This window comes from Strix uralensis, chromosome 10, assembly GCF_047716275.1.
Source record: "Strix uralensis isolate ZFMK-TIS-50842 chromosome 10, bStrUra1, whole genome shotgun sequence".
Classification (NCBI taxonomy): domain Eukaryota; kingdom Metazoa; phylum Chordata; class Aves; order Strigiformes; family Strigidae; genus Strix; species Strix uralensis.
In genome coordinates, this window is record NC_133981.1 from 24,355,292 (window position 1) to 24,487,648 (window position 132,357).

At 44.5% G+C, this 132,357-nt stretch overlaps 1 protein-coding gene across 4 annotated transcripts; it reads right to left on the reverse strand.

Annotated features, from left to right (window-relative positions):
• Positions 1 to 36,095: 36,095 nt before the first annotated feature.
• PHF2 (PHD finger protein 2) lies at positions 36,096 to 121,571 on the reverse strand. 4 transcript variants are annotated; one of them, XM_074879815.1, is made up of 22 exons: positions 121,128 to 121,568; positions 78,402 to 78,487; positions 73,191 to 73,305; positions 70,102 to 70,262; positions 67,625 to 67,766; positions 64,587 to 64,773; positions 63,856 to 64,018; positions 62,351 to 62,438; positions 61,651 to 61,757; positions 60,561 to 60,652; positions 59,207 to 59,296; positions 57,583 to 57,954; positions 56,521 to 56,640; positions 55,165 to 55,283; positions 54,337 to 54,515; positions 54,065 to 54,138; positions 52,746 to 52,903; positions 44,131 to 44,408; positions 42,313 to 42,408; positions 41,278 to 41,387; positions 39,825 to 40,086; positions 36,096 to 37,215 (listed from the first exon to the last, which is right to left on the reverse strand). In XM_074879815.1, exons 1-22 carry the CDS (start codon positions 121,223 to 121,225, stop codon positions 37,127 to 37,129), a joined length of 3,186 nt encoding a protein of 1,061 aa, XP_074735916.1. In that variant the 5' UTR covers positions 121,226 to 121,568; the 3' UTR covers positions 36,096 to 37,126. The 4 variants fall into 4 exon arrangements, with proteins under 4 accessions (XP_074735916.1, XP_074735918.1, XP_074735917.1 ...); XM_074879817.1 differs by lacking the exon at positions 39,825 to 40,086 and having other exon boundaries at positions 121,128 to 121,571; XM_074879816.1 differs by lacking the exon at positions 56,521 to 56,640 and having other exon boundaries at positions 121,128 to 121,569.
• Positions 121,572 to 132,357: the final 10,786 nt, after the last annotated feature.

Sequence of the window (132,357 nt, forward strand, 5' to 3'; positions counted from 1 at the left end):
GCAACTATTACAGCCCTTGCCATCCCGGCCGGGGGATTTCTGTGTTCCTTCAGGAATGATCAAACTTAATCTCAGTAATACAGAGCACAGCCTCTCCAAAAGAGATCCAGGCTTGTCATGTGTCACACTGTTTTCTCAAGTCAAAAATAAATATATTTTTTTTTGTTCAACTTCTACGTTTCATCTGCTAAAGCATTTGAAACATAACATGCACACTGAATGGCCGTGCCGGTGAACCTAGCCTCGCTGCCTTTGTGCAGGCAAGGCTTTAAATGGGAATCGTCTCCAACAAAGGCCTGAAACACTAACCTCTCATTACATCAACTTCACAAACGGTCAGAATTTGTCTTTCTGTTCCAAACTTTACTTCTACGAGCCCTCAGGTCCCCCTCATGCCTTGTGCATTATACACTTTCCATTAACAGATGCCACATGTTAACAGCTTTAATAGAACTTATTAGGTTTAATGGGACGGTGGTAGGGAAGTAGCAAGCAGAATGATGGATAGTTGCAATTCATCCATTAAGAAAGCTTACTTTAAAAGTCTTTGTCGGCGTTTTACCTGTGTTTAAAGCATCTCTAAAGTGATCAATTAGCCAAGAACTTTTAAACAAAATTTAAACCTCAGAGCTGACTTGCAGCCTAACAGAAAGTATGAAAGATAAATGACTTTTGTAGTGCCCCAGCATTTAAACTAATGTATGTGTGGAGGGTAATTGCATCGGTTAATAAGCTTTCATTTACATAAAAAGGAAATCGGTGCTTAACATGTAATGAAGTTATGTGAGAAATAACCACAATTTGCTGTACTGCACACTAATAAAATTCTGTTTGTTTAAAATGGTTTGTCCATGCGATGGTTGTTTTCACAAATTGACAATATAAGCAAAGGAAAATATGATTTTTTTTTTCTTGTTCACTCCAACTGCTGTGTATGCTGCAGTGAATTTTATAGTAAAATACTCTGGGCTTATACATTTCATAAATAAAATAAAAATAAAGTGGCTACTAATCTACCTTGCAACCAGCTTTCTCCACTATGAAATTATAAGGAAAAGGATCTTGTTACTATATTTGAATGTAAAGCACGGAACATTTTTTTTCGAACTATACAACTGGTTATTAAATTGAACTCTTCCTTTGAATTTCAGATTTTTAAAATGACATTTTTAAAACATTTGCCTGGGTTCTTTTTGGTGTTGTTTGGAGGTATTGTCAGAGATATGCAAATGTGCAATAATTCAGCTGCCTGTTGTCCAGTGAACTTGCATGGTCATGAGCTGCTCTCATTACTGGCAGTAATCCAAGAGGCAAAGCAAAACACATTCTCTCTACTGCCATAAGACTGTGTCCCATTGCCAGTAGAAAGGTTCTGAAAGAGAAATATCTCAGTGAAGGTCCATGATCCATGTTCATAATTTCTGATTTTTAGCTAAGATGTTGTTTGGGGCAATTATTTGTATCCATGTTTCCACGCCCCTCATGCTTCTTGCACTCTGCAAGAGGAAAACCTGGTCTTAGTGTGGTCCAAAGCTAGTGCAAATTTAGACAATACATGATTTGGCCATGTTATGGAAACAGCACCTTTAGGTAGAGCATCAGAAGTAGAAATGTCCTTAGCTTGCATTTCACTCATCCAACTCAGCCTTCTAAAATTTTGGGGACTTTCAGGGGAAGAGTTTTGAACTGAGTGGCATTCCAGTTCCATGGTTTCAGTACACTGAGAGCAAAAGCATCGATACGTCAGAGTTTAAGACTAATTCCTCAGATTTCTTCTTGAAAATAGTTTTTATCTCTTATTTTACTGAAAGATGCAATTGTTACTCTGGGTAAGAATGACTCTGTTATTTAAATCGCAGAATATGAGTAAGGGTTTATTTACATCCAGGCAATTCCTTAAATGGAAAACAATGCACTGATGTTTGTTCTAACGCATTATTAATTTCAGTCTGCTGGATTTCTATTCTAGAGTATGAACCTATTGTCGAGAAACAGCAGAATTTTGTATACATTTAAATATATACAGATTCCCTAAGTTTGAAATGATATGATTTGTGCTCTTTGCAATATATTTACCCAGAAAGGTTTGGCTCAGATGGAGCAGTTGGTTCTCAGTGTGTTCCTAGTTTTAAACTCAGTTTTGGTTTTGACATAAGACCAAGTGACAGAAGGTCACATATTGAGCCTCTGACTCAGCTGGAGTGGAGAACCAAGATCTTTCTGTCTGCGAGTCTGTTGCTCAACATGCTGCAGAGCAACTTGAGTGCCCATAGAGAAGAGGATGCCTGTACAGGTCACCCCACGGACATCAGCACAGGAGCATATGAAGTGAGTGATGGAGACATGGCAGTCTTTGTGACCTTTCTATATAGAAAAGGCCATATATTAATGGTTAGAAAAATCATTGGGAGCCTCTAGGAGTTTTGTAGAGTGAACTTAAGTGTGTATATGGGTATGGTGCAGGGAGAGGGAAGACTTCACAGGTCTAGTCTGTTGTCTGTAAACTAGATCCGAAGAGCTGCCCATGGGGTTGTAAGAAAATCTAAGTACAGATGATTGAATCAAATACGGTGACTGCTTTTTTATTTCAGTTTTAAAGGGGAGACCAGGACGCTGGGACAGCTCTTCAGCTCTGTAAGTGCAGCTTCCCTTCACATGAATGCAAATGTACAGATTTAAGCAAGTTTGGGCTCTGAGCATTTATTTTTTAGCTATGTTTCAGTTAGAATTTTGTATAGTAAAATCATACTACTTTCCCAGAACAAGCCATATTGCTTCGATGCTATATCTGCAACAATTAGTCAAAAAAGGTACTTATGTGAGCTGTAATCGTCTTAATCTTCCTATGCTGGAGAATTCCTAAACCTTGAGCCAATATTGTGACAGTTTATTATTTGATAACACAGGCATTCTGTGTTACAACATTGTTCTGGATGTGGAGTGTCTTTTATTAAAGTGCAGGGCTAGAAACAGAAATTGTAGATGCATCAGCCTCATAAATGATAGGAAGTCATCAACACTGATCTGCTCTGCAGAAAGCACAAAGTGTCTCTTTTTTTCCTCTAAAAACTACCTAGAGTGCTTGTACCAGCACTTGCCCTGCCACTTCCTTTCTCCCCTTCTTTCCCTGTCTGAATTGGAGCAGATTTCCATAGTGCCTGATTAAGGTAAGGTTTACAATTGCATCTAGAATTACTAGAAGCAGAGATGGTCCTTTAGGAAATACACGTGTGGATGTGACAGCTATGTGTTACTTTTTGGTGCAGACCATGAAGTAAATCTGGCATGTCTCTAAAATAAAGCACAATCATTGGACAAATTAGCTGCTTCTCCACTATTTTGTTTTCCCTAAAATTTGTTCTAACCTCCCAGCTACTGAGGAGTTTTAGGTAGATGCTGTTTCTTGACTATGGCACTGATGATGTTCATTTCTTAGCTAACAGCCTTGCTCTACCTAAAGGTGTTAAATCTTGCAAGACTGATGACCTGTTCTCCTGCGGCAAATTGAATCCTCACATACCTCAGAGTCTGACCATCTGAGCCTAAAAATGGCTGTAGTGTGAATGTGGTCCAGCTTTTGCAGTCATTAACAGCTTTGTAAGCTGGTTGAAGCTGTTGTAGGTTTGCTTTTCTTCTTTTAAAAAACAGTAAGTATTTAATGCACAGCATCATTGATGCAAATTCTACCAAGGGCATGTCAACACATTCAGTACTGTCCTCTAATGATACCTCATGGTGTGTGATATGCTTGACATTTATTGAATTTATCAACAACACATCTCCAGGCTTTGCAATGATGGGTGCAGGAGCTCTGATGATCACTCTCAGGGAACAAGAGGAAACCAAGACCTGAATGAATGCCACCTTGCTTCTGCAGGACTCAGCTGTGACTATGTTACTGTCAGCTTCTCAGCTTCTCACAGGGAACCCGAGGTGCTGGCTGGTGTTTCTCATCAGCAGCTGGAGCCAGCAGTGATGCTGAGCATGTCCATACTTTTTCTCTTCATTTTGGCATGCGTTTCTCAGCTCTTTTCCCTTTTGGGTGGACACATCCAGTCATATCTTTGCAGGGGGGATTGGCCCTGTGGTGCCTGGGAGCTGTGCAGGGCAGGACCGTGCTGATCCTCTGGATCTTCACTGACCTAGCCAGGGGAAGGTGGCTTCTGGTTTAAGCTGTGTCTGAAATGGCCTTGAGCTTTGTCAGAAGTGCTCAGGCTGTGGCTGAACTGACTGGTGTGCTCAGCCAGCAAAGATCTTGTGTATGTGAGCTGGTGCGAGAGCTGGTGTGAGAGCTATCCCGCTGGGGTTTGGCAGAACTATTCAGGGTGTAAAATGACTTGCTGAGGTTGGATTTTTTTTTTTTTTTGTCAAAGGCCTTAGGGTTAAAAAAATTCAGCAAACAAGTGCTAAGAGAAGAGAAGCACAAATATAGTGTTAATCATTCTTTCTTGAAGTCTAGTATCAAATCTGGTACTGCAACTAATATAGCATGCTGGAAATCCTTAAATGTTGGTTATGAACACTGATGGTCCAAGCAAGCATCATCAACCCTAATGTTTGCAGCCTTTGGGATGTGCACAGCATTTCTGCACATCCTGAGCTGGGTTAGCATGGAGAAGGTGGGACTGGCACATGGTGATTCCAGGTGGAGCAGTAGTGTACTGACATGGAAATGTCATTTGCTTTTTACAGACCTGGAAATTCCTGCTGATGGATTAAGTTTTGGGACTGCATAGGACATACCTCCACAGACACATTCTCTATTAACAGACAACTAACACACAGTATTTTATACTAATTTGGAAACTTATGTGGTTTTCACAGCAGCATCTAAAAAAATTATTCTCTGCTAATATACCTCATAAATTTCTATAGCACATTTATGTTCCAAATCTGCATTTAATTTAGGTTTAATAAGACATTTACAGCATAGCATATTCACTAAATACTAAATGATTATTAAAACCTGTGGAGGATTAACAACTTCATAACTCATACTGGAGATACCTACATCAGCTGTTAACTTGCTTGTAGACACACCACTGCTGCTGAGCTGGGCTGAGACCCTTAAACCAAAATCTTCCCTTCCAAAAGAGGGGCCCTGCACCATGCACATAATTTCCCTTTGTACCCCAGACCAGAAGAGCTGATGTGATGTCCAACCTTCACAGGAACAATGCAAGTTTTACCACTCAGTTGCAGAGAGCCAAGATTTCATCCCTCAGAGTCCCTCATTTTTCAAGGCACATTGCAGGAGTGTTTTAGTTTTAAAGGAGATAGCCCGGACTGGTGCTATAATGCTGATATGATTGTGATTGATAGTTCTTTAAGAAACATGTTCTGCGTTTTGAATCCCTGTAAGCTCTGGAGGACGGGCAGAGCAGGGCAGAAATATCAGGGATTGCGTGGACCTCTGAACTGCAGCATGGTCTCTGTGGTGAGAGCTAGCTGGGCAGCTTCAGACACTTCTCCAACCTATGACATTACATATATTTATAAATAAAGTTAATATTGGAAATCTGTAAAATGAGGTAGTAAACAACTGTAGATGTTTCAAACCAATGACCCATTCTGCTCTTTGTTTCTCCTTGTGCTTAGTGAAAAACTGATGGACTTGCTTTGCTTCTGCCAGAGGGTGCTCAAGGGTCTGGAAAGGCCCTTGGTATCTTAAGACAAGCAAAATTATTACAGGTAAATTGTATGGATCTGCCAGATCGGGCACGGATATGTGAGGCAGGGTCTTCTGTCCCTGTGGGCAAGCAGGACAAACACAGAGCAGTGCTGGACTTCCCTGGGGAGGGTGGGTGATCGAGGACCAGGAGCACCCTGCTGGCGGGTGGCCACGTTTTTCCATGATAACAGGAGGATGCATATGGCCTAGTCCTTCAGCAAGGGGGAACTTAATCATTCTTATAGCCCCTAACTGAAAGGTTTATGATAACACCAGGCTGAGCTGGTTCTCCTAACCGAGGGTCAGCAGGCATAACTGTAGGGTCAGTGTCAAGGCTGTGGCTGAAATATGCACGTCTGGTGTTAAAACTTCCTTCTTTAAGGGTTTGCATTGAAACATGAGAATATTTTCCTAAGTTGGAGTGTATTTCTTCAATGCGCAAGTATTGTTTAACAGAAAAATGAAGCGCACAGTATGTTTTTGTCTCCGTATTTTGCACGCTGTCACATGGGCTGCACTCCTGTTTGAACCAATCTGCAATACAATAGACAAAACATGAGAAGTATTAGACAAAATAACAGAGGGAAAACTTAAATTTCCTTGTCAAAATATCTGTTTATGCAACTCTGACAATGTCTCCTGGCGTGTGGCATGAAAAATGGGGATTATTTCTCTGGGTGCTGAAGAGGGGACACTGTGTCAGTCTATCAGATCTGTCCGGACACGCCGAACTCTGCCCCGCAGCCCGATAACATCAGGTCATTTAATCCTGCAAAATACCTGCTAACAAGTCAGCAACAGGAAGCCGTTGAAGTGTGGAAGAAAGAGCAATATAGTCATCTCACACTGTTCATAAAATAACAACACCTTTTTTTTTTTTTTTTTTTACATTACCTAGGCACTAAGTAGCATTTCCCTAGCCAAGCTGGAAGAGAAGCTTTTGTTTAACAGCTGGAAAAAGTGCTTATACCACTCATAAAATATTACCGGGGTTTGACAAGTTTATCTAGTAGTACAATTGATATCCTCAGCAACAGTGTTTCTGCAGTGAAAAAAGAGCATTTGATACGAGGGTGGATATATAATTTTTTAAAGCATTAGTAGCAGCTCAATGTGATACTCCCATGCTGTCTGTCCTGAACTCTTAACCACATCTGTGATTACTGAGTTACTAAAGCTCCTGTCTTACCTGGGAGTGCAGGTTGTAATGAGCCAGACACGTATTTCCGAGGTTGTGGCTCGGCTGGAATTAACAAACCAGAGGGATGGGCTGTGCTCAAAGCCCCGCACAGAGCAGGGCTGGGGCCACGCAGGAAGCGTGGTGGGGACAGGGACCTGGAGGGAAGAAGGTCATAATCTTCGGGCACAATGGGGCACATACCCCAGCAGCATATGTAACCAGACTGAGTGTCTTGGGCCCATCCACCCCCTCCACAAAGCTGTGCAAGCACCTGTTGCTCGTTATGCTCCAGGGAAGCTGGCACCCTCTGATGAGCACTGAGTAGGTGGCAAGCAGTGAGATTTGTCTCCTGGCTCAGCCATGGGCTCCTGCGATGAGCTTAGCTGGGTTCTTGGTTGTCCTGTCCTTTACTGATACATCCATAAAACGACACTTTATGGTTTTATGAGGATATTGCACTATAAAGGACCAAGTTTGAAGCTAAAAATAACCAGAAGCCAAAAGCCAGGCAGTGCCATACTGGAGCAGGCTCAGTGCATCTGTGTGTGGGAACCTCACAGCTTTTGGTCCTTGCCCAACTGAACGCTTAATGTAAATGCTAAATAGTCAATTAAAATACTACTGTTAGTAGATATGCAACTACTGGTAACGAAGTGGGTACTGGAAAACAGAATTTGAGGTGAAAGCCTGGCACGGATGAGTGATGACTCAGTGCTGTTGCTGACGTGCAGCGAGCAGTGGGTTGTCAGTTCCCCTGCCTGCTTTGTAGCTGGGTTGACACCCAAAGCACAGAATTTTGTCTACTGTGAATTACGGTTCAAAGTTGCACCTGTAAATAAATTGTAAGCGTGTTTTAATTTCAAACCATGAGAAATATCCTGATCAGCTGTAACTAAAGACTGAGGTCCCTTCCCAGGACAATGAACGTGAGTAATTCAGTAGATGCATTGCCATGAACTTGGTTGAAGAAATAATATTAAAGAAATTCTTTTTGTTATCAAATCTTTCTAGTCCATTAGGATTTATTCAGGCATTCAACTTTCATTACTGTCTATGGTTTCTGAAATTTCATTCTTGGATTTTCTGTCAGATGTTCTCCAACCCCTGGGACAGGGGAAGGAAGGCTATAAGGAGGCATCTTTTAACCTGTTGAGGTTTTTTTTCTCCTTTAAAGAAACAGAGAATTACCATTGTGTAATATGCCTGAATGAGGAAGTCTGGGGCTCGGGACAAGCCGGTCCAGCCAGTTAACAACAGATTGCTTTCATTGCTTCGGCATGTCAGTGATTACTCTAATGCTGAGCTCTGGTGGGGGCTGGCTGAGGATGGCGAGTCCCTGAAAACTGGCCCCCAATTCATTATTCTCTGCAAGCACAAAGGTCAAGCGCCTGCGCCCCGGTGATTGGGCACCTTACGCAAAGTGCACGTCCTGGGAGGAGCCCCTGACATCTTTGATTTTTCCCACACACAAACTGTTGGCACAAGATGTAATCTGGGAATGAAAGGGCCGTGGACAGGATGATTGGGGACAGCTGCTCCCCAGAGGCCTCCAACAGCAGAGCCCGGCACTAAATACCCTCCACTTTCCATGGCCTCGGGACAGGAGAGGTGTCAGGCTACAAAGAGGCACAGATGGAAGTGAATAGGATTAAGCAGTGCTGATTAACTATAAGTATTTTTTCAGTAATGTAATGGCACTTAAAATAAAAAAAAAGGGAGAGGTGGGGATAAACAGAGGATATGCCCTCAGCAACTTCTTCCATTCATTGCCTGAGGATGACCAGGTCTGCACTTGAGATGGGTCACGTGTCTGCAGGCTCATCCCTGCTGAACCATCACTTGACTTCAAAGAAAATGAGCCTTGAAGCAACCCTCCCTGCCCTGCCTCTGCTACTTCATTGATTAATAGAAGACATGGTCCTTTGTACAGATAGATCTCAAACCCACTTGGGTTAGCAGTGATGACTCTAGCAGGTTTTGGATTGAGTCTATGCAGTCCAAGAGCTTTTCCTTTTTTTTAACTAAAGCACATGTGCATTTTTTCATTTCTTCTGCAGGTAGCGGTGATTCCAGTGAGTGTTCATGGCTTCCCTGCTAGATCTCCTCTGATGGTAAAGGCCATGTATGGGTAAATCCTGCTGACCTCTAAGTGGAAAGACTTTTTGTTGACAACACAGAGTTCTCCCAATTTGATTTCTTTTATCAATCTTAGATATAATAAAGATGGATGAAGAATAAACAGCTTTTTCTTGATTCCCTTCTAATGTAAATGGATGACATGCAGGTTTTTTTATAATCAGTTACTTTGATACTGTAATAGCAACTCTTAAATCTGAGGAGGCAGAAAGGTACATTTGAAAGAATGGTATGAAGAATCGTAATGTTGTGATCAGAGATCTATGGAAGAGATTCCTGATGTGCAGAATAACAGAGCTGGTTTCTGACGATTAATCTGTGTCACATAATGGACTTTGGCTCAGACCAACAGCTAATTTTAACTATCCTAGAATGCATGTTTTCTGTTGGCACGTCTGTGTTATTTGTGTTTCCTCTCAACAGCTTTCTCTGTGCTCATGAGGTTCTGCAATGCTCTGGCTCTCAGCAAAATCTGGTATCGAAGTGGTGATGCCGTATCTTGATAAATTTCCTTTGTTTATGTCAATTCTTCCCACCCCCTTAAATAACTAGTTAGATCAGAATCAGCCTGTAAGTATTTTAATTTTCCTCTATGCTTTCACACCCGGAGCAACTGGGAGCCCCCGCACTGCAGATCAGCTCTACGCTACCCAGTTGCTTCTGCTGCTGTGAAAACCTTCCTTGCACTTCACCATATACTGAAATGTTGCATAAAGAAGGCTGAGCTAATCTGAAAGAGAAGGAATTTCCAACTCCATAAACTTTACTGTAACCTGAGAAAACTCTTTCCAGATTGTTTGTGGGCAAATTGCTCTTGCTAATGGCTGGAGTGGAGCTGGCAATATTGCCTTTCCAACTGCCGCCAACACCCTGCCTATTCACAAGCAGCCCTTGCTTTGCAGCCCTTATTCTTTCTAACTGTATGATTAAAAGGAGCCAGAGTAGTGTTGCTAGTGAGATGTTTAAACTTCTACAAGAAATTAGTTGGCTTTAACCAGAATTTTCTGTTTCATTTCTGCTATGCGTGCAGTGTTTCTGTGCCTAGGACAGTGAAGATCTACTTAGCAATAGGATATCTGTAGCTTGATAAAATGTAGTTTGGTTAAAAACATAATACCAAAACACTGCAAACACACAGATGCTATCAGTGCCACTGAAATACCGGTGAACCAGTGAACCATGGTCTTGGCCATTTTTCCAACACTCCCAACTTGTGCTGATGATTTTGGGGGTGAACTATCTCTTCAATGGGAATTAGATTATGAGTACATTTACCCTGACCTTCACTAGCAAATAGACATCAACCAATAACGGCAGCCCATCTGTTCTCCTCTGTGCAAGAACATGGGGCCCACCAAGGCACATCGCCGAGCAGCACGCTGGATGCTGCCAGGGCACAGGCAGACAAGCTCCTTCTGCAGCTCCTTTCTGATCATGGCTTAGTTTGTCTGCCTCATGGTCAGAGAAGGTGGGACTTACTATTGCTTTCCAATATTTTTTTTTAATTATTAATATTGTATCGACAAGGAGAGTACAATTTTGTAATCAGGTAATCAACCTTTTTTTTGGGGGGGGGGTATATAGAAACAGCTAATCAAGTAAAACTGCAGTATTTTAACTGAGCAAATTCAAATTCATTTGTATCCTGCAGTTGTTCCACTGCCAGTGATGTGGTGCTGCCTCTCTGTAAAGGATGACAGTGGTGAGAATCTCCAGCCTCTATTTCCCGATGTGAGACCCTCACATGGGTGACATTTCATTATTCTCATTACACAGTAACATTATGGTTTTCAGATAACACGCTTATACAGAAAACGAGTTGCTCCCTAGGGGGCGTGAATGTATGATGAAGGAAACTTTCAAGAGGAGAAGAGTGTTGTTTTCATGAACTCAAGTACTGCACTTGCAAGTGTGTAATAGTGGCTGGTTTGATTCTGCATGCATACACAAAGTTGAAAAGGGAGCAGAACTTTCACCCTGAAATTGTTCAGCCACCATGGGAACTTGGTTTCCTCCAAGTTCTGCTTTGCTAGGTTGCTAAGAAGCAACAGTCTGCTCCTGTAATGATGAAAAACAAGCACAGAAAATCTCAGTTGGCATAATTATCATCAAAGCCTTGGGTATCTGGCTTTGCTGCATTCCAGCTGGAGAGAAGTAAAAATGGGGAGTTTTGTTTAAAATACACGTCATGGATGTAGCATGGAGGGAATGTGCCTGAACAGAAACTTGCAGAAAAACAACTCACGCACACATCTTCTGGGGAGACTGAGCGGTGGTTTCAGACTCAAAGTCAGTAACTTTGATCCCATTCCGTAAATAAACATGACAAACTCAGTGAGGCATCACGATTACAGACCAAAGACCATTGCAGATGTAGGGGCAGTTGAAGTCATATAAATGTGGAGGCAGGACCTCTGTCACCAAGTACACTGTTGTCCAAAGCAACACAGGATTTCCAAATGACTGTGGTATCAAAGCCACAGGAAAAATGCAAGACCTCCATAAAAATCTGGGACTAAAGTACATTTCCACTGTGCAATGGAGTAACTTCCAATTTCTGGTTAAGCCAGGATAAGTTTGCATTTTGCTTCTTTGTACATTCATAAATTCACTGCAGGCAGAATCCCCAAATTACTATGCTATTTCCCAGGAGTTAGCAGCCACTTCACTTGGAAAAAGAAAACATATCAGTTGGATTAGATGATAAGATTTCCATCTGGAATTGTGATCATTTTGTCTTTATTATAAGAGGGCCAATGATAATTTTCCCCTTACTTAAAAAAGGCCAGCAATTTCCATAGCTCTAACTGTCAAAGTATCTTTCACTTTACCTCCTTGTTGGAAATGCCATTCCCTGATCAGGCAGATGATTTTAATGCAGGCTGGATTTTGAAAGGCAGAGTCCAATCACTGGATCCACACAGCATCTGGGCAGGAGTCAGAGCAAGTGGAGGACTAGAGCAGTGTAATTTATTAGGTTTAATAGCATGATTATTTTTATATCATATTACATAATGCTTATTTATTTATAGACAATTTAAGATCATGAAGTCATGTTTAATACAAAATCTGCTACTTCAGCTCTACAAACATACATCTTTTATTTATATAGGTATATATGGTGGACACATGGATGCCTTACTCCAGGGAAAGGAAACCTCCCACTATGTCTAATTTATGATAAAGCATTCAACAGTTCATTAACATGTTTAATTTTGCAGTTCAGAAAAAAAAATTCCTAATCAGACAGGTCAGGGACTGTTTGGAGCACAATATTGTAACAATCAGCTATTTCTCTTGTGAATACTGTAAGACCAGTGGTTAAAGACACTTGGAAAACATTGCTTAGCAGTGGATTTCAGTGAAATGTCAGTTTATCTATCTACGAGGACTCTACAAATTTTGGCTTCCCTTTGCTGAAAGGGTGCTGTAGCCAGATCAATATATCGTGGACGTATAATTGACAAATTTTGAACAAGTCTGGGGTGTGAGTAAGCCTTCAGAAATTTGAGGACTTTTCTATACCATCTTCAAGCCTTTTAAAGCTGAAAGGTTTTCTTGAACAAGTATTTTTATAACATATTAGCAGTTATGAAGATAGCAATCAGTCTTCTTGGATTATGTCAGTGAGGAACAGGGAGGTTTGATTTAGTTCCTTCAGTAGCTTTAACTTCTACCTGCAAATGAACAGAAAGACTTGATTGGAAGCAAGTGTTTATTAAGAGGAGCCTGAGTAACATCTATGCATCCACAGTACCATCAGTTTGGATAACTGCAGTACAATCTGGTCCCCAAATTGACATGGTGAAAACAAGAACTTGGAACAAACATGTGCCCATTCTGTCCTTGAGGTGTAAGCAGAGCCGGCTCTGAGGTCTGGCTTTGGCAGTGCTCACAGGACTGCGGTTGCCTAAATACATCGGAGGGGGGAAATGTTAAAAATGGCAATGCTTTATCCACTGTCAAATATTAATACAGAAAAGCTTACTCTCTTTTGACAGTAAAATGTGTTTCTCCTGCCAACAGTTCCCTCTGCTCTGCATGGGTTCATCCCAGCATCACTGAAACTCGACTGGCAGTCAGCATAGACAACAGATTTCATGTAGGTCAGGCCATAAGCTAGGCTAAAGGTAAAAGAGAAAACTTTCCAAGTTGATACAATTCAGCAAAATACATATAGGAAACATGGAGAAAATGGAGGGGAAATAAAAGAAGAAAAAACAGAGGACTATCTCTGAAGTCATCAGGACCCAAGAAGCCCCCTATGGTGTCCCACCTTTGTACATTGCGGCAATGAAATACGGGTTGACAACAGCTCCTAAAGATGAATCCTTACAGATCAGCGATCAGGAATCTGCCATTATGTCTCAAAAGGGGCTTTTACTTTGCAGGTGGGTCCCCTGCATTTCTCTGTAGGTCATGGTGGAGATTACGTTTCAGGTCAGCAGCCTAATGAAGAGTTGCCCTGCCAGGTGAAGGAATGCCATATGGCTTTTTTTCCCTGCTTAACACATTATGAAAGCTAAAAGAAACAGCGTTTGGAATTGTCTTGGATTGTTGAGAGTTTGTGGGGTAAACAGGACTATATGTGCAATGCAGTTTGTGAACAAACACTAGCAAAATTAGTTTTGTACCAAGCAATATTGGTTTTCTGCTCTTAACAGATTCTGACAGTTACTGTTTAGCATAGCTTGGCAGCATATAAAAAGATTTGTTCTCTAAACAAGATCCCACTTAACTGTTTACCAGCATCTCCTTTTCTGTTTAATAAAAGTAGAGGCAGCTTCCACATTTGTTCTGACAAAGGAAGAAGGCATTGAAATAAGCCTGGTAGGTAGGTTGGCCTCCCAGACATTTCCAGGGAAATCAGTCACTCACGTACTGGACGTTCCTTGTCCTGTAAATATATTGTGATCAAAGGGCTACAAATCTGGCACACAGGTGCCGCGTATTGTGGCTGCAGGAAGAACTACCTTAAGTTTGAAAGCGAGAAGAAACCAGTCTGGGAGAATCAGAGATGTATTTTTGAGACTGCCTTGCGTTCAGCTGGCAAATACTTGGCAAAAATGTTAACAACTAAAAGACTTAAAAAATTAGACTTTATTATTATTTTTAAAAAAATTTACCAAAGCATTTTTTGGGCTCATTCTGTCTGTGAGTCTGTCTGTCTACTTCCCTCACTTTCTCTTTCTGAGTGGAGGGTTGAGAGGTTGGCAAAGGGATAGACTCCAGATGTCAGGGGGGGGAAAAAAAGGAAAAAAAAAAAAAAAACAACCCAGAACTGATCCCAGAAGAGAATGTTCTGAATCAATGGACTCTATAGTCTAACAGCCCGTGGACCCCAGCTCCATTTAACAAAGGCATTATCTGTGCCAGGAGCGATGCTGCCTCCTGACTGTATTTGTACTACAAGCTTATTCATATTCAGAGGAAGTGCCCTGGGTCGGTGAGTGTTCAGCTAGGTAACCCCAAGGTCAGGTTTAATTGCTCTAAAAGGTGGCACATGGCAATGAATGAGCTCTAATGATTTAGATAGTATCTATTTCACATCAAGAAGTTTCCACTCTGAACAGACCTAATCGAAAGTAATCTGAAAATTAGGGAAAATAAAAACCATGCCCACTATGACCTAAATACCTATTTCCTTGAATTTTATGCCCTAAATAACCTCATTCCTGGGAAGTTTAATTTTTCCCTTCTGCTAAATATACAATTGCCTGGGAGAAATGATTGGCCATAATCAAGCTTTTTAAAGCTGCAACTGTTAAAATATTATTGTTCTACTAAGAATTTTGGAGGGGAAAGCAGCCAGTATAAAGGGAGGGAGTGAATATCCCCAGGCTGTCAGAGCGAATGTCCATGGGAACTCTACTCAGGCAGTACTGCTTTTGCATTTTTATATATGTGTATGTTTATATATTTACATAATATTTGCATATTTATACATGTATGTATTTTTATGTATATGTGTATGTGCACATATACAGACCTGGTGTGTCTATGTATGAATGCAGTGTGTGTGTGTTTATATATGTTTAGGTATGAGACATTTAGTATCCTCAGTTTCACCTCCTACTCTCACAAATAAATAATGATTTATCTTTTCAGAGAAAAGGGTGATTCTTCCTCAGCCTCACTTAAAGACGAAGAGTGAAAAAACAAAGGCGAAGCCAGTGTGCACATGCAGACAGTGCCAGTGCGCTGGGATGCAGCATGCCCAGGACTGGCCCAATGTCCCCATCACGAGTGACGTGCTCGTGTCCACCCAGCCGTGAGCCACCATCATCCCGCCACGCGTGTCTCACGCTCGTGCTTTACGCTTCCTCCCCGGCCTCTGCACCTGTGCATCTTTAGGCAAAACACGGATTGCATGATCTGTGTGGTGAGGAGAAGGCTGTCTTATGCCCACAGACAGATGGGACACGTTTGCTGAAAGGATGCTGAAGACTTCCAAGACGCGTTCAGGTAACCCTGGCAGGATGGGCACCTCTGACCCAAACGTGTGCCAGCACGGTCAGGACAGCTGCATTTTTTGCCCAGTGCCTTTTTGCACGTCAGATGCAAAGCTGTAGAAATCAGAGGTTTTGCACTGAGTCTGTGCCCTGTGCAGTTGCCCTACGCTATACCTTTGGTCAGGCCTTGCCAGGTAAACGTGTGACGCATCACTGTTCGACCAAGCCATGTCATCGGATATTTTTGGACTTTCTGTGCCCTGAGTGACTGTGTGGTGCCTACGTTTGGGCTGGGAAATCCCGAGCAGAAACACATTCACCCTCTTGTCAGGCACACAAACCTACACCCATAACCGAAGAGGTTGTGGGATTTGGTTTGCTAGCAATTAACATATTGAAGTATTTGTTTGGAAAAGCTAGTGATTTCTTTATGACCTTGAGCCATCAAAGACTAAGTATGCAATTAGTTTTAGCTGCAGCAAGGCATTTAAAGTCAAGCATGTGTTTTAGTGCTTTGATAAATCAGGGCATAGCAGAAACAAATTTGAAAATAAAAAATATACAGAGAGTTGAGGGGAAAACCATTTCAACTTGCAGTCATGCCATTTTTACAGGATACTCACGTTACACAGCTCTTTTGCTTGACGACAATATTATGCACTCCAGTGATGTGATTGCCTGTATGTGGATAAAGCTAAATACGCTCTGCCGTATCGCAGCCCAGCCAGAGCCCAAGCTGCACTAATCCCCTGTTGTGCTCAGCCCAGAGCAGTGTAATTCCGCATAGGGAAGCTGAAGGGCTTTGAAGAAGCAGAAACCCAATCTTGTATAAACCTGATCTTGTGTTGCCTTCAGGTACAGATGGAACTCTATCTAGTTTAAATTGTAATATCAATTTCAACAGAGGAAAATTATAACCATAAAGATGGTTATAACTCTATAATCATTATAATCATAAAGATAGTTATAACCATACAACCACTGTAACCATAAATGGCCTTAGGGTTACAAATAGTATCTTAGAACTTTCCTAAGAGAATTTCATGGCTATTCATCTAGAAATTAACAGGATTTAGAGTTTCAGCAATTTGTCCAGAAGGTCCTGCTGTGGGGACAAAGGTGGTAATGGCTTATGTGCTAAACTAAAGAGACCTTGCAAGTCTCCATGGGAACACTGAAGATCAAGAAATGGAAAACACATAGAGCATTTTGGCTGGCTTCTGGAAGGAAGCAAAAGGGAAGTACACAATGATCGACCCTATGCACAGAAACGTGCTAAGTGCACGATGGGAAACCAAGGTAATCCACTTATTTCAGTGGTAATTAATAATCTTCTTAGAGTCTTTTATCATGTTGAATTTTACACTAGTTTCTATTTCTCCTCCCCTGTGTAATGTCTTTGTGCTGTTGCTTATTTCTTTATGGCATTCCTAATACAGAGTCTCTCGGGAAGCCACCTCCTTCAGCTCATTCTGGGGTGGTGACGGCGGCACAGCCAGGCAGCGGCTCAGGGTCTGGTGTGGCAGCTGCCACTGAGCTCCAGCCTGCCACAGTCTCCCACTGCTTTAAGGAAACAAAAATGCAAGAACAATGAACACAACCCCAATGGGGGGAAGACATTGTGTTTTCTTTACAAAAAGAAAGAGAAATTTAGGGGACAGAGAGGCAAATGTCCTTGTCTGTCTGAAATCACACTCCTGTGCCTGGATGTCTGTCCTGCAGCCTGTGGACCAGTGATCCCTGGGCGTGGAGGATGCTGCTGGTGTGCAAACCTGTGACACAAAGAGGTGAAAAACAGGGCCATCGAACAGCCTTTCTATGTTAAAGTGTCCCTTTCTTTCTTCCTCTGTTACCATCTAGGCATCTCCTTGCAAAACATGGTCATCTTAAACTATAATTTGCCTTTGCTGAGCTATTGATCCTGATTGTGCCTGAGATTTGGGAGTTTCCCAAATACAATAAGTGTGTTTACATGCAGTAGTCAGAGAGGAAATTACATGTGAAAGCACTCAATAAGGAGATGGTATTTTGTTGCAATTATACATAAGCCTTGTGTTTACATGGGGTTTTTAAGGAGAATTCAAAGCATATCTCCTTTTTGTGATGCATCAACAAGCATATCAAATGATTGTTCAAAAAGCTTGTGCTTTTTGTAAAAATAGAAACCAAATGGCGGAGTAATTTCCAACAGAAAAAACCTGCTATAGCAATTCCATGGTCTATTTAAAACTCCTTTATAAAACCTTTTAAATAATAAAACTCTACACTCCCAATTAAAAAAAAACCTACTGGCTCTGTTGGTTTCATGTTTCTAAACATTATACATTGTAGGGCCATTATATGAACTGCTTATTTTTCCCCCTCCAAAGATCGCATATTCCGCTCTTTCTCTTCTGCAGTTGCTTCTCTGGCCTGACCCTTCCCTGATGTGGTTACGGTCCCACGGGGCACCCCACATCCCACGCCCTTGGCACAGCTTTGGAAGTGGCTGAGTGTCTTTGCAGCGATTTTCTTTCATGGCACTTGGGCTGTGCGGTGTTGAGGACACGCTGACTGTCACCGGACGAGTCTCCTGCCCTCAGCTGAGCTGGTGCCTCTTGTAGACGGTCCCATGTGGGAACACTCCTTCTGAATCCTAAAGCAATTGCTGGGAACCCTTACTCTGACCTGCTTGTACTGTCTGCTTGAGGAGATTTCACTGACCTAGTGAGACCATCCATAGAAACAACTGCCCGATACACAGATGGTCAAAAAAAAGAAGAGGAGAGGAGAGGAGAGGAGAGGAGAGGAGAGGAGAGGAGAGGAGAGGAGAGGAGAGGAGAGGAGAGGAGAGGAGAGGAGAGGAGAGGAGAGGAGAGGAGAGGAGAGGAGAGGAGAGGAGAGGAGAGGAGAGGAGAGGAGAGGAGAGGAGAGGAGAGGAGAGGAGAGGAGAGGAGAGGAGAGGAGAGGAGAGGAGAGGAGAGGAGAGGAGAGGAGAGGAGAGGAGAGGGGAGGAGAGGAGAGGGGAGGGGAGGGGAGGGGAGGGGAGGAGAGGAGAGGAGAGGAGAGGAGAGGAGAGGAGAGGAGAGGAGAGGAGAGGAGAGGAGAGGAGAGGAGAGGAGAGGGGAGGGGAGGGGAGGGGAGGGGAGGGGAGGGGAGGCAAGGCAACGCAAGGCAAGGCAAGGCAAGAAGGCGAGGCAAGGCAAGGCAAGGCAAGGCGAGGCAAGGCAAGGCAAAGAAAGGCAAGGCAAGGGAAAGGCAAGGCAAGGGAAAGGCAAGGCAAGGGCAAGGCAAGGGCAAGGCAAGGCAAGGCAAGGCAAGGCAAGGCAAGGCAAGGCAAGGCAAGGCAAGGCAAGGCAAGGCAAGGCAAGGCAAGGCAAGGCAAGGCAAGGCAAGGCAAGGCAAGGCAAGGCAAGGCAAGGCAAGGCAAGGCAAGGCAAGGCAAGGCAAGGCAAGGCAAGGCAAGGCAAGGCAAGGCAAGGCAAGGCAAGGCAAGGCAAGGCAAGGCAAGGCAAGGCAAGGCAAGGCAAGGCAAGGCAAGGCAAGGCAAGGCAAGGCAAGGAAAGGAAAGGAAAGGAAAGGAAAGGAAAGGAAAGGAAAGGAAAGGAAAGGAAAGGAAAGGAAAGGAAAGGAAAGGAAAGGAAAGGAAAGGAAAGGAAAGGAAAGGAAAGGAAAGGAAAGGAAAGGAAAGGAAAGGAAAGGAAAGGAAAGGAAAGGAAAGGAAAGGAAAGGAAAGGAAAGGAAAGATAGGCCACGGGGTCCCACAACAATGCTGCAGTTTCCCCTGATTGTATCCCTCAGCTGTGCTGACTTGCCAGCCTGAAACCGAAGCTTGTCTGTGCAGCCCAAGCCAAGAGCACGGAGTGGGGCTGTTCCTGCCGTACACGTGCAGAGAGGGTGGTGCACAGAGCATGTGTTTGTGAGCAGTGTAATGAATTAATACCTTTTAATTAAAATCTCCTTAGTCATATTAACTGCCTTTTTGGTGACCACTACGAATTCTTTTTCAAGGATCACACTTGAACCTCAGCTAGTCACAGGCTACATTCAAAGACACGTCTAACCTTTGGGTTCATATTACAAGAGGCCCCTTAAACACAATTCTCTTTTTCCCTAACAGAAAGGTCTGTTAATTTAGCCTCAAAACAAACAAGTTAAACACATTACAAACTAAACCCATGATCTTTGCACTCCCATTACAGCAGCAGGCCAGCTAACATCATGAGTAAACAGGCAGATTGGCTAATTCTCTCGCACTGTAAACAGGATATGGTGCGTTGTGCAGCTGCATGGCACCTCTGCTTTTGAATCAGCCCTGTTCAGCAGGCCAGGATGTGGGGCGGGTGGGTGGTGGCATAGGCTCACTGAGAGTAAACAGATGGGATTAGATGCAGTTTAATCACTTACGTGGGGTTAAGTTGGTTGCCAGGTTTGTAGCAGTGCATGTACAAGCTGAGCTTTGAAAACAGCTGCCTGTGCAGTGGTGGATCTGCCCGTGCACCCTCGGGTGTTGGCTCAGGGAGGATGTCTGTGCCTGGCAGGTTGCTGTGCCGAGGTGGCTGCTCTGCGATGGAGCACTCCAAAGCATCGTCGTCTCCTCAGCCTGGCTGGGTGCGCTGCTGATCCCTCTCACGGCCTCCTTCTCACTGACACAGGGAGGTGAGCCGCTACGTCTTGGGGTCTGTTCCTGCTGGATACTTGGACATGGCCCATGGGTAGTAGAGTGTGTGGGACTGGAGCTGTTTTGTAGCAGAAAAGGTGATGAAAGCTTCTGCGGGCAACTCCCCATCAGGACAGCCTGGGCCTGTGCCCCTCCCAGCAGCTGGCAGGCTTTTGCCAGGTTCAGGGGATCTGAGCACCTTTGAGAATGGAAGTGCCCTTCCCACACCCGTCTGACCAGGGTGGGCAGCCCAGGACGTGCTTCTGGCCCTTCAAGCTTTACAAGCATTTTTCTTCTCTTCCAAGTGCTTTTCTAAAACCAACCTTGAGTCCAGACGTACACACAAGCAATCAGCATCAGGCAGAAAACTGAGAAGAAAATCCAAGGTGTGCTTACCTGTGTAGGTGCACATTTATTTAAAAAAAAGAGTTTATATCTTCACCAGATCTTGCACTGACAGCTGCTGCAAGCAAATGAGGAAGTCTCACTGTTACAGGTCTTGTGGTTTTCTTCCGTGATGATGTCTCCTGGTGACTTGGCACAAATTTCTATTTGAACAGTGAAGATCCACAATACTCATTGTAAGTCTCCAAATTTCCAGCCCACCTCTCCTTTTTGACTTCACCTCTTTACTTGTAGATAAGTGTTGCACGCGATCAAGGCAAGCAAGGTACCATTCCATACAGCCAGTGCTGGTTGTAGTAATCAAAGGAAACTTTTGTGATTTAAATCTGGCATATGTTTCTATGTTTAATGTTGTTTAATGAAAGCTGCTTTTCTTATGTGCATGTGTACACACACATTTTTAACCATATTTTTCCAATTACTTTCATATAGCAGATCACATTCAAATGGGACTCTGAGTCTGGACTGATGGTAGCTAAAATCACATGGACCTTTTGCACGCACTTGCGATATGCTAAAATCTTTTCATTATTAACACAGCCACGTTGTTGATAATTTTCTTTTGCAAGGGAAGATTTAGAGGTCTGGCTGTTTAGGTAAAGAGGAACTCCCATGTAGTCTCAGACTCAAAACCATAATATTTCCTTTGCTGTGTATTGGATGATTTCTTCTGGATGGCGCAGTGTTAATGAATGCTAATACCTCTACCTCTACTTGACTGAGGCACAGCTGACAGTGCAGGCCAAGACCTGGAGTGTAGTTTCCAGAGGAGATAGAGGAGACACAGTGCCATCTACTATCTCATTTGAAACTCATGGCAAAGTGCAAGTCACCTGGGTAGTCTTGGAGTGCCGGGCATCTTCTAGGATGGAGCAGTGCTCAGCAACCCTGAGCTCCTGAGAAAGTACCTGATGGTGGTGTCTATCCACATCTAAGTGCCTGCAGAAGATGGCAAAGCAGTGATTCAGGGCAGCTGATGGAAGTAGCAGTTATCTGTGGATGAAGACAACATATTATTTTCCAGATCTGTTATTTTTCCTTTCCTCCCTTCCATCTTTCCTTTTCCCCAGCAGATCCCCAAGTTGTGGAGTATGTCTCCAGCTCAGTATAAGTTACCCACTATGTATTTGATTCTCCTTTTCTCAGCCACCTCTGGACTCACGTTCATTCGCTCAATGTAGAGGTACAGCCTATAGGAGACATACTGGGATGGGGCTGGCAAGCATGACCTCATCCATCCTACCCAACCTGCTGGCCCAGCAGCATTTGGATGCTGAGTGCCTGCTTTTCTTTGAACCTGAGATGAAGAGAAATACATATGTGTTCAAAATAGCTGTGCATCTCAAAGGGAGAAACATTTTTCTGATTAGTTTCAGGTTTATAACTTTCAAATTCAATCAGAGAAAGCATTTCTGCTTCTTAAAACCAGACTTTTCTGATCATCCTCTTTGTCCAGTCATGGTCATTTCCAAGCCGCCAGGAGCATGCTGGTGACTGCTGCTGCTATGGAGGAAGGGGCTTAGAAAGTACTGGGCAGTGTGGTCTCTAGAGGAACCTCATGCCAACAGCTTCCACTTGTAATTTTTGTTACCTAAAAGGGTCCTTTCCCTGGCAGTCCTTAGGAATATGTCAGCTTGCCCAGGGACAGATACTACCCCCTGCTGGTGGGGCAGGGTGGGTGGCTGCACAGTGGAAGGGCACTAAAAGCTGTCTCCTCCCACAAAAGCCCAGATGAGCTGTGGTCTGGTGTCCGAGTGCTCAGCTGGGGTCCCCTCAGTTTTGGCTCAAGGACCATGCCAGGCACAGCCCAGCCACCCTCCTCATGGAGAAAATGACTCAAGTGTGGTTTCTTGTACAGCAAACGCAAGGAGCACCCTTTTCTGATGGAGTTTTCATGCTCTGGTTGCAGCCGAGATACTCTGGGTAGCTGCAAAGTGCTCTTCTGAGCAGGCACGAGCTGCCGGGAGCCAGCACCGGGGCTGTGAAATAGCTGCCCACAGCAGCACTCGCAGCCTTCAGCTCTGCCAGCAGCACTAAGACTCACAAATTCTTCTTTCCCAACCTCCAGCCCCCAAAAAAGGACAGGCACAATGTGTTCCATCCTTTCACATCCCCCACACTCCCCAAAATGGACTGCCACGTGCCAGGCTCAGGTTAATACCCCAATTTTCCATGCTGTTAGAGCTCTGGAAGCATCGTTCCGATGGTCAAAGCAAGCTGCTCAGCCCATGCCATGTTTGCCTGCAAGGAAATGGGATGTTTATGTTTATTCAAATTGATACTGATGGATTACACTTTTGTTCCATTTAGCAGCTGTTTGGACCATTTTATACCACAAAAGGAGATTAAGATCCAAAGTACTGTAGGGCTGTGTTATGAATAACAGCCATTTAATAGCAATAACAATGAATAACAATTTGAAGTATGGCTTTTAGCTATTATTATGCCTAAGGCTAGTTTGTTTTTCATATATATAAATACATATATATATAAAATAAAAGGAATTTACCTAAGGGCAAAGCAATGTCTTTCCAGATAAAATCCCCAACTATTCTAGATTTCTCATCCCAGTCACTCATTACGGAAAATAATGTTTAAGGAGCAGTGTAATGTGTCTTGTGAATCTGTAGGTAGATCTGGGCTGGGGATTCCCATGGTGGAGCCGTGCAGAAGGGCTGCAGCCAACTCACACATGGGTCCATCAGTCACAAGCACATTGGCTCATAGCAAAACTAAGCACATTTTTCCATTAGGAATGCTTCTTAAATACTGTGTCCTGCCAGTCTGCCTTCTGCCTTTGGTACACAGGGTTAGCTGCTTGTTCCACAGAATTAGCTGCTTGTTCATGGGATGCTGGCAATTACTGCTCTAAGAAACAGCAAATCTTTAACTAGCAGCAGCAATGACACTTCTCTCCACTGGAATTGCTGCATAGACAAATTATTTCTGTCTCTGCTCACCTTTAGGGCTGCACCCAGCCAGACGTGCTGCGTGGCCTGTAGGAGATGCTGCTGGGGCTTCTGATCATCTTGCTCATATCTGGTGCCTAAGCCAGGGTCTGCCTTAGGAAAGGGACCTGGGCCAAGGTTTATCTCACCCAGCACAATGTGCAAAGAGGGAAAGACACATGTATTTGAGGACTGCAGCCGCAGAATAGTCTATTTATTTATGCCTATGAAAATCTATACTGTGCACATGATTAATGTGACTTCCCTGGACAGATGTGTACGTATGAAGTGCCTCGCCTGGCCAAGCAGTTACTGACCATCTAGGGCCAGAGTGGAGACAGTTTTCAGAAAGAAATCTCCCTTGACTTCTGCATGAAAATAAATTGCTGCTGACTATATGACTATAACAGAGTCTGGTTCCTTGTCATTATTGACTATGCATTGAAGAAGATAAGAATTGAAAATATGGCTTTAAATGTGAAGCAACCTTTTATTTTGTACAAATACTCTAAAATTAGACCATATAGAAAACAGTAAAACATATGACTATTACATTTTAAATGACTGGTTAAATCCAAACTAAAAACCCCTGGGTTCTTATCCTGTCTGACAGGTGGCTTACTTCTGATCCCACCTCTTAATCTTTGAAGTCATGTTTTCTTTCAAACTCAGTTATTCTGTTTTAAAAGGAGATTGGGTTACGCAGGACAACATATTAGGAAGCATAGGGTGCACTGCTGGCAAATAAAATATTTTTCAAAAAAGAAATTCAGGGTCAATTTTTATACCTGGTGACACTGCAAGACACATTCATTTCAGAGGTTTGCGCGGTTGTGGTTGGATAGTTTTTATTTATTTGCAGTATTTAACATGCATGGAATGGTGCACAAGTGATGAGCTACAAGAGGGTCTGTTGACAACATCCCAAATGTACCTCTGGCTGCTTTCTCTGCAGCAGTGTCCCCGGCAGCGTGTCCCACCCTGCAAGGACATTGTGCTCTGGGTGTGTGCGACTGTGTTCACTGCTGGAGTGGCTCACCTGCAGCACGATGACGAAGGAAGATGATGGTTGGGTGGGAATTTCCTGGGAAGCTCTGTGCTGATCACACAGAGTGCGGTCCTGGGGTTCAGGCTGAAGCTCTGCTCCTTACACAGTCCCTTACTTGCCCATTTAGCATTGCATTTGTCATGTTCCTCCTTGCATGCACAGGGCAGCTCAACCATCTGAAAGGACTCTATGTTGCATGACCTTTCCCTTCTGCTGGTGGGTGCATGCGATGTAGGAATATGTGGCCTCCACTTAACAGGATTAAATGGAAACCAAGAAGAAATTATTTTGACAAGATAGCTTCTGTGAGCTTCTTCCTCCTTGACATGCAGTTATGCTGAACCCTCCCAGTCCCTTCTCCCCTCTGTTGCTGGAAACTGCTGCTGCAAAGCAGCGCGTGCTACAGAGGGCCAACCAACACACATTCCCTTTCAGGGGAGGTGCAGCAGTTGGAAGGTGATAGTGGTGGTGGTGGATGTGGCTGGCAGCCCATCCCCAGCTGTGGCTCTGATGGGAGTGATTGCAGTGCCATGCTCTGCCATTACCAGGACAAAAAGCCCTGCCAAAACCAACTGGAAGCACATGCTCTTAGGCTCACAGTCAGTCCTCCAAAACCCAAGGATATCCATTTTCAGACACGAAAGAGACATGCTAACAGTTCACCAGCCTTCCTGGCTAGTGCAAGGTAAGCATGAATCAAAAAACCACTGGCTGCCCAAGATTTACAGGTTTATTTCTCCCCCTGCTCCTCATTTAACAAACCAAGATTGTTAAAACTCAGGAAAATATTTCATGAGGCTCTTGTTGGGTAGTGATTGCGTTGGTGTTGCTCTTGAATAAAAGTTACAGAGGAGGGAGGTCAGAAACGGCCTAGGAGGGGTACAGCTGTTTTGCCATTTAGTATTGTGAGTTACAGGTTATCCAACCTTGCCACAGCAGAGGGGATGGGGGAGATTAACTGTGGTCTTTGTCAACAGTCATCTGCTATTAATGTTACTGAGAGATCAGTGGAGGGTTTTGCAGCTCACACTGTACAGAACTACAGTATCAATAGCACAATGCAAACAGTGACTTTTGACAGCAGACACAAAATCTGTAGAAACAAGGGTCTGCTCTTTTTAACTCCTGGCACCAAAATAATGAGGACTTCTGGTTTACTTGCTCATTTGCTTTTATTATAGATGACTTGATGTTCTGCATAACAAAGAACATGCTCAAAGGAACGAGCCATATTTTCAGATATGGAAGAATTATTTGGATAAACGTCATGCTTCCTCACATCTCTCTGGTCTCCTGCAGGCCCATAGCTCAATAGTTCTGGCCTGCCAGAAGAACTGATGAAGGCATCCAATCCTTTGTCAGACCTTGCAGTGTGCCAACACCCTCCATTGCCAGTAATTTCACTGTATGTAACAGGATCATTTACCTTTGATGACCTGAAAACATGTGTCCTTCCTCACATACCCAATCTTACCCCATAACCACGCCAGCCTCTCGCCTTGTGATCCTGTTCTGCAAATGGCAACTCTGTGAATATCCTTTTGTTTGCTTCCCCCAGGCAATCTTTGTTTGGTTTTTTTTTCTGCTTTTTTTTTTTTTTTTCCTTTCTTGCAAGCTCCATTCTGTACACAGAGTAAAGTTCCTGTGACAGTTACAAGGGTAGTTATGTCCCTCCCTCTAAAAGGTCTGTTTTGACATTCTCAAAATATTGGGCTCTTCATAATAGAAAGGGTAGGAAAGACTTTCGGTAAAACAGGCAGCACACCATCTACTACAGGTGAGATTTGTCAATGTAAGATTTTTATGTGCTTGCTTTGTATCTCTTCCCTCTCCTTACACAGAAGGTTAGGCAGAAGGTTAGGCAACTGGGATGATGGCACTGGACCCTTGCAATGCATGTGGGTGGTCTCCAGAGAGGTCTGGGTATTGTGGGAAGGCCTGTAACTAATAAGAACTTTTCCGTCACAAGGATGAATTAGGGCAGTGTGAATTGCTATAGGTGGCATTAGCGCTGTGGTACCAGCTGGATAACTCCTGAGATTCTTCCTGTTCTGCGGGGAGATGCACGATGAACCGAGCTGACCTCTGGAGAGCAAGAAGCCGATGGCTGGCAGCTTCCTTGATCCAAAGCCCATTGAGGTTGATGGAAACCCTCAGCACTGTGAGTCTGGCAACGTGGTGTCAATAGTTAACAATGCTGAGAGTTTGGAGAGTGCTTCAGGGAGTGCCCGCTTGGCTTGAGTGTGAAGGGTGACAGTGGAGCTTCTCCTGCCATTTCAGTGGGTTTAGGCAGTTGGTGAGAAGGCAGCCCACGCCACCACAGACACACGAGCAATTATCGGAAATGTTTGCCACAACAGCATCTCCAGGAGACATATTTTATTACTTGTGTTCGTATCATGTCCTACGAAAGGTCAGTTTGGGAGTCTGACAATCTGCAGGTACAGCAATTGTCCTTTCGTTTTCATCTAAAGAGCAATGAGAAGGGTCACTTTTACCAAGAGGAGGGCGCTAAACGCAGAGCCAGGACAGCTCCAGAATGTGTAGGGTGCTTGGGCTGCCCCAAGAGGACACTTTCACAGCTCTTTCACATGGGAAATGCACTTGGAAAGTGCACAGAAACTGGTCGGAAGGAGAACTCATCATGCTGTGTGTGCTACTACTAGTACGAAGGGTGAGAGTTCATCCAGTGTAGCACAATCAGGACATCTGCTCCAGCCAGTAACAACACACGCACCATGGGGTCCTACTGCCAACACGTCTGTGCTGTCTAACAGCTGAGATCTGCAGGAATCCAGCTAACCACATTGTTAGTCCCACCTGAAAAATACTCAGCAGGGCTCTGGAAGGAATACAAGTGAAAAGTGATAATCGAGAGCTCGATGGAAAGACGACTGCAATGGGGGGGAGCAAACCACGGTGTTTTGAGAAGCATCGGACATGAGGACTGAGTCATTTTCAGGAGATAAACTACCATATACCACAGGCCTCATCTGATGTTGTTGCCTCTTCACATGCTACTGTACTCAGCTAAAACAATGAAAACAAATAGCAGAATTTCTTAATTGTTGTTAATTGTTTTGGCTGGATGTATTTAACTTCCTGTTCAATTTTAAGCATTGGACAAGCAAACTCTAGTGTTAATGTTTTCCTTTTTTTTCAATAGGAAATGTTCCTTTCTGTTCTTTGAACTGTATTTGGGACACTATGCAGAAAATGGGGAATCACAATGTTCTTGGTGATTTACAGGTTTTTTTCCCATTGCACATAGCTGAGAAGGTTATGAAAAGCTGTGACTCTTAAGGTCCCACATTACAAAGCAGAGTTACTTTCTCTTTGGACATTTGTGGCTAGTGCAGGCTTTCACCAGTGCTGGAAGCTGGTGGCCTGAGCAGCAACCAGAACCTTCCTGAAACAGCCCTGGATCAGGCAGAGGATTGTAGATGGAGATTTACAAAAGCATTAATGAGCATCATGGAATAAATCTGCCTGGATGTTAGAGGGGCAAAAAGTCAGTGGTTTTCAAATGGCTCTGTGATAGACAAACTACGATGAAAGTGTCTGGCAGTGAAACAGTATCTTGGAGAAACTGAGGTGTGTAGCTAGAGAAAAAGAAAAGTTTCCTTTGTCTCAAGAGCAGAAAAGTCACCTAATGTGATGAAGGTTTAATCCCTGCAGATGGTCTGAAGCCACAGCATCTTTATTTTCTTCTCACTAGCATCTGTCGAAAAGTTGTCATCACTGCTTATGCCAAACGCTGGACAGGGAACAATTTGTGTAAAACCTGCTCAAGATAACAAGCTTCTTAATAGCTTATATTCTCTGTAAGCGGCCAAGGTACACTTAGCTATGACAGTTTTCTTTCAGTGGGCTGGGGAGCTGTTATCAGCTGTGACAGGGCAGAACGGGTGGAATGTGGGGAACAAAAGCCCCACACAAAGGAAGCACTTTAGGTCTGGAGCGTGTCTGGCTTCCTCTGGCTTCCTAGAGGCCACACAGTGATGGAGTGTATGGTGAGATTCTTTACTCTAATTAATATTTCATTCTCCGAGTGAGTTTCAAGTTATCCATTGAGAGAAGTTAAAGGTTTGCACATTTTTAGGCAAAGTAACAAGGCTGGTGAGCTTGAATTAAGAAAGTATGTTGAAAGGAGCTATTACAGTCTTTAACCTTGGGCAAGGGACATGTAAACCATACGGTATTAGTGCACTTTTTTATTGTATAACTTGTTCTATGTCCTATTTTATGCTCTCCTCCAATAAATTTATACATAAATGCTGCTAGGAAACATTCACCCCTTCTTCCCTTTCTACCTCCTCTGGACTGGGCATCTGATATTTCATATTCTGTGGAGGTGTTTGTTTTCCAAACCAACCCACTAAATAAGTTTTATGCCAGCAATAAAATAAAGTGGCTACGTGGCTGGAACTGCTGAGTTCAGCAAAGAAAGTGAAAAAAATGGCCAGTGGCAGAGAGTTTCTGCTGCCAGCAAGTGCAAGCAGTCTAGATAAAGCGGGCTAGTGGCCATCCAGCCTTCACAGCAAAGAGCTGTGTGACACATGGGTGTAGGGCTGTACAGATGTGGTGTACTGGGCACTGCAGTCACAGAATCACATCAGCCACTACCAGCAAGATTATAACCACCTGAGCAGCTAAAGGATGAAACTGTGTCCCTCATCATGGGACTCATCTTTAGGGTTCTCTGTCCAAGGGAATGGAAAAAGAAAGGCTGTTTACTGGAAAAACAGCCAGAAGTGATTTCTCTGAACTTCTACAGCAAGTCACTGGCCAACCTGGGAATATCACCCGGCTTTCAGCTGCCAGCCCAGGATGAGCCCACGCTGCCAAGCCAGGCAGCACAGCAGCACACTTCCACTCTTTGCCTTGCGTCGGGGCTGGCCAAGGGGATGTGCCGGCTGTGGAGGGAAGTTGCTCCCTGGCGCTGAGCAAAAGGGAGACCCTACAAGCCTCGGTTGGTTGGAGCCATCAGATGGCTACGGCACTGTGCCAAAGCCGAGCGGCTCCATCCAGTGTTTCCTCATTCTCTTCGCCCCAGGTTACTGTTAGGCAGCAGTCTCTTAATCCAGCTGTAATTCCTCAGGATACAGTTTGCCCAAGAGAGCAAAGTAATTAGAGATCTTAGACTTGTAAACTGGAGGTACAGTAAGAAAAACTATGCCACTATGTGTTGAGTGGTTTACCTATGAGCTTATCAGGTACAATTTGAAGAAAGCCCTTCCTGGCTGTGCACAGAGAGAGAGGCACTTAATCCATCTAACGGCTCCCATGACATCGATATACCAGCATTGTTGTGTTAAGGACCTCTCGAGCATTCTGGTCATGCATCACTGGATGATATTATTCCAGTGCCGTAATTATCACCACTGGCACACCTATGTTAAAAAAGATGCTGCGGTGTGCCAGGGGAAACCAGTTAAATTTTTATTGTCCATTCACCAAGGCAAAGCCCTGACCTGCCTGAAGAGCCATGCTCACATTATTTGCCCTGTCTACCACAGCGGTGCACTTCACTTGCATGAAGGGTCTCACTTTCACATGCTGTGTAGTGCTGCAGCTTCTGTTTTGAGAAGTTCTGAGGAGCATCTTGCTTGTTCAGCCTGCCATCAAATGATGGGGGTATCGGTCTGCCTGCTGCTGGAGGTACATCATGGCGCCACAAAAGAAAGGGAAAGGGCAGAGAGAAAAGGAATTTTTGGGGTCAGGGGCTTCTCACTAGGTCTGTGAGTAGCACCATGTTAAAGAGGGATCCAGCTCTGGGAAAGGGACATTTGTTTCACAGCACAAATGCAGGGAAAACAAATCCTGTCCAAGATAAGTAGTCCCTGTAGTGTAAAGTAGACCAAGAATGAAGATGAGTGGGAGGGACTACACAAATGGCCTTGTGCTAAAAGTCATCTGGTGGTGTTGAAGAAACCAACACACAGACTTTGTGCTACCTTGATGCCTGAACCATCACCACTAAACAGGCCCTGCACACCCGCGTAGTCCTCACAGACCTCTGCAGCATAAGCGCAGGGTCTTTATGAAGTGACAGCAGGTTTTTCGTGGCCATGAAGCAACAACTGCAAAAGAGCTGTGGCCACAGCAGGGGTCTGGCCCGTGGTGCCCACTGCCCTCTCCCAGCTAACAGCGAGAAATGAGTGATGAACACTGTTATGGTATGGGCACAAGGCTCGTGTGCAGGCTGGCGTGAGGAGCTGAACCAAAGATGCCCTGGTGACCTCAGGAAGAACGGGTGCATCATGTTTTCCTTGGGCTGCCAAAGAAAGCTTTTTAAACAGTAAATGAAGGAGTAGTGTAAACACAAAGCCTTTTAAGATGTCTCTCCTTGTCACTTAAGTGACTGCTAATTATTAATTTGATGGAGTTGAAGGTGAGAGGAAGACTCATGGTTTGCAAATACTTCCCAGTGTTCAAAGGGGAGAGCCAAGGCGTGAGCCAAGCCCTGCCTGGCAGCTATAGGCTGTTATGTGCCTTTCTCTGAGAAGTGTGCCATGGAGCTAAATGTTTAGTAAATACAGTTAGCTGGGGGAAAAAAGTATGTAAAGTTTGACAGAAGAGTGACCTAAAATTGGACCTCAGAGTGTGTCTTCCCAGCAGACTGGAAACAGAAGGAAATCTAATTAATTATTACACTTTTAAGAGAAGAAGAGAAGCAGACTTTCTCTCATGATATACAGAGAACAACTTCAAAACTGTTTACACAAATCCTGTGAATTCTGTGGGGTGGGTACTACAAATCCATGTCAGATGTTAATGGAAAGAACGGCGTTTGTAGTGTGAGATGGCACCGTGCCACTGTCTTAAGTAACAAACATGCTCTCTGCAGTGCAGTCAGAGTCTGCCCCGAGCAGAGATGAAAGAGGAACGTTGGGTCTGCGAGATTAACGTGGGGCTATGCCAAATGTCCATTTTTGAATGATTCTTGTCAGTTTAAAGACAGAAACAGTAGAAACCCAAATGTTGTTAGTAATCGTTTGCCTGGAGCAGCCAACAGCCTCTCTACATACATGTGTGCAGAAAATACCTCCCTGGCAACGGCATCCTTTGTATATTGAGCAGCAGATTTATGAATTTTCAGTTGCCAGTCACTGTAAATGTAAAATGTAAGGTGCACTTATTGTCCCTCCTGCAGGCAGCTCCACATTGGCAAAAAAAAAAGAACTATGAAGTATTTCACCTGAATCTGCAAAAGTGCCCAATACAGCACCCATTAAGCATAGTGAGACTACCAGAGGGTGGTAGATGTCCTCAGCCAACTTATCAGAAGTAAACGTGCAACACTCTGTGGCCTCTTGAAATGCCTGTGGGGAATGTAAAGTGTACCCTTGTTGTGTGTGGAGCCGGGCAGGTGGAAGGCAGCAGGATCTCCACAGAGCTGATCTTGGAACAGAGGTTTGGGGCAGCGTTCACCAAGCACAGTGGCAAGGCAGAGCAGGCTAGGACAGTCCAGGGGGCTGCTAGAGGTATCGCATGCTGACTGCAGGCTGCATTTTCAGTGTGAGATATTGGAAGGAGAAAAAAAGTGACTTTTCTGTCTCACTGGCACCCAAACATCTTTCACTCATGCTTGCTTGGAGGCCTGCTGGAGAGCCCTGCTGAGGAGCTGGAGAGAGACTGGACCTGGGCCAGGTGCGCTTTGTCTCTGTCGTCAGCACGAGGCTGCTCTGTTGGTGGGACACACCAAGCCAGCCAGAGGGTAAGTTGGGGTGGTCACCCCATTTTCCTGTCTGTGCTCTAGTTTTTATATTACTTTTGTGTAGGATAAGAACTCGTCAGATGCAGAGCCCTCTGGAGTTTGTCCAAGAAGGGGTGGAGGAGTTGTCTGGAAATGGTGTTAACTGCACAGGGTCAGCAGCCCACCTGTAGAGACAAAGACACTATTACACTTCTACCAACTGTGCGTGGTGAATGCCAGGATTGAGCTACACATCCTGTCAGCGAGTGCATGAGCAGATGACTGAAAGACACTGACTATTTGGGGGCACAGAGGAAGGGCAAAAACCATGCAGGCAAAGGAAGCAATAACAATTCAGGAAACAGGCAAGAGATTTGAAATGACTGGACAGAATCATGGACTGAGGAATGACTTGCAACAAGCCCTTAGGTGTTCTTCCTGGGGAGAAGACTGAAAAGGCCAGGATAAACCAGGAGTAAAATAGCATGAAGCCTCTAGCAACCCAAGAGGCCAGCAAGGCAGTCCTTTCTGAAATGTCATCATGAAATACCTGAGAAGCAGCACGTGAAGGATGTTTGCAGCACGTGCCTCAAACCTTGTTACTGCCTATGGATAAGGAAGGGTAAGAAATGCTTTTGAGAGTGTCATGACACTGTTCAAACTTCTGATGGCCACGTTGCATGTATTGGAAGCCACATTGTCCACCAATTAAAGCTGCCCATCTTGGTGTTGTTTGGTGGTGTGCCTGGCACCCCAGGCCAGGAGGCAGGATGGGCTGAACGGTGTCCCACAGCAGGACAGCACAGGGGGTGCGTTGCCTGGGGACAGCCCTGGGCCTGTGTTGCTGGCAAAACCTCTGTGTGTGTAAATGAGGCTGGGCTGAGTTGCTGGTTAAGATGAAGCATTTGAGCTCTCCTGCCCGTGCTTTCTAAAGGCATCCAAAGGGGATGTTGCGAAAGCTAGGATCCTCCCGGCTGAACTCAGGGACGTGGCCGTCAGGTCTTGTGCTGCATCGTCCCATGCCAGCCCTGGGCTACTGCAAAGTGGAGCTGGAGCAGCAGCTGTTACCTCTTGTCGCTGGATGAGAGCTGCAGCTCTGTACCGGTTTGCCAGTGCACCATCTCCTTTGGACTGTAGCAGCTACGCTCTGTCATTGCTTACTTCTGAGGGTGTTTTCTGCACGGACTGAACCGGAGCCTTGCGGTGGCCTCCTCGGGCTGCTGGTAGGTGTACGTTGGAATGAGTCACAGGGCATCCTCAACTGCACTGCAATAAACCTGGTAAACAAAGGCTCTACGTGTCACCGAGTCTTAAGAGGTGCGAGGCGTTTTATTACACAGGTCCTGTTTCATAGGCTGTGATTGTTTCTGAACTGTGAACTCCCCCAGCTGGTGAACGTCTGCTATTGCCATCAGCCACCTTCCCTCCAGTCCAAAATGTCTCTGGGAGGGCATATTGCACCACCAACCCCAAAAACTCACCAGCATCCGGAGATCTCCGTTCAGTCAGAAGCCAGAGGGGAAATCCGAGCAACGCGTGTCTGCAGAAGGATGCGCTGCCGTAGCCTGCCAAGACGAGCGGTGCAGTAGCACGACTGCCTCGTCTGTCGTTTGTGAGGGGGAACAGGGTCAGCATGTGGTTACAGATGTCATATGCTTGGTGGGGTTTGTCTGTCTCACAAAGTCCGAGCACCGTGGGATGCTGGATGGGAATGTGGGAAGAGCCAAACCGCCAGCAGCTGTGGGCACAGCAGCTTCTCTGTCAATGCTCAATCAATGTCCATGTGGGAATATCACGCTCAGACTGCTTTGAAGTGTGACTTCAAGAGAACACGGCCACAAAACCTGGCTCATGTCACACATTTCAGGTCACCTGCACATTCTTTTGGGCTTTGTACATAAGAGATAACAGATCACTGACCATCCCTGATGGAGCTTAAAGCCTTTATCCCTAACACATAAAAGTGTCAGGAACACTGCTGCACGGCATAAATGGGAAGGCAGCATGTATCAAAGAACCTGCTGGTCACCTGCTTGGCAGCACAGGCCCTCACATTGTCTTAAAGAAGCTGGCCATGCTGCTGTGGTTCTGCCAGCGTCCAAGCCAAGGCAAGAGTTTGCAGCCAGCAAACATCACACTCCTGATCTACTCCGTGTTCATGTGGGCACCCACCTGCTCTAGTGCTTGTTGGAGATGGAGGTTGCCAGGAGCCAAAACACCTTTCCAACAGGAAAATGAAACACCTATTTTGGCTCTGGGTGAGCTTCTCGCAAGATTGGTGTGTCAATGCCAGATGCTTGGTGGGAAAACACGGGCAGGAGTGGGTGTGAGGATGCAGGCAGTGGTTTCCCCACTCCTGCAGGGAACTCCTGAGTAAAGGCGGGCGCTAGATGTGATTGGGAGCTCATGTAGTGGGAAGCTCTGTCTATCCAAGCACTACCGTTTTGGCCTGTGACTTTGTAATGAGCTAATGGTCAACATTCGATGAAGTTCTCTGCTGGAAGGCAATGGGAGAGGATCAAACTGCTGCCTCTTTTGGTATGACCACCTGTGGCCTGGTGCTCTGCTCCCCACAGGAACATTCCCTGTGCCCCTGTATACACTTGTCACGCTGCCCTTGGCCAAAAGCTTACCCTTGGCTGAAAGTACCTTCTCAGCCTTCCTTCAGAGTCCTCAGTCCAAACGGGTTGTCAGAGCCTTCCCTGGGGAGCACTGTCTTCATCCACTGACCACGTGTCACCACTGGCTGCCTGCTTTGAAAGCTGACAACATCTAACTGGGGTGAGTTTTGCAGTGCCTTGTACTGCACATAATATCAGGCAACCACCTCTCCTGAGCACACAGGGGGTTTGCGTTTGCCTGCTGGGCATCAGAGACCCAGGACAGACACAGAGTGTAGGTATTTCAGAGGCAAAGCCTCCCAAAAAGGAAGCAATCCCTCGACAGCACACCTGGCCTTCTTTCTTAAAGAATTACTTACAATGAAGCTTCATCAAAAGGCAACCTGTTTGAAGAGTCGTGGCCAGTGAAAAGATACATATTATCCCATCGTGTCACTGTCATCTGGTAAGAAAATAGAACATGACCGGGGTTTGAGGCCATATCATGTTACCTCTAGGTAGAGGACTCTGCAAGACTAACCCGGAGCCCGCTGGGGCTGTCAGAAGGGGTAACGGGTAACTATGTGCAGCCTGTAGCCGGCTCATGTATAACGTGGCCAAGCGCTAGGCAGCGGCCTGGGTGTGGGAGATGTGATGGCCGTGTGTTAGAACTGAGGAGCAGCAGGGGTTGCACATGTCTACGGGCATCATGCTCAGTCTCTCTTGTAATAACCAAGGGGTATTTGAAAAATGGCCCCAGGGACAGGAGGGTCAATCTGGAGAAACAGCTCAAAGTAAATGGTGAGATATCGGATGTTTCAGTGAGTGAAAAGAAGGGAAAAGCCTGTAGCACCTGGTGACCTCCAAGGCGGAGGGAGGGAGCAGAGGGAATCGAGTGTGTATGCTTGTCAAAGGGAGGTGGGTGATGGAGCAGTGCTGGGCGGTGGGCAGACATGGCTGGGGGGACCACGGGGTATCCTACCAGGACACTCAAGGCCATGCCAAATTAGCCAGGGCTGCTTCTGCTGCTATAGCAAGCAGAGGACTTGGAAAGGGTTTTGGGTAGCAGATGGGGCACTGGCTCAGCACGCCGTGGTGTGCTTGCCGACGGGCAGCGGAGCCCCCCACCTGCCTGCTCCTGCTGAGGGAGCGGGAAGAGGGCAGAGCACCGTGCTGGGCTGCCTGCCCTCCGCTCCCTGTGGGGGTCCCTGCCCGCTCCTCCTGCCCGCTCGGAGGGACCCCACGGCTGCCTCTGCTCCCCCACCGAGCCCACGCACTGCCCCTCGCCGACCCCACAAAAAGGCCAGGCCCAGGCAGTTGTGTACAAAACCTGAAATAGTTTACTTTGCTTTCTTTTTTTTTTTTTCCTTTTTTTCTTCTTTTAAACTTTGCTCTAGGTTTACGTAGATTTTGTGAACTCGATACAAGAGCATTTGATATGAATCGGTAAATAAAACACCGTCATAGATAGATAGCCACGATAAACTTTGTTAGAAATGTACATGTCGCGAAAAAATAATAATACTAATAATAATAATCATAATAAAAAAAGCCGGCGTGACGCCCAGGCCGGCGCGGCCCTCGTGGCCCTCGCCCACGGCCGCGGGTGGCTCTGGTTCCCCGCGGGCGCCGCGCCCCGGTAATGTGTGTATATAAACAAAGCCCATAAGAAATGTACAAATATAAAAAGCTACAAACATTAATAAATTACATCGTCACAAAACACGGAAACACTCCACAAGGTGCTAGTAAAATAACTGTCTCCCTCCTCGTACAAGAAGTTACGCAAAGAGCTGGTACCGGCGGGCGGCGCCCCGGAGAGACTTTCCCCTTATAAAAAACCGGTGGTGGTTATTCCAAAAGCTATGTACAAGCTACATTCTAGGAAAAGGATGCCTCGGGAAACGCAGCTACACAGGGCGGCAGGGGGTTGCCTGAGAAACGCGCCCAACGCCTCCCAGCCCAACGCCTCAGCCCGGCGGCCGCCGCCGCCCCACGGCCCCCGCCCCGCCCCACCGGCCCCACCGGCCCCAGCCGGTCCCGCGGCCCCGGCCCGCTCCGCCCGGCAGCGCTGCCCCGCCCGGGCCGCCCCGCGCTGCCCCCCCGCTGCCGCTGCGCCCGAGGGCCGGGACCGGGGCGGGGGGGGGGCCCGGCGCGCTCCTCCGCGGCCGGGATTAGTATTAACTTTTTGCGGCTAGTCACTCTCAGCACTCTGAGAAAGGACATCTATATTAAAAAATATTTATAGCAGGATTCTGTACACTCCGACCGCTGAAAGTTAAAGGGGTTCTTGTGGTGGTGGCCCAGAGGACGCGGCAGCGGCCCCGGGCTGCCCGCCGGCCCGGCCGCTAGAGCAGCAGCTTCCCGTTCCGGTGGATCTTCAGGATCTTGCCGAGCCGCTGCTTGGCCGTGGCCATCCCCTTCTTCGTGCGCTTCCCTGGAAGGAGAGCGGGGAGCGGGGTGAGCGCCCGCCCCGCCCCGCCCCACCGCAACGGCCCCGCACCGGCCGCTCCCTTCCCCCGGGGCCCCCCCGGGCCGGCCCTGCCCCCCCAACCCTCCGGTGCGGGGACCCTCCCGCGGCCCCCGGGCAGGGCTCGGCGGGGAGCACAGCACGGCCGGGGCTCACGGCGCCCCCACGCCCAGGGGGCCCCTCGGGGCACACCCCGCTCGTCTCATCCCCTCTGCTGGGGCTCCTCCTGCCTCCGCAGCGCCAGCCCCGCTGCCCCCTGCCCTCGCCCGCCCTGGCTCACGGCTCATGGGTGCCCCCTCTCCCAGCCCAGCCCCCCCGGAGCCCGTCCCGCTGCTCCCGGGAGAGCCTGCACGCGCACACCAGCACCCCGCAGCTCCTGGCACCCGGCAGGCTACTGCCGCGCCCGCCTTCGCTCCCGGGAGCTCCGGGCACCTCTCTGCCATCCTCCAAGGGCAACCTGCGGCACAGGGATGCTGAGCTCACGTGCCACCATGAGTCCTGGCCCAGCACTGCCCCAGGGACGCCCGGTCCCCTGCCCACCGCCCTGAGACCAACGCACGTACCATCGCAGCTCCACATTTCTCCTTGCCCTCTCTCCCCCTAGCACTAGAGAGACCACCTGCCTCCAGCCTTGCCAGCAGGACACTAAAAAGATGCACACACAGACACTCACACACACACACACACACACACACTTCCTACAGAGTCAGGCTAGGTCCACGGCACTACAACACGCCCAAAGTGGACAACATTCCCTGTCCCCATACCGACGAGAGGACACTACCACCACGAGACCAAGCCCCTGCTGCTGAGCTGCGTGGTTCAGTGAGGTCTGTGCTCCCTGTGTACTGGCCCCGGGACTGGTGCAGCTGCCCCACCGCTCGCCAGCTACCACGTTATGGCCAGGAACTCCCCGGGTCACCAAGGCACCCGGGACTGCCAGGAACAACACAAAGCCACGCAGCATCTTCTCTTCCCATCATGCTGCCATGGGTGCACTCGTGTGCACCACCTGCAGAGGCTTCGCTCCTCTCCACTTTTGCCACCTGCATTAAGTGTCCCAGCCTTAAAGACCACGACAGTGTGGGTGACACCTTCCATGGGAAGTTCCCTCATGCCTCATCCTTTCGCCTCACTCTTTAAGACTGAGAGACCTTCCCTGAGGAGGTCCTAGAGTTCCCTAATTCTGCTTCATCCCACCATCTCCTTCAAAGTTCCTTCATTCCTAGTGATGCCCAGTCTGGTAGCCTCCAGGCTCAGGACTCTCCTGTGCTCCATGCAGAGATGCCCTGAAGTCCCCTTGGTGCCCCAGCTGTCCCAAGACCCTGCACAGGAGGCCCTGAAAGTGCTCTGCTCCCTGTGAGGTCAGCCACTCACTTTCTTGGGACATGGCTCCTTCCCTCCTTTGAGGACTGAGCTATACCATGGGCAAGGTGTGATCCACATGCCTACACAGGCTGCCTTCACAATGCCCTGACTGGGTCACCCAGCTCACTGGCCAGGCTGGGGTTCAGCTCCATTCAGGACTCCTCTTCCCATCACATCTTCCACTGGCTTGGACCTACTTCACTAATGCCACCATTTCACCACAAAGATGCAATTCCAGGCAAATACGTTCATTCCACTCCGGTTCTGCAGACAGGCACAGGTATGACCAGCTCCTGGCAGGACCCTAGCACCTACCACGGGCTATGCATGTCCTCTTGTATGGCCCATTCAAGCTGCTCTGACGTTTTACTCTTTGCCAGGACACCATGCACTACCTCTAATTTGCTTCACTCAAATATAGGGCAACTCAGGAAACATCTGCCATGTTGCCCTGCTTTTTATATCAGGGTCTCTCCCAGTGGGAGAAATTCCAGAAATTCCCACTTAGTCTTCACACTACACGGTGCCTCTCCCACACACCTGCCTCTGTCACGCTTTCGAAGCAAAGTTCAAGCAGAGAATAGGAGGTTCTAGCCCAGACTCCAGGACAGCCTCAGCTTTCTAACGCTTTCCCTATGGCAGACAACAAGCGGCCTCTTCCTCTCTCTTGGCTTTGGTTGTGTAGCTGTGTTACTCCCAAGGTTTGATATTCCTCTGCTCCCTTGGGGCAACTCTCAAGACAGGTTTGCAGAATTGCACTGCTCTACACCCACTGGGTAGCATGTTCTTACGTACAAGTCAGCACAGGTATACAACCACCACCCAACCACAGCAGTGCCTGAGCTAGCCCTGGGCAGAACAGCCTTCATGGATGCATCTTCCCCCAGACAAGGCTTCACCAGACAGGCTGGGCTGTGATGTGACCACCAGGTGTTCCTCAGGAGCCTCAGGCAGGCTCAGGAGTACTTTCTAGCATGGGATGCCTCACACCCTGCAACAAACAGCCCAGCAGCAAAATGCATGCTTGGACCCACAGTGCCAGGACAGGCAAGGCCGCGGGCCCTCTCTCTGACCAGATCTGACCTGCCACAGCACTTCTACATACCCACGGCAGACACAACACGTGAGGGCCCTGCAAAAGGCACGGATTATGTGACCGGTTCACCCTTTCCCGGTCCTACACCATAACCCCAGGCGTTTCCTGGTACCTTTGGCGGAGGCATTGTTCTGCGAGGATGATGAGGGTCTCCTCTGTGTGAGGAAAACACCGGGTGCCATCGGCTGCGATCCCCTGTTAGGCTGGGCGACCCCAAAGGTGCTGGCCCCTGCGGTGTACTCGTGATCTGTGAGGCTGCTGGCATGTGACTCCAGCTTCGGCTCTGGTGAGCTGCCTTCCTGAGCCGGTTTGTTCGCGTTGTTGGTTGACAGCTTCTTTTTGGTATTTTTTTTCTTCTTGCCTTTTTGTTCCTCCTTTAAAATGACAAACATGAAGCTCAGATTAATCCCCAGAAGACCCTTAGGTATGGCAAGGGCCAGCGGCGTTGCTTAGGGTCCTGATACAACGAAACCCCATGAGGTTTGCCATGTACAAACTGCTGGGGGTCTGTTCCGATACCATCTCTCTCACAGCTCTCCCTGCTGCACTCACACATTTGCCTTTCTTGCATCTATGTATGTGCTTTGTGCAGAGCCTCCTTGTTTGTTACTCTGCATACCCTGCGGTGAATGGGAGCCAGCCAGGACCAAAATGACCCTGCCTTGGGAGAGCAGCGTAGTTTTGCATGAACAAATCTTTCGATGTTCCACAAAAACTGGCACCTCCTATCTTCAGGTATCTTCATACACTTTCACAATAGCATGGATGATATTAAACATCCCATTGATTCACAGACTGCCTCCTGCTAGGACACACACATTAACTCTCGACCTGTAACTGCACACATACATACACACATACCATGAGAACAGTGCTCTGCCACCATCCTGTTTCCCTTGCCTACCTTCAGTCCACTTCTTGATGAAACCCTGCTACCATTCTTAGAGCTCTTCTGCTCAACAGAAGCCCAATGCCACCAAAACCTGCACCTCCAGCAACTTGCCAAGGTGTGTCACCAGCCTTGTTCCAGCAGACCTTGTCAGCTTTGCGCCTCACGGTGTCACATTTGTGGGGCTATGTGTGTTAGGTGCTTTGCATCTCTCTGACCTCTTCAGAGACCAGACTCTTATCAACATCCAAAGTGCCTCCGTATCTTCACTGAACTGACCCATAGTTACCCACAGTTCACCAGATCTTTAGAAGCAAATCCTTACACTTCCCAGCAGCTGATTTCCACAGACAAGGCAATCACACCCGTCAGACTCTCAAATACGTGGTTCATGCACACTCCTTTCGGGCAGCCTCCTCCTACCTTAGCCTGGTAGCTATGCTCACACTTCTCTACACTTCCAATACATCGCCTGCTCTGCGCTGCGGCGTTGTCAGATATGTTGTGACTATTGGACTTTCATCCCATTTATTTCCCTTAGACTGTTGAGCCCTGTGGCACTGGCATGAATAAACACTGAGGAGGACTGGCACTGCACTGCTATTCGGGCATGACTCTGCTGCTGGGGGAGAGGGCTTTCACTTCCTGACAGCTACTACTTCTCAAGCAACCTCACCTGTTGTGACAACTTTGCGGCAGCAGCGGCGAGTCCAGTTTCAATGGAGGCGACTCTTGTGCCCTCTCGCACCGGTCTGTCTTGACGAGGCACCGAGGGGCCAACTCGTGCTACAAGGAAAGCAGATGCAGGTGAACCGTGCAGAATGTGCCCATGTGAGCAGCATAACCACAGGCTGGGCAGTGAGGCTCTGCCTTCCTGAGCAGGGAGGGCCAGGGATGCTGCAGCCTCTGCCTCATCCTTCCCCAGGACGCATGCAAAGGCAGGAGGTGCCAACCACCGCCAGTCACAGCGGCCTGGGGAGAAGCTACCAATAAAGATGTAGCACAGCTGAGCAATTTCACTGGCAGTTGCAGCTGCCTGAAGCCAAAGCCACGGAAGGGTTCTGCCTACACTACAGATACAAGCGACTCCAGCATCACTTCCAAATGGACAGTGTTTACCGCCCCATCAGCTGGGGGTGGACATGCAGTGCCACAGGCTGATGAGACATGGGCTGCTTGTCACACACAGAGCAAGCCGAGGAGACTCCCCTGTTAGTGGGCCACAGCAAAGGTGTCTAAGGACCCTCTGGCCTGTCACTGCCTCTGGTGAGCCACAACAAAAACACCCTTCCAGGCCAGCAGCTTTGGCTGAACCTGTGGGAGACTATTCCCACACTCTCTCATTACTCTTTACACAGTCAACACCTAAAAGGCACGGCAACTCAGCTGTCTGGGGTTTCACTGTTACACCGCTGCTAAGGTGGCCACCAATTGTTCCATCACCAAGAGTGTGAAGAAAAATAAACGAACAACACACCAAGAAATTACTTTTTCCTGCCAACTGATTGACGGAGGAAGGCTAGCACTGCTCAGCATGAGTCCCAGCGCATGATACCACCTCCCACTGTGCTGGAAAGGATTAATCCTTCACATGATAAAGAAATCGCTAGTTCTGGTCTTACAATTTCCACATTCTTTGAAAAATCGCTGGTTCTTTAGGGACCTGCATGATTTAGCCTGAGTCTGGGCAGCATGGACCATATGGACTTACCCGTTGGACTGTAAGGGGCATCATCTGAACTTTTCCTTTTCTTTGATCGGGATTTGAATACAGGATTATCTTCATCTGATTCGAGAGAAGGGTAAACTACAGCAGGAAACAAAGGCAATGGTTTCAGTGTAGGAAACAGCTTTACCCTGCACAGAGGCCCACTTGCTCTGTACAGGTGTGGTGACTACAGGCATCACAGCTAGAACAGCAAGGTCCCCCAGGGTACCACGGAGTGGTGACACAGCAGCAAGTCAGGGGACTTTCTCCTGCTCCCGTCTACACACTACACTTGGAGCTGCTGTCACTAAACTGAGACCAGGTACTTTTAGGATACACAGTGAAACTTCTCAGACAGGAAAAATGTCTTCCTCTTGTCTGTGGAGCAGCAGCACAGCTAGAAGAGACATGAGCAGGTTCCCTTATCTCAACATAGACTGGTACTGAGGACATGTCAGCCAACCAGTTCATTCAGCACCACACCTTCCTGGCCTGTATGACTCCCATACAGTTAGGCAGAGACAAATGAGACAGCGTGAGTATCCAGAAGATGAACATGAACCATTCTACCCTAGGACCCTTCACAGGCCTCTGAGATAAACACCAACCTATCTGTCTAAACTTTGTCCCAGCCTGTACTATGAAGTTTCTGCATTTTTTTTTTTTCACATGCGTTTGATTTTCTTGCCAGTTGCCATTTGTTACATCACTGGTGATTTTGGCATTACTGTGGCATTTGGCCACTGACACTAGAAGTCTGCTGATCAGATGTGGCACTAACAGAGCCTCTGGAAACCAAGCCTGCTCACAACAAAGACTCTCCATTCACTGGCAGCACAGACAAATAATAAGCAAATCCACCCCTCAGTAGAGCAGAGTCTTGTTCATGCACAGCATCTGTCTGTAAACCACAGCCCTGTCCAACAGCTTCTTGGAGCTGCCCTTTCCCAAAGCACCTTCCACCAGCACTACAACTGCATCCCAGCGCATGCAGCGTACTCTAAATGGCTGGGCAGCCTTCTGCAACGTGTCACAGCATCCCCATTTTGCCTTGGCATCTCTGTTAATACTGTGAAAAGTCAGACACCACTTTTCCAACCATAACAAATGATTTCTGATGGCCATGCTTGCCAGGCAGACTTAAACACACACATAGACTCTCCTGTTACAGAGCATAAACATCTACCAGCTTCCTGCCCTCTTTGGGACTTCAGGCTTTCCAGTCCCTATCAGTCTTCACATTAACACTTTTCTTCATTTCCTCATTTCTTACACTCAAAAATGCTTCTGCTGATTATTATGGCAGAACTGATATAACTGGTGCAAACTGGCTTTGTGCCCATTTCTGCTTGAGATGCTTGCATTCTCTGCCAACACTCAACATACCATTGGATCCCTTTTCCCAGTACAAATTCAACTTCTCACTCACCTTAGCTATTTTATTGCTATTGTGCAGACAAGGACATTTCTGTCACAAGTACCAGTACCTGACACACATTTCCGGGATAGTTTCCTGTGTCTTGGCTGACAGCTGCACTTTCAGTGGGCTTCCATGCTCCTTAAGATCTTTTGATTGTGACATGCCTCAAATACAGTCTCCCTGGGTGGCTCTGTAGTCAGTCTACCTATCATACAGTGTTTGCTTAATTTTGCCGTGCAGAACTCTTGCTATTTGCACTTTCCAAAATACCCAGTCGGTTTCAACGTGACAGAAAGTGAGCAAGCGTATCATGAGAAACATGGGGGATATTGCAAACATGCACAAATATGTACATGCACACCCAGGCACACACTCACTCAGACAGCTTCCTTTGTATTTACCGTAATCTGAATCTTTAAAACAGGCATCTAAGTGGTCCTGATCTTCATCGTAATCTTCGATGTCAATACTGTTCTTTGTGCTTTTCTTTAGCAACCGCTTGCCAGCATTTTTGTTGCTGCCACCACCTGTTTTTTTAGAGTTTTGTGTGGAGATGGAGTTATTCTTCGCCTGATTGGTACCCCACGATGTCTGGAGGCAGGACTCTGACGACTGGAGGTTTGCCATCGACAGCATGCCCTGGATTGCTTCTTGCGTGCTGGGTGAGGCAGGTGGCTGACTGCGGGGAAACATTGAGAAATGAAAGAGCTATTAGCAATTCCAGAAAAACACAAACCCCTCACAAACAGTTGACTCCTTTCACTGCGCAGTACTGCTAGAGGAGATTTCCTGATTACTGCCCTTCGAGCAGCTGGGCATGCCACAAGTGACACCAGTTATTTTTATGCTCACAGCAATATCACACACAGCATGTGAGATTTGGGGTTGCTGCCCCGGCAGCCAGGAGGCTGTGCCCCACGTGGGCAGCTCCCTGCGGGGGGCTGTGCTGTCGCTGGTGGGTGAGGACAGGGCTCAGGTAACTTTCCAAAGCCTGTAACAGCATTCCCAACAACACAGTGCCTCTACTAGCGACTCCGGGGGCTTAGGGGTCAGCCCTAGAGGGGAATGTCCTGGTGGGCTCCTGCTACATGCTGCCAAGCAAGTGGAGGAAGAATTTGAACAACTGGAAGGAAGCTCATGACCACGGGTCACAGTTCACACTGGGGGCTGTCACCTCTCCAGGATCTGCTGGAAGAGCAACATGGTAGGGCACAAGAAATGCAAGAGATTTCTGCAGTGCATTGGGAGGGTTTTCTGATGTGGATGTGGGATGGATTGATTATGAGAGATGCTGGAGAGATACAGACTGAATGGGTGGACTGCAGGATGGGTGGAAACCTTGCTTTCATTAAACTTGCTTTTTGGTATTTTATTGCCAGTTGTCAACAGGCACGGCACATCTACTACAGAAAGCAATACATTCCTGCAGAGTAGGCTGAAGTCAAACAATGTGTAAATACTGACTGGCATGTATGCTTAGTGAGGTGGGAAAGCACGCTCCCACAACATAGAAGGACATAGAAGAACGATAATCTTGTCAGAGAACACCATCCATTAATTCTGCAACAGGCAGAACACATCATCAAATATTTCCAGAACTTTGGAGTTTGGGCAAATACTGAAATGCAAAAAAACTTGCTGTGGTAAGTTATGCAATAGAAGCCACTAACCTACAGCATTTGCCAAGCAAATTAGCAGCACTTTCTCTTACTTGATCTTAATTTAATCGACTTTAAACCATTACAGAACTCCAGATAGAGTTAATGTACAAGACATAATGGGAATTTCGGACACTAATTGCATTTATAAATAATCCTGAAAATGAGCTAAGACTGGCGTTAGCAGCTAGCAACTCAACGAATAGTTGAATATCGAAAAACGTATTTAGGAAAGAGACATTTTAATCCCCTCATTATCATGCCAGATGCCTCAGCTTTCTCCCTGTCAAAGGCGTATTTTGCACCATCTATAAAAAATTAACATATTTTCTTTCCATTTTTCCCCCCAACTGTTTTTGCAAACACCGGACCCTCAAAACACTGCAAACAGACCATCAAACACTGACCACTAAATGGGCAAATGAGGGAGGAACTGCCTTAAGCAACACATGCTTCAACAAATAAATTGTGGTTCTGAGAGTCAAACCGCAACCTGAATGGGTGGGAGAAATGTCTCAAAAAGACAGAGCTGCACACAGGGCAAAGTGTTTCTCATTAGGGCATGTGCTTGCGAGTACTTCCATCAGAAGTATTTCAGCTTTCTAAACCAAAAAAAAAAAAATCAAGAAGAATCAGGAAGCAATTTTTAAACTCTGGAAGGCCATATCCCCTTTCTGTAGCTTCAGCAATGATTTAAAAAAACCCACGGAAGTAAACTATCTGTGAGTTACAACTATGACTTAAAAAACATTTAAAATGTGCACTAGAGCAGGAGCAAAGCAGCCAGAGTGCTTCTACCCCTGGCTCCCTTCTCGGCAGCCATCTGGCAAGGGTCCTTCAAACACAGTGAGGTGGCACTTGGTGATAGCACAGACCCTGCCACTGCTCTGCAAATCCCAGCAGCTTTGCTCTCCTCAAGCTAAAAAATTACGTTGTGGATGAATCAAGAAAAGGACACTTTAACAAACTGACCGGTAGCAGTTTGTGCCTTCTGCATGGGCTCCACTCCAGCATTTTGCATGGCCTCCTTTTTTGGGGTTTTATTGTTTCCTTTTACTCTTGTAAAGACAAGGACACATGATTGAGAGATTAGTTTCCTGCAATAACCATTTGCTGCCTAGCAAGCATCTGGTGATTTTCAGCTGTGTATAGTGCAGGAACTGAAAGATGTCCTCACTGGAAACTGCCAGCTTCCCCTGCAACACCCAGCAGCATGCGGTAAACCTTGGGGCAGACGCTGCGTGGTCCACAGGCAAAAGAACCACTCAGACGGCCAGAAAGGCATGGCCAAAGCAGCATGGTGGCCGCCTGAATGACCCACAGGGCTGGGCTGCGGAGGACGAGTCCAAGGTACGTCAGGCCCAGCTCCCACCGCCGAGCTGGTACGGAGCCTGGCGGGCCAGCCTGCACCCGCCCCGAGCAGCCTGGGCTCACAGGCGTGCTGAGGAGCCACGGGCATGGGCACCACCAACTGCCTTCCTGCTGCTGCTCCCAGAGTTGAAACCGGCAGCACGTTTTCACACTATTAACAAAGAGAAGCACCATAAAGGAAGGGAAAATTTGCTGTTAAAACTCATCCCAAATAAAATCTCCCCCAGGGCTGACCCTGGTCAGGACAATGTGATGAGGAGCAGGGAAGGGCAACTCATCACAGTGGGAACCTGAGGAAGATGACATTGGTCTGCATGGCATGGACGGCCTTGCGCCCTGCAGTGGTCTCTGCAGCTGTTTGTTGGGTTTAAGCCTTGGCGTCTCAGTGTCCCAGAACAGCTTGCCATTGCTAGCAGTATCTTCATCAGGGAAGAGCATAAAGCAGCCCTTCAGGCTACGTTTTTGGGGCTTTCACATTGCCTGCATTACCCGTCAAGATTTGACAAGAGCATCCTTTCCCTGACAGCATGCTCCAGAGCGGGTGGCAATAGGCAAACAGCCGTGATCGTGACAAGAATACACACAGCTCAGCACCAACAGACGAAGGTTTTACCTCCTTAGTTGAGTGTGGCCCCTGCACTGTCTGGGCACAGGAATGATCCCAACACCCTGAAGCTAGGAGAGGGTATCATGCAGGGAACTGGTGCCTCACTTTTCACGACCAATTCTGCTACTTCCATCTCTCTCTGAGGGTTTAACATCTCAAGGCAGGTCATCTCCTTCTTTTTGTAGGCAATTACCAAGCCTTTCACGCGTATCCTCGTATTTAGAAATTGAATTTATTAATTTCAGCAGAATATTACTCATTGAGAGGTGGCTTCTTCCCCATTCTCCTTGCTGCCTACACAGATGGCTGAAGGCACCGAAGGGCAAGGGGGAGATGAGACACAGTAAGCTCACCAATGTCTCACCTTGCCTCTGAATAACTATCGCCCAGTCTCATCTTAAGGTTAGGGGAAAAATAGGTAAGGGCAAAGGAAAGTCACAGGAACCACTAAGCATTTTCTAAATGTAAATAAGAACTAGCCTGAAACAAGAACTATTTCATGGGGTTACAGAGAAGACAGAGTCAGACCCTTCTCAGTGGTGCACAGCAATAGGATGAAAGGCAGTGGTCACAAGCTGCAGCAGGGGAAATCCCAGCTCGACACACAAAGAAAAGGTCCATACTGAGGATGGCCAAGCAGCTCACACAGAAAGGCTGCAGAATTCCCATCCCTCAATATATTTAAAAATCAGGGCAATGCCCTGAACAACCAGGTCAAACTTTGCAGCTGGCTGTGCTGTGAGCAGGCGGCTGCACTAGGTGACTTCCTGAGGTCCCTTCCTGTGGAAAAGAAGCAACTGCTTCCAACTGCTGTTCCTCTGGAATACTTCAAATAAGAACCACTGAAAAACAGTTGTGCATGTAAGGGGAGGCAATAAATCACCATCCTCTCTTTGTGATAGTATTTCCCTGTCATTTCTGCACTTCCCCTTGTCCTACCTGTGGTCAAATACAAATGAACCACAAAGAAGGAGTGGAGTCAAGACAGTAATGACTTATCAATACTTTGGAGAAGTCATGGTTGTATAAAACTATGGAACTCAAATAATTTCAAGTACAAAACCAGTATTTCCTTACATTTTTGAATCAGACCTGGAAACAACAAATAATTTTGCTCAGTTCAAGATCACATGACTACTAGTCCCTTCAAGCTTTTTTCCATATTCCATTCTTTCAGACTGTTTCCACATTTACAGTAGCCTTTCTGCAGGACTTCTCTTGTTATCTCTCCCCATCTCCCTACCACTGACACAAGTACGGGAGATGCAGCTCTTCAGAGTAATCTAAGTAATGTCAGCAGGGCATTTGGTTTGGTCAGCTGCAAATGACAGTCCAATATTTTACAGAATAAAGTTTCACACAATTCAGATAAGGTTATTGTCACAAAAAGCCCTGACCTGCTTTTTAAGTTACTGCTGGGGTTCAGCAGCTCCACCACTGGTCTGACAGGGCTCCATGCTTCCCACTTGAGAGCTGGCTCTCATGTGCACAGACCACCGTGTAAGCAAAGGAGATTCCACAGAGACCTACCTGCACTACAGCTATGTGGAGTATCCAGAACTTACATATATATATATATATATATATTTGTATATGTATAAATACATACATATGCCTACCCCTTATCTGCCTTACAAGTAGAGAAAGATGGAAATTGTTCCTGAGAGTCAGACATGACCACATTGGCATTATGTTGCGACACAGTATGTTTGCATATCATGTTTCTTCCATTTTTTAAAAAAAGCACGTTATGGCCATTTAAAAAGCCTAGCATAATTATGAAGTGAAACATAGTAATTTCATTTATCGGGAGCTTTTTTCAATCAAGCTGCAACACACACTGCCAAAGCCTAATTGTTTATACAAGAGCCAAAATTGATATGACACATTCCCACTGAACTGCCACAAACAGTGTAGTAATTTATGCAGAGTTTAGTTACGTGACTGCGTTTGTGACTTTGATTTCAGAAACCACAAAGTCTTCAAATACACTAGGTACACAGCCCAGGCTGAAGGGAATAAAAATGAAAGGCCTGAGTCCTACTCCATTACTGAGTGGCAGTTTGAACTCATTGCAGACAGCAAAAGACACCTCCCAAGCAAGGAAGAGAATCTTTGAGGGCCGTTTCTTGAACCTGTTTTTTCTGCTTACCCTCTGCATTTCCGCACATCCTAAGCAGGCAGCAAACCATGTCATACATGGAATGGTTAGTAGTGTAAAAATGGCCAAGGCAGATTTCTTTTATTTCTTACAATGCTTGATAATTTTTCTAATTTTATACCAAACTTCAATATACCAAATATACCAAACTACCATACTACACTGGCAACTTTATTCCCAGAGTTAGATACACCTAACTACCTGCTGACATGTCTAATTACCCGCCAAAATGTAAGCACAAATTTGACATAAACATTAGTTCCATGATGCACCACAACACAGGATGGAAAAGCAATTCACAGGAATGGTCAAATAGACAACAAGTGCCAACGCGATTACTTCTTTTGAAGAGCAGGTACAGAGTTGGGGCCAAATCTCAAGAGATCAGGAAAATCTATAACCACTGACCCACCTGAGCTCAGACAACAAAAAATATTCTATTTCCTGGGAGCTGCAGACACATCGGTACCTTTCCCCATACTCTCTGCAATCACAGGAGGTGGTCGGCTGTTTTGATCAACCACTCACAGAATCCCAGAATCATCTGGGTTGGAAAAGCCCTTGAAGCTCCTCCAGTCCAACCATGAACCTCACTCCGACCATTCCCAACTCCACCAGATCCCTTAGCGCTGGGTCAACCCGACTCTTCAACCCCTCCAGGGATGGGGACTCCCCCCCTGCCCTGGGCAGCCCATTCCAACGCCCAACAACCCCTTCTGCAAAGAAATCCTTCCTAAGACCCAGTCTAAAACTAGCACTCCTTGCTAGGGGGAAGGCAGCAATGGAGGAAAACCATTGGATGACTAAACTGAGATTAGATCTCTTCCCTAGACATAGCGGCCTTGTCAAGATAAGCCTTCTAAGGATATGTAGTGACTATGTTACTATTTTAAAATCATTGGCTTTTTCACCCCAATTAGGAATGAAAAGAGAACTCTTACAGGAGACTCACATGCACACCTCTGTTCCACACAGAGTCACTGTGCTGCAACAAGTAATACTCTAAATGTTGATGCACAAAGACAAGACTGTCTTTCACAGAGCTGCCTGGTACTTCACAACTGATGGACTCTGCATGAAGCCAGTATATATATGCTTTAATCTCTTGCAAACATCTAAGCTGTGAAAGAGACAGTTGCCTAATAAATTGAGAACCAGATGTTTCTGGTTCCACAACACTCCCTCCTTCAGATTTGTCTGTAGCTCTGTCACCTCACTGCAACCTTAAAAAATTCCATCTTCTCTCTCAACAACAAAAAAGCTATCTTTTTTTTTTTTTTTAAACTCACTGGTAAAATTTGCTGTTATGGTTTCCCTTGGTAACTTATTCCGTATGTTCCTTTTTGACCATGGGGCGTATCTTTTGGAATTCTCAGTTATGGCTTTTAACTTCCAACCTTTCCCAGGTTTAGATAATATCTCCCTCTCTGAGAGAACCTTCTAATTCCACTTTAACAGGTCCTTTCAAATTTGCAAGTTGCACTTTTCCTGGGTCACACACACCCAACACCCAGCAAAGGCACAGCACAGGTGAGAAGGACAGCACCACTCTCTGTCCAGTCTGATCTCAACTCTCAGACCACCCCTACAGCTATTCTACTTCTTCCACAGGTTCTGTGGCTTTTTACAGCCAAGGCAGACCTAGAGAAAGATGCTCTTGGGGTACCCCAGCAACCACTGAATATGGTAACTGGCTTTACTACTCAAACCAGATTGGTTTTGCTGCTTTGCACATATAAAGTGGTGCAACGCATCTCTTGCTTCCATGCAACACCTGCTACATGAATCACCAGTCAGGTAAATGCTGCTTCAAACGCCAGCCTGGAGAACCAACATGTCCTGCCTGCCCGGTGAAGGTGGTTTTCAAATGAAGGCAGAGCAGAGGTGGAACTGGCTTATTAAAATGCCAAACAAGAACAGCCTTACCGTACGTTTCACATCATTTCCCACATCACCATCTAGCCTGTCATTCTCACCTTTCAGAGGATAATTCCTTTGTTTGCGTAACAGGCACATTTAGAGGCTAGAAACTTGTGCCAGCAATTTACCAACAGCCCACAGCTTCCAAAAGTGCCAAGGCTGTGGTCCCTGTGGAGCAGTGGAAAGTGTTTAGGTGAATATCTCTGGTTTTCTACAGACAGGGGACAAATCATTCAGTTAAGACTGCAGCAGCAAAGATCTACTTAACCAGCAGACTACTAGGGAGCACAGGGCATAAGATGGAATGTGTCCGCAGTGCCATTCTGTGCATGGAAGCCATAAACTCAGCTGACATTCCCAAAACCCCTTCCCAGGGATTTGTTCCTAAGGTTTGAGTTAAGCAAGACATTTCCACATGTGGAGAATCCCATTAACTTCTTTCAAAATGACACACATGCTTCTATTACCTAATTCTCTATCAGTAGTTTAAGACTTGGCCTGTAAAGAGTGGAGGTAGTGAACCCATACATTTGTTTTGAGACGGGTCCAAACAAAACCCTTGTTCCAAACAGTCCTGAACTGCAGGGTTTGAGTCTAGGAACTATATTTTCCAATTTTGCATTACTTTTCACTGCTCACTGGATTACTAAAAGATTGAGTGCTGTACCTTATTAACCTTATTCCAAAACATCCAGTATCGACTTCAATGTCCACCTGTGGTGGTCCCATATGAAGCACACCAGGCAAGCACTTCCATTTTAGGGATAGAAGTACCCATGAAACAGTTTGTTTTTTTCCAAGTGATGTGTTTTGGTGGGGAGAAGAATGATGACCAGGGGTGTGAGGGAGGGTAGATCATTTCCTATTTTCTCCTTTCAAACATTTGACATTCGGGCAACTGCGCGACACCTTACAATACCTTATGGAAGGAATGCTGGTCATTTAGATTACTTTATTACATTATTACTACATTAAAAAACATTATTCATGCCCTCAAGCTGCATTCACTGAGCTCTCTCTTCCTTTTGAATGATTCATCTATTATAGTATTATTGCTAAAATGGATGTTCAGCATTTACAGATGTGAAATGCGTCTATTTGTTTAAATTATACCACCAAAATCTTTCCCACATGCTTTCCCACCTCTCCCTCCAGATCACAGGATCAAGGAAGAATTTGCTTACTGGAGAAAAAGTAGTTACTGAGCTGCAAAATTTATTCTCTCACTCAGACGCACACAACCACAAAACAGCAATTTTTGTTTACAGGCAAGAGGAAAAAACATCCCTTGGTGCATACCTGTTGGTGTTATACTCTAAACCTCCAACTTCCTTGCTTGCCTGCAAAAGATCAAGAATTCCTGCTGAACTTCCACTCTCTTTCTTTACTTTGGAATTGCGTCCTGGCTTTGCCTCTGTGTCAATGTGAAGCAAATCTTCATCTGACGAGTCATCGCTCTGCAAATACAAGTAAAAGGCTCAAAAAAGTGCAAACTCACCGAGTTAGTCAACAAGAACAGCACAAAAATTTCTGTAGCCTGCTGCTCCTCCAAAGATACCGGGCTAGCATTCGTAATTTGCTTTCATTAAAGAAAAAAAATAGCAACAAACATAACCAGGTACACAGCGAAAAAACAGTTTCCTTGCAGCCTGTAGGCATGGTGGGTTTTTCTTTCCTCTTCAAACCCTGGAGAACCGGCTTTGAGATCTGATCCTGCAGATGGCATCAAACCACTCTAACAGTGGGGCTTCCAGGTGCTGTGTTGTCTCCTCAGCCCTTGCTCCTGTTCTTGAGGCCATGACCACGTAGCAAAAGACGTGAATGTGTGGCCACACCTCTGTCAGCCCAGATGTGCATCAGGGCACAGGTCTGTATCTTGCAAGACTAATAACACAGCCAATTCAGACACAGGGACAGACCCACTTCTGCCACCCCTACGGCAAGAGAACAGGAAGATCTGACAGAGGACTGGGATAGACACCTATAAACAGCGGCATCTGAGGCCACCGAAGGAAGCTACCTGCATCTAACTATCTTTCTGGGGCTGGTATCTCTATGCACTGTAGTCTAGAGTATAACAGAACAACTTTTTTCCCCATTCCTGCCCTTCTTTCAGGCCTCTAAAGTCCCAGCCCTTATTGCTTAGACTGCCAGTCAGTGTTCTCTCCAGGAACTGGCCTCCTGCCGTAAGCTTCTGCACAGGGAGATACCAGCATGCTTTTTCCTGTTCTCTGCACCGGTCTCCAGATGTCAACTACTTGCCTTACTCAGGCAAGGAGGTCTGCACTTGCTCTTGAATATCCCTGAGCCAAACCACGATGAAAAGGATTCCTTAGTTTTTAGGGCCAAACACCTACAGTCATCTACAGTCCTGTGTTAACAAGCTTCCCATCAGGCCTGATCATGTACAAGCAGTTCAAGCCACTGTACCCAATTTTGCTAGTCCTGGCTATGTCTGAATGCTACCTATTCTGGGCAGGCTGTGACTGCAGAACGAAGGAGAGGATGTGACAACAGCCTGTCCGAAGGCTTCGCTACTGCCATCACGGTACTGCCCCACGTACTGTTAGAGACATACAAGGGGTGCTTGCTTGGGATAGGTACAATAGTAACCATACCTTGTATGATACCGACTCCACCTTTGGCTTCTTAACAGGAGTGTGCTGCAGAGTGTCTTTTTTATCTGATAAAACTGAATTTAAAAAAAAGAAAAACAAAGTCATGGTTCTTGCCCCTTCAAAAAATAGCATTCCTAATTCACTTATATTTGACTGACAGTGAAGACATGGCTTTCTTTATAATAAATCCCATAGATTTTAAAGACTAGTTTTGGACAATCAACACCTAAGCTTTGTCATGCAGATACAGACAAAATAGGAAACATTCTTACAAGGTAGTTCTCTTTTTGTAGTGTTTTTCTTTCTTCTGATTGGAAACTCATCAATTTTTAGTTCACCATCATCTGACACGTATTCATATTCATCTCGTACAGGTTTTGCTTTGTCTTCTTTAAAATTCTGCAGTGACCCAAACACACTAGTATTCAGCTGAGTTTTCACTCCCTTTGAACTGAAAAAAAAATTACAAATCAGTAACAACACTCTGACTGGAAAACACTTTGTGAATTGACAGAGAGGAAGACAACGAGTATCCTTACGCAGAAATCTCAAGTCAACTTGAATACTTCCAGAGGTGCCACAGCAATACAAATAATTTTGCAAGCACTTTTCTGAACCTAATTTATATCTCAAAATATGATGCTGACTAGAGTAGCCTTGGCTGGTTTCAAATAAGGACTATATTATTTAAAGCTGTCTCAATGCATATCATGATATGCATAATGCAGCATGGAATTTGGGTTGGCAGAGTTCATTTAATGGTTTCTTAAAAATGTACCCTGAATAGGATCTGCCCCAAAACCACTTAATATAACTTAACTAGTAAGAACCTGAAGTGCCAAAACATGAGACATTGCCTGAATACTGAAGACACTATTCTCAAGCAAACTACCAGCCTCAAAGATAGGCCTTTGCTGTTATGGCAAATGAAACTGGATTCTAGGTAAAATAAATTCTACAGTGAAGAACTTTTTCCATCAGTGTATTTTCTACATTGATGAGAAAGGCAGATTTTCACCTTTGTGTACAAAAAACCTATAAATAATGACTTTTTAATCTGCTTTTTTAGTTGATGTGTATTGTCATATTTTTTTACTTACCCAAGCAACTTCTTATTAGAGAAAGAGAATGTAAATTTGTTGTCCTTATTTCCTGATAAAGGCGTCTTTTCTGATTTGTGTTCCTCTTCCATTTTTAGAAGTGAATCAGGTTTACTGTTCTGAAAGGCAAAAGACCCAAAACAAAACAATAAAATCAGTTAAATGACTTCTTGATATTTCAGAATCCTAGGCAACCTCAGAGAATACATTGATCTATATGCAGAGAAAAAGACATTCCCCCAGATGTAGTAAGTAATAGAGAATCACACTCTTCCATAGACTAACATGGGGTTTATTTCAGGGACTTGTCCCCATTCAGAAGCACTTCAGCACCAGTTTAAACAGTGCCCACCATAAACATGATGCCAAATTTAAATATTACTCTCTTAAAATGGTACAGACTGAGGTAAAATACTAAACACACATTTTGTGAATCAGAGCACAGGCTAAGGACACTGCTCAGCAGCACCATGCCTGCGTGGCTAAGGAGGGAATCTAGCACAGTGCCTGTAACCTCACAAATACAACTGCATTTTATTCCTAGGCTCCATTTGCTTCTTTCACACCTTCAGAAGAGCTTGAATTATGAATTTAATAATATCAAGAACTTGAATTATGAATTTAATAATATCAAAGTCATTCAGTGCAATGGAAACCTTTAATTATTTTTTAAGCATCTCCTTAATACTTTCCTAAATTGTACTGGTACATATTGATCTAATCACATAACAGTGACTTTTTTTAACACAAAAAATTTAGATGTCTCTAATGTTAATGATTCATGATTCTTAGTAGTTTCCCCATGTGAAAAAGCATATACTTTTATTTTGGGGAATCTGTTTGCACCTTTGTCATTACAAGTTCACAAAGCAGGCAAGATTCAGACAGATATTTCTGTGAGAAAGCCTAGTGTCACCTTGTTTTAAATGGTACCTGGAGAAAAAAATGTATTATTCTATGAATGAATTTTACTCACCCTACATTAGCCCTCCAGGAAGGCAGGCCTGGATTTTAATTCATGTGGCATAATTCATATTTCACTAACTCTACTTTTACGCCATCACTTCTCTGGAACTACTCCAGACTTAAAGTAGTGTGACTATGTTAAAGATCAGCACTGAAAAATCTCACTGAAAAATCAGGATGAAGACGGACAATTCAACATATGCTTTTGAAGAATCCACCCTTCCTCCTTTATCAGTGATTACTTGATTATTTTCTGCTCAAAATTTCTTCTTTGGGAACTGAAAATTGGTGCCTTATACTCTCTGCTTAGGTAGACCTACGAACATTTCTCCACCCTTGACTTATCACTATGTGGCAGAATCGGCAGCAGAATTTAACAGGAGACATTACCTTATATTTCCATTTGGCTTCTGTTTTGCTTTTATTTTGCTCTCGAACTTCAAATTTCTCCACCTCATTCTGCTTACTAGCAGTTTCCTTATTGGGAACACTTAAAACATTCTTTGCAGCCTGGGGAAAAAGTCAGCATGTACTCTTTATGAGGATGGAGTGCTGGCATGTTACAAAACCACATTTTTTAATCTGGAATATAACATGATATATTTTTGAAAACTCCTCTTCTGATTCATTCTTTTTGAACCCAAATATGAGATTCAATTAAATATTGCTGCTTCAGAGAATGCAGAAGACTAGCTGCATTTCTCCTTGATATAGCAACATACAAGAGCATGTAAGAACATGCAAATCTCCCTGCCTATTGCTCTATGGACAGGCTTTGCAAACTGCATACAAACTACTAGGGAATTCAAAAGCATTTTAGAAAAGACTTATGGATACTTCTTAACAAAGCGTACAATACATTACTCTGTCAGTGCCTCAGTGAAATCCTGGCCCCTACTGAAGACAGCAGCAAAATTCAGGTCGAATTAAAGGTCATCAAAATGAAACTTCTCCTACATGGGCAAAAATGGAAGCAAACTATTGTTTTCTCTTCAATAACTCATTCTAGAGCAAAACCTCATGCAAATAAGATGCTTTAGAAATGAGTTCCTTCATCTTTTGATAACTGATAATGGAAATGCACACGAGTGCTAGTAACACTTGAAATAAGAATAAAATAGTTCAAGAGGAAAAAAAAGGCATTAAAAAATGTCTTTATTTTCATCTCACCTCAGTTTGGGCAGGCAGTTGGCAGTAGGTTGCCAGACTTGGCTTGAATCAATAGGTTTCATGGAGGGTCCATATCAAATGAATAACCAAGCAAACAGTCAAATCAAACTGAACAGTCAGGTAAAAAAAGGGCAATAAGCTAGCAGATACAAAGCCTTCATTTACTTCAGTGGAGACAGGGTTTCACACTGTGTTGCTTAAATTGTTTTTTTCATGAGACCTAAGGAGTGATTTTATCCCCATTATGGCGAGAGAACAGGGAGAAGTTAAGATATGACCCACCTTCCCCTTCTTTGGCGTCTCGATCTTTGTCAAAGCCTCCTTCGTGTGTGCCTCCAGCAAGTCGAGATTTGGGATGGCTGGCGGTGGACTCTCTTTTGCCTTCTTTCCCTTCTTTTTTCCTTCTCCCTTGACTTTCAGTGTTTTGGGAGGCTTAGGGGGTTTGGGTGGCTTGGGAGGTTTGGGGGGTTTGGATGGCTTGAGTTGTTTGGGGGTTTTCACAGTTTTGGGAGTCTTTTTTTTAGGGAGCTTTTCTACAGGTGGGGGTGGAGGTGTCACTTGGACAGGTGATGGTGCCTCCTCCTTCTCCACGGGACAGATCTCCTCAGCATTTGTGTTGGCACTCGTGTCTGCTTTGCTGGCCTTCGAAGCATTCTGTAGTTTAGCACGAAATGGGAAGGCATTCAGACCCACCTGTCTCATGTTAGATATTCACCTGCACCCTCCCTTCCCTGGTGAAACAAACCCCAAAGTTCCCCCCTTCAATAAAGGGGTAACTGCATTCACAGGTCAGGCTGGACAGGGAATGAAGACCACATCACATGCCACAGTAATGCTCTGCTCACCACTAATTCCCACCTCCACATTGCTCAAGCACAGGTTTGGCCTGGAGAAACTCCAGTGGCTTCATAAGGAATGTAACCCTCACCAGGTTATATCATCAGGTAGGACTGTTAAATGGACTGCCCATAAAAACAAATCTATAAAATGAATGGTCTTTTGTTTAAAATGCTTATCAGCTTGAGCACAAACCATTTCCGTTTAATTCAGATGTGATAAACACAGCAGAATCATGTTTCATGCCCTCAGGAAAACCAATCAGCAAAATAGCTGCCCAATTAAAAGTAACACTGTCTGACTAATTGAAAAGAAATTATTTTCTGCTTAACTTGCCATTCTGACAATCAAAAAACTTATATACTACACCAAAGAGGGTAAAAGGAAAAGACAGATTTCCGTTTTGAGGTCTTTGGAGGAATGTAACACAACATCATCTTAAAACAACTGAACTAGCTATTGTCACCTTGCACTGTCACACATCTCCACTAAGTGGAATATGATACCAGACTTAACGGATAACACCTCCATGCAACCTCCTTTTTTGGGTTTTTTTGAGTTGATTTCTGTTTGGGGGGAGTGTGTGCGTTATAATTATTATCGCATTTGCTACAGTAACTCTGCCTAGAAGCCAGCCAAGAGCAAGGCTTCCTATTGGGACAGTGTACTGAATAATAGTCCCACGATCAGACAGTGTCATAGACAAGACTGATGAACGTAAGGAAAAGGAGATACTGTGTAGGGAGCACGATCATGGGGATCCCAACAGCGTTCTTTGAGTTCTATCATATTTTGGGGTATGGAGTAGCTAAAGTGAAAGAGAGAAAAATGATGGAGAGGGGAGTGTGGCCAGTCCAGCTAGGAGAAGGTGGAGGAGAAAGGATGTAGGACAGGCAGGCACAGCATAAAGCTGAGGAGAAAGCAAACAGGAGCCTAGAACATGTGGTGAGTCAGCCACAGACAAGAGTCCTGAGCAGTCCCCCTACTGCAAAACCTCACATGAATTCTTTTAATGAAGAGAGTGGAAAAGGACCCACAGTATAGTTAATATTATCAAAAGAGCACAAACCTCACTTAATCTTATTTCTTTGGCAAGGTCCTTGATAAGTTGTGCTGGTTTGAAGTTTTCTGGTAGTTCATCTTCATGCTCTGCTAAAGCCTAAAACACAACAAAGCCAGACTGCTGTTTATGTGCATGTTTTTTACAAAAATATAAAGAACCTCATTATGTGACAGATCCATAGTTTTCCTACGTACCGAAATCAATACATCAGTAGTCCAAATAAGGAAAAAATATACTTTTTCCCCCTTTTTGATGTTATTGTAAATAGTTGTCCTGAGAGAACGACAAAGTCAATAGTCGTTTTCAGATATTATTGCATTTTCACAACTGTAACATCACTTTGCTCACGCCCTTATACGAGATTCTGTGAGAAATTTCTACATCTACAAGGAGAGATTGTCTCAGGCTGGTGTCTTCAGTGAGTATAACAGGCACGTACCTTGTCAGCATAGCGGTTTGGGAGCTCCCTGACAGGACGGACAACATTTGCATTCACATGTCATGCTATAATATTCAAAGTTCAACTTTACCTAAATGCCAACACATTCTGGCTTCCTTTGACTCACTACTTCTCATCTGCATGGCAAGTGGAAAAATAAACAGGGTGACATGGAGAAGAGAGCTTCTACACCAGTCAGCCCTTCTACAGGAAACCAGGGAGCAATTCTGAATTTAGGCTCAAGCACTGTCTTTTTGCAGTAGGGAGCAGCCAAGTCCCTGACTACATTTAAATCTGGGACAACCACCCAACTGTGTATGCAACATGGTGTACGCAGTTCCTCACCCCTTCTTAAAATGTTGGAAGTTTCCCTGTTCACGTTTTATGATTGAATGGCCTGTCTCCTGCAGCTAATTCCCCAAAACTTTAGGAGCAACACAAGCAAGAATGACACTTCTGAAATGACTGCAGCAGGAAATTCAAGCTGCAAATCCCTTTAAGCCTTCTCTCCAACCAATACGTGTTTCCTGGCTCAATTAACATGTTGTTTTGCAGGAACTGGGCACCTTGTACACACAAAAATGCAGGCGTTATTCTAGGCCTCGCTCACATACACAACCTCTGCTTAATTGATTTGGCACATGAAAATGCTCAGAGTCAGGGAAAACATTCATTCAGTATCCTTTTGGTCTTGCGCAGAATTTACTTTTTTTAAACTCTGGTGGTACCTTTTTTTCTGCTGACTCCTCACGTGGCACTACGAAATCCCAGCTATTGACCTCCTTCTGCATTCTCCCAGTCCCTTCTCTTTGGGATTTTAGAATTAGATGGTTTGCTATGGAGATATTATTTGTTCTAGCATATGCTCTCTGTTCCAGCGACTGACAAACACACAATATTAAAACAGGCTTCTTCTCCTACCTGTTTTTTAGTCCATGACCTGAAAGCACCATTGAGAATTTTTGCTCCTTGGAGTAAATGAGCAGGAGGTTGTTGCCCAGCTTTATGCAAACCTAAGTAGAGGAAAAAAACAATGCCATTCATCATGGATAGCTAAAGTTGTTTTAAATAAAGTTTTTAATTTGAAAAAGTTTAACTGTGAAAGTTAAGTCTTTGAAAGTTGGTCACCACAAATGATTCCCTATTATAACTTGATGGTAATAAGAAGTATATTTACTGTGTCATAAATCCAACTCAACCTTCCTACACTGTGCTCCTGTAAGTTATGTCTACACTGGCAGTCCTTCCAGTTCCTTTCTTGGTCCCATACTCAAGCTAGTTTCCATGTTCATACATGTGGGCTGTGGGAATAAAAAGGTACCATCAGCGGTTCTTCTATTCTGACTGGAAAAGCAAGCACCAATACATGGGAACAAAGGTTATATTGGGCAAAGCGTTTCACTTCTCATGAGTACAAGCTTGCCTAAACTTTTCCCCTCATTACAGTTTTTGTTGAGAGTTGGTCACAAGGGGGCCCCTTCCAGGCAACACTCAGAGAGACCCCTCACCTTGTTTATTAATTAGATGCATTTTTCTCATTATAAAAGTATCTGGTGGGTGTCTCTAGACACATTCTGTAGTAAAAGAAATAGAGGCAAAGAGCAAAGCAAGCCCGAACCTGTAAAAAACATACATGCATGGATGTCTGGATCAACTCTGAAGGAATATGATTTGGAAGATTTTGAATTTCACAGAAAACTTTGCTTTAATTCTCAGTGCCTGTCAGGCAACTTAAATACATTTTATGAGGAAGATGAAGCCTTCCCTTAGGCACAGGTAAGAGGGACAGTTAAGGTCCTTCCTAGAGTGAGATGGCAGGACATTAAGGAGAGGAGAGCTGGACCAGACCAGCATGTTCTGCTGGTATGTTAGAAGTAGTTTTCAAATACTAACAAGACTGATTTTGGCCACCTGTCCATCTTCTATGTGGCACATTAGCAGAAATTAAGAGTAACTACCTTCAGGCCCCCAAAGCTAAGCAGTTAAGGCAGGCAAAGAAATGCAGTTTTACCTTTGAATGTCTCTAGTAGATGCTTTCCCATATACCAACATGCAGTTTCAAAGTTTGGAAACTGGGTCAGACTGACAATTTTCAATCGTCTTTCTACTTCATATGCCCTGCAATACAAAACCACATGAACTGAAACATAGCAGGTCACAGCTAGGTTGTGCACTGCTCAGAAATGCCCGAGGTTCATTTTGCAGTGCTTCTTTTCTTTGTGCTGATACCATGTTTTCTGGCATCAGACCAGAAGCAAAACGTAAAATTAACACTAAAGAAAGTGTGATAGAGATGTAAGATAGTTTTATTGTATTATTTGTCCAGTATCAGTAACGAACTACTTGTATTGTCTTATACTGGGCAAAGAGCCCAGCTGAGCAGGTGGGGGCTTATCCAGGAGGCAAATGGCATGTTCTAGGGTAAAACTCCTGACAGTTTTTAATGGTTCTTCCTTCAGGACCTGGCCACATCAATCCAAGCACCTGACAGATCCTTCCACACGCTATGCAATAGGTGTAAAACCAGCCTGAGTTACTACTCAGCACAGGAGAACACGGTTGAAGGGGACAAACGTGGGTACACTTTCCAAAATTGCCCAGTAGAGCTACATCAACATTACTACAAATGCAGGCTCATTAATAGGAGAGAGGATGGCAAATTTATTAAAAACTGAGCCTCTACCTAACTTTAGATTTTAAAGACAGGTTACCTCATCTGCATTTCAACACTTAGACTATGTAGAAAATGTCCTGCAAAGGCCAGGCAGTCTACAGGTGTTAGAGTTGCATAAATCCAACCTAAAAGAGAAAGAGAAGAGTCCTAAGGATAAAAATGGAAATGACAATAACAAAGACTTTATTCACAACATGATGTTTATGCTTCACTTAGCAACTTGCTTCCTAGGTACCAATAGAGCTCTTCAGTCTAAGTCAGCACCAGAACTTCATATGCTTTGAACAAAGTTGCATCTGGCCCCTTGTTTGTTTTGCATGATAAAGGCCCAGCCCAGGAAGGTGCTATGCACCTTTGACTCCCAGTCCCAGGACTACCTTCAACGGTGGCAGATAGTGAAAGGGGACATACTGCTCACACTGACATTACTTTCTTCTTACTGTGAAAAGCAGCAGCAGCTACATAATGGAAGCTGCTTTCACATCACCACAAACATTTGTGACTGTCTTTATTGTAGTGTCAGGAACAGGTGTTTTCCAAACATCTATTTTCATACAAAAATCTACTCAAATCAGTGAATCTCTATAAATTGCTTGGTGTTTAATCCACCATCTGCTCCACATATGGTCATGAGAGAAATACCTACTTTCCACTTTTACAGTCAAAGTAAAATTCAAGTGTGTAAACATTCTGTGCAAGAATATACTCACACACAGAAAAATGGCACTACTGGATGCTGCCTCCAAAAGACAAGCACCAGCACTGTCTGGAAGCCTCAACTCAGATTATGGATTGAGTGGGCAGTGCATTGTTTAAAGGCACATAGAGGGAAGAAAATCCCTGTCCCAAAGAGATTATAGTTTCAACAGGTAACAGGGAGTGCTGGAAACAGCAATGCAAATGCAACTGTTAATGGTGAGAAGAAGGTGAGGAACAGAAGCATTCACTTAAAACTCTGCACTATCTTCTAATCAATCCCTGTCCTTACAAAGATCCTCCAAGGAACTGAGAAAAACAAAATCCACCATCCCTAACCTGCATGGAAAGCCCAAGTCTATCAAGTAACCCATAAAAGTCTGTGACACCCAGGTCTTCAATCTCATGTGAAACTATAAATGCACACTCACACATGTGCAGGCACCTGTAGTTCCTCAGTGCCACCGGGAATCAATGACTGTGAAAAGGATTTTATGTGGAGTCATGGTCAGAAAGTAATTCAACGTGAATCCTCTGTTAGATGGCAAAAAGCACCAATGTCATGGCTGGATACAGAGGGAGAATTCATACTGCAACCCAGCTAGACAAAGAGTGGAACACTGTACCTACTAGTTGTATTTTTAAAAGGCTGCTAGAATATTGATAGAAAGCAGTAAAAGTTCTGACTTTTTTATGTAAACATATGAAATTACACTTCTAGTGAGAATTAGACTTCATACTTTGTCAGAGAAAATCATCAAATCACATCCCTCTAGCGTTTTGGACATGCTATTTCAGCAGCTCTAAAAAACGTGCAGGAAACCTCACCTGCAACAGCCTGCTCACCTGATGGAATGAAGAGTGTCTGTCCTTGTTTAATGGTGCATTTGTAACATTTATCTACTTGGTCTGCAAAAAACATCTCACTGTGGTTTGCTGCCGATTGCCAGCGTTCATAAAGAGAAATATTTGCAGAGGCTGGTTTGATGAGATAAAATATCTTTTCTCCCTGAATTAGAAAATATAAAATTAGCAACAAGCAGCCAAACCAAACAATGTTGCACTGGCACAGAAACATGCACACACACAAATATTTGTCTAACTATATATATAACATTACGTATTTTAACACTCTTTAAATAAAATTTAGTAGTCAGCTTTGTACAGAAGGGCTGAAATAATTAAATCACTGGCTGACCACATTTGCTCAGGTTTGTGCGACTGACGGTGCAAAAAGTTTACAGCTCCAGGTTCCGTTGCCCTGCAAAAGTGGGATGTAATATCCTTCAGGCCTTAGGTGACATATGTGCAGAAGGCACTAAACAAACACTAAAATCCTAATACAGTGAAAATACACAGACAACTTCTGCACTCCAAGTGGCTTCCTCACTCCGTAGACCCTGGCGCTGCTGAGAGCGTACCCCATTACAGCAGTTAAAGCTCTGCATATTACTTATGGATACAACAGGACAATGGAGAAAAAAACTGAGGCCTGAATTTTTGAGAGAATTTTAGGATGGTCTTTGCATATAAAATTTGTTTGTTACAAGATACACTGCAAAAGCATGACCCCTCACCTTCAGCACGTGGTACCATGCAGAAGCTCCTCCTGAATCTATGTGGAAATCTGTGTAGCTGTCCTTCACACAGATCAGGCAGTACTTGGTAACTTTTGGTTTAGCCAAAAGAGCATCGTCAGGCCAATAATTTTCCACCCAGGACAACTTCTTAACTATATCTGGAGGCTCTACAAAACTGGACATCCTTTACAGAGAGAATTGAAAACAAACATGCATCTTTTTTAGAAAGAGCACAAGGACCCTGATAGAACAAAAAGCAGAGTGTGTCTCTAATGCTTGCATGGCAATCTGAAGCAACTCCTTACGTGCCAGTGGAAAATTTGTGAAAACTGTTTACAGAGAGAGATTTAAGGCTTTTTAAGTATGATGACTTAGCAACAACCCTTTGACTTCTTTCAGTAGCAGTATTTATGATCAAGTATATGCTGTTTGTACGCTTCCAGTCCCTGCCTCTTGCTATGGACGCTCAGTTATCAACAGCACTGTTATCCCAGTCACTTTTCCAGCCCCCTTCAGAAGAGAAATGTGTGCACTCCTACATAAATGGTCTGGTAAATCTTAAAAAGTTGCAAGTTAAGCTGAATATTAAAAATCTTAATAACAATAACATTAAGATTTGAGAATTAAGTCTTGATCTGATGCTGAAAATCACAGTAATCTTTTTATTTAGACTGACTAAATTACATTAAAAGCTCAGAAGGAAAAAGTCTAATTTGGGTTGATAATGTGAATATATTTAAAATATAAAATATATAATATTTATTTATATAATTTATACAAATGGATATATTTACATTGAGCATATACTCATATATGTTTATTCATAGAATTATTATTTTTATATTACATATATAATATATACTATAAACCACAGCTAAGACTTCAGTGGCATGATAAACAGGTATTAAAAGTGTTTCATCCCAGAATGTGCTAAATTTTGTATTTATATAGTCCAAAATTTGGACTAACATTTGCAGGGGATGGAGGTTCACTGTTGGACACTCTAAAATATCACGTCAGTAAGAGCATCTACACTTCAAACTAAAATTAAATGCTCCCATGTGTCATTTATGCTCACTGTCAAACACTGATAACAATAACTCCATTTAAAATGGCAGGGGAGGATGGAGCAGTGCATTCAACTGAAGTGTCACTGCCTATGTTAAGAAATAAAATATTTGCTAGTTAATGTCTAAATTAGCAGCATATGAGTGACAGCTCCAGCAGTCCTTCAGAACAAAAGACCTCCCGTTATTCTGGGATAAATGGCAGAAAGCTAAAAAAAATCTCAACTGGAGATACTGGTAATCTTTGAAGCCTGTAATTACTAGAGATGCTTTCTGCAGAAATGGGTGTGCACTACTAAAACACTAGCTATAGGGCTAAAGGTAATGGCTTTAAAAAAAACCGAGCTTGTAATTATTCATCAGCCTTCTTTTTTAAGGCTACTTTAAGTCTTCTCACTAAAATGGAATGCTCCCCAAAACAACCATTCTTTATTTTTATGTTGACACTCATCATCTTCTGTGTAGTGTTTGTATATAAAGGAATCTTTTCCTCCTCTGACGCTTCCCTTCTAGAAGTACTGGCTACCCAGAAGGACTGCAAGCACTGTAAAAAAGATCTGCACAGTTGCATGAAGTTCAATACAGTACAGACTCATCTGCCTACTTCTGGAATAAAAGCACAGCTCAGGTGATGAACACAGTTTTGTAAAGCACAAAGCAATAACTTAAACTCTTAGGCATTTAGATCAGCTAATTATCCTATATATAAAACATATAATATAAAACATGAGGAGAATAGTAGGGTTCCTGTCATTGAGGACTGACAATATTCACATAGCCAGCACCATGACCTCTGGCTCACCGCATCACTAAAGCGCCTCAGCCTCACGTGCAGCGTTGATCTGTACCATCACACCTGGTAAGGTGTGATACCAGCTCCTGGTAAGGAGAATGCAGGAGGAGGGGGTGGTTAGCGGACTATCTAAAGAGATAAAGGGACCATGAAACACAGACAGATACCCTGGAGCTGGAGTCATGGCTCCAGGCAGTCAGCATCACTCTAGTTCTGAACTGCTGTCATACAGATTACAGGTTAACTCGCAAAGGCACTAAAACTCTAACACATGGTATAGGATTACAAAATTACAGTAATTTCAACCTTTTTCTCATTCAAGGCCATCCAGTGACGTTACGCTATGCCTAAAGCCACACCTCATGTATTTACTCACTCTCTGCTGTTTTAAATGGAAGATTCAGTAAGCAATATATGCACTCAAACCAGTGCTATACAAGTAGGATGCTCACTGCTGTACAACGCATTTTGAAAAAGAATGCTCCAAGAAGATCACCATGTTTCAAGATCACCTTAAGTTGGACGAAGGGCTGTTGTTGCCTTATACCCATCAGGATTCCCATCTCACCAGAAAAATAACAGGATATTAAAAAGTAAGACCCCTTATGTCCATGTTCTCCCATATACAGTGTTATCATACCTCTGTGGTCACCTCTGTCCTCCTTTCTTTGGTCTTACTGGTATTTATGAAGTGCATCTAAGCACCTAAGATCATACCAGGAACATACTATGTTATCACTCACTACCAGGACAAGGCAGAGAATTCGCTCCTGGAGCATCAAGTTATGTTCTAGTATATAGTTGTACTGAATTAACTATACCTATACTACTAGAGTTAAAATAAAACTGAAAGGTACCAAAATGTTCTGTTCTGATACGCGAATGCTGATGGCACACGAATGCTGATGATATGCAGGCATGAATTACCATGACAAATGCCAGCCCTTTTAGTCTGCTGGGTACCGTTCTCCTCACACAGCAGCTAGCACTTTCACTTCTGTGCTTTGCCTGCATATGTAGTTGGGGGTCAGAGCAACAAGAAGCTGCTATCCCAGGGTTAAACAGCACTTACTAAAGAAGGAACCACCGGAGGAGGCAGCGGCTGTTCAAACTCCCCCAGGTGACCCCAGCCATGTACCCCAGCCACTGCGCAGTGCAGCAGGCTAGGCTCTTACCTTGTGTCTGAGAACTCCAGGTTGGTCACGTTGAGGACCCTTTTCCTGTTTGTGCTGTAGTAGTAATCCACAAATTCCTTGAGCTTCATCTTGCAGTCTTTCTGCTTGGTGACATCAGTGACATCAACACTCCTCTCTGGTCCTACAGATTAATTCAATGAAAAAGAGAGTTTGAAGGGTAGCCTGACTTGCCCCATTTTGTGTGCTTGGGGGTGAGTTAATATTTTGAGAAACATCCCTGACTTGCTCCATTTTGTGTCCTTGGGGATGAGTTAATGTTTCGAGAAACATCTCAATCTTTTGATTTTCTGATCTTCTTAGCCTTTGTATCTTCCCTGCTGTTTATATATGTATATACATAGACATACATGCATAAAAGATGTGTATATACATAAAATGTATATGCATAAAATGGTGCTTTTGTATTCATGCCCCTGACATAACTGTAGTTTTTATTTTTAAAGGATTAATATTATTTTTAATCTATTAATTTCATTATTGATTTTATTTGCCTGGTGAAAATTATACGCAAACACTTTTATATACACAGAGTAAGCCCTACCCACCATGCTGTAAAAGTCTCGTGACTGTAGACAGAGTGTAACACCGTACAGGATACCTTCTTAAACTGATTTTCCAAAACTGTAAGTTCTCTTATGCTCTATTTTAAATTTTTGCTTACAAAATCTATAATCAAGGAGGAATTTTGCAGGAAAATTCCCATTTTTTAACATGATATTTCAGGTGTACCAGAAGAAATGACTTTTTGTTATTTTATCCAAAATTACACGTATCAAAAATCCATCCCCTCTGCATTAGAGTACAGAGGGTAATCTGCTAGTACTCATACATTTCCTCTGACAGACAGTGTTGGATACAAATCTCCAGTGTTAATACTAAAAGCGTTAGTCAAGTAGTTGAATTTTACACTGGGCAAACCAGAGAACACATCGAGAAGGCCATTTCTAAGCACACTCTCTTATCTTTTCTGCAAGAAAAACATCTCTCCAGTCTTTCTTCCTTTCAATTTTAATTGGCTGTATTTTTCCTCTCCCAGTGTTTCATTGATAGCTTTTTTCACATTAGGAGGGGGAAAAAAAATCAATTTGTTTTTTTCATGAAATGCCAGAACAGTAATGATGTATTTGGCAGTCTTGTTTGTGGTGTTTTGTCCTCTGCTACTTACTTTAGGTTGTTTCTAAAAGACATTCAAGGTCCAATAAACTACAAAACAGTGAGATAAACCCCTGCCTGGGAAATCCCGTTCAAGCGAACTAACTCCATGGAAGTTAGACCAGCATGTATTTGTGCCGTTCACTTTCAAATCTGGTGCCAGCTTCAGATTAAACAACCCGTGTTCTTCTCTCCAGCTTTTCACTAACAGTTCTGTCGGTAGGGTGGATTATTTCAGCTAGAGGCTGAGAGAAAGCCAGCAGATGCATAAGGAGCACCTAGGTCACACAAGAAATCTGCTAAGTGTAGCAGATGGGCAAGGAAAATATGCTTCCTGTAGAAGCAATGGGACAGAGATAACAGTAAAATCAGGGGTCTGAATTCTCCTTTATTCATAGTTATCTCACTGCACATGATCACTGCAAAAGCAATAGATACAGTCTAGAACAGCAGCAGTTGATGACAGCACCCTCCAGTTTGGGGAACAGGTCAGCGGCCTGGTAAGGAGAGTGCAGGAGGAGGGGGTGGTTAGCAGACTGTCTGAGGAGATAGAGGGACCCTGAAACATAGACAGAGACACTGGGGCTGGAGTCGTGGCTCCCAAAGGACGATGCCTTGCCTGGCAAGACAGACAATCAGACAGAAAGTGACATAGAGGAGGGACAAAGGGAGAGAGGACAAGAGACAAGATCACACATGCTAAAGGAAGGAGGATGCGGAGACAAGACAAGCGACTTCTGAGCACTTCTGTGGCTCCTGGCCAAGATATGTCTTTCAAAGTGGGAGAACATCGTGATTTGTGAGATGATGCGGTACAATACTCTGCTCAGGTTAGAGACAGGAAGATGCCAAAAGGAATCCAAATGGTCAGCAGCAACGAAAATAGCTCTCACTGACACCAGTGTTAAACAATGAACTGCCTTTGCAAAGTGGGAGTCTCAGTCCAGTAATTCCTTCAATACAAAGCGAGATGGCAGTAATCAATTAAGACCTGGCCTGAAGAAACTATTTCTTGATACTACTATGACTGTTTCTTTTAATGAAATGCTATGGAGTACAATGCAGTCTGGCTCAGGCTCACTGTCAAGTTGGTACAAGAAACAAGAGTGAATTAATTGCTAATTACAAGCTACCACTACATAATACTACCACTACATAATAAATACTGAACTCAGCATAGCTCAAGACATAGACAATATTTTAAAACATATTTTACAATTTTTTATACAAATAATATATGTATTTTTCATAAAAAGCAGCTGAGCTCCAAGCAGTACAATGCCACCTGCTTGTCAGATACACACCAACGTAGTTTTCAACATCGCTGACGTAGAAGGTGGGTGCGGGTACGGACAAACCCAGGCCGTCCTTCTTCGGGACGAGGATGGGCTCCACAAAGCCATTTTCTTCCAAATACTCTGTTGTTAGCTGGCTGCCTGGCACTTTCACGACTATATCTTCAGCACTGAAAAAGTAAACACAGATTCAATGGTGAGGTGCTTCCACGTAGTTTGGTGTATTCTGCATTTCACTACTGAAAGGAAAAGTTATGAATAAACAATTATATGCAAAATAGGTGCATAAGACAAAAGCCAGAAAATCATTTATTGCAAAACACGCAGGGCACACTAAAATTGTCCGGAATCAACTACCTCGAGCCTCATGCACCAACTACTGGAAACTCCTACAATAACAGCTTACGGTGAAAGACTGTTTTCCTCAACTATAGGGATCTGTTGAGTTACCAGTGATCAATGTTAAAGAAATTAGTGTTAAATGTTCCACTCTAAAGAAGGCAAGATTAGAAATGCTGCATAATCTCAAATAAATTGCCCAGGAAATACTCTGCAAATCATTTTTAAGTAGTGAAATAAATGGCTCGGGAAATATTCTGCAAATAATTTTCAAGTCACTGGGAGGGCTTCAAAGGGACTAAGGAAAGGGCAGCTTCATCAGATGACCAGCTATTTGCACTGTCAACTCTCAAAGCAAACTCAAAAGTCCAATCTCTAGATCTTTTCAAGAGTAAAACACTTTGAATTTGGAGTGAAAAGTGCCTGTATATGAAAGGCCATCAGTCCCAAAAGTGCTCTGCTGCCGTGTGCTGCTTGTCAGCCGGGCTCCAAAAACCATCTGGCAGGCCAGGGCCACGGCTGCTGGTGGGGGGAATGGCAAAATCTGGGTGTTCACCCCAAAAAGCACTGCCTCCCTGGGCAGGTAAGACTAATACATGACTGCCCTCTCCTGCAGAAGTTCTGAACTACAGCTGACATCTTCATAACGGCACCAAAAACCGGTGGGAAAGAGGCAGAGGCTGCGAGTGCCGCCATGGCAGCTGGCACGCTGGTGCCTCACTGCCTTTGCCACCCCATGCAGCCCAACCTGCAGCAGAGGCCCTGACACCCTTTAGCTGTGCGGGCTCCCCCAAATCCTTTCCTGGGGGTCTCCTCCTTCGACCCCACCACGCAGGGGGAACCCCCACCCTGGACCTTCTCAGGCCGCCCCGGTGGAGTTTGAACCCTGGAGAACAAGATGACCAGATGCAAATAGGGAGAAGCTGTAGAAACCCAGCTATTTGTGGATGACCCCAGCCACAGTGGGGCTGGTCAGGAGGCAAAGTTAATTAATTATCAATTAAAAGAAGCATTCCTCATTTATGTGAGCACTGGTACCATGCACCAGCAACGTGCAAAGAATTAGCTGGAGATTTTAAGGAGCAAGAAGCAAACCATGATTTACCACTAAACGTCTGCACTTACTTTACAGTGCCCATATATATCTCACATACTTGTTCAAGTCTGATTTGCTTCTATATGTGCCATAGAAACTTACACTTAGTCGTAAAGAGAGATCAGTACCAGAGCATCTAGTATTGATCGTGCCAAAATGAAGAGTCTGGCACCTACACTGAAGTACATGAACCATCAATTTCATTATTATTTCTACTACTATTACTACTCGAATGCTAGTTTGGCATTAAACACTCAGGAGCAGAATGACATGAATTATATTTTTTGCCTTTTTGCTCTCTTCACTGTTCCTTTTGATCCGAGCCTCACCAAGGGACTAACCATGGGTTATAATTTACCGTCATGTGCTGTGAATCAGCAATGATGTTTCTGTCTCTGAATTGAGCCCCCCTTTTTTCATTCATCACATTCTGACTGACGAGTTTGGGTTTTGTTCTGTGAACATCTGCAGATTTCATTAATTTTCTTCAGAAGAGAAAATTTCTCAACAAGACTTTGTTTTACTAATGGCACAAGTGTAGATGTCTGAGGCCTGAATCTTGCAGGCATTCTTTTTTGGCTACAGACTCTTCTTTCTCAGAAACTTTAATTTGACAGCAGGATTTTCTTATGTGCACATTTACGTGAGAAACAAACAAACAAAAATGGGGGTCCATATTTTTTTCACAATTTGGGAGTAACTCAGAGATATTGCATATGTGAGTGCAATCCCAGAGGCCATCCGAGCTTACTGAAATCATTCTGCCTAAGCCTTAAACCTTTTTTTAACAAACTAGCTTTGCAACCTGTCAAATTGCTCTGTATACAAAAACAAACAAAAAAAAAGGCTAAGACAAAAATCTAGCAGGCCCAAATAAAACTAGCCAGGCAAGTAAAAATACCGGATCCTGAGTTCAGTGAAAGACATCTTTAAGCACTGCAAACACTCTGCAGAGGTATTTTCATCCTTTTCCTTAACCAGCCTAAGACCAGTATCTGAAATTAAATGTGCAATTAAATTATCTGTAAAAAGGAAGAAGTTTTGTGTTTACCAAGTACACTTTACCAGTCTCTACAGATTCTTCTAAAATAATTAGTCATTAATAATTAAGGATTTATTTGACTAAGGCCTACATTAAAGAACCAGAAGAAAATCATCACTCTTACAAATGGCTGTGAAGCAGCCTAATAAAGTGTGGAACATGTCACCTAACAATTAGCACTATTCATTACCCCAAATAAGAGAGCCTTTGTCACTGTAGCGACTGAGGATGTCATTGTTCTTCTTTTTAAGATGGAGACAGACTTCAGCAAAACCATTAGTATTTTTGAGTACTGGATAATTCTATGCAATAAATTGGTTAGTTTCTTATGCAAGCGAATGTTGTAGGGGTCAAACACGTTCTTGTTCTTGTCTTCACAAATACTAGCTTCTATGGAAATCCGCAGGAACTGGGCTCAATCAAGAGTAGATTTGAATACGGCTGCACAAATATAAAAAAGGGAAGAGCCTGGGACATCTGCAATAAAACACTGTTCATTTAAACTTCAAAGTTCTGCACTATGTAATACTTTCAGCAAGGACCATCATCAGCTTCATAGGAAACTGGCTGCGTATGCTTTACCTCAACAGCCCTGTCCACGTGTGCAGCTGAACAACCTACCTTGGAAAAGTACGACTTCGAAGTTCTTTTATAAAGACTTGGCTCCCGTTCTGTACAGGTTTGACCTCTGTCGTCTGTCCAGTATCGTGTTTATGCCAATTTCTTTTCTTTTTCACTGAAAAAGAATGAATTGGACAGTACCATATGTTAAGTAGAAGATAATTATTAAGACATTTGAAGGAAGGACAAATCTTCATTTCATTTCTTATGTGAGCAGAGAAGAGGGAACCCCCACTATATTGCACTGCAGATTTTCATATTGCTCTCAATTCACCATTAGACAATTATACTGCAGCTTGAAGATCTATTACATACTGAACAGTGTTCGTTTTGTAACATAAGGGCAACCAGACAGATAATTACTGAGCTGCGCAGCTACCGCAGGCTTTATGCAAACAAAGGCTCTGGACATTTTGTACTCGACAGACTACACAGTCCTTATCATAAAACTCTTAGAAAGCCACTTTTCTGCCTTCTCAATATGCAGTGTAGATCTTTATGAACATATTTGTCATGAATTACCTTAGTCTAAAGGTCTGTCCAGCAGTGGCAGATTTGACATCAATTTTGACAGGCTTTGAATTATGCCCTGCACACCGCATGCACATAAAAGGAAAAAGAAAAGAAAAAAAAAAAGAGATGCAAGGGCACCATAAATGCAATTTTTAGAACTCTTCTTATTCCTAGGTTTCGAAAGACAAGCCAGGCCTAGGCCTTAAGTTGATGACAGCAGACTGAAGGCCCCTCGACTGTGCTCCCAGTGGGTGACAGACATATAGGCAAGTTCATAATGGAAAAAGGGTCAGCTGGAATAAGCACAAATAAGTAAGTCAAATGTCAATGTAGTTCCGCCCTGCCTCTGACAGCCAGATAATGCAGAGCAAGAAAAACTGGTCCAGCTTTTTCTCTTAGTCAGCACTATCTTTCTCAGCTGTTCCTACTTCCACAGTCTGTCTGGACACGCTCATTTTGGTAGTAAATTGTTTTTTGTCCCAAGTGCATATTTGTATCATTTCAAGCCCTGTTAGTAGAATTTTTGTATGTCACAACTCACTTTTATTTTTCACCCTTGTTTTACATCATGAAACTCAGTATTTTACCCCAAAATCACGATCCCATATGCTTTTCTTACTGTTCAAAACAGCTGGGGAAGGACCCAGACTCCTCAGTAACCATGCATGGATGGCACTCTTTCCTTGTTCTTTGCACAGGCCCACACACACAGATCCACATACTTTTTCATTAAGAAAGGAATCTGGAGGCCACAGCTATAAGACATGAAGTTTGGAAAAAGCTAACTTTGTTTTCCCCACCACAATCCCAGAATAACTCAAGTAAAGACATCTCCCAATGAATCCATCCCAGGTTTTGCACAAAGCATGTTGGTTTATTAGTTTCATGCAGCTCTCTAGCCTAGCTGGATATATTCATTAAAGCTGCTAGTTCTTTATCTTAATGACTCTCAGGCTTAGTGTATTAATTCAATGCTCCTGGTAACAAAGGAAACAAGCCCTACATGAATGCCAAACCTTCCTCCTCTCCTTCCCTTTCCAGTGACTGCCTCTTCCCCCACTCAGCAGATCTGAACCAACACAGGGACTCTCAGCACAAGTCCCAGCGAAACAGGTGTCACTTGACACAGTGAAAATTAAAGAGCTTATCATATTAGTGTGTTCTTTTATTACACTTCAGATAGAACGGATTATTGAGAAATAAAAGCGGCAAATTAGCGCCGAATCAAGAAATTCACTGCAACTCTTCAAAAAGCACCGGGGAGAGCTCTGGCAGGCATCCACCTCTCACATCCACCTCTCACGTCCACCTCTCACGTCCACCTCTCACGTCCACCTCTCACGCAGAGGCAACAAAGATGCCTCTGCCGCCAGAAACCTCCCCAGGAGGTGCTATCTCCTGGATGGCAGCAAGCTGCTGCTCTAGTCTATTATACTACATCAAACAATCAACATTTAGCCCATTTTCAGCCATTCTCTTTATGTTTCACCACGAACACCACAGTAAGAATGAAAGGCCCACTAACATGTGCAACAAATACTAGCTTTGGCCAGAAAGGCCACTTTTTCTTAAATCATTACACATTTCTTTTTCTGCAGAACTTTCTGATCCAAATTTGACCTTTGGAAAGTATAACCCACTCCCACAGAAAACCCTCCAGAGGAAAGAGGGAATATATATTTTATGAAAACTGTATCTCAAAATGAGTAATTCTAGACTTCAAAGGTATACTTACATTATGTCAAATGTATTTATGAAGAAGGGATACCTAGAAGCACCCTGTTAGTTCTCTATGATTTATATTAAAGGTTGTAACTACTTGAAAAGTTTCAGCCTGACTTTGGTTTGCTTGCATCTATGTAACTTCACTGATTCCAAAGAACTTCTGATTTTCACTGCCGCAGAGGAGACAGCAATCAAACTGAACATTTCAGATGGTGTTATGAAAATGAGTCAAGTCTGCCTAAACAAAGCACTTCCATTTTACTTAACTGATGTCAGAAAATTTTGTATGAACGTGTATAATTTTTCCCAAAGAGGAGTCCCTACAAATTTCATTAAACCAAAACGGCTTAAAATGTCATATGACAGGAAGCAATCTTCTGAAATAGTAGCCACTAAGCCACACTGGTAAAAAGGAAAAATGTAAGAAGAGGAAAATGATTTTTAAATTTGACATCTGGAAAGCATATATTGAGGAATGCGTGCTCCAGAAATACACATATATTTTTAAATCCAGACGAGTTGCATAACAGACAATTGGTGTCTGTGTTTCCCTTTGCTAATCTTGCAATAATTAAATCCTACCAGTGATCTGCTGGCTCTGGAACAACTCTTACTCATTTATTACAAAACTGACAGTGCTAGATAAGTAATTTAAACATATATTGTAACAGTTAATAAACAAACAAAAGTGATCATCTCACAGAAGTCCCAGCAGAGCCCAAGTGCCATGTAGCACGATGCCCTGCATACAAATGCCTGACAGGATGAATGCATTAAGCCAAGCTGTTCCTGCCTTCATTTAATCAGTCTCTTAACTTTCCTGGCCTATTGCACTCCGCAAGGAGGGGCTACAGGATAACAGCCTCAGTTTTCAACAGGATTCACGATTCTACAAGTTAACGGTGAAAATGGCTATGTAGCTTGAGAACCTGTGATCTTGCACTTCACCAACACTCAAGGTAAGGTTGTCAATAACTAATGTTTAAATGCTCCTGAAATTTTCACACTCGGCTACTTTGATGATTGGTTTTGTACGTCATTAAACTTTCTGCAATGCGTCTGAGGGGAGAAAACAAAGTCTTTCTGCCGTACTGCAGAACGATATAATGTTCTGTATTCCTACCACACTGATAACCTCACACATTGATAAGCCTATAACTAGTGACAGCGCTCCAGCAGCACTTTCTGCTGTGCTGCACAATGCAGACTGAGGGATGTACTGCCAAGTCGGATTTTTATTTGGATAAAAAGAATTGGATAGCCAAAAATCTTCTTAAAGTACCAGAAGATTGTTGTCGGTTCAACTCTCCTCATCTTAACTGGTATATTAAACCTGTAATCCTTTTACTGAAACTGCCATTTCTGGAATTCTTAAGATGATGCACCACAGTTTTTATAGAATTGATATTGAATTCCTGATTATAGACTTTTGCTGCTTCGGTTTGATTTTTTTTCCCCTCGCACTGAAAAGTAGGTGTTTTTCATCATTCATAATTCAAAGCAAAGCGAAAGAAATCAAAGCATCAGACACATCTCAATGTTATACAAAATTCACAGAGGCTAGAAATCCTCTGCTGCTGCTTCTATACTGGGTCAGTAACAGCCTGGGAGTATCTGCAGTCATACCCCTCTTTTCAACACCACCCATTCTAATACCAAACTGTTCACTTGAAGATGATTTGTGGTTATTTGACCAATTTCCAGTGCATTTGTCAGAAATCTTCCAACAAAACATTAGAAAGACTGACTCTTTTAAATCAAAACATTTTGTGGGGACATATTGATCTTGTTAAGTCTTTCAGAACAAGCCTCCCAAGGGGGTTTTCTGCCAGCTTGCCCAATTTGTGGGTGCCCTGCTTCAGCCAACGTTGTTAGCAGACCATCTGGGAGAAAGGAACAGCTGCAGGTCATTCAGGTTTCCAGTTCACACTTGATTTTGAAAAAGTCAAAGTGGAAAAATTATTCCCGTTTTTGCTCCCAAAACAAACCTTGCAGACTCCTCCCCTTGCCCCCTAGAAATTTTTTAAACTTTAACTTTTAAGACAGTGCAAAAATAATTACTTGGTGTTAAAATTACTGAATTTACTGAATTACACAACAGAAGTCAGTTTCCAGCCATCCCTTATTTCACCCTAAAAAGGGGATATTATGATTTGTTCAGCTCCTGGGAGATGAGAACAGTGCTCTTCCTCTGTGTGTTGCTGTAAGGTTGCAAAGCAGTGAGAACCTCCACATCATTGTTGCTTATTTACAATAAATGGCTTTCAAGTAAGGCATTTCATCTTTTACAGAGATTGGTTTCTTTTCTTTTTTTTTCCCCATTGTATAACAGAAAGAATTTGTGAATTAATCTGACCAAAGCAAACACATCCTACAGTTCTTTCCCAGACAAAACTCCCACTGAGATCAACTGTCACTTTTACTCAGGAGAACTTTTTCCTGTGAAAGAACTGCAAGAATTGGCACCCTCAGTGCATCCTACAATTTTGACTGCCACTTAAATCGCTACAGTTTTATATCCAGGCCAAGCATAACATACTGTTTCTTACTCTTCTCATCCAAAGACAAAAAACACCATGTAGTTTCCAAAAGTTACTGTATTAGAACTAGCTGTCTCTGTAGGATTTTTCTAGCCCCAAGTACTAAAGTGCCTTCACAATTCCTAATTCTGTGTGGAGAAGGAAGCATCATGTTCGTCGCTGGGACTGGGGACTGAAGCTCTCCAGGTAAGGTGCCTTGCATCAGCTCGTGCACACTGCCTGAGGCCAGGCACGGAGCTGCATCCAAAGCTCCACAATCCAACCCATGGTTTTCTCCTCCTAACATCTTTTTCCACCTCATGGTTTGAATTCTAATATTTATGACACATGATATTTAGGCGTGTCTTTTTGTAATGAAAAAAACCCACCTTCTTTTGTTTAAACGTACAGAATCTGCTCTGTATCTAAAGACCAGCTGTGCAAGTATACTTACAAGTAGACTTTCCGTGGGTTTTCTCACAATTTGGACAATGATAGATGTCGATATCTGGTGCCTCTTCTTCTTCAACACCCACACAGCTGGAATATAAGAAGGCAAATATTACATTAGCTTGAGTCTATCTCCAAACACACAAGCATGCAATTAATAATGAAAAAACCAAACCCCCATAAGCTGTGCATTTACTATGCAGCTGTGCTGACTGCTAGCGGCTAGCAAAGCTTACATGCTTTTTACCCTAGTACAGTCAGACTGGATTTTTTGCAGCCTACATTCCTGATGCGGTGCTAAAAAGGGTGTCAGTCAGAAGCCCACCACCAGCGCACTGTGGACCTCCATTAAAATGTGGCAGAGAGTCCCAAAGATTTTTTTTTTCCCAGGGACACCATTTTGTATCTACATATAGTTCTCCAGGCACCATCCCATGTAAATGTAATTACCAAAACACATCTTCTTTACCAAGCATGTATGGACAGCTGCTAGGTACCAGCAAGGTATCTTGGCAAGGTATACCATCTGCAAAGACTTCTATAGGTTCCATACCTATTACGATATACAAAGATGAGGAGGAAAAGAAGACACATAACTCACAGCACTTCTGGCTGCCAAGAGGATGGGCTGTATCAAGGCAGCAGCTTAGAACACCCACTGAGATTATTTTGGATGGCACAGCATATGCAACAATACAGCGCAGCCTGTGGGCACGCGGCGTGAATGCAATCCAATGGCAGAACACAGCGCTGGGGAGAAACAAAACTAAACTGCAAAGGAATGAAGTACCCAAGATAAGAAGTTGTTGCACAGTCGAAGTGCCGAGCATCCAGCCAAATAATCAAACTCCAGACTGGCACTGTTCCTTCTGATGGAGAAAGAGCAAACAGGAGTCTGCTCCTGCTTGCTTGGTCTAAAGTAGCCCAGGCTGCAAGGCACATTTACAGCACAGGAAAAGTGTTTCAGCTGGGTGCTGTGAGATACAGCCTTGTGTCATAGCCCCATGAGAGCTCAACTAGGCAAGAGGATCCATGAGAGGCAACAAAGGTAGCTTCACCTTAACCACCTGCACAAACAAGGCTACATCACATCGCGAAGCCTGAAATGCCTTCTCAGCGCTCCTCAGTTAGCAAGAAACACCGATACATCGCTCCTGCCAGAGAAACGGTTTAGGCACGGGTCATGGCAATGCCATCTCCCTGCATATGGTAGCGATCAGGCTCCTTGCATCACACCAGCGGTGCAAAGTGGTGATTAGTGCAGGAAGGTTCTGGTTCTGACCCACAGGAAGCAGAGGAGAGAATGTTTGCTCCTCTCCCACAGGCAACAGGGTGGGTCAGTTCTGCCAAGCATCTTACAGAATCCCTCCAACCATTCTCACTGAGTTCAAGCTCTTTAGGACAATACCAAAGTGTCCAAAATAAAAAACAAGCTAAATAACTGGAGAAACTCGTGTAGGTTGGATACACCAGCAGTTACTAAATGTGATGGTCCAGATGCGAGAAGGCCCTAAACTCCTGGTTGTTGGCAGACAGGAAGGTGCACGGATAAAGGAAGGATAACGTGTGATCAGGCATGCCCACCTCCTCTATGTTTTTTTAAGCCTTGCAAGTCACTGCTGTTGTGAACCAGCTACCTGGCTCCGTGGAGCTCAGAGCTCTTTTGATGCCTTTGGCAGGGGGTGTACACTTGTGTGCACGCACACGGTGCATGTGAGCACACTCGCAAACACATGCACACTTGGGGCAGGACGAGCAACTGTCAAAATGCACTATGACCCTCTCTGTTTACAAAGGTGGGTTTGAAACCACTTCTGAATCAAAGGCACACAGTGATGTGTAACTGTGTGCATCATGATTACAAACCTCAGATCTACTTACTTTTAGAAAAGAGCATCAACAAAACCCATACTGAGTCTGCAAACAAGCTGGAAAAAGCCAAACTAGCTAAGATATGGAAACAAATCTTTTTTAGAAGCACTGTAAATGATTTGTCACAATAAGATTCTGCCAGAAACCTTTGTGGATATTTTCATCCTGTTGCAGCTGCCAGAGTGCGTATGGGACCCAGCTCCCTCCAAACCAAAGAGTACAGGGTGAGAGAAGCTTTGCAACCAAAGGCAGAGAAACTCTCATTTTTGTGAGTTCAGCTTGTGAACGGGCTGGTAAACAGGACATTATTTTGGAATTGTGTAAAAGCAACTGCAGACTTGGCTGATTTTTTTTTTATTAAACAGTTACTTGACAAAATACAAAATTATTGGGTCTCCCTGGGCAGACAGCATGGAAAACTGAAGAGTAAGTTTGCAGACAGGAAAAATAATCACAACAATCCAGTCCTCAGAGTCAAGTACATACAGGCAATAAAATACCAGATTAAACAGTAGAAAATTTAAACAAACCCTGGCAGATTAGAGCACGTGTAAAAGAATACAGAGGATTCCTCTACCCATAAAGCTGTGTCAGCTGCTTATGCCACTGGATTCAGCTTGTTAAGCTTAGTAAAGGTATGGATTAGGCTCTACACAAGGGCTTGAAAAGTCTATATTTAGCTAAACTAAGGAGATGAGGCCTTTGGGTGCTGCATGGATTGCTACAGGAGGAGGTATGAAAAGCTACTGCACTGGGCAAAGGCTTCAGTGTGGTGGGAGCTATTGTTCTGAGAGCAAGTAAAAATATTTAACTAGAACAAAACAGAAAAGTAAAAATAACTGACCTCAAATTCAATCAGTCCTCTAAAAGATGCAGTCAACTTTTCCAACTACAACATGGCTTTTGAATAGGGTTGGCCATTTACAGCTACTTGTAGGCAGAAGCTGCTATCCTCACTGTACATGAAACTGCAAGAACAAACTGTGCCAGAGATCACCCCATCGAAATGCCTCATGTGATCTTTAACTGAAATACGAACCAGTTCCAGTTGTGCCCCTTCTCTCAATGAGTAGAGCTTGACTTGACAGGTATTTCCACCAGCAGAACTGTTTGTGGGCTTTCACATGAATACAGGCATACAAAATTGAATTTCCATAGTTAAAGACAGATTGACAGACACAACCCTTCAAGAACATTCCTGCCCGAAGAGGAACGAGGGCTTCTTGCCAGGTGGATTGGTTTTATGTGGCAAGGTTTGGGCAGCAGGGCAGCCATCAGCTTCATGACAGTGACCTACCCTTGGGTCCGTCTCCAGAGCATTTGCACCTGGGAATGAGAACCAGAAGGAGATTGCCAGCCTAGGCAGAAGTCAGTGCAGAGTCCTGAAGCGGTCTCCTGCCTAATTTACAAATGTATTTTTTCTCAGAGTGGTTAATTAACAATAGAACAGAATCAAAGCATTTCTGCAGCTGGAGAAAACCAAGTCATCTATAGCAGCTGAACAGTGCTGTCCTTCCCCTCAACCCCCCAATTTGAGCACAAATGGTGCTTTGTGTTTTGCATCTATTTTTTTTTTTTTCGTGAGAACACTTCACTTTGGTCCCTCCAGTTTCTTTTTTCAGCCCCATTTGCCTGAAACACAAACATAAAAAAGACTGGAGCCAAGCATTTGACCCCCTACAATGATCAAACGGGTTCGGAGTCAGAGAGTGCAGAATCCCAGGCGGTGTGCTTGGGAGCAGCCTCCAGCAACGGGCCCTGCCGCAGCCAGCCCCACATTAATCTGTCAATATGAGCCCTGGATGTGTTACCATCGACAGAGGAGGACTGGAAAAAGCTCTCAGGAGCACTTTTGTGTGATTATTCAGATCCGCCAATGAGATAAAAAACGGACATAAGAGGTTCAGCAAAGGAACTGCAAGGCAGTTTTCAAGGCAGAGCTGGAAGCAGCCTTGTGAACAACAGCAGGAGCAGATTTATTTGCTTCATTTGTACCAGCAGTCCCAGAACCAGTTTCAAAAAGCCCATAGACACCCCAAAACAGTGCGCTGTGACATCCCAGCAAAATCCCACTCTGCTGCAAGAACTCACAAATCAAGTAGTGCAGCATTTATGCGCCAGCAGCCTGTAAAAGAGATCGCTAAACATGTCCTGTTTGCACAGCAAAGGTACCTCACGGGCACCGGCGATTTCCCGCTCGGAGGTGTGCGTGGGTACAAAGCATGTGTCCTCCAACCAAGTATTTAGGGGTGGAGGTCTCTAACTGTGAATTATCTCCAGCTGCTGCTTTCTAACTGCGTGACAATGAAGGCGTTTGGCAGGACCAAACACATTCTTGGGGAAAGCATCAGGTTCCCAAAGCAGATTAAAAGGAGAAAACTTTTACCTGGTGAAGGATAAGGAAGCAAGGAAAGAAAACTCTCCCCAGAGACCCTGCAAAGCCTTGCGCTTGCTGTCCCATCAGTGTTAACACGTGAGAGGCTGCAGCCATAATGTGCCAGCTGGGAAGCGGGGATGCAGCTGGTGCGCAGGGCCGGGATGCAGGATGCCGGAGCATCAGCCCCGCGCCCGCAGCCGGCACGCGCTGCTCTACCGCCGTGCTCATCTACGGAGACCTGGTCCCACCTTTTTGCCCAGATGCAGTAAAGATGGCATAAGAGAGTAATCACTGTGCATCCAAGACTATCTTGTTGGAACAATTTAAAACAACTTAATGGTTGATTTTTAAATGGTATTTAAGTGATTTAACTCTGGTTTGGGCAGTGTAAAACTAATCTGATAATGAGATAAAAGTGAAACATTACTACTGATGTATTCGAATTTTACCAAAACTGTTACAGGAGAAAAATAATAATCATGAAAAGTAAAGCCTTTGATATTCCAGCTGTTTAAGCTGATATATCATACATTTTACAGTGGCTTAAATGAGAATTAGCACAAACAGAAGCATTTGCAGTCAGAGGCTACAAATTACATTTTTATTAGAAACTCGGCCCTTTGCCACTTTAAAATGAAATTGCTTCTGTGTACACAATGAAGAGATGTTCAAATTTCAGTATCCTGACAAAGTTAACGACAATTTTTTATGCAGTCAACAAAAATAAAAGGTGCATAAACCAGAACTGTTTTTATAGCGTGAATGTTTATGAGGACCTTGGTTTGTCATCTTCAGTGAGATGACACTTTAAGTAATTTTAGGAGAAAAATTAACCCATGTAGTATCCGTTCTATCAGAACCATGTAATCTCCATTATCAACCAGAAGACAACTACAGAAAAATACCAAAAAATAAAACAACCAAACAAAAGGCTATTTGATGGGAAAGAAAATAAAATCTAGTAATATATAAATAGAGCAGAAGGAAGCTAACATCTTCACTTCTGAAAACAAACCAAAGCCATACATTTTATCCAGTCCTCAGAAGCACTCTTCAAACACAGCACAAACATGAAATAGAAGGTGTTCGAATAGACAAGTGGGTTTGTAAGAAAGGTTACAAACCAGCACAGATGGGCATGGGGGTGGCTCCCCAGGATGCTCTGTACCTGCAGGCTCCTGGGGGTGATGCTGCACCCTTTGCTCCTTGCTGAATGGCCATGGACCACACTGCCTCCAGATGGGAAGGGGCACCCTCACTCTCACCTCACCCCCCTAATTCTAGGTCCCAGTTTCTGGAGTGGGGAAAAGCCCACCTCTCCCGACATCGTACACTTTATCTACCAAGAAGGTCACTACAATTGTACCGTTTTGCAGATGAGGACTTTGTCACGGGTGGGAGTGGAGGGGTTTGCTCAGGTTACCAGCAGGCCAACAGCACAGCCCAACACAGGGCACAGCTCTGCAGTGCTCATGGCCCAGTACAGCAGTGCCTGCCGCATCCGTGGCCAAACATATTGTTCAGGATTTGGAACTAGCAAATAAATCACTCGACTAGTTGTTACGTTCTGTGTATTTAACTTAAATTCTGTTTGCAACCTTTACCACTTTACCAGAAGCACGCTGAAAGCTTAGGGAATTTTAACACTGGTAAAAAATGACACTTCAGCTCTTATTTCACACAACCATGTATCTGCTTCTCCTTCTCCCCCTGAATCAGTCCAAATCCAAATAACTTTTATTCCCAGCCACAAACCTGGGATACAGCATTGCATTAAGTCTTGGAAAGTGGTGATTGATTTCACACTCCTCTTTCTCTTCTCTCAGAAGCTGGAGATAGTGTCAACGGTCTCTAAGCCAGGAGAGCAAAGGGTTATGCTGATGGGCCCATCCTCCAGCATGCTCGGGGTCTGGCAGGCGTACAGGCAGCAGGGATGCTCAAGGCCAGCTGCCAGCTCTCAAGCAGCAAGTGGCTGCTCCACCCCAGTACATGAGGATAAAGCATCAAAATCCCGGGTGGGGCAGCTATCACAGTGCAGAAGAGGTATTCATGGCATTTTTATAGGCAATAAAGGTCATAGTTAGTAATTAACCTGAGCTCATCCCTATCCCTTAACAACAAGGTGTCATTTGTAAGGAAGATACCAATCCAGTTTCTGAAGTGTCCACCAGCTGAAAAAAATTACAGGTACTGCGGGAAAATCAGGACTTCCCAGCAGCAGAGACTCGTGCTTCACGTTTTGAAGTCAGGCCAATGTTACGTGAGAGCAGTTTCTTGTGTCCGCATCACAGCATCCAGAAATGCAATGGTCAACATCACAGACACAAGAGATGTTAAGGAAAGACAAAAAAGGGAAAGAAAGAAGCCATTCCAAGAGCAGCGAAATGAGCTGTTTCTTGGATCTGTGTCTCCTGTGCTGTTCTTCTGGTGGCTGTTACAGGGTGAGCTCTGACCAGGGCTCTTCCATGTATGCTCTCCGGTGTCTAAGGAGCAAACAGACAAGCTTTTTCCTAAGCAGAAGGATTTGTCTCATCTAATCAGCCACATATTTTCCCAAAACATACAGGAATTTTTGAGACCTCGAGCCTGCTGTCAGATATGGTTAAAGCTAAACAGTGAGTTCAAAAGTCATTTGGGAGAACAGAAAGACACACAGGTCAGTGTCGCTTCAGTAGGATGCCCAAGAGCACACAATGCTGGGAGAAAACCTGTATGTGCTGGCTTGGGCACACATGGGAGTGTCCAACACAGGGGACTTGTTGAATTAGGGCCTAAACGAGAGATAACCCTGACTGTACTGAATAGCTAGTATTTCCCATCACCTTACATATGCCCACCCTCAGTGCACTAGAAACGTAAATTTAGGGGGAGAGACCTCCTTTCCAAACCAAACTGCATCTGTGTGGTCCCCATTAGGAGCACAGCAGTTTCGGCAGCACGTAAGGAAAACCTGCACTATTCACCAGGTTGTTATGACTGTCTTCAATCTCAAGAAAATTACGTAACGTCTTTGACTCAATTTCTCCACTTGTAAAGCAATATTAATACCTGCCTGATAGCCTCGAAGGCTGCTGTAGTATAATTAACAAACATTTGGCTCGGTGCTTTGAAGATGACAATCTCTGTGCAAGCGCTGGGTTGTGCTACCTACATGCACAGCTTTTGTTTTACAGGGTCTGTCTCTACTGCCTGTAAAGTCTCCTTTGGGAATTTACAGACAAATGTTCTCCCTGTGACATTAGCCTTTCCTGGGCTTCACAACTCCATGCATTTTCACAGTTACTTTTTTAAACTAAAATTTACTTTTGGGTTTCCACAATTCTGGGCCCAACACTGGGACTTGTATAAAGCAAACACGTTGTGTATTTGAAACAGGAAGAATTACCCTCCTCCAGCTTATAAAAATCTTGAAGAGGTTTCTTTTCTATTCTACACAATTTTGACCATGTTCCTTCAATCTGAAGAGGTTAGAGGAAAATGTAGGAGAAGGTGCAGGCGCTATAGCCAGCAGAGAGTTACTCCTGGTGATTGCACACTGTCTAAGGGATGCTAACTAAGGACAAGCAACTATAGACTAACTATGGACTGCGCCTTAGTGGGGAAATGTCCACACGACTATTGCCACCAGGCTACAAACACGTGCATACAGCGGACACCAGGAATGCTGTGCTAACGCAGGACACGTGTTCACGTTACTCGAACAGCACCCATGCTTCTGAATAGGTGCCTTGCCCATAAAAGCCACAAAATCATTCAAGTACTTGGAGGCTGGAGGCACAACACTTAAAAAGTTTTATTCTAGCAAACAGGCACAACACTATCAGTCCTGCAGCTTTCTCCTGACTGTGTGTTAAAAGCAGGTGCAGCAGGTAAGGGCGGTGCAATACGCTCCAGCCCCCAGATCGGGAGGGCAAGGGGGGGTCCCTGCCCTGGCCAGCCCTGGGTGTCCAGGTGGGATGTGAGGTCAGTGCCAGCACCCCAAAGCAGTCCCAAACCAGCCTTTCCCAAGACCCATCTCCAAACTCCGATGAAGAAAAGGGCATGAATGGGACCACTGCTAAAATCAGGGTGGACTGCAAGTGATGCTCTCCTTACTCTTCAAATATGCTTTTCCTTTGATGTGAAAAGCCTGGTCCCACCACCCCTTCCAGCACCCAGAGAGAGGGCTGTGCTGCCTCAGGGGCACAGGGTGGGATGTATTGTCATTTCTCCCTTATTTATTATTTGGGAATTCTCTGGGGCATGGGGATGTTGCCCACTTTTTTTGATGTTTGCAATTGTACTGGAAGTTAATTGCTTGCTTATAAAGTAGGTGCCCTTTCCTTTTAGAAAGAGGAACAGAGTAAATCTGTTTGTTACAGTCCAGTTGAGAAATGCCAAGAGGATTGAATTACAGCAAGGAGCTGCTCTCTCTGCTTCTTCATCCCTGCACTTCAGCCAGTTGTACAAGTATTGCTGTCTTGGATAAACTTTGCTCTTTGGTTGACTGAACCACATTTTGGAATTTTTTTTTTTTCAAACTTGTTTGCAGTTGTGGTATGCAGCAGAGAATTAGCCCTTTGGGAGAAAGCATGAAATACTTGACCTCTATAAAACTATTTGTAAAAGTGAGTGAAATTGGGACCTCCCTGAAAAACAAATGTTACAGTCAACTAAGCCAGCTGTAGAGTATTTTTGTAATTGCAGTGCTGAGGGACTTCAGGGATGTTACTGGCCAGTGCAGGTGCTTGGCACCTCCTTGATTAAGAGATAATAATCTGACCTGTTTCTGGTGTGAAGACCCTATCTCTGCAGTATGTAGGCATTCAAGTGTACAGTCCACCTACATGTTTATCACACAGCCACGTCTGCAAAGGGCTCAACATAAATCTCAAACCCCAATGATGTGAAATAATCGGCTGCTTGGGATAGGGACTTGCTGCTCTTGCTGAATGTGGCAACCCACACCAAGCTCTCTGGAGAGCAAAAATCACAGGCAGAGTTTTAAAAACATGGATGGAACATTTTTCAGAGGTGCACCCCAAACTGCAAGGAAAGCTAAAAGTAAAGTAAGCATAGAAACAAAATGCAGACATTGAGAACTTAAATTACATTCAGAGAATTACAGATTTTATGTAATCAACAATATCCTGATTGTTCAAGACTGAGTCATAAACCAAGTTTAAAACCACCAGAAACAAATCATATTTAGCAACAGAGGCTATTATTATAGGATATATTTCCCTAAGGTATAATAGTTTTGTCTCTATTACACTGAATGCTATTAATGATAATCTGTCCTCGGTTGCTATTTTTGTGAACAGGTTAGTTGTTGTGGAAAAAGACATCCTGTTTTTTGAAGGCGTTATATCTGGTCCACTCGCTGAAGTCCCCACTGATTTCTGTAATCTCAACAGATTACAAAGGAAACAAAAGCTTAGATCACTCTGAAGAGTGTTACTATTTTTACATTGTTGCATTGCTGTTATTCACAGGCTTAAAATGCTAAACTACTCCAGTGGCTTAGATACATAAAACCCATTTTCTGACTCTACCTACATTCAAAATACCGTAAGAACGTAAATAAAAACCACTTCATAAGAAAGTACATAAATACCACTTCTAAATCGATGGTAAGGAGTCCTTAAAATACATTGCACACTACACCACTACTTCACCTTAGGAAGGAACATGTTAGAAGAATTGTAATTTTGTACCCCAAAAAGAAGCAGTAAAAAGCTATAGGGGGGAAAAAAAAAGGTTTTTTTGTCTTGAAGCAAGCAGCTGAATGAAGCTGAAGAAAGGGGTGTGATTTTTAAAAGCATCCCTGAAGCCCAGGTCTGATTGTCATTAGTGATATTCACACTCAGAAGCCTCTGAGTCATATGTTAGTTACTATATATTCTCATTAGTGAATGAACTGCATGAGGCATTTGGTGCTTACTAAATTGCCAGTCCCAGTTATGCGGAGAGACAGTGAGCTCCACCATCCAGCCCTCTGACCACGAGTCTCCATCCCTCCGTCTCACTCCCCATACCTTTCAGGCTCTGCAGAGCCAAGTTCCTTACAAAGCAGCACAGGTTTGGCTGCATTTTTCTTTCCTTCAATCGTGCAGTTGGATGTCAACTACGAGCCAGATTCTGGATGCTGTTCCAGTCTTTCTGGGCTGTTCTTGGGGCACAAAGTACCAAAAAATTGCCCTAATTGCTCAGCTGGCAATTTTTCCAGCACAGGGGAATGCCCCTGGGTGCCACAGAACTAGTCTGCATTACCCAATTTCATATCAGGTAACAAAAGTGCTCAATAATGTACCAAACACAAGACTAATTTAATTTTCCTTTCTTAAAAACATATAGTTCTCCCAATTGGAGCAATGTAGAGAACGACAATCTCCACGTATTTAACATACAGAAAGAGGATTGGAGTCCCGGTGAGCTGTTACAAAAACATCTCTTTATCTCTTTTAATATCATGTTTAGCTAATGTAATTACTTAAAAGTGGTTTCCCAACCTTTGCTGGTCTGTAGAGTCCTGTATGTTTTCCTGACATCCTCCGTAAAGCAAATTTAAGCCTACTGACATCAGGCTCTTAGATCGAAAGTCTGTCAAAAATGGACAATGATTTCAAGGGGTTCCTGGAACATGCTGAACTAGAAGACTCTTTTTTCTGACACCTGGAGAAACTCAGAAAGATATGAAACAGTCTAGGTTTTGGCCAGCTAATCGTATAAGAAACTCAAAAGCTGTTTTAATTAGGAGTGTAACCATGCCAGCACATTCATTAAGGTACAAACACAGCCACACAGAGATGTCAGTGCCTGAACCCAACAGTGTCAATATGCCCTCAGCTACGCAATCTGGATATCCACAGTGGTGCTGACATGATCCTGTTGTAGCATAAAATCTACCCGTCCAAATGAATGCTTTGTAATTACCAACAATCTGTCCCATTTACTTGACAACAACTTAATGGTTGTCAACAACTTGATGGTATTACAACTTAACATGGTAATACTATTTTCTCAACAAACTATCCCGATTTGAAGTTAATAACTTTGCTGTATTCGTTTTATTGCGAAGTGTTTTCCTGGTGCACTCAAGACTGCTTCGTTATTGCAGCAGCTCTCCGGGATTTGAACACAAGTCAACACGCAGTCCACACCTTCCTTCTGGCCTTGCTATCTCTCCTTTGCATGCCAAATTCCTCCTTGTTGCAAGAACCAGCCAACATCACCGTTCTCACCCAGTTATCAGGAAAGCCTCCAGGAAGAGCTGAGACAGTATTTTACAAATATCAACTTGCATAAGAATTCAGTCTTCCTGGTTCTGTATTTAAACCCCCACGGCACTTAGGAAGCACAAATCTTTACATGAGGTGTTTAGTGTCAGGAAAACTCGTGGAAAAAGCAGATTCTAGATTTATGTTTGAGACTATGCCCAGAGAAGGCATTTTTAACTTGTAAACTAGAGATTTTGCACAACCTAAATCTAAGAATTCACCTACACCTAGCAGTTATACTTGTGCAATCCTGATACACACACACATAAAGAGACTTTATGATCTGCAGAGTGTCTTCGTGCTGTAGTTACCAGGTGAAGTTACCTGGAGGTCTTCCTGACCGCCCCTGTGGACACCGGATTTCAAGAGCTTCACCTACTGCTTCTCTGCAGAGGCTGGAATCAAATGACTCTCTTGGGTCTGATTACAGGGCGGCACGCAGCTTGTTCACGTGCTAGAACAATACAGCTTCAGCAGCCAACGCTCCGCTCAGGCTCACGTAACCTCCAACAGACCCATCACACCAGGGCAGCGCTGCATCCAGGGGCACCCGGGGCAAACTCTGCCTCACGCTCTTGGGGAGCTGGAGCAGCCAGACGGCTGCCGCTGCACCGTGAAGCAAGGGTGGCAGAAGGGGGGAAACCGCAGCCCGCTTATCTCTTCAGCAAAACGGCACCTGGCGCTTCTGCAGCTGCAGCCTCGCAGCACCCACGCTAGCACCAGAGCCTGGCGCTGCGCTTGGCCCTTGGCAGCACTGCCCTGCGAGCCATCGTTAGCTCCGCTAGCCTCATGCATGCTCAGACCTGCACTTCTGCTCCCTCCAGGAGCAATGACAAACTGTAAGCAGTGGCTGAATAACCTCCTGAAAGCAAGCACTGTTTATTTAAAATAAACCTCCCTCCAAACTGAGTGCACACCTATCTTTCCCTGTTTCCTCCCTAGAGTAATGTCCAAGAAGCTTTCCCCCTGTGTAACTTGAAAGCCACCGCTGTTCTGCTCTTAAGAAGGTGTTTCAATGGGTTTAAAGTTCTTTTGATCTCTAAGTCCTCAGATGGCAAAACATGGCCTGAAAGAGAAGAATCCTTTGAGTAAACAACTGGCCTCTTATTTTTCAAGGGGGTACTGGGGCGTGCCAGGGTGTCCTGGGTTATTCTTCTACAGTCTTCTCTGACGATAAATTACTACAGCTGTTGAAAAATTTTGATAACCCAATAACTTCTCACTTATTCATGCAATTGTTAAAAATAATTATTAATAAATCAATGCAGATGCACTTCTCATCTGTCACAGTTTGGTCAAATCAACTGGGATACGTTTAACTTTGAATATTGAACATGTTTGACATAACTGTTCAAAATTCAGTCTTTGAAGTTATTCTGGAAAGTAAGGAGCTTGAAGAATCACTAGTATTCACTGAAAAGGTTAAGCTCAGCTTTTGCAGCCCTGACAATAACGGAGGCTATGACTCCATTGCACGTGGGTACCAAACCAACCTAGGACCCTGCGCACCTACAAAGGGCTCAGGGCTGCGGTGAAGCCTGGGATACTTGCTGCTCGTGCTGGTACTCACACTGACCAATCTCCAACTGCTGCTGGTGAGCTTACGTACGCCTCAGCCTGGCTGGAATGAAGCCACTCCTGAGGGTCCACGTTCTGGAAATCTAGTACTCTTGGAGACACAGGTGAGTTTCTAGATTTCCAAAGGCTAACCCATTCCTTCCTCATAGTACCCAAGAACCCCAGTATTTCATCAGGAAAATAACATGTTTTTAAAGATGGATGTTCACTAAATTGCAGGCAGCAATATAAACACTGTGGATGCCCTTCCAGAGAAACAACAATCTTTATCATAAGCAGCGTGAAAAGCACTCTATTTAATATACAGCTCAGCGTCCTGTCACCTGTGTCTCTGTGCTCATTTCAGCATGCTACAGGTCACTAACTACCCCTTTAATTTTCAAAACATTCCCTTAAAAAAGGTAAGCAATTCACCAAGGAAACACTGGGGTCTTTGCTTAGGTGTGCACGCCAACAGATCATTTCACTCCGCAGCCCATGTTGACTGGAGCTCTAGCTCGGTTTGGATTCAGGTAACTTCTCTGATATTAGGAACGGGTGGCAAGGAACAGAGGCACAACCTTGGCTGCCACCCCCTGCCACTGAATACCCGAGCAGTTCCTTACTTTTGTACTCCATGAGAAGCCAAGAGGCAGAGAAACACAATTCTGCTTTTCTGAAGCAACAATAAATAGGTTATGAGCCAAGCAGAGATGTAATCTCACTCTCACTCTTGCTTTAAGCAAAACATGTAAATTTACAAAATGAAAACAGTACCAAAGAGATGGGAAGCCCATGTAGAAGACAAAATATTAACATAAATAAACTGTAAAACAGCCATACACAGCGATTCATACAAAGAATGTGCGTTTCCTATTGTGTTCTATCTTACAGACACCGGTGTCATGGCATCATAGAAACAATACATTTCCAATTACCAAAAAGGTGTTAAGTTAAAATGCTTTGCAAAATGCAAATTCACACAAAAATTTTAATAATCTGAGCCAATTTCTGCTCTTGCAGTCCATCCTCTTCTATGCATGTGGGAGCTGAATTTGGATCTACTTATGTCTTATTAATAGAAAGAAAGCCAATACGAATAATGAAACAAAAAAAGGAAAAACACCTGTACTGAGACAAGGTAAAAGCATGCCAGTATACACAGATCTACCCCATGTCTTCTCATGACTCGATGTTTTATTCTCTGTCAAATACCTTTCTCCTGGGTTTCAGAGAAAGTTCTATCTTACAGTCCCTTTTGTCACAGTAATAGTCAAACCAACTTTTGCCTTCAGTTTAGCTTCTGATTAAGTTGTATCATTTTATTTTATTTTTTTTTTAAAAAAATCACTACAAGGTACTTTAGTTTCCAGAAGATAACTCTATAAACTTGGATCCTCCGACATCAGCAGTGGAACTTGTCAAATTTATCACCTATCCTCTCAGAATTAAAAAAAAATAATTAAAAAATCACTTCTGTATCTCTCCACCACTGGAGACACAGGTACATCCATACGTGTATAAACCTACATAGACAGACACAAAAAACATTTTCATGTAACTAGTTTTGACTCTAAATAAACTCCATGAAGTCCACCAGAAAATTACTATTGATTTTATCTGGGAGATGCTCAGAGGCTACCATAGTCGAGAGGAACCTAAGAATCTAAGATAATACATACAGATGACAGACATTAAACTGCTTGTTGTGGCCCATCTAGGGACAGGACTAGTCTATTCACCCCAACATGTACTGCGCTGCACCGCTGACAAGACTTGGAGGCAGAAGATCCAAGATCAAGGTATTAGCTTCTCATTTTTAGTCAGGAAGATTGTAAATATCAGCAACATAGAATGCTCATCGCTTAACATTGAGGCTAGTTGCGGTCTGGGGGTAGAGATTGACACAGCAGAAGTGGCAGATGGAGGAGATCTAAGAATAAAGCATCAGATACATCAGTTATTGACAAACTCAGTCCCCGAATGAAGCAGTCCTTCAGCATGTACTCACCACTAGCTTCAAACAGAAGGTGAAGCACACTTCTGTAAGAAAATTTTGCACAGTCTGGGCTTTCAACTGCAGCATTTTTCTACCAAGTAGCACTTGTACGAGGCATAACTCTCCAAGCAGCAATGCTTAAGTCTTTGTTTAAAGCTCAGCTGTGCTCCCCCACCCCTTAAATAACTGTACAGTGGGATTTGGATAAGGATGATGAAAGTTCTCCTCACTGTGCTTGGTAAGAAGGGGCTAAATATTGCAAATCACCATCATATTTCAGGAGAAAAATGAGTCTGTAGTACAGTAATTCAACCAAGCTGGACTAGACGGAAAGCTTAGCCACTGTGGTGTCAACCACACCCCATTAAAGCCCATACGATGAGTTGGCTGTGATGACTACCACACCCCAAGCCTTCTGTAAGAGGATGATTCGTGAGGGTTGCAGGGTCTGTACAGGTCTACGCTACCCCTTTGTTAATGTGATGTGCCCCGAGGTCTCTGCCTCGTAAATGTCATTGCCATCACTTGAATTCCTGTAACTTCACTGAAACACAGTTCAGGATGGCAAAGGTTTTTAAGGAGTGCGTGGACCATCCACCTTCTCTGTGTGTTGAAATCAATGCCTGTGGAGAAAATCTGACAGCTAGTATTTCTTAAAATCAAGCAGTCCTGATCTCAGCATGCAATTAAATTATAAAAGCAGAGATGTGTATCGTCAACACTTTTTCAGATCCACCAAGAAAACAATGATGTCTTCCTTCAGTTCTTATTGTTGGGTCTTGATGAACCATTCATCGTTGTGGAGTTGATGAGGGGAGGTCTGGTCTTGATTGAGACAACTGAGACCAAAACAAAGCCAAAGGTCCACCTGCAAGACTGACCCTCAGACTGAAGGGTCCTCAAAGCAAGCTATGCTCCAGCAAGGGCGATGCCCGTGGGCAGGTCCCTGCCAGCCACCTGCCAGGCAGGCAATGGCTGCTTGCAGCACGGCACCGGTCCTTTCCAAATGGCATGTGCTAAGGGCCCCTGAGCCAAATACAAAAATGTACGGCTGGTGATTTTGTGCTTTGCCTTGTTATAAATAATAAGGTTACATATTCTTCATAGATCTTTTGATTTTTTTCCTTCGGGAGACTTGCAGGTTTTAATGGCATTAATTCCTATTTGCCAACCTTGTCCATATAAATGAGGATGTTCATTAAATTAATGTTAAGCGATGAGCACTATAATTAGGACACATTTAAAATGCAGCACATCTAAATCAATCCAAGATGTTCTCTTTTTTATTAAAATAATTCGAAGTAGGCTTACTGTTTAGTTTAAAATGAATGATATTTTCCAACAATCTCTTCCCACTAAGGCAATGTACGGACCAAGGAAATACACCACAGACTGGCTCTTTCCAATTGACATTTTTTCACATGCTCTGGGGTATGACATCGTTCATTAGCTATTATATTAATATTGAGTTTACTGTGTAATTTTTTGCCACTGATAGCAGTAAAGAAAGGAAAACAAAGAAACATGAAATAGTGGGCTGCACATAACTAAAATAGTTGTGATTTTGGGAAGCAAAATGTAACATCACAACTTTAATGAGAAGTTGCCCCGGTTACAGCACTTGTAGTTTATTTTATCTCTCTAGGAACAGAGGCTCACTGAGGACACATTAGTCAGACACACCACCCTTGAGGAGGTATCAGCTAAGGTACATGTAAGTACACCAGAGATAGAACAACTTCAAGCCAAGGGCCAATTCATTCCTAGAGCATCCTTTGTGTTGTCCCATGGAGACACCTCAGCAGTGCACCAAGCCATCCATGTTTGCCATTTTAGGCCAGACCGTTTGCAGCTGCAGACCAATTTTAATCTTTGAATACAAAAGTTGCTTGATGGGGCTCACTGAGCAGAAACTGCAGAAAATCTATGGCAGACTTAAGAAGCAAATCCAGCTCTTCCAATTCCTACTGCTGAAAGACAACTCTCTCATAATAGACCAACCACAAATAAATTTAGGCTGAGAAGAAGGTTTCTAAATAGGGGGTGGGCGTGAAAAGTGCCAGATGAGGCTCTTTTCCCCCTTGTTATATCAAATCAAAATTCTATTTCATCTCACTGTCATATAATTTAAAATAATTAGAGGTTTAGAGATTGACCCCGATGTTTAGTCACACAATTCCAGCTGACTGCAGTGTCAGTCATCTGGGTGACATCAAAGGCAACACCTTGAAGAGATCACCTTTACCAGAGACAACACAGGGAGAATGGTTTATGCAATTTTCTTGCACATCAACATATCCCCATCTATATCCAAAATTCATCATCTTCCTGTGACAACTAGATAATCAGATCCTGATTCTGTTTTCAGCCACACCAGGCTGTCATGTAGGACCATGCTAATTGAAATCAAGGGACTCATCTAAATCCAGCTGGGATTAGAATTTAGATTTTACTATTTCACAGTTTCTTTCCCAAATCTGTGCCCTAGTTACGAAGTTGGTCTTTGAGTTTCTTTGCGTGACTGTTGCCCTCTTGCCTTGTGTTCTGGCAGTGCCAGCCTGGGTCAAACCCTCCACCCTCTGCCACATGCAGTGCTTGCACTCGGCGCAGGACATCTGCGGAGATAACCTGTTACCGTGCCAAGGATTCACTGCTGATCACACAGCCTGTTTGTTGGAGAAAGTGCTTGGCCCTGTGTGATTACAGCTGTTCTGATTCTTGTTCTGCCCCTTCTCCTTACTGGATTTCCCAAAAGTAGATGGGAAAGAAGCCAAGAGGGAAGGAACCAGAGAAAGAGGCGGTGGTAAAAAGCAGGAACAAAACAACACTCAAGGAAATAATTGCAAAGCTAGAGTGAACTAAAACCAAAAGGTCAAGAAGTACATTAAACAAATAACACAAAAATAACCCTCCTCTCAAAATCACCCTCTTATTTTTCAATTTATTCTTTGTGTAACTCAACTGAAAGAAGTGGCACCAGTCCACAAAGGAATCTGGCCACACACAGTACTAAAACTTGCATTTTTTTCCAGGCTGCGTGGACATAAGGAAATTGCAGGGAGCCTAGAAGTGCTCATCACGACCTAGTTGCTGGGGAAGGTTACAAAGCCCAGTGTGCTGGCTGGCAGACCACATGCACAAGCGTTCAAAAGCACCGCATCGTATCTGAGCTCTGCAACAAAAGATGTTGATGAGGGCAAGGAAGCTCCCCGCTTCAGGGTGTAAGCTGATAGCCTGCAGGTGTGCAAAAAAGAATTGGTTGCACACATGTTTTTTCTCTGTTGCTTTCTTTCTCTCTCCCGCTTCTTTTGCCAGTTACCTTCTGTTCTTTACATAGGGTTTTCCATTTCATCTTCAACTGATGTGCCAGGTGTTAGCTAATGACCGCAAAACAGACACCAGCCAAGACACCCTGTCTGACTCAACGTGACAGCATCTCAGTTCCTCTGTTACAAAATATGAAGGAGATACACCTGAATTGACCATTTTTAGCACTCTGCAGAAGAACTCAAAAGTAAATCAACAGGAGTGGGCTGCACACCTCCTGCCTCCCTTTGCACACATGCTCCAGTGATACCCAGGTGCAGCGCAGGGTCCCTTCTCCCCATCCTGGTGGCACTCATCTGTGTGACCAACCCAGCGTTCCCTCCACGCAGGGACCCAGGTAGGGCTCTTGACCCAGCAGTCGAGACAGATGCAATAACCTCAATAACAGCAATGTGACAGGAACCAGTAAGGAAAATCTGAACTACCTTTTAAATAAGCAAAAGTGGCCTGATCCAAATTCCATTAGATCAGTAGGAATTTTCCACTAAAATAAATAGGTCAGTATTACCTGAAGTTTTACATAATGGGCCCACAGATCAGCAACAGAATGAACACCTAATGTGATCGCTCTTCAGAGATGTTTTCAGATGCAACTTTTCGATCTTTTAAAATTTATATTAAGCAATACAGAGAAATAGAGCATGAAACCCCCCCACATACTTGTACCTCTACTAGTGACAAAGGCTGAAATCTCTGCAAATATGTTTGTCCTCTCGGTGAGCCTCTCTAAGTGTTAAAGACAAAAACAATAGTGAAATATAATTTTTATTAATCAAACTTGCATTCACAATCACTAAATCAGCTTCCAACACCACAGCATAAGGATGGGTCTTCTCCACTTTAAATTTGTCCCTTCCAGTCCTGATCAAGATCTTAGAGAAAAGGCCATCAAGGACTGCGAGACCTAGGATTAAAGCAGTAAGAAACTCAATTCCCATGTGTGTGTCTGCAGCATATTTCAGTTTGTTCAGGTAAAAGAGCTTAATGCTTGCCCAGTAGCATCCCATGGGATGGAAATGCTCTCCTAGCCTGGAATCTCTGAAAGCACCAGAATGTTTCTGTTTATTTCTGCAGGCACCAGTTGTGTCTCCTGTGTCAACACAAATACTTTGTTTTCTCAATAGGCCTAGCCTACTGCTTTACACATGTGATGACACACACTGTTTGAATCCAGGTTTTGTTGGCTCTACATACATAAAACTAAAAAATTTTTGCCTCTGCCTCCTACACGGGGACCAAGTGGTTCTTGTTGGTAGCAGTGATGCATATACTTTTCCAGGAAACAAGAAAAGAGTAAAAGAACACTGTGGAAGGGAAAAACGGTCTCATCTGCAAGAAAATGGACAGGTACTCTGGAGATCTGCATTAATGTGCATAAGTCATTTCCATAAAATGACATTGAAATCTATTTTGGTTCTATCTTACAGATGAGAAGCACTGTTGAGGAGAGACTTTCTTCTAGTCTCAAACAGCACAGCAGACCTCAACCTCAGGTGAAGACTAGATGCAAGACTGCAAAAAGTAAATAGTACACATATCTGTAGGGTCTCATACAGTTCTCACATTTCAGTACAGCTTCCTCATGTGTGACCTACAATCAGCAGAAACCATGGACCTTTCCAGCGCAAGACTTTAAACTACATTCTGCTATTCCTGTTGAGGTTGAGCAGAAACAACTCAGCTTCCAAGAATGACAGAGCAGAAAGAAGCACAGGAAGTCACTCGAGAAAATATTTTTGAGAGAGTAAATATGCTTGAAGTAGAGCACTTTGCCCTGGAATCTGAGGAGTGTTTCTGTTGTGTATGGAGAAAGAGACTGGGCCTCTTTCAAGGACAGGTCATTTCATGCAATGGAGGTTATTTCAAATGATACTCAACCCCTTTTGCTTTGACCGAAAGAAAGCAGCAGCTTCACACTCTTCAACGAAGTACGTAGCTTTAGTGGTTGTTACCAGTCTACCCCTGGACTAACCTGATGTTCACCTTACAGGCACAATGCCTTCAAACCTGTCATCCTAATAAAAGTCTCTTGTCAGCAGAATAACTCCTCACACTAAGTTTCTTGATGGCGGAGATCTAAGAAACAAATGGAGTAAATACTGAAGCTTTCCCACTGAAGTCACTGAGAGCACTTACAAGCTGAGTACCGGTCCTGGGGCTCAGTCTGGATTTAAACTCTTTGTTGTTTTAGTAGCAACAAATGAAAAACTGGACTCACTCATAAACCTGTCCTTTACTCTTCCCCCCTTCAGCTCCCAGCTCGCTACCAGGCTGCAAATCCCCTGTCTATCTCCACACACACTTCAAAACTTCTATACAAAATCAGGTGCTGATCAAAACAAGTCACTATATTTCAGCTGCAAATAATCAAGTGATGAAGTGCGTTCACTGAGAGTCAAGTGCAACCGTAAACAAAAAACAACAGCAATGTACTCATTTTCATGTACACGTTCGAAACCATAGGCTGATTTCTGCCCAGTGCAGAAGTAGGTAGGAAAGGGATGTCTTGGGGAAAAAACTGCATCTTTGCTATATTGTGATCAACAAAATTCCATGTCTCAGCACTACTTCTTCCTCACTCAATGCATCAACCTCTGCTATTTCTCACTGCTCCATAGAAAGCTCCAGCATGCAGCCCATATGAAAGTTACTGTCAAAATAGTCTTATATTATAGCCACTAACAAACCCAGCGTAAACTGTTCTCCACAAAGAAGCACTGCGATTTAGCCTTCATTTGTTTTCATTAATAGGACACCTTCTGTGTGAGTACAGGTCAAAATTGCTTTAGAAAAGTGTCTATTATTAACAAATGCCTTTTGTTCCTCAGCAAAAACAAACTGGTATTGTATAAATGAAATATTACATATCTTGGAAAAAAGGAAATCAATCAAACAAAAATAAATAAAGTTTCTAGATCACAGCAATCTAAAGCTACTGCAAAATCAAAATCTCTGCCAGCATCATACTGTTAAGTGGCCTACCTAGAACTGGTGCATGCCAGCAACAAATATATTTTCCAAAGCTGAAAGTCAGAAACTCAACCATCAGCAATACCACACTGTTTGGTTTCTTGAGACCCCACAGACCAAGGTCACAGTCTCAAGGTTTAATATAACACATCACACATCCACAATGGACAAGGAGGATGGACACTTTCAGCTATCTAGCCACGATGTAGGCAAGACCCCACAGACTACCAAGACTGACTCCAGTGGAAGACAAATCTGAGACCTGGAAGACACCAGCCCACCACAGCAGCAGACAGCACTGCGACCAACGCTTGATTTCACCCTCAGGCTTTCTTTGCTCTCTCAAGGATTCGAAGATGAAGAGCCTCTCTACCAGGGGTGCCACCTCACAAGTCGCTGAGTAGACAGGCCACCTTCCTGGGAGAGCCCCAAGGTTGCCCTCAAGGATACGAGGCAGAGGGGACACTAAAAGCTGGGCTAAAACCAAGAACCGACGAGTGGGAGTGGGGTTCAGCTGAGCCAGCTGAACTAGTTTATTTCTCCTGTAATGCAGCACTGCAACATAAAACAGTTTAAGTACCACCTTGTAAAACATATTCCCTATTTCTTGCCCTCTATCATTCTAGGAATTAACTTTTAAAACCAAGCACATACAAATAAACCATTGTGTAAAAACCTTACAAATCAACAACAGTCTTGCTATGACCCTGTCATTTTGTTTCCTCTTCCAACAGGAATGTTACTGCGAACACTACTGCAACCGTGCCCTGGCCCCACAGTAAAACCAGCCACGCAATATCCACAACTTATTAAAATATCTGTGACACTGGCCTGTTATAAACTCACATTCGCAATCTGGTAGATCCCTCAGTAATTTTTAATTTTGCAACTTGTCCTCCAAAAGCCATAGTACTCAGCGCAACACCGTTCCCTCGCACTGTCACTGTACTGGCACTAAACCCAACCATGACATGGCTCAGCTGGATGAGCACAAGAGGGACATCACACACACTGTCACTGGAGATGCCCGTGTCACTGCTCAGGGGTTAGCATCTACTCCTGCTTTCGGCTGACAGGCTGCCAGCGTCTCAGGATAGGCAGGCATTAGATCTTAGCGGGATGTGGGCAATCAGGGTGGCTGGAAGGTTTCCATTAGTACTCTGCGATGCGTCTCGAAGTAACTTGCTAGCTTTGGTAAACAGCAGGAAAATTTCCAGTTGATCAGCTCTGCCTAGCAATTAAGAGACCAACATGAATTTAAAGGCAAACTCCATATAGCTGAAAACAAAATTAGAAAAATATACATCAAGACACTCCAGCCAAAACACTGAACCATAATGCAGTGCTATTTATTTATAAAAACAATGTACCTTATACAAACCAAGTATGTTAGAATTATTAACAAGATCATTACCGTGTGCAAAATGTATTTTACATTCCTGTCTTTCTAGCAGTAAGCAAGAGGCCCGTGCTTAAACTGCTCTGTCCCCTCGTGCACATCTGAACTGCCAGCCCTCTGATATGACTAGTTGGGAGCAAGTAATTTTGCAGCCTGAAGACCAAGAGAACTTAACAGAAAGTTTAGACAATCAAATCCAACTGTTTGCAGGGAAAAACTTGCATTCTCTCTCTATACACTTGTTTCCTTTGAAAGACACATGGATCACACCTTCAGCTAATGTAAATTGGCCCAGCTGCACTAGTCAGCTGTAGCAATCTGCATCCATAAAAACCCAAGTCCGATTCATTTTCCTTCCCACTTGTTTCATTTCCTACCCCCACTCCCAGCCACATGCACACAAACCCTTCCAGCACCCTTGCCCTGGCCGCACAGGGGCCAGCAGCCACTCCTTGGCTCGGCAAGGAGACCCTCTGCAACACCAACTCTTGTCTCATGCAGCCAGCCTGCGTGAGGTGCTGTGAATGAACCTCTGGCTGCCTACACACAGCACCATTACCGAATTTTAAACACGTTCATTTTAAACTCTTTCTGGGTTGCAAGCTGTGGATGTCCAAGCGGAGGAGGGAGGAAAGAGAAGGACTGGCCCAGGTGGCTACAAGCATGTGTATGTACTTGCTCCCTGGGCATGGCTAAAAAATGTCCAACAAACCTTGATTTATGAAAAACTGTGCTTGTCTATGGTTTTCAACACCCACATTTTCAGTAGCGTAAAGCTGTGCCTCAGGCTCATCTTTCTCACTCTTGCTTTCTTTTAGGGAATAATTTTCAGTTTCTGTGGATAATTTAAGATAAAATCTCCGTGCCTTTTGAATCAAGAATCGGAGAGCAAACAGGGCTTTCTCCCACTGCTCAAAAAGAGTTCAGATAATTTTCCTGTGCACAGATAACAAAATGGGTTTGGATTTCAACCTGGATGGACACAGCTGCACTTACATTTACATTGGTAAAGGTGGGTTTGCAAATAATCAAGCTCTGAAGAGGGGAAATATGTTTGAATCAGATGGTTTTAAGCTTACTGAAATTAGATTATGTCTTTGCCTTCCTGCACACCAGACTGAGGGCTCATTTATACAGAGCAATCTATGAGTAATTTTACTGCTTAAATTACACTGGTATACGATCTTCTGGATTAAACATCTACATGGGAGGTCCATCAAGTCTAAGTTTTAGTACTTCAGTTACTGAGGCTACATAAATACTTCAAAATAAAACAGCTGATAACTGTCATAGCTGCTCTGCCCTCTGAAGAAACCTTTGAAAAGGCTCAGAAAACACTTCTTCCTCACTGAGCCCAGAACACTGTTTTCACAAGCATTTGTGCACAAATACGATCCTAGAAAAGGGAACGCTTTGCCAACCCCATCACCAAGGCAGCCACTCTTTAAACGAATGATCAAATGCTTATTTCTCCAGCAGCCACCGTGCACTGTAATATGCAGAGAAAACCACTATTTTAGGAAGGCGGAGTTTGCCATATTCCTTCTAACCACCCATCCACTGCATCAAGGATCTGGTCATTCTGCATATCACACACAAAGTCATACGTACTGCAAGAGCACACTGGAGATGTGCGATATCCGTATGTGATTAAACTACAGATAAATGTAAATAAACACGTTACAAATAAACTAAACAGCAACAAAGCCCCAGGCAGCATCAGTAACCTTGTACAACAATAACCACTTGTACCCAAATATAAATACAATTTTGAGTACCTCATGAGTTTGATTCGCTTTAATTGCAATGTTCATTTATATAACTTATTTTTAAATCTGAGGTAACTTATAATTGGAATTTGTATAGGCATTGTTATGCTAAGATCTCATAAAAAATACACATCAACATTTGGTTGGTTTCATTCACAGTTAACACTTTTATGTATTCTTTTTATATATATATATAAAATATATATATATATGTATTTATAAACACACAGCAGACCTAACAGTAAACTGACATTACCTTTTCATGCTCTACTTTGCATGTCAAGCAATCTGGGCCAACCACTATGGGGAAGCTCCAACAATGAACTGGTGGTATAACAAGGAGGGAAGAAGGAAAGGGAATGATTTTCACTGTCATATTTATGAAGCACTTACTACATTAAAACCAACAACAATACAATTTAAAAATGATAAATTATTAACAGAACCCCTCAAACCATTCTTGACTATTTCTGTTGCTGAGTTGCATAACCTGCTTTTCTATCTTTACTTCATTAGCTTTCAGCACTTCAAATACATTTTTCGAAAGATTAACACCAGGTTTCAAATGATCTAATTACAGCTTTATCATGTTTTATTCCTATTCCAACATGGTAAGTAGGCTTTATATGCATACACGTACATCCGTGCTGCACTCTCAATGTCTTTCCTGTGCAGTTCTCTGCAACTCTGGCTGACTCACCTCACAACAGTTAACCAGTGTGACAATATACGATCCTGCTGCCCACACAATGCTCTGCATTGTCCCATTGCTGAAGACAGCCATCGTGGAGATGGCACATCTCCTCTGATACAGCAGATAGCATATATGTCTCAGAATGATGGATAACTTATGTGATGATGGGAAAAAAAAGCAAACCTGCACATTTAGAAAGAAAAACATGGTAGTGATATTTATGCTATCCAGAGGCATACACTGCATAGGTTTCCTAGGACCAGGCATTCAGACTAATCATTGCGCTGGTATAAGACGTTGTCCTTTATGTCCACGGACTCATAATGATTTGTTCCACCTGGTAATTCAACCCTGAACATAGACACTTCGCTGGCTAACTGGTACTACTGGTCTCTTCCTGGTCTGCAAAGGGATCGATTTCACTTTTACAAGCTGGATGATGTAATAGGTTGAAGATAAAGGATCAGTCAACAGGGCTTGATCCTGGGGACCCTTTTCTTCCTCTTGACTTCAGCAGAACCTCTATTTACTGAAACAGGTCGCAAGACACCGTTGCTGGATTCCTTCTGTGTACTGCATTGTCTGGGGTTTATTGTTCATCAGCAATTTTAGAGCCCATACCTACACACCGTATCAACATGCGTTGCAGTAAGTTGTTCGTTACAGCTTTCACAACAGCATCTCATCCAAAGACACCATGCCTTGCAGAAACCAGTAGCCCATTAGGCACTGTAGCAGTGCAAACTCTCAGGGATTTGTTAAGCAATTCCTAGAAAATGAATTCACTATAAATTAACATTACATTTTACAAAACTGTTCTTTTAAGCTCTATTTTAGGATGAAGTCTTAGAGCTTGACTCAGCGAACAGACAGCGTTACTCTCATGACATGGAGCTGAACTGGAGCTTACTCATGTGAGAAACACGGCTTGACTGCAGACGTGATTGCAGCAACGGGGATTTTGATTTCCCAAGGAGGGAACAGAGGTTCATGCTCATTTTAACCTAGGAAGACATGTGGTGGGATTTACAAAACTGTTTAGCATGCAATGGTCTAACCAAAAGCCAGAAAGAATTGCTGGTCTCAGCGGCTCGTACTGAAGCAGGGCGATACCGAACACCGGTGAGAGTCTTGCATGCAGTGTAAAGCTGAAGTTTAAACAACTTCCAGGAAGGAAAGTTTGCCTAAACTGAACTGTAAGCTAAACCAAAAAAACCAGCAGGAAGCAGACAGGGGTTTTCAAGGTTCTGGGCAAGACACCTGACAGACTCAAACCTCCTCTAAATACATGGAAGAAAGAATTCGTAAACTCTGTAAGTATCAGAATTTGATTTAACCAGGCATTTTAAACGGAACCATGTTCCCAGTTCCTCTTCTGGGAAACACGTGGCATTCTCTAGGACGGCACACATGGCCCAGAAGCAGCAGACCTGCCCAGCAGCCAAGACCACCACTCCCAGCACTGGCTACCAGCACTTCCCAGGTTACACCTTCAACTCTTCCGTCTTTAAAAAAAACCAAACCAAACCAAACAAAACCCAAAACCCCCAACAACTTTAATTCAGCTGAAATGGACAAACAAAATAGTATCTCAATGAAGCTCCAAGCAACTTTTAAAATAGAAACTTCCTACTCCTCATTCCCCAGTGCGACAATTTACTCCTATGTTGGTTTTTTTTTAATCTCTTTGTTCGCTACATTTCTGACATTGTTGCACAAGCCCATCTTGGCCAGCCAGAACAGATACAATCTTGTAATACTTTCTGTAGTCTCAGTGGAAATCAAAAGACAAGCTTCAAAAGTGGCTATTAAGTTGCATTCATGTGCCATAATGGTCTTATTCTGGCAGTCAAACTAGAGGCATTTATGATGCTTTTCTTCGCTCTTTTTATCAACTCTTTTATGTGGGTTTGTGTCATCTAAAAGCACAAAATGTTTAAAAGTTTAAAAAGTAAATTTGAAATCAAATATAAGCAGTAACACTCAAAGTAACCTGCCTAAAACTGATTTCCTTAAGTTTCATGTGGTGCCATTACTAGTAAATAATAATGGAGACACTCATTTGTTTCCAACGGGAAACACATGTTGCAGTCTCCTGTAATTTTTAGTCTATTTTCAAATTACTCCAACTGTGTTAGGAACCGCTAACTTCACATTTTTGCAACTAATTTGGTCCAAACTGACACAGGAACCCCTAAATATTTCTTAATAACACATTATTTTGAACTGCAGAGGACCTAAAATACACAGCAACATTCAGTGTCATTAGTAACTGAATGTGCTCTGGAGATTGCCCATTGTTATGGGTGCAATGTTATGCTGTTGAAAATTGCTATTTGCTTCAGCTGATTCAGACGTCTGCAAATCCACAAACACTTACTGCACACAATTTATGAAACAGATTTCCATTTACCAAAGAACTGTAAAAAAATGTAATCACGTTACATTTTGAGATGTGGATTAAACGTCTCCATAAACACAATGAATGGCTTTGATTGTTCATACACCTGGAGCTTCTGGGTCTTTCAGTCTACAATACTTCCACATGGTACTGAGATTCAGCTATGCTTCTGCAGAGTCTTAGATGAAGTATTGTTTTCATTCTGATACATATTTCTAAGCACAATTAACATTATATTTATGTTTAACATTATGCATTAAAATTATAATTTTAAAATTGTAATTTAAAAATTATGTTGCACATATCAAGGCAGTACATTTACTGGAACTCATATATAAAAAGAGTAGGAAGATGCAAACTGTTACCAATGGCACTTATTTCCAAAGCTCCTTAAGTTACTATATGGGAAGTAATACATTTTCTCTTTTTCTCCAGACAGTTTTTATGCCTTTTTACAAACTTGACATAAAGTGTTAATATTGTTTCCCTGCTTGTGGCTTATCAGCACAAAATTAGAGTTCAGTCTTGCTCTCCTCAAAGGGAAAATCTTACCTAAAGAGTGAACGCTTCCAGTTCACACAGGCTGAGTTCCCCTAAGATACTCCATCGTTCCTTAAATGACTGTGACATTTTCTGTGAAATTTCCGTCCCCCTGAAGACCTGTGGCAAGAGCAAGACCTGGGACGGAGCCTGCTGCTCTCGCAGGCATTTTGCCACGGGCTTTGGTGGGAAGGCAGAGGGCCAGTGCAGCTGAACCTCCCCTCCAGCAAGCCCTGCCAGCCGTGGTTTGCATTTAAAGCAAACAGTTCTGCTTTGAGCGGAATTTTGGAGCTCTGAGAACGCAAAGAAACACAAAATTCAGAAAGAACAAAGAAAAAGCAGCAGCCAGCAGGTTTAAACTGTGACCACCAGCAGTCAGATGGGCTCTTCACTGTTAAATTCCGTTTAAGTGCTGTTCAGAAACACCTCCTTGAAGTCTACTTTTCTTCCTAACACCATTTGCCAACTCCCTCACCATGAAAATGCAGAAAAAATTATTCTGAATAGCACTTGTAGCAAGTACTTAGTATCTGTGAAAAACTTCCTTTTACTAAAGCATAAAATGATGACTCTGTTTGTTCCGCCTCCTAAAAAACAAAACAAACAAGCAAACAAAAAACCCAACCAAACAAAAAAAGTTCTCTGCCCCTCCCAGGCAAAAGCATAGGCTTGACAAATTAAAAACTTCAAGGTTTGGCTCGTCATTTCTTTAACATAAAGGGTAAAAGCATCTCTGATTACAACTGCTATGTTGAGTTGATCATTTCCTACTGTCCTTTATTTTGGAAGCATAAGGGAACAACTCCAACTACTGCTTATTCCAGCCTTTTGTGTATTTTTCAAATAGTATTGAAGCAATTTAATTTCAGCATTTTTAAAATGGAAAAATCTAGCAGTATTATAAAAAGTGACATAAAATGTATATGAGTAGTTGGAGAGTTGGTGAGCAGCCTGGTAGTTGTCTTGAAGATGACTTATACACACAGTGTAACAGCTTTATTTACCTCTCCAGGCTGCTTGTTCTGCCACGCTCCCCCTCCTGCCCTCTGCAAATTGTGGACAGTGGCTGTGCGCTGCAATGCCCTGGCCAGGCAGCAAGAACATCTCACCCCCCCAGACCATCCAGAGCATCTCACCCCCCAGACTGCTTCAGAGCATCTCACCCCCCAGACAACTTCAGAGCATCTCACCCCCCAGACCACTCCAAAGCATCTCACCCCCCAGACTGCTTCAGAGCATCTCACCCCTCCGGATCATCCAGAGCACGGCGAGTGAAGTGCCCACAGCCACAGTGTCCCAGAGCTCGGGCCATCCTTGACTGGTGTTGGCAGCTGATGCGCGTTAAGAGCAGGCCCGGTTTTAAGCGGGACCAGAGCACGCTGCCAGTAACAAACTCGGCGCAGGACTGAGCTTTCCCCCACTGGTATTCTCCACATTTTAACTCATGGCTTCGCTGCGTGTCTACCATAGCCACCCTACGGACACCAATTTTCTTACTACTTTCCCCACATGATACAGCTTGCAAACATCAAAAGTGAATCTGAAACACAAACATCTACTTTATAGTAATACCCATAGTACCCAACAATGACAATGGACTACATTCAGCTTGAAAATCGAAAGAATAAAATCACATCACCTGAGAACCAGCTCATGTATTTTTTCCCAGTTACAGTGAGCAGTGAACGTGCAGGAGGAAAACACAGCTGATAAAACCAAACTTTTGAGTTATGTAACAAGTAAAATCAGTTAACGTTTGCTGAGAAAAAATGAAACTCAAAATGAAATCCAAAAAACCTCCAGAAGAGTGAGCATCACCCACACTTCTGATAGCAGCATTCCAGAACCCACAACTTGTACACAGATTTGTTGATTCAAGCAGCACGTATAACGAGAGCTAAACATTCTGACACACACTCAGAAAAATCACAGTGGATTGTCACTTGTCTGCTAGGCCATATCACTGCCAAGCTGCAAAGGAGCTCAGCATATTCAAGACACATTCTGCCTTAAAGGAGTAATTTTCTTAAGATACCAAATAACAGAGGAAGACTCTGTGCAATTACAAGTTTGCTGGGCTTCTATGAAATAAAAATACTGCAAAGGCTGTCGATGCATACTTGCCACAGAGTGTAGGTCAGTGCCAGGCATAAGGGGAGCTAAGGGGATGCCTGTAACAGCAAACTCAGATTCGGAGGCAACTCAAGTGGTCAGGACGGGAAATCCAGCCGAGACCACGGCACTGCTACCAGACTGTCCTGGTCCTCTTCTGACTCTGTCTTCCAGAACAGCTTTCACTCCCCTTCCTCTTCCAGAAATAAACTATTCATTCTCTTCATTATGTTATGTATTACATTTAAAATATTAATGTATTAATTAATGTGCATCCACGAGAGAGAATTAAACAAACCCAACCACAGAGAAGTTAACTGAGTTGACAAAAACTTGGGAGGAAAGGAGGAGCAAAGCCAGTGATGAAACCTTGTAGTCTCATCTCTCTGTCCTCTGCATTAATCTCTGTGTTTAACCAGTATGTCTGAAAACATAAATGTCAAGTATTTAACACAGAGTTCTGACTATAACAATTTACACAGCAACTTTAAACCCTGAGTATCTTTACACTCCACAATTCTACAAAATACACAGAGACAGCTGCAACAAATCAGTGTAGGGCTGCATCGTACCGCGCATTTCAACCAGAACACCAGGCCCACTGCAACGACAGATCAAAACACTGAAGAACCAAGGGAAGCAGAAAGCAATGCATAACTCTTCCCAAAAATAATTTTTTAGGCTATTGCATTGAACAGAACTTAGCATTACAAAATCCAGTCTGGGCAAATCACCAGAAAGCACTCTAATGACTGCTGTGGCCACACCACCAGCCTCCTAGCCACCGCGGAGGATACCTGCTCAACAGCACAGCTCCTTCTAGCATGGCACGGGGTAATTGGTTCCATACTCACCCCAAAGGCAGCACGTTATTTACGGAATCCTCGTTACTAGTTTTACCAACAGTGTGGGCCTCTCCTCCGAGTACTGCTCAGCTTTTACTACTTTGTCCCCAGGATCTCTGAAGACAATAGCTATAGGTGCTGCAGAAGGAAGGGGTATGTTTCGATGAATACAGCAATGTCATTAGTAACCTAGGATTGCTTGAAGATGTGGGAGTAAAACTGCAAGGGACTATGAATAATACCACAGGGTGAAATGCAGCTGTGGATGAAAAAACGTTACTATTTCTGACGCTGTTTATAAAGCAAAAACTGGAAGACAGAGTCAGTGCAGAAGGAACAGTATGTCAGGACACACTGTTCTGAATGGATAAAGAAGGCTCCAAAGAAGTTAAATACATTATTTCTCTTACTTCTTTGGAAATCTAGAGAACTGCTTACACAGAAGTCTTACAAATTAAGCAAGTATTTCAGAGACATTTCCCCTTCACCATTTCAGTGTGCCTTTTGCAGGGCTCGGGAAGGTTTATTCTCCTACAGCACTGTTAATGCCCTGCTATATTTTGAAGTTTTATCATCAAGTTTTACCAGAGCAGACTGACTAGAGAACATGAACAGCAAGTAATTTTCCCCAACTACCACAATATTTTACACCTGAAAAAAGCAGACAGTTGGGTAATGCTTTAGAGTCGTGATACCTACTAAGCCTGACTGAGAAATACCAAGCTTTCCTGCAGAACTGATGATACACTGTTCCCTCAGCCAGCAACTGCTGAGAGCTACTGGGTTGTAGCTCTGCTACAGTGACACCAGGGTTGTGACTAAATGCAGCATGAGCCCACACTGGCAAGTGATTTCACTTCTCTTAAATACTCATACTTTGACTTATCAGTGCTAGCTCACTGTACTGGAGAGGGTTTTTCTTTCTACGAAAAGCAGTCTTCTGCTATTATTCATGAGCTAAATCAAAAACCAATTTCAGAACCAAGTTGCTTAAACCTAGTAAACCCATATTTGGCTTCTTTAAAATCCTTCTTTCTGAAGTGACCATGGAAAAAATACTTAATAGACCTACAAGTTTGCTCAATCAGTGTTCATTCGGGTATCCAGCAGGATTCCTCACCATGACAGCATTCTCTAATTGCACAAGAAATATTTCTGGGATAGAGTTCATATGCTATACCTATAGCAGAGCTGGATGTTCAAGTGGTCCTGCTCCCGATTAATGCCAGCCAATAAACTGCATGTTTTAGATAAAAAAAAATCAAAAGTACACTAGATACATTCTAATTTTACATTCCTTAGCAACTGCTGCAATTGTATTTAAGGGCATTTAGTGATCACAAATGTAGTGAAAGAAAATCACAAAAGGGTAGCACGGTGATACAGAAGACACTCTCCTTGTTCAGACAGAGGCCAAGCAGCAGCAGAAGTCTGTGCCCTTTTGCTTTCCCCTCCTGCCCTTATCCAGAGATTTTGGTGAGATGTTCAATAGAAGGCCTTAAATATTGCTTATATTCTGGCTATGGGGATTGTATTCCTGAATAATGATCGCTGCCTGTCTCATGTGCTCCCACGTTATTCTGCATTCATCTAAAAACATAATGAAAACCATTTGCAGTCTTTGTTGTATCTGGCATCAGAAGGCAGAGGGCTGCGCAGTGCCCAGCGCTAGGCATGTACAATGAGATACTGTTCTGCACCGTAGCAGTAACAATACAGATAGGAGCTGAAAGGGTAAATCACAACCACATGGCTCACATTTAATGAGTGTATTTTTATATACATGAACAATCACAAATGCATACTATAATAATTCGTACTCCATTTGCAAATCTCATGAAACCAAAGATATCATCTGGCCAACCGAGATCACTCTGCTGTCCACACATAGTGTCAACATGGTGCCATAGTGCCAAAGGAGCACAGGAAGGTTATTTTTTTTAAATAATGAGTATGCATTAACTAGGGATTTTTAAATCATTATAATTTGGCCATATCAAATCCAGCTTTTCCAGACCAATGAATGGCACATACAACATAGGAACAGTGTTCCTGACAACTTTCACATTTCCATCATCTTCCATTGAGATGTTAACAGCAAAAAAAGAGGTTTAACAAAAAATCACAACTAATGACTCCTAACAGAAAGGAGTCACTTTTTTTTTTTTTTCACTTGTTATATCTTTTCAGCCTGCCCGATGAAAACTTCAATGAAAAATGCTCTCCCTGAGGGTAACTTTTGCTAAAAGAGGAAAATGCAATGAAATCGATAAGCAATTTAATAAAAACAAAAAGGCAACCGCAACTCCAACTGCTGTCACATAGTTCTAGATTAACAGATTAACAATTGCAAAGAGGAAATTTAAAAATATTTTTGTTTTTACATTTTGATTTATTTTTTCCTGTAAAAAAATGCTATTGCTTCACTTTCTGCTTGTTTCAACTACTTGCTAAAGCTAATGCATAAAATATTAAAAATTGCTGAATATCCTGTTAGAGGCCTACACCAATTAGCTGTGCAACTCGAAGCACATAAACACCGTGGTGAAACTCAGTGTCCTCACATCTGCCCAGGTCTGTAAGTAGATTAGTAAACCATGGCCTCATCTGGAGAAGTAGCACCCAACAGTTTGGGGGGATGTGCCTGGGAGGAAGTAAAGAGCAGAACTTCTCCACGGACTACTGGCTGGGTTTCCTTCACACATTGTCAGCCTCTTCCAGCAGCTCTACCCAAGGGCCAGGAGACTCAACATGGAGGAGTCTGCAGTCTCTAAGACCAGCAGAAGACCATCCCTCATCACCCTGGACACACCATGGGCTGGGATCCCAGCGCGGGAGAGCACCAAGCACCTGAGCAAAGCAAGAGGTGTTGCAGTCTAATCACATCACCCTACCAGAGACCATGGTCATGGGGGAACCACTGTCCCTTGGAGAGTGTTCTTCAGAAGGGGTTGAGCTACTCAATCATTATGTGGAGTGGGGGACAAACCCCTCAGGAACGAGTGCATGTGAGAGACTTTGTGAGATTTGCTAAAAACCTTCGTATTGACAATATATTCTATATGGAAGGTATTGAGATGCAATGAACAGCTAGGTATCATCCTAAAATAGATTGTGCATAATGGCCTAAAATAGACTGTGCACAGGCCTATTGTTTTCAAATAAAAATCTAGAAAGGAATCACTATTCCTATCACTCAGCAAGTGTAAGATTTTCTAATATACACCCACACTGCGGTGTTCCCAGCCACAGATAAGATGCATAAAATGGTTACTATGCTGCTAAAGTGCACCTTTATATGATAATTTTAATGTCACAAACCACATTTTAATAAAATGTTTTGAGGAACTGTAAAATATTTTAGATACACAAATTTCTGATGAACAGGAAAATAAGTCATTACAACAAGAAAGTTACTGCCATTTAGCTGATGGAGTTTTGTTCACTGGAATAATGGAACACTGGTAGTGAGATTTAATACTTGCTGTGATCCAGCATTCGAATATGTTTTTAAGTGTAATAAAATTTTGCTAATAAAGCTTTGAGCAAAAAGATCATTTGCTTTTGACAGTGAAAGGATGTTCTGTTCATGCTGGACAAAAGGCCGGCGGCCTCAGCAGACTGCTCACGCACAGAGCACGACAGCACAGCCTCTGCACATGCCCACACTGCAATCCAAAAGTGTAACCCAAATTCACGATGGCAGACCAAAGATGACTTTACACTCCTGGAGGTCGCACAGCTCCAGGCACCAAGTATTTACAGAGAGTCCTTGTGCAGTTGTACAAACTGTCCCTCGGCTGAAGCCCACACCTGCATTACTACAGGCTGCCACGCAGGAGACGCCATCCAGGGAAGAAAAACACCCTTAGGTTTTGGTGTACACTACACTACTACTATAAAATGTATATCAATCAGAAAGAAGAAAATATATTAAGGCAATTTAAAGGTGATGGGGTTTAGAAAACTTTATAGTGATTCTGGAACACTTTTTCTCTTCATTAGTTTCTCCCCATATATAGTTACACTACTTTGATATTTTTTTCAAGACATTTTTATCCATTTCCTTCATTATAGAACTATTCATCAGTAAGGAAAAAGCACTTGGTAACCAAGTCCCACTTTGCTTGCAGAACTGATTTTTCTGTTCTGACATTGCTTTAACTTTTCTGATTAAAAGCCAGCACGTGGTAAGGGTGCAGTCCTGCTGCTGCTGAACTTAACAGGTACCTGGGTGCTTGCGGAACTGCTCACAGAACACAGCTGAGCTAAAGGTTTAGGCTGCTGAAGAGCACTTGGTAATTCATACTCTCTTTCAGATTTGTCTTTTTTAATTTAACATGAATTGTGCTTAATATCATAACATTTTATCCTTTCAGAGGTAAAATCTGGGTAAAACCCTCTAAAATTAAAAGAATCTTTATACACAACACCCTTGTGTGATCTATACTTACTCTCAGGTACCAGTGTACCAGACAACCTACTTGCAGGCCAGGTCTTCCCACATTACTGCCCAGACTTAGCATTACGTAGACTTGGATTTTCTAAAGCATACTTTAATTTGGAGAATAATTCCATATCTTCTGAGCCGACACATCAAAACCTCGATGTTAAGGCCAGCTAAGCACTCCTGATACCTACATTCCTATTTGCATAAACTGGAGTAATCAGTTCTTTTCATAACTAGACTCAAATGTCTCAGCTAAACACTTTTTCAAACTGAAACCTCAGGGTCTTCTAAAGAGCAAGTTTAAACACAAGACACTCAGGCACCGTAAACCTAGAGGTGTCTAATAGTGATGCTCAGTCCTGCAGCAAGGAACCGTTCAAAAGAGAAACGTTTGTTCTGCTTCAAAGCCAGCTTTGTACACCTAGATGTTGCATGGACATCCACGGAAAACCCACCCACTACGTGGGCAGTGGTCGAGAAGACTCAGAAATGGGGAAGCTGATGCACTTTTTGCATGCGTATCTAAATACGGAGCCTATCCTATCGTTTAGCAGTAGAGTGCTGTGCCAAGTGCTCTTCCTGGGGGTGTCAGCATTGGAAGTGAGGGTGAACCTCAATTTCCATGCAAACTTTTTTTTTTGAGTAAGAATTCAATCCTTTTAATTTACACCAATTACAGGTTTTCAACCCTCTAGCATATTTTCTCTGTAAGATAAAACTGCAAATAAAACTTTGTGTCTGGAAATCTGCTACACAAAATGAGACTATACTTTTAACAAATACTTGCAAAATACTCTTGCAGCTGTGATTGATACTGCAATGGCCCAGGAGACTCTCTGAGGTCAACTGAAAGTTTTAATGGCATACTAAAACTCTGACATAGTTTCCATTCTGAATCTCAGGCTCTTTCTCAGAGCACAAATGGATGTGAAATGGTAAGACAAGAAGTTTATTTAGCCATGCCAAAGGGCCAAGAACACAACACTGATTGGCAACATGCAAAACCGACTCACTTTACCATCCGGCCAGACTTCTGGTGCTCTGGAAGTTGGTGTTAATCATCACTGACTGTGGGACCACATAATAGTACAAGGCAACAAACCCAGCATCAGTATTGGCACAAGTGTGTCACGTGTTTCTACCTCTGTGCAGCCCTGGACGTTTAAAAAGAATTGAAAAAATATATACAAAAGGGATATGAAATGAAAAAAGCTTAAGTTCTCTGAACAGCTTTCAACTTACAGAATAGATAATGCTATGTTACTGAAAGGAAGATTAAGATGACAGCAATTTCAACCTGAAGACGACAAGGATTTTAACAGTTTTATCTTAAGTTCAAATCTTGCTCAGATTCCGTACTGACAACTCATGCTTTTTTAAAAAAGTAGGTGTTTTGGTTTGTTTGGGTTGTTTTCCTTCTAAGGCAAACAATACCCACTAAAGTGTCCATGCAGACACTTTATCCAGAATAATTAGCGTGCTTTGTGGGCTCTATAAAATAATTTCTAAACAACCTGGTTTTCTTTTTTTTTTTTTTTCTGGAACAGAGCACAAGGGAAAGAATTCTGGTATAGGTATTAGCATGGCTTATCCACGATAGCTGCTCTGGTCAATCTCCCAGTATAACTGAGGCTGTAGTGTTGACTAACTCTTCAGGAAAACTTGAAATAATCTTTAATATTTAGTTATTGGAAAAACTTACATACCTTGTTCCTATTTGAACTCTGCACACTAAAGGAAATCATTCTGTGCATAGTACAATTAACCTTAGTAACTCCCTCTGCTGTGATAATACTAAGGCAAACAGCAGTGTATTTTTAGGATTATCCTCATCTTAAAATTTTACCCAAATCTCCAAATTTGGCCATAGTTAGTGATAAGTCTACGTAAAAGAGAGGAACTAGACACTGCCGTACAAAACTAGACCTATTTTTAAAAGGGACAATGCTGAACACTCCAGTAGGAGAATAAAATCTCCCCATACACAGGGTTTTTAGTTTTGCAATGGAACAGAGAAGCGCTTTCCTTAACCCGGCTAGAGTTCATATTGTGCACCGAGGCACCTTGACTAACACCCATCATAATTTTATGCTGCTATGGCAACTGCATGAACTACTTTTAGATAACTAAACCTTTTGTAATTTTACTAAGTTATTACTTCAGCTATGCCTGGGGCAATAAGTTTCAAAGTTAAATATACATGGGGTAGAAAAATAAATACAAAAATACTTGTTATTTTATTTAGCAAGTGATTGTATGATCACAGCCTATACAGCACCAGGTGCATGTTGTAAGAACGGGTAACAAAATATCCACTGCAGAGAAAATAAATAATTCACCTTCCTTCACCTACAGCTGTAATAAATAACCCAGTACAGATTTCTAGTTGAACAAACTTGTACAAAAGGACTTGCCTTGCCTTGAATATTAGGTTCTGCAATGCGCCCATAGATGAGATACTTAGAGACCTGTTGTTAAATATGACTTCTTCCAACCCTCAGCCGTTTACATTCACAACCTGCCAGCCAACCCACCCTCGCTGCTTTCAGCCGCAGCAAAGGCGCTTCGGAACGGAGGGTGTCCCTGAAGCGGGCAGCTCCTCAACCACATGCAGCTTCAGAGATCATGACCAGCATCCCTGCCCAGAAGCAGCGGTGAAGGCAGTGCTCTTCACGCAGCACAGGTGTGACGCGCTTTGGCCAAACCGCCCCACTGAGCCGCTGAACCATCTAACACAAGCCTGCACAGTTCGTGGCACAGAAAACATCCCCTGCGGCCTGCAGCGCTGCCCGCACAAAGCCGTTTGTCTAGCCAGGCCTACAGATGAGGGAGCAGAGTGGCTACCTGGGCACCTGCTGATTCTCAGCTTCTCCATCCATCAGCACATGGTGCAACTCCCTCCTCCTCCTCTCCTGGCCTTCTCCAAGTCCAAAGAGCCATCTCCTGTTCCAAGAGGCTTTACAGCAGAGGGCTACCTACAGCCCTGGCTACTGCTACTGCTGGCAGTCCTGCTGCTGGGTAACGTGTGGAACAACGCCAGGAACTCATCAGGAAGGGACCCGAGAGGTGAGGACACACCACAGACATGCTATGACAGAGCGATGGAGGAGCCAGGAAAGCATGGAGCACCGAGGTTGGCTTTTTACAGCAAAGGACAAGAAGCAGTTGAGGTGTGTGGGATTCCATTAGCCTGAACAGCCACATCAAAGAATGTACAGTCTTCACAATAAAAGGAATCAAACAACCCCACTGTCTGCTTTAGCGTTATGTTCTTTTTGCCTGTAAGATCATCTCCATCCTCTCCAGAGAGAGCTTGATGCTGCTTGTCTCAAGTTGCTCAGGCAAACAGAAAGCACAGAAATGACTGAAACTCAATCAAACAAAAAGCTACAAACAGCATTCTGCGAACATATTGGTGGCTCCATAGCTCAACACACTTCATAAACAGTGTCCAAGGGTCTCCGATGATGGGTAACACGGAGTCATAACAGAGGGGCTCAGAAAGCTTTCAGAAAGAAAGGAACAGAGCTAACGACGCTAAATTCTTTACTCTTTCTTCCTATAGACCGGCAACACTACACGGGCAAGACTACCAAAGGCTACCAACCTACAAAATCAAATCAAATGCCTAATCTTTGTCTGTCAGAAGAAACCTATCAGGCATATGTATCAATTCGGCCATACAGTCTAACGCAGCAGCTTCACTGCATGTAGACCTAAGGCCGCAACGATGGCAGGTGCCCAGGCAAGAGCAGCGAGCTCTCTGAGGTGCCGCCTTCCCCGCCATGCAGATCAGATCCAGCGGTGAGGGACCACCTGGACGTTTCTCAGGATTAAGTAATGATTCCTACGGAAAGATCTAACACCACAAGAGAAATCCTCCCTGAAAAAGATAATAAAAACAATCAGCGATATCTAAAAGCCCCGCAGAACCCTGAATCCATCTCTGGCACTCGTACAGGGAAGTGACACAGAGCAGTGATTTCCAAACTGTAGTCAGTGGCATGTCAGCAAACCGCCGAGTACTCGGCGATGGTCTGGAGAGCGCTCGTCCAACATGTGGTGATGGCCCCATCTCCTCATTTCCAACTTCTGAACTGCATTAAATAAGTTCAACATACGTTTGAAATTCCCATAACATCAAACTGCTGAAGTTACCCAACTTCAGATGCGAGGGAGACTATGACTGCTATGTGAATAAAACCATGAGAAGCATCTCTTTAAATATTTGGAAACTACCATCAGAAAGGAAGCATGAAAACACCTGATCTGCTTCTACAAAATCAAAATAGAAGTGGCACTTTTTTTTTCTGAAATGCACACTGTGTGTCATGTTAAAAAGAGACATAAGTATGATTAAATGATTAAAAAACTGGGCAAGCCTCCTTAACGGTACGCAGCTTTGCACACTTGCTTATTTTTGGTTGCAGTACAGTTTCTATATAAACGTTAACACTATGAGTGCTTTGAGTGTCTAGGAGAGAGACAGGACGATTTTTTTACAACTAAATCCTGATTTTTAGTTTTCTTTGTTGAATGTTTATTTGTTCATATAATACCAAGAAAAACAATCAGGGACATATATAAGCTGTTTTCTACTAAATCACTCAACGAACTTCTCCAATACAATTATCTTAGGTTTTGACATGGTGAGAAGTCTTCTCCTTCTCAGTTTTCTTTAAAGTCTATCTCTGGATGCTACTGTAAGCTAAGCAAAAAGGGTACAACGTCCCTGCAACGGAGCTACGATTTGACTCTGTCCCTTTATACCACAAATTGAAATACCTTTCTTTGTGCATGCATAAGATATTGCCCCTGAGCCGCCCACAAAATGGTCATTTTCTTGATCAGTTACTACTAATCTCTTTTCATCAGTTTTAATCAAAATTCACTGCCATATGCAGACAGCTTAACTCCTTTCGCTGTTTATCTTTTCAAGAATCCACTCTATCACCACTTTGCATGAAAATCTTAATTTTTTCATGTTCTTAAGTTTTCTGAGTTTCAAGCACACAACACTTGAAGCTTCTCTCCAGCCTCTAGATCAGCCTCACCTTGTCATCTTTGCCTAAGCCTTAATCACCACGGGCCAGCGCGCGTCCTGTAAACCTCACGTCCAGAATCCCACGCGCAGAGCACCCCGCCGCCAGCGCTGCCACTAGAACTATTTATTTCGTGTTCTGCTTCATGTTTCTACACAGCTTTGCAAACAAATGGTGGAACATGATCCGTAATGCCGCAGCAAAGTTTCTTTAAGTTGTTTGAGCACGCAGGTAGTTTTGGGGAAGACATGCAGGGCCAGGGCCTACTCGGGCTCCTTCCTGTCCTCCATCAACTATTTTGAGGCAATTATCGGAGCTGGTTAAAACGCAAGAGTTACAGTTTAACCTTAGTGAATACCTGTCATAAAAAGCGCTCATCCAGGTGATCTACCGGATTTTAATTTCAATTTGTACACTTTTATCACCCGTGGAGAATTGCTGCAAAGCCGGTAACGCTCCATCCTCCTCCTCCTCCGTAACACCCGACGCAAGGAAGACCTGCCCGCCCGGCCGCCCTTCCTCCTCCACCTGCCCCTCGGACACGGTGACCCTGCGGTGCCGCCGGGCCGGGGCCCCGGTTCATTCCCCGAGCCTCCTCCGGTGGCAGCCCCGCGACGGCCGCCGCTGCCCCGCCAGCCGCCGCCGCCGAGCCGCTCGGGACGCGGCAGCTTCCCCTCGGCGCCCGCCGCAGCTGCCCGCAGGACGGTGCTGAAGCGGCTTCCCGGGCATTTCGGTGAATTTTACTGATCGCGGCGTTCCAGTCCCCGACTTCCCCATTTCTCACAGAGCAAGAAAACAATAATACACGTTTCTGAAGTTGCGCGCCGGCAACTCCAGCGCGGCCGCCCTCCCATTGTCTGCCGCACCGGCGCTCCGTGAGGACGGTTTGGGGGAAAACGAGCTAAAAAGAGGAGTCCTCCGCCCCTGCCCGCCCTGCTCAGGCTCAGGCTCCCCCTCCCCCGCCGCCGCCGCCCGCCGCCTGCCCCCGCCCGGCGGCCGCCGCCGCTACGGCAGGCCCCGGCCCCAGGCGCTGGGGCGGCGGCGGCAGGGCCGGGCCGGGCGCGGCGGTGGCGGGCGGCAGCCAGACCCCCGCCCGGGCCGCCCGGCGCCCCCCCTCAGGCCGCGGCAGGGCGGCGGAGGTCCCCGCCGGCCGCCTCCCCGCGGGGCGGGGGTGCCCTGCCCGGGCTCAGGGGCGGGCTCTGGGCGAGCGGGGTCTTCCCCGCCCGGCCCTCCCCGCCTCAGGGCAGGCTCTCTCCCGCCCCGCCCGGGCTTCCCCGCGCCCGCCGCCCCTCCGCCAGGCCGGGCGCGGAGCCGGGCCCCGCCGCGCCGCCCTCAGCCCCCGGCCCGCCCCGCCAAGGGTTAAGCCGCAGGGCTGGCGCGGCGATGGTGGCCCTGTCAGCCGGGAAACACCCCGGCTGCCCCCCGCCCCGCTCCTCCCCGCTCCCGCCGCCCCGGGGAGCCGCGGAGGGCTGGGGAGGCGGGGGGGGGGGGGTGCCCGGAATCCTCCCCGGCCAGGAGGCCGGCCCGGCCCGCCGCGCCAGGCGCCGGAGCCCGATGACAGGGCGGCGGAGCCCCGTCTTCCGCCGCCGCGGCTCCCTGCTGCCCCCGGCCGCCCCGGGCGTGCCGCGGCCGGGCCCCCCCCGCCGCCCCGGGGCCCGTCCCCGTGAGGGAAGCGGTGTGGAGCCGCGGCGGGGGGGGCAGCGCGGGACACACAACGTCCCGGCCGTACGAGCCCGCCGCCGCGCCGCGCTGCCATCGCCCAGCCGGCCGGCGGGAGCGATCCCCTCCCCGAGGAAAGCACAATGGCCCCCCCACCCCGGTGACACCGGAGCCCCGGGGATGGCGGGGGGGGGGGGGGGGGGGAGCTTTGTGCGGGGAATCCAGCAAAATTTACAAAACAAAACACACACAAAAAAAATACAACGGGGAGAGAGCGAGCGAGAGACGGGGGCAGAGTGGCTCCTCCTCCTCCTCCTCTCCAAAAAGGCCTGTTGGAAAACTGCACACGGCGGCGGCTCCGGCAGCGCCTCTCCCCGCGCTGCCCGGCGGAGAAAAGGCGGCGAAAGGCGGCGGGACCGCGGCGAAAGGGGGGGAAAGGCCCGATCTCTTTGTGTTACCTGCCGTGAAACCAGTCCTTGCAGGCATCGCACTCGATCATGAAGCGGGTTACGTCGTAGGGCAGCCTACAGATGCAATAGACGGGCACCGTCGCCATGTTAGCTCCCTTCAAAACAAGGCTGGACGCCCGGAGGAGCGGAGCGAGCGGGGCTGGCGGCGGCTCCTGCCGCGGGGTCGCTTCGGCGGCTGCTCCTGCCGAACCGGCAGCGAATTTGCGATGTCGAGGAGACGGGGTGGGGGAGAAGGGAGAAAAGAAAAGGGGGGGGGGGGGGGAAGGAGAGGGAAAAAAAAAAAAAGAAAAAAAAAATCAGATAATGCAATTACGGCTCCTCAAGGGCGGGCGAGCAATGTCAAAAAAATAATAAAGGGCTTCCCAAAGTTTGGCTGCATGGTTCCTTCGGCTCTGCGAGCGCCGACCGGACTGGGGATTTTTTTGTTGTTGTTGTTGTTAAATGATTATTATTCAAAATGTTTGGCGAAATGCATTCTATTGCGTGCCCCCTGGTGACAGTACAGTACCGAGGCTTTTCATAAACACTCCGAAATGTAGCCCTTTCCTTGTAATGTCCTTACGTCAGCTTGCAACATTGCAATATTTCCTCTGCCGGGGCCGGGGCCGGGGCTGGGGCTGGGGCCGGGGCGGGCGGCGGCGGGGCCCGGCGGAGCGGCCGGCGGGGAGGGTGAGCGCTGCCGGCGGCGGGCGCGGGGGTCTTTTTAGGGGGGTGGGGGGGTATTTTATCCCGCCTGGCTGTCAGGAGGGACTTTTTTAAAGAAAACGGCCCGGGCGCGGCTCTGCCCCCCCCCCTCGCCCCAGTGCGGGGGGGGTGTCTGGCCGCGGGGCGGCAGCGGGAGCGGGGCGGGCAGGACCCCGCCGCCGGTGCGCGGGGAGTAGCGCTGCTTGCGCTCCCCCCTCCGCGCAAATACAGCGCGGGGCGATGCTAAATGCGTGTCTGCGAGAGCGAAGCACAAAAGCCCTCTTTTAATGACAAGCCATCACGGAGCAGGGACGCTTAAAAGTAGCTGTAAGTATCGTCCTGCCCTGCCAGAAGAAATAACGCTCTGATGGTCTGGTGTCTAGGTGGTAATGGCGGGTAAGGGCCTATAAACATGCACGGGTGTTGATTTACATTAAGAAAGAAAAAAAATGACCTTCTTTTTAGTTGGTAGAATTATATTACAGTTTTTAAAGTTGACTCACCTCTGCCTGTGGCAGCCCTTTCGCTGTTGCAAGTAGGGCTGCTGCACCAGCGATGGAAATCCCTCGTGCCTCTGAAGGACCAGACGGCAGCAGGAGGGTGCTGGGTGTGTGCTGTGAAGGGCCACTGGGACACATAACGACCGGGTACCCCCAGACTGCACCCCCCAGCCACCAGCTTCCCCTCAGACAGACATGGGGCAGCGGCAGCAGCAAAGGCAAAGAGGAACCCTCAAGTTTGAACCGAGATTGAGGATGCAGAACCTCGCTCCCCCTCAACGCTGAGACTCTGAAGGTGGTTAAAGCGATCGTGCTCTGGGGCATTTTGCAGGGATCTGTGTCCCGAGAGTGTTCAACAGCCACTGGTACACTTCCCTGAGAAGTGCAAGAGCTTCCTACAAAGTACTCACAAAGGGAATCCCAGCTGAGATGTGATTTTAATTCCAGTTATGATGGATTCAGCATCTTGAATCCATCTCATCTGAGCGGGGAAAAAAAGTCTTCCGTTTATCTTAGAGCAAAAAAAGAAGACAGACGTTTCTCTGCCTTTTTTCATCAGTTTGCAAAAATCCTCAGAAATCACCTGTGGAGAACAAGGGAAATCCAAGGGGCCGAACAGATATATGTTGTTGGTATAGACAGAACCTAGGACAACTGAAGAGGGACTGTCAAAATCGTTTGCCTTGCCCACTGAATTTACATGCCACAGAAATGACTTTCAGCTGGTGTTCGTGCAGAGCTACCTTTGAACTAGCATCAGAAATGGCATGCTCTGGTCCACCATGGATGTTTATGAGAGTGAAATTAAATTTCTGACATAGCTCAAGGTGTGGTAATGTGGGGGGGAAGATTATAGGCCTGCATTTTAAATTGTGACTCAGTTGTTTTGAATGACGTGTTTTGAATGCCTCGAGACGCACAAAGGGGCCTGTTTTCTTCATCACGCTGGGCGGCCTAAGTATCTGCCCTCTAAAAATCAGACATCTTTTAAGTTTAAATTGATGTATCGTGATTTTAATTGCTTGGAGCTTCAACCAGAAAGCAGACGAGCAAGTCTAGGGAGTAAAGCAGGATGAGGAGGAAAGGCTTGGGAGCCATCACGAGAGATGAATGCACCTTCACAGGCTCCGTTCACTGCTCAGCAGTGCCAAGTGCATCTACGAGCACCTCTCAGCTCAGGGTTTAAACAGAGCATGCAGCGATTTTGATGCCCTCTGGTATGGGACAGTCATGGGGAAATTGGGTTTCATGCCTCTGCACACCCGAAATGCATGCTGGAGTGCCTTCTTCCTTTTGTGAAACCAGTATTTTAATTTTTAAGGAGCATGGAAGCACTTGCAGGTACAGCAGCTCATCACACCGTGTTCTGTGCTCGTCTCCCTCTCCCAAATATTTTACGGGCTGTGCTCACACCAAGCCCATTGCCCTATGAACCGTAAAAAATAGTATCCTCATCACATTTCCTCAAGTCCCATGAGCATCTCCATGAAAACAGCCCTATTTCCAAAGCATCACCCAAAATTCTCGTGTCAGCATGTCTCCACTGCAGCCACTGGTGAACTAAACCTTCTTACTACTGTGGGGATTTTGGTGCCCACAACTGGGACGTACGAGGGTGTAGCCAGACACTCATCTGCAAAGGAGCAGTGTAGGGCTTCCCAGCTGTCCCGTGCTGCTCCTCGGGTGATGGTTATATCCAGCAGCAGAGCTGTGCTTGCAGTGTCAGTATTTTTACTCCTTTCCTCTGGAAAGTCAGTTGGATCATCTTAAGTTTTGCTGGATGCTGCTAGACCCGACATGGCCGATATTGCATGGGAACAAATTATGGGAGACCTGGTGTCTCGGACATCTTACTAATCATTTTGCCAGGGATTAGCAGGTAAAGAAAGTCATCGGTCAAGCTGTGTCACTGTCTTGACTCTTCCATGAGTATTTCCACCTAGAAGCCATGCAAGGAGGGTGTTTGGCTGCTCTTGGGCAGGGAGGGTAAGTGGTGAAGCTGTGCTGAGATGCCTCAGCAAAACATAATTTGATCATTGAGTTAACTTTTTTGAAATTCTGAAGTGAGTTTCTAATAAGTACTTTTAAACCAATTGGGAAAAAAACCAGCAGCTTAGGCTCAAATAGATACCCAGAAAACATCTGCATGGTGGTCGCAGACCCTGTAGGTGGTAAACAGCTGGATGTCTGCATGGGCTGACACAGCGCTGGGAGCCCAGGGGCTACATCACATGAAGAGATCTGCTGCTATCTTGGAGCTCACGGGAGAGAATGGGATTTTTCAGGAGTATTCAAATGACCCGGGAGCAGAAGTCTCACCGATGGTGACATCCTGAAGTGGGAACTTTGGAAGAGCCTCCATCTGCTCCTTCACTTTGAACAGCTGTGGCTCACAATACTGAGCCCTCAGGTCCCGCATCTGGTGTGGTGCTCAGAAAGGGCTCATGTGTGATCATCAGCACAGAGGGAAGGGTTACTATCATTTCTTGAGCTTCCCAGTTTTTCTCACCGTTTTGTAGTGTTCTTCCTCTGCAGCAGTATATAAAAGGTCCTTCTATTTTGTGATGTCCTGTAACTCTATACACATTATCCCCATAGTTATTTCCATGCTATTGTAGAGAAGTAAACCAAGTTATCTTTTTTCCCCTTGACCCTATCTACTCTTTAAGTAAATGTTTGCAAAGAAGCTATCTATGAAACCAAACTTGAAACAACAGGGATCACTGAGCTGCAGCAAGAGAGGGGCCAACAGATGACAGCGTACATCCCTTCCAGTTTTCCCCTCTGACACCAGATTTCCCAACTGCAGTAACTGGTTTGATCTCACACCACGCTGTACTGTCCTGTTTTGGTCCTATTTCTGTTGGCACGAATGGGCGAGCAGCACCCATCAGCCCATGGCTGTCCTGCGGGGAACCCTACAGTAAATACACAGAAGTGGTAGTTCAAATCTGCAACAAAAAGACCAAAATAAACCCAAACCCCAAACCAGGAGGAATACTGAGATGTGCAGTTTGAAGCAAGGCATTCAAGGATGTAAACAGCATTTTAAATTTAAAATAGTTAAAGTCATTAAAGGAGACTGGTTTGAAAGGGCCTTTCATGTAGCAAATTAGTTTAAAGACCTAGTTAAATAATTTATTTTGTAATCATAACTCCTAATGCAGTTTGCATTCAACAGTCCATACATGTACCTCCTCACTTAAACACTTCTCTCTTGCCTTGTATTTTGGCACCATCTTGACATGGAGAAGTGTGGTGGTTCGAGCCCAGAAGGCAACTGAGCACCACAAAGCTGTTCACCCACCCCTTCCCCCCAGCCCTGGGAAGGAGAAAATGAAGCAAAAGGCTCAAGAATCAAGACAAGGACAGGGAGGGGTGGCTCACCCGTTATGGTCATGGGCAAAAGACAGGCTCTTTAGGGGAAGAAGAACACTTTAATTCAAAACACTCAGAACAGCAACACTCAACACACAGAGTGGGACAGTGAGAAGTGTTACCACGTCCTAAAAACACCTCCCCCCACCCCTCCCTTCTCCCGGGCTCAGTTTTGTTCCCGATATCTCTACCTCCTCCCCACAGTGGCACAGGAGCAGGGAGTGGGGGGTGCAGTCAATCTGCCACTTCTTCCTCTCCTGGGTGAGGACCTCCACACATTCTCCCCTTGTTCCACATGTCTCCCCTCTCATGGAAGAGTCCTCCATGAACTTTCTCTGTCATGAGTTCTTCCCACAGGCCACAGCCGTTCCCATGCTGCCCCGGTGTGGGTCACCCCTGTGTGCTGCAGTCCTCAGTGCCGAACTACAACAGCGGGGGCTTCTTCTCCCCCCAGAGTCCCGGCCTTCCTCAGGCACAGCCGCCTGCTCCACTGGGGGCTCCTCCACAGGCAAATCTCTGCTCCGCTGTGGATCTCCGTGGGGCCGCAGGGGAGTCTCTGCTCCAGCGCACCTCCCCTCCTTCCTCCTCCTTCCTGCCACTGACCTCGGTGTTCGCAGACGTGTCCTTCTTGTAACTCCTCCTCACGACTCCCACAACTCCTCCCAGGTTCCCCTTCTTAAATATGTGATTGTAGAAGCGCAGCCACCGTCGTTGGCTCGGAGGTGGGTCTGACTTGGAGCCGGGGGAGCCTGGAGAAGCTTCTCACAGGGGCCACCGCTGTAGCCCCCTCCCCTGCTACCAAAACCCGCACCACACAAACCAGCGTTGGACGTCAGTGTCATACTGACATTGAAATTTTGTATTAATTGTCAGTCACCAGAATGTACAGGGTACACAGACAAAAATCTGAACTCTGACCATCCCATCAGGTGTCAATAAAAATGTATCAGTCTCTCGTAAAAGATTTTAAATTTTCAGATATTTTATTTTGTTTTATTTTATTTTATTTTATTTTATTTTATTTATTTTATTTTATTGTATTTTATTCTATTCTATTTTATTTATTTTATTTTTTATTTTATTTTATTTTATTTTATTTTATTTATTGTATTTTTATTTTATTTTATTTTATTTTATTTTATTTTTTTATTTTATTTTATTTTTTATTTTTTAATTTTTACTTTATTTTATTTTTATTTTTATTTTATTTTATTTTATTTTATTTTATTTTATTTTATTTTATTTTATTTTATTTTATTTTATTTTATTTTATTTTTATTTTATTTTTTATTTTTTAATTTTTACTTTATTTTATTTTTATTTTTATTTTATTTTATTTTATTTTATTTTATTTCATTTTTATTTAATTTAATTTTATTTTTTATTTTTTTTAATTTTTATTTTATTTTATTTTATTTTTATTTTATTTTATTTATTTTATTTTATTTTATTTTATTTTATTTTATTTTATTTTATTTTTAATTTTTTTTATTTTATTTTTATTTTTTAGGGAAAACAATTGTAATAACTCAGAAAATTCACAGTAACTGCCCCATACTGCTGTGCCAGAGCGTCGGGGGCACGCTTGGGAGCAGGCACAGGGAGAGGCAGGAGCACGGGGCAGGAGCCTGCCCGTGGGGAGCAGCCGGCAGCGCGGTAGGAAGCAGCACAGGTAACTCCACCTGGGCACCAGTTCTACTCGGCAGAGATCAGGCAGGGTAACTGTTAGAGGTAAGCAAGCAGGCCAGGAGTCCTCCTCTCTGCTAGTGGACTCGTAGTTTCTTCATGATACATCTTTGTTAGTACGTTTCTGTATTTATTTGGGGGAAAAGAGGACCAAGAACAACATGTCTGCACCTCTTGGTGTTACGGCAGTGGAAGAGCACGTCCTCGCGGCGCGTGGCTGAGCCCAGAGATGCACTTACTCCTAGTTCACTGCACCTGAGCAGGCAACGGAAGGAAGAGTGCAAACAGGTTTGAGACAAAAACATGAATGTTGCATTTAATATTGAAAACATGTGATGTGTTATTTGTTCCACGGCTGTGTAGGCGATTAAACAGTCCTGTATTAAAGCCTTAGGAGGCCTTGAAGCATCACCAAGTTAAACGGGAGTGTCGATCTGCATGAGGACAGGGAGGTTCTACAGAGAGTCCTGGAGAGATCGGATCAGTGGCCAACGTCAACGGAATGGGCTTCAACAGGGCCACAACAACCCCCTGCATGGCTACAGGCTTGGGGAGGGGTGGCTGGAGCTGTCTGGAAGAGAAGGATCTGGGGGTTCTCATTGACAAGCAGCTGAACACGAGCCAGCAGTGTGCCCAGGTGGCCAAGAAAGCCAATGGCATCCTGGCTCGTGTTAGAAATAGTGTGACCAGCAGAAGCAGGGAGGTGAGAGTCCCCCTGTGCTCTGCAACCTGGAGGGTTGTGTCCAGTTTTGGGCACCTCAACATGAGAGAGATCTCGAGGTGCTGGAGCGAGGGCAGAGGAGGGCAACGAGGCTGGGGAAGGGCCTGGAGAATAAATCCTGTGAGGAGCCATTGAAGGAGCTGGGACTGTTCAGTGTGAGGAGGAGAAGGTGAGGGGAGACCTCATCACTCTCTACAGCTCCCTGAAGGGACATTGTAGAGAGGTTGGTGCTGGTCTCTTCTCACAGGTGATTAGTGACAGAACAAGAGGGAACGGCTTTAAACTGCAACAGGGGAGGTTCAGACTGGACATGAGGAAAAAATGTTTCCCAGCAAGAGTGGTCAGAGAGTGGAATAGGCTGCCCAGGGAGGGAGTGGAGTCCCCATCCCTGGGTGTGTTTAAGGGTCGTTTGGATGAGCTGTTGGGGGATGTGGGGTAGGGGAGAACTTTGTAGAGTCAGGCTGAGGGTTGGACTCGATGATCCCGAGGGTCTTTTCCAACCTGAATGATTCTGTGATTCTGTGATCTCCCAGACCATGCCCTGCAGCCTTTTGGGTCGGCGGCAGCAGCCTCTGTCGGTTCTGTCCGCAGGAAGCCCTGGCTGAGCAAAGCCAGCCTGTTCTACTGCCCAGCACTGCCTCACGCAGGGGCTGGCCGTGATACTGCCGAGACCTGGGAACCAAAGGTTCCTACAATTTAATGAACAGAAATATCTCTGAAGTGGTTTTTGCCTGTATTTTACAGCAGTGAAATGTAAAGCGGTGAAATGGCTGTCATGTTTTACCAAGCTCAGCAACAGAAGCAAATGTTTATTTCAGCAGCAGAAATATTTCCATTAAATGCTGTCCTGAAGTTCAAAGCCCACGTGGCAGGAGGTATCATGCCAGTTACATCTTTTCACTCACTGTTCATGTTATGTGTGCAGTTCTTCACTGAATGTAACCTTCAGGAGAATAATTTAAATAAAACGAAATGAAAAAATAGACCCAAGGAGTGCCCCATGCCCTCTGTGCTAGGGGCCGGGTTAAAAAAGCAAAACCTCTGTACACCTCCTGGCTGCACCCAGGGAGTTAAAAGGGCTGTGGAGCCTCATTTGGAAGGGCAAAAATAAGGCCGGAGTAGGATGGCAGGAGGTTTGCTTTGGCAATGCAAGCAGCAGGGAGCAGAAGACATGGGCTGGCATGGATGGAGGGGAGATGGGGCATGCCTGGGAGCCGGCAGTCTGGCTCAGCCCCTGGCTGCTGGCCCCGGGGTGCCCCATGATGTGGCTGGGATTGGTCCCAGTTTACACTGTGGCCTGTGGTCAGGGAGCGCTAAGCGGTCTGATGGGACCGCTGTTCCTTTTGGCGTCCTCTCTGTGGGACCATTACAGTACCAGGCTGGTGTGGAGGGAGCTCTGCAGAGACCCTCAGGCCCACCTGTCCTTAACCTGCATCATCCCTGATCGCCTGTATCGGGTGGCATCAGCTGGGAAACACTCACACCCTGAGAATCACTTGTAATCCCAGAAACCAGCACCCGCGTGGCACCCACAGCTGCACTGCTCGGAGCCGTTCGGTGCAAGGATGTCACCGAATCACTCTGCTTCATCCAAGGTGCTCCTGGGCTGGAGTTTGCATACGTGCTCCAAGAGTTAGGCAGTTTCCCAGCATGGATGTTATACTATCCTCATCATTTGCTCAGTGAGTTTCATGCACACTAGAGGATCCCCAGTGCTTAGAAAGTGTTTTGATAGAGGTTGTGGGAAAAAAAAGAAAAACAAAAAAGGAAGGTGTGTACATGTTCCACTCTCCTGACTGTCCCGGGAGCCTGCCCATGGCCACCAGCTCCTCCCCATCAAGCACAATCGGGTTAGGCTCTGCAGCCCTCTTCAGGCTCAGTGAGCAAATGTAACGTCTGAAGCACTGGTATTTCATTTACATTAAAAAAATAAAAACCCCAAGATGTGATATTCCAGCACATCCCTCTCATGCCACCCCCAGTTATCGCCTCTTTCTTAAGTCCTGGTTAAACTCTTCTGTTTTCTATAGCAACGGCCCATTAAGGCAGCGCACAGCAGCTGTAAATCCAGATGAGCAGACTCAATAACCCCCCCGCAAACCACAATAACCTCCGCCACCAGCACGACCGAGCTCACCCGCAGTGAGAGGGGCTGCGGCGTTTGCCCAGCCAGCACCAACAAGGAGATCTCCCTCAAAACTAACCTGCTGGGGGAGAGCAGCAGTGATCCCCTCCGCTCCTCCCCTGCAAAGGCCCTGCTTCAGCTGCTACACGGTACGTCTGAGCCCCCCCCACCGTGCCTGAGCCCCCCCACCACACCTGAACCCCCCGGAACAGCGGCCTGAACGCACCAGTGCCAATGCAAAGTTAAAACCAGAACAAAGGCCCCAGGCAGTGCTGCAGATAAAAAGAATTGAAAGGCATTAAAAAAGGGAAAATAAGTTAATATTTATTAAAATGTGTTTTAATAAATCTTTCTCATGGTTGATTCTGGGAGCGAGGCCAGCCAGACTGCTCATCACTACCATCGTAAGACCAGGAGCCACTGACTGAGTACGAGGGCTGAGATGCAGCAAGTGCAAAAACTATTAGAAGAGATTCAGTTGCAATTGCTGTAAATCAGTACTTGGTTGCCACAGTTTGTGGGAAAAAGACATGTTCTGAGGGGGAAAATACTAGGCTCCACCGGGGCTCGTGCTGCAGCTCTGGGCACAGGAGCATCGTTGCTGGCTCAACTGCTGCAGCTCTCCCCAACATCCGCAGGCTGCCAACCCGGGCAACAGCTTTCAAAAAATGGTATTTGAAAAAGGATTTTGGACATGGTTACTCAAGTTATGTGGCCACTGTGGAGCCTCATGAAAAATGTTTTTTATAAACATTTAAACCATTTGTAAACAAGGTTTCATAACTTGGCAGTCGGACTCAATTTTTGTTATTTTCTACCCAGAGCACGCTGCCGTTCTGGGAGCTGCCTTCTGTCTTCATCTCTCACACAGCGTAGTCCGAGCGGGACCGTAAGTCTGAAACTTCGTAAAGGAGGCAGATGCGCATGAGTCCATCACTGTTGTCAGTCTAATCCAGTCTAACATTTATTTCGCCTCTCCTCACTGTGTTTTACTAGGGATCAGGAAGCTCATTTATTATGAAACCAAAGAAGCCAGAAGTTTACCAAGTAAAAAAGACTTTCAAAGTGTTTATAAGTTTTCTCTTTTGGTTTGCTAAGAGCCTGTTATAAAAGAGAAGACGTATAAATAAAGAGTATGAATAAAGCAGAATTAAATGTTAGAGGAACATGACTCTGACAGAGATACACAAAGCAAAAGGACGTTTGCATTGACAAGGTTTCCTGGAAATGACACTTGGGGACACACTTCTTGGAGCTTTGCAGGGAAGGTGCTGCCTGGCCTGAAACAAATGGCAAAATCCGCTGCTGACCGCAGACCTGCTGAGACTTCACCCCGAGACACAACCTTGATGCCTCATCTGAAAAGGCAGGTGAAAATCAGGTGGGATCTGCAGACCTCCAGCCCAGCAGCAGCCAGCTTGCTCACCCAGCCTGACCCATGGTCTGGGGTTTCTGCCCTCCCCCTCGTCCCCTCCAGGAGGCTCAGGGCACCCATGGGTGCTGTGCCTCTGGGCTGGCACCCCTGGGAGCCGCCTGGCTTCAACACCACCCTCCAGCAGCCACTCAGCATCCTGCTGGCTATGCCAAGCCATGCCATGCCATCCCGTCCCGTCCCTGCAGTGGCAGTCACACAGGTCCTTGTTCCTCTCCCCCCCCTCCTTTCCCTCTGTTTAGCTCTTTGTCCACGTCTTCCACCCTTTGCGCTCACCAGCTGCACCCAGCAGGTATTTAATAGGTCTGATAGCAGGTCACTAAATGTTTTGTTACAAATACTGTAACAGAACCACTATGAATTAAGCCGAATACTTGGTACTTCATGACATTCCCGCTTTTCTGTAGTACCTTGCCCAAATTTTACTTAATATTTTTGTTTTCATCCTTCACTCGTGGTTTTTTTTTTTTTTTAAATTGCTGTATTAGTCCGCATAGTGTGTGTGAAGAGTCGTGATTTCAGCCAGGAACCAGGGCACACTGTCAGTCATGTATCTCAAAATACACCAGCCCAGACCTAAATGCCAAACCAAGGGGAGCTTGCAATCCCATAGTACTTCCAGAAATACACCTTTTCCTGCCAAACCCCCTGAATTCCTCATGGCATTAGCATTGGATGGAGGAGAGCACGGG

Coding starts and splice junctions, on each gene's coding strand:
- PHF2 (XM_074879815.1), bottom strand. CDS start 121,225: ATGGCGACGGTGCCCGTCTATTGCATCTGTAGGCTGCCCTACGACGTA. Junction 78,488..121,127: donor AAGGACTGGTTTCACGGCAG/GTAACACAAAGA, acceptor CTTATATTCCAG/CTGTGTGGGTGTTGAAGAAG. Junction 56,641..57,582: donor AGACGCCAAAGAAGGGGAAG/GTGGGTCATATC, acceptor CTTTTTCCCCAG/GCTGCAAAGAATGTTTTAAG.